The sequence below is a fragment of the Nycticebus coucang genome, chromosome 16, assembly GCF_027406575.1.
Source record: "Nycticebus coucang isolate mNycCou1 chromosome 16, mNycCou1.pri, whole genome shotgun sequence".
In the NCBI taxonomy this organism is placed as follows: Eukaryota; Metazoa; Chordata; class Mammalia; order Primates; family Lorisidae; genus Nycticebus; species Nycticebus coucang.
Genome location: NC_069795.1, coordinates 69,751,302 through 69,874,522, shown reverse-complemented (window position 1 = coordinate 69,874,522; position 123,221 = coordinate 69,751,302). Strand labels below are relative to the sequence as shown.

At 42.0% G+C, this 123,221-nt stretch overlaps 1 protein-coding gene across 1 annotated transcript; it reads left to right on the top strand.

Annotated features, from left to right (window-relative positions):
* Positions 1 to 26,749: 26,749 nt before the first annotated feature.
* On the top strand, positions 26,750 to 82,618 carry FSTL1 (follistatin like 1). Its single transcript, XM_053565803.1, has 11 exons — positions 26,750 to 26,888; positions 27,051 to 27,107; positions 61,332 to 61,436; positions 63,604 to 63,733; positions 64,561 to 64,593; positions 66,063 to 66,193; positions 70,305 to 70,423; positions 73,405 to 73,517; positions 73,831 to 73,941; positions 76,218 to 76,294; positions 79,891 to 82,618. The coding sequence occupies exons 2-11, from the start codon at positions 27,051 to 27,053 to the stop codon at positions 79,933 to 79,935; spliced, it is 921 nt and encodes a 306-aa protein (XP_053421778.1). The 5' UTR covers positions 26,750 to 26,888; the 3' UTR covers positions 79,936 to 82,618.
* Positions 82,619 to 123,221: the final 40,603 nt, after the last annotated feature.

The following is a 123,221-nucleotide window of genomic DNA, read 5'->3' as shown; positions in this document are numbered from 1 at the left end:
TGACATAATTGGCATGGGTGCAGTCCGAGCAGCAGGATGTTTAAAAATCTTCCCTGGTGATTCTAATACTCAGCAAACTTTGAGGACCACAGAGCCATGTCCAAGCCTGCTGGACCTCAACACAGAAGCAGTGGGCTGATTCTCTCTGCCCACCCACCCCACCCCCGCCCCACCACCACCTATCTGCTGCTGTCCTCCCTAATATGCCAGGTACCTGCCTTGTCCATCTGCTCTCACTAGCCCTGCCTTTGTCCACACAGAATTGTCCATTTATTACTCTTAATTTGGAACAACATTATAAATTCTTCCACTCAACCCAGGGTCTGTTGGGTTTCCTCAATTATCTCCCCATCCACTCCATTCTACCCAACCTTACTTCTGCTTTCCCCACAACAAAGGACTGTTTAGTGGTTATCTTGTTCTTCTATGTATTAATTTATTGCTTCTCTAGTAAATTACCACAAACTTCTTGGCTTAAAAACAACACACAAATTTATCCTCTTGCAGTTCTCTTATGGAAGGTCAGATATCTAAAATGGAGTTCACTGGGCTATAATCAAGGTATTGGCAAGGCTGCATTCTTTCAGGAGGTTCTAAGGAAGTATCCATTCCCTGGCCTTTTCCAACTTTTAGGTGCTGCCTGCATTCCTTGGCTTGTGGCCCCTTCCTTCACCTCCAAAGCCACCAGCACAGCACCTTCTACTTTCTGTCTCTCTGAACTTGGCTTTCATTGTCACATCTTCTCCTCTAATTCTGATACTTTCACTTCCTTCTTATGAGAACCCTTGGGTCAACCTTGATAATCCAGAAAAATCTCCTCATCTCAAGGTTCTTAACTTAGTCTTAGTCTTTAACCTCTTTTGTGATGTAAGGTAACATATTAACAAGTTTTAGGAATTATTCTATCTCCCACAGCCTGTTAAGGCAGCTGTCAGTTTTCAAATACCTACAAGTTCCAAGATCTTTAGAAGTTGGGAACATGGTAATGCTGGACTTTGGGGACCTTAGACCAATATGGTAGGTGACGATGGTTGTGATAGTGGTGATTTTGTAACCCTCGCCACGGGGATATCTGACAATGTCTGAAGACACATGTGGTTGTCAGAAGTGGTGGTGGGGGTGGTAGGTGGTACTTCTGCATCTAGGGGGTGGAGGTAGGTAATGCCTCTGGGCATCTTACAATGCACAGGTCACCACCACAGAGTACATCTGGTCTTTTTTTTTTTGGCCCGGGCTGGGTTTGAACCCGCCACCTCCGGCATATGGGACCGGTGCCCTACCCGCTGAGCCACAGGCGCCGCCCCTGCATCTGGTCTTAAATACCAGTAGAACCAAAGTTGAGAAACACTGAATTAGACCATTCCTTGCAAAGTGTGGTCCATTGACCAGCAGCCTTAGCATGACCTAGAAGCACTTTAGAACTGCAGAATCTTGGACCCCAGCCCAGAACTATTAAGTCAGAAAATGCATTTTAGCAAGATCCTCAGGTGATTTGTATACATATGAAAGTTTAAAAAGCAATGGACCAGACGAATGATTCTCAGACCAGGCTGCACATTAGAATCATCTGGGATGCTTTTTTAAAAAGACACTAATACTTGGGTGGCGCCTGTGGCTCAAGGAGTAGGGTGCCGGTCCCATATGCCAGAGGTGGCGGGTTCAAACCTAGCCCCAGCCAAAAAACCAAAAAAAAAAAAAAAAAAAAAAAAAAGACACTAATACTTAAGTCATACTACAGACCAATTAAATCAGAATCTCTGGATGCTAGAACCAGGCATCCATAGTTGTTAAAAGCATTCAAGATGATTCTAACATGAAGCCAGCATAGAGAACCTCTGCCCTGTGATCACCAAAGCTTTGCTGTTCAAAATGCAGCTGATGGACAGGTATCAGGACCACCAGGGAACTTTTTCAAGTGCAGACCAATCTTACGCTTTACCCCAGACCTCTTGAATGAGAATCTGCATTTAAGAAGATCCCCAGGTGATTCCTTTTCACATTAAAATTTGAGAAGCACTGCTGCCGAAAGTTTCCTGCCTGCTCTAAAAATCCCATTTCTTTTCAAAATATAAAACACAGCTTTTGGTGAGGCCATTCATGGAATCCCCTCACAAAGGAAACCATTCAAAAATCTTGCTTAAACAATGCTTTGCTGTTCCCAAATACTGCATATTGCATGACTATATTTCGTTGAGCTGTTCATAGGTAAGCCATGCCACTAAGCAACTCACAGCTTGTCCGCTGCCAGGAACAGGGCTTCCTAAATGAAGCAGTGTGTGGAAAAGCACTCTCCCCCGAGAGGCAGGGGTGTGGTTAGCAGTGAGAAACTTGGCTGAGACTCGCTTGGGAAAGTGGGGTTTAAAGAGACCCACCCAGGTCGTGCCAAAGGGCGGGGAAAAGTGGTAACAGAACAAAAACAGGCCTGGCAGGAGCCCTGGGGATACCACTTGAGTCAGAAGGAAAGGCTGCAGAGCTGGGAGTGGAGTGTGGATTTCCAGTGATCAGTATGGCTCTGGCGGTCAAAGTTCAGTCTGAGCAATTAAACTTCATTTTTTCATCTAAACAGAGGAAAGATAATAGAGTGAGCAGGGCAAGAGGTGGAACAAACTATTCTATCTTCTGGAAAACAAAAAGAGAGAAAGAGAGATGTTTTAAAATATTACCTAATTTAATCTTGAAGCAGGAATTACTATACCTATTTTACATAAAGGACACAAAATGTTAATAACATAATCCCAACTATTGATATTGAGGCCCAAAATTGAGGCGTTGAGAGATTAAATTATTGTCCAAGGATACAGACCTAGAAGTGTGAACCGACTGTAATTTAAACACAGTTTTCTCTAATCTCTGTTCAACCCCCATGATAGGTTGAATTGTGCCCTGCCCCCATATGCATATGTTGAAATCCTAACCTTCCAGGGCCTCAGAATGCAACCTTATTTGGAGACAGCATCTTTACAGAGGTAATCAAGTTGAAGTGAGGTCTTTGGGGTGAACACTAATCCAATATGACCAGTGTCCTAGTGTCCTTATGAAAAGAGAAATTTTGAATATTTTTTAGAGATCGGATCTTACTATGTTGCCCAGGTTGGTCTCAAACCCCTGGGCTCAAGTAATTCTCCTGCTTTATTGGCCCAAAGGGCTGGGATTACAGGCATGAGCCACTGCCTCCCCCACTCCTCAACAAAAGGGGAAATTTGGAGTCAGGCAGGTACAAAGGGAAGACCCAGGGAGAAGACAGCAATTTATAAGGTGGGGGTCAGAGAGACCTGAAACAGAGCCCTCCCTCACAGCCCTCAGAAGGAACCAGCCTGCTGACACTGTGACTTTAGACAGAGCCTCCAGAACTGTGAGACAACAACACATTCCTACTCTTTAAGCCACCAGTTTGCAATACTTTGTTAAGCAGCCCTAGCAAATTAAATGACCCTATGATAAGGGTTTAATCAAGAAAACAAAAGCCATGCCAGTTATTTTTCAGAAAGAAACTGGTTAAACAGGTGTTGGAGGACTGTCCATGTAAAGGGGGAGAACTGAGGTAACCCATAATTGCAGGAAGCAGCTGCTCTCCCCAAGGCAGAGCAGAGGGAACAGGCAGGGTGACCAGAATCTAGAAGCTTGGAAGACAGGCTCTGCTGAGAGCTGGCAGCACTGGCCCTGTCGTGCGTCTCGGCCTCAAGCTGGGCTGCCTAGCAGCCCTGGTGACTCTAAGCTCAGACGGATCCACTAGGCTGGAGCTCAGGTCTCTGAGGGGAGGGGAGCCAGCTGGCTGGTGCTGCTGTCTCCAGGGGCACACTATGAGGTTAGCTCGGAAGTCTGGGAGAAATGGAAAGCAGAACCAGTTATCATCACCAGGGTGGAGAACTTTTCCCAGGCAATGCTGACAGGAACAGAGAGCAAAACAGTCCCAAGAATCCCCTGCAGCCTTCCAGTATCCCTCCTCATTCCCTGTTGTGAGACGGTCTCAGGGAGACAGCAGGCCCTGGACAAATGTGGTCTGGTGGCATCTCCCTTACTGTAGAGGCCTCAGTGGTCTTCCTTGAAAAAGCCTCTGGTGGACATCTCTTTTTGACCCACTGTCAGTCATCCTACAGTTAAACTTACTTGCACCATCTGGTAAACCACCACTTTTTAAAATTTTCTAAAATGTCTCTGTCATCATATTCCTCCCTTCAGAAACCTTGAGTAACTCACACCTGTCTCTATATCCCTATTTCCTCTCAACCTCATCCCGGCCCACAGCCCTGACCAGAAATGTTTTTACCAGTTCCTGTTGAATGCTCCCATCTCAGCAGCTCCATACATTCTCCTCAAGCCCTTTCTCTGGCCTGTGTCCCTCAATCTCAACAAGTGAGATACTTTTTCCCAAAGAAAATAGGCTGTCAGACAGAAGTTCCTCAACTTCTCTCCCTTTGTCCTCTAAAGTTACCTATCATGACGCTAACTTTCCTCCTTCTCACCTGCCCCAGAGGAAGAGCTTACACCCTCCTGTTTCAGGCTAAGTCCTCCCCTGTGTGTGCCTGGGTCCCTCTCGCCTCTTCCCAGGCCTTACTGACTTGTCTCTACTATTAAGCTCACCCTCTCCAGAAGCTGCCCCCAGCCCACCTACTAATACACACATATCTTCCCCCCCCCCTCCTAAAAAAGGCTTCCCCATATCCAGCTCCCTTTTCACACCTTCATCCATGCACAGCTTCACCCTTCACTTTCCGGCCACTCATCCACCATGCAGTCTGGTATCTGTTATTGTCACTCAGTGTCACTCAGCAATGACCAAATGGCCAAATTCAACATGCACTTCTTTTCTCTTACCTGACATCGTAGTAGACTCTATGATTATTTTTTCTTGGTTTAAGAGTAATATACACTCATTATTTATCATAGACATTTTGGAAAATACAGAGACGAATATAATATAGTAAAAAATAAAATCATTAGGTGGGGCTCTGAAGCCACGAGGCATCTATAAGAGAAGTGGGGTCATTGGAGTGAAAAATGTAAAAAGGACAATATAAATTGAAAGCAGTTCCAAGGATGCAAAATGTTGTTTGGAGAATAGTTCTGGATAATCCAGCATTCTGAATACCTAATGCTCATCCCTGTAACCACCAAGACTCTGGTGACATAAAGCTAAAATCTATTTTTAAAATAATATACTTCTCTGCCTTCTTTACAAGAGGATAGCAAACACAATTTAAACTTTTATTAATGGCTTAGGATTATAATAGAGTGTAGTAGAAAATAAGGATGGAACCGTATATGTTACCTGCCTGTTTTGTGCCAGGCTCACACTAGGTATTATATATATACAACCTGAATGTAACCTCATGTAATTTGCAAGCTCATCTGCATTTTGTAAATAAACAAACTAAAGCTCAGAGATGTTAATAATAAGACCTGTATAAACCGTAGCCCATTTTTTTAAAAAGAAAATTTATAAGTCTTTAAAGGATCCATCTTTTTGCCATTAATCACAATGGTATATTTATTCCAAAAGTGACTCAATCCAATGCCTCTTTATAGAAAGCCCAGGTAGGGCGGCGCCTGTGGCTCAGTCAGTAAGGCGCTGGCCCCATATACCCAGGGTGGCGGGTTCAAACCCGGCCCCGGCCAAACTGCAACCAAAAAAATAGCCGTAAATTTCCAGATTTCCTCTAGGACAGCGGGCGCCTGTAGTCCCAGCTGCTGGGGAGGCTGAGGCAAGAGAATCGCCTAAGCCCAGGAGTTGGAGGTTGCTGTGAGCTGTGTGAGGCCACGGCACTCTACCGAGGGCCATAAAGTGGGACTCTGTCTCTACAAAAAAAAAAAAAGAAAGCCCAGGTAATGATTTTCCAGGGTTAACCTGGAAAGGGTACAAAGAAGGCCCAATGTCTCTGCATTCCAGAAAAGGCCATTTCCAAGATTCCCAAAAATTTACTCTCAGAAATAGACAGGATAGGTCATTTTCACACAAAGACTTCTGCAGCCCATCTTCTGTGTGGCAAGGCTCAGATTTGAACCTAATGCCTTGCGTTCTTTCTGCCGCACCAAGCTGCCTATCCAGGGCAAGAGCATTGGCTTCAATTTTGTGTCTTCCTGGAGTCCTTGGAAAAACCACCCAACTGCTCTATGACTAAATTACAAAGCCTTGGGTAGACTTTCAAAGCAAGTAACAAAGACGTCAGCTCTTCTTAGCACTTGGGTTTCAAAATAGTCTTTATAATAGAGTGCTAAGGCTGTCATAACAAAGTGTCACACACTGGCTGGCTTCAATAACAGAAATTTACTTTCTCATGGTTCTTGAGGCTGGAAGTCCAAGATCAAAGTTTTGGCAGGTTTGGTGTCTTCTGAGGCCTCCACTTGGGCTTGCAGATGACCTTTTCTCAGAGCAGACACACATTCCTGGTGTCTAAATTTCCAGATTTCCTCTAGGACAAAGTTAAGTTGGATTGGAGTGCCTTCATGCCCTCATTTTAACTTAATCATCCCTTTAATGGCTACATCTCCAAATATAGTCACATTCTGAGGTACTAGGGGCTAGGGAGGTATGACTTTGGGAGAATAAAATTCAATTATAATCTATGCAAACAAAGTGGGGATTTTGAGATCCAAAAGCTTAGCTTTTAATAACCAAAAGCTAATTCCCCAAAAGACTCAGGGCATAAAATCATATGCCCTGATGTCATATTATTGTTATTATGTCATATTATTAAATTATGAATCTCATATTTCATAATTAGATTCCTTTGAATTCCCACCAAGACTTAAGACACTATGGTTTAATACAATACTAGATATTGGAACAAATGAGAATTTTGAGGCACATTGTATTTATGCTAAAGTCTTGTCAAATCTTGGATTTTTTATTTTATTGTTATTATCATCATCATTATTATTATTATTATTATTTGAGACAGAGTCTCACTCTGTTGCCTGGGCTAGAGTGCTGTGGCCTCAGCCTAGTTCACAACAACTTCAGACTCCTCAGTTCAAGCCATCCTCCTGTCTCAGCCTCCTGAGTAGCTGAGATCTCAGGTGCCCACAATGCCCAGCTAATTTTTTTTCTATTTTTAGTAGAGATAGGATCTTGCTCTTACTCAGGTCTTCCCACCTCAGCCTCCCAGAGTGCTAGGGTTACAGGCGTGAGTCACCACACCTGGCCAACATGGATATTTTAAATGTTTGCACCTGATTTTTGTTACACTTCTGACTCCTCCATTGCTATCATGCTTTCGTCAGTTTTGCTTCCAGATCCTTCTGCCACTTATCCATCCCACTCTATCCCAGAAACTTGATAACTGAAGTGTTCAAATATGCAAATAAAAATAAATAGATTTTATTTAAAGGTTGTAAGGGGCTTGCATATGAATGAACTCTTGGCACGTGGCTTCTGTGAAACCTGTTTTAGTGACATAGAGACTTTGCTGGCTACCTCCCATCCCCAGCTGCGTTTGGATTGTTGAAGCCTCATCCAATCCAAGTTTCAGGCAGAGGCTGTATTACCATCTCATTGAATTTGGCCATGGAAAATTTCTTATCTCTCCATAGAGAAAAACCCTGTCATCAGCCAGGGAAACTCTAGCACTAATTTTGAAGCCTCAATTTCATGAATGCTCAATAATATAACTTGAGTGTTCTCCCCTGGGCACCCCCTACACCTCACACTTCTTTGTATCTCTTGATCAGCCTCTGTGCGACCCAGACATAAGAGTAGATTTGTTATAACAAAGTGCAGATTACAAAGAAGCCAGCGTTCTGCTTTGAGTTTCAAAATAGACTTTGCAAGAAAAAAGGGTTTTGAGATCCAAAAACTTGGCTTTTAGACATAAAAAGCTAATTCCCAAAAAGACTTAGGAAATAAAATCATGCCGTGCTATTTTTAAGTCATGAATCCCATGTTTCTAAAAGGGCAATATAGAAAGACTCTCTTTGTTAGTTCTGATTATTTTGTAATTAAAGAAAGCAATGAAATATGTTATTTCTGTGCAGATACTCTAATAAGAATTAAAAGATTAGTTTTAAAATAAAACATATCATAAACAATAACTGCAAGGAACTCCAGGACATCTCTGATCCAGTCCCTGATTCCAGGGCTGCATGAGAGGTAAGGAGAAAAAGTCACACTGACTCCCTTCCCTCTCCAAGCTAAGCCCAAGGAGGAAGGTGTATAGAACTCTCAGACTCTGTCAGGGAAATCTGAGCTCAAGGAGGGGGAAGACTCCACCACCGTGGATAATTGAATGGTCTGGTCCTAGCTTGGGTAGGGGCAGAGAGTCTTGTGTGCCCAGGCAGCTGGTCAGGAACCTGAGAGCAGGTGGGCCAGGAGAAATCTCACATTGAGGACAAGAACTGGTGGGGTGTGGGGTGGGAAATGGCCCAGTGTTATAATCCATCTTCCCCCAGGGAAAAAGAAAGCATTGAACCTAGTGAGCAAACCCAGGTTCTGCAACCACGTAGAAGGAAAGCTTGTAGATAAAACTTGAGTGTAGTCCTGGAAAGAAAAGAATGTTAGTATTTTTCTGTACACTTGAGCTTATGGCATGAAGAAAATGCTTCTACTATACATATGATTTACCACCTCCAAAGCTATAAAGTTCAACTGAGAGTGATTCTTACAGCAAACACTCGTACTCCATGAGATGTAGAAGCTAGCAGTCTTCAGGCACACTCTCTAGCTAAGCCACTTACCCACACTTCACCAACTCTGGGGATGAGTACTCAGTGTACCCTTTACCACAGACCTGCCAGAGGTCTAGTCAGAGCCCATTGGTTCACAAGGGCCAGAACCACTCAAGCTATCTTAACCAAACTCTGAAAAGAATTTATTGGAAGGACACCAGGGTGTCTGGTAGAACTCAGAGGCAGAAAGACAATCTAGGCCTCCCGCCAGATACGGGCCACTGGAGCCAGACCAGGAGATCAAGTCTATACTCACCCTTTCCCAGGGGTCTCAGGGTCTCTCCCTTCTGCTCGTTTCTGCCTTTTTGCTTTTCTGTCTCTCTCTGAAGTCCTTGGCTTCCCCTTCTCTGTGCTCCTGGCCCCTGCCATCCAAGACTGACATGCAGCTTCTCAGCTCAGGAGAGATGACTAGAGGCTCTGGAGTGAATTTCTAACTTGAGCATTTTTTTTTTTTTTAAAGAAAATCTTTTTAAAGGAGCATTTTACTTTCCATTAAAAACCTTTTCCAACTTTTAAAATCGTAAACCAAAGGAAAGTTGAAAGAATGGTACCACAAACACTTGTACACCCCTTGGTTAGATTTACCCATTGTTAGCACTCGGTGATGTCTGCACTCTCTCTTTCTCTCTGTCTGTAGAACATATGCACACTTTTCCCCCTGAGCCATTTGAAAATAAATTGTAGACATCATGAGAGGTTATTGCTAATTTCTTCTCCCTGTATCTCCTGAAAACAAGGACAATCCAGGAGAGAACATTGGTTTAATTCAAATACCACACTGGCTCTCCCTGGATCAGGTGTCTCAGCCCCTGGTCCACTCGGCTGTGATGAAGGGTCATAAGGCACAGTCCCAGCTTGAGTCCATCTCTCTGAGAGGGATTACTTCTCAGAGAAGCACATCATTGCTGAGCAGGTATTAAAGATAATTCTACTGCATCCTGACTACTTTTTAATCCCTTTTAGATTAAGGGGTTTTTTGTTGTTTGTTTTTGAGTCAAAGTCTCACTCTATTACCCTGGGTAGAGTGCCCTGGCATCATAGTTTACAGCATCCTTTAACTCTTGGGCTCAAGTGATCCTCCTGCCTCAGCCTCCTGAGTAGCTGGACTAAAGGGGTCCGCAATAATCCCTGACTGATATTTCTATTTTACTAGAGATGGAGTCTCACTCTTGCTTAGGCTGGTCTCAAACTCCTGAGCTCAGGCAGTCCATTCACTTTGGCCTCCCAGAATGCTAGGATTGTATGCATGAGCCACTGTGCCCAGCTAAATTAAGGTTTTAAATAAAATATGCCCTGTCAGGGATCCTTGAGGTCATCTATGAATTGCTAACACTGCAAAACCTAAATCCACAAATGCCAAAAATCTACATTTTACAAATAGCCCAAATCTATCCCTGGTACGTGACTATAAAACTTTCTATTACTGATCACTTTCAGTGATGGAATTCTGATCTTAGGAAGTTCAGGAGTAAAATAATTCTATAGAACATTTAGTACCTATGAATAAACAGAGTAGTTAGATAGCTAATGCTTACTCTGTGCTAGACACCATGCTAAGTATTTTACATACATTATCCAGTTCTAACCTTCTCAGAAGCCCTGTGTGATAGTACTATTTACATTTCATGAAGAAGAAACTAAAGGGCAGCACCTGTGGCTCAAGCAGTAGGGCTCTGGCCCCATATACCAGGGGTGGTGGGTTCAAGCCTGGCCCCGGCCAAAGCTGCAAAAAAAAAAGAAGAAAGAAAGATAAAGAAAAGGAGCAAAGAGCTTTGGTAACTGGCCCAAGCAGCTGATAAGTGGCAGGTCTCTGTAAGCCCATAAGCTACAACTGAGCTTTTTTTTTTTAATAACAAAAGAATAAACGTGGCTCCAATCCTATATCCAGAGAGTTTCAAACAACCCTTATCACTTTTACTGCAGGAAGCTCACTCAGGAACTATCATCACAACATAAGTATTCTTGAGCCAGTTAGCACTATCTCTGAACGGCCCCCAAATGCTCTAAGTCCAACTAAAAGGTCACATTCTAGATAAAGAAAGGTTATCCTTTCCTTAAGAAGTTGATGGTTTTAGAATGAAACGGTTCTTTCTAATCGCATTCCTTCCTCAGCCAACAACACGTCCATGGGATCCTTCGTCAGAAAGCAGGCAGTGTGTTCCCACACACCAACTGCACTTGGTGAGGGTCCTTTCATGACACTATCCTGGGATAAGCAGGATTTATCAAATACACTCTTATTTGCCTTCAAAATGTTTCTCTTGTGATCTATCTAATCCACCAATTGGTAAGTACACTATACTCCTGCCTCCCAGACTTACAGGAGACAAGGATTGAATATTGGTGTTCAGTGATCCCGTCAGGATGGTTTAGCTCGCTGTGTCCAGTTGGGGGCTTCTGTGGCTGACCTCCTCAGAGGGGATTCTCAACTTCATGCTCCTGCTGTAAAGAGCAGAGAGGAACCTTTGCTCCAACTCCAGACCATCCTCAGTTCGCCCTTTTGGGGATTGTGTGAGAAATGGATGCCAACGCTATGTGTAAAGAGAGCATCACTCTCTTTCCCAACAGACACCTCATAGGAGAGCGAAAATAGTCCAAACTTACTGAGTGTTTCTCAGTAACTCCTTATGATTCAACAACATAGATATTTTTAAAAGCTTTTCTTAAGCCCCTTGTGTTTTCTATTTTTGAGAGGGTGGAATGTGTTGTAGAGCTTCCTTTATGCAGTGCAACGGACCATTTCCTGTTATGGACCTCACCCACACCCTTTCAGGTTTCTTAGATGCCCTCTAGTGCAGCTATTCTCCTTTAGTTGTAGAATCCCTTTGTAAAGAGGTAGGCACTTTTCTTACTAGGCTCTCTCATGCTGCTTGGAAAAGACATAACTGTATTAGTGAAGAAAACGTGTTCCTGGCAGGAACTCTACCCTCGGTAGAGTGCTGTGGCACCACAGCTCACAGCAACCTCCAACCCCTGGAGTTGGCAACTTGGAAGTGTCAGCTTTCTTTGGACGTAGCCATAAGCAGCTAAAAATTTAATAAGGGCAAAAAGGAACCTCGAGGAGATAGAGGAGGCAGGAGGAGGCTGCCATCTGATAGGCTCACTCTGCATGGTTAGTCAGCCCCTTAGCAGCAGTGTTTCTCTATTAACCATAGCAAGTCAGTGAAAAGGAGCATCTCCTGCCACATTCGCACATTTGTAATGAGCCAAATTCTTCCACCAAGTGACCTTTTACTGCAGGTCTTTTCCTTTGAACAGCTGCATTTATTCTCTTCCATTTTTAGGTTCTGCTGGTACATTAAAAAAATACCTAAGGATCTGAAAGAAGCTCTGTCATTGCTCCAAAGTGCCCTATTAACTCCCAGGGAGTAGCCAGGACCCTGAGAGAGTCTCCGTCAGTGAGGTTTTGTGATAAATGTCAGTGATTGTGCTGATAATAGAGCGGTCCTCCAAATCTAGGCAAGGGAAGGGGCGAAGACCAGAGGAAACCAAGTCCAGAGACAAGCTTCCAAGAGTCCTCTCCTAGTGGAGTCACACAGTATATACTTAATTCCTCTACCAACAAATCAGGACAACATATGCAAAGTGTTGTCTACTAAAGAAGTTCATTGGAGAGTCAGTGCTCAAGGGTCTTTTGAGAGCTGGTCATGAAGGCACTTCCTGTTTACCATGTACCAGAATTCCAGACTCCTTGAAGAAAAGCAAGTATTTGCCATACTATTTGTACAAACAGTTCTGGTGATGGTGAGAACCCTCCTTAAATCCAAATTTCCCAGTGCCAGTCATGGGCCAATTTTGCAATAGGGCTTTCTAAGTATTCCCAGGCCAATGTTAATTCTTTTCTGTACACAGTGACAATGGAAGTTTCGATTCCTCTCCACAATTTATGAATGGCCATAGCATTTCTTCATTGAGGAAATTCTTAAGTTCTAAAATAGAACTTATTGTTATAAATATAAATTAGAAGATAGACTATGAAGCCTCAAATTTCTGTCATGCCAGGTGGTGCCCATGGCTCAATGGGTAGGGTGCCAGCCCCAAATACCAAGGGTGGTGGGTTCGAACCTGGCCCAGGCCAAACTGCAACAAAAAATAGCAGCGCATTGTGGCGGGCACCTATAGTTCCAGATACTCAGGAGGCTGAGCCCAGAGAATCTTCTAAGCCCAGGAGTTGGAGGTTGCTGTGAGCTGTGGTGCCACAGCACTCTACCGAGGGTGATAAAGTGAGACTCTGTCTCAAAAAAAAAAAAAAAAAATTCTGTCATGCCTCCAGTTTTCTTCTGAATGGTTCCCATATATCATGTGTTTGCCTTGTTATCCCAGCCATAAGTGATGGAACAAGAGATTTCTCCCTGAGTCAGAATCCAATAGTGTATAGGCTAGACATGATCAAGACCAAAAGTCACAGAGTCTGACCAGTAAGGAGAGCTCCACAGAGGGACGGTGACAAACCGGTCCAGTCCGTTGTCACTGGGAGAATAAATAACAGATTAAGAAAGTGAAAGTGGGTGACTAGACCTCAAACTGAGTGAGCATATTGTCCAGTTGTTATTTGTGAAGCCCATTGTGTTCCTTGGTCTTGGAAGTCTATGGTTAAGACAGAGAGGATGCCTCTTGGTTCACATTCTCACGTTTCCCTGCCAGGAACACGTTTTCTTCACTAATACGGTTACTCCCTATAAGATGAATATTGGTTTTCTTCGAATTATCCCAGAGCTCTCTGAGAGAGTGATCTGTTTTTGCCCTCCATTTCTCTTCCTCTTTGAGAGTTTGGGAGCATTTGAAAGCTTTGTCTTCAATGTCAGAAATCCTTTCTTCTGCTTGCTCCATTCTGTTACTGAGGGATTCTACTGTGTTTCTCAGATCCTTGAGGGCTGCAACTTCTTCTCTCAATGTGTCAAAATCTTTGGTCATTTGGTCTTTGAATTCGTTGAATTCTTAAGATATCTTTTGGGTTACTGCTTGGAATTCTAATTCGATCTTATTTGCTATCCAGATTCTGAATTCGATTTCTGACATCTTAGCCATTTGTTTGTGTGTGGGATCTTGTGCTGTGTCTGCCCCATTGATCCTTGGGGGAGTTGATCTACTCTGATTATTCATACTGCCAGAGTTTTTCTATTGATTTTGCCTCATGATTGTTTTTCACCCTTGCCTCTGGCCGTCCTCAGAGTTGGGGAGGTGTCTCTCCAAGATTAGACCCCAGAGGGATCACTCTATTGTTGCTGGATCTTCTTCAGGAGTGACCCTGTGTAGTTCCTCTGGGGCTGCCCCAGGCAGGGAGTTCTGATAGTGGAAGCAGCTCTGGAGTGTGACACACCCGGATCCAGCAACAGGGCGGCAGGTGGTGTGCACAGTTCTGGGAGCCCAGTGACTTTGGCACAGAGAGCCCAAGGCTCCAGCAGTCTCTGGCCAGGAGAAGGGCTCTACGCAGAGGCAGGGAGGGCTCCAGAGGGCACGCGGCTACCAGAGCCCTTGGCCAGATGAGCGGGCCAGTGTGGAGGCAGGGAGGGTACAGGAGGGAGCATGCAGGGTTGCGTGGCTCCCGCAGTTCCTGGTCAGGGCATGCGGAGGCCCGGCAGGTGCGGGGCGCGGGTCAGGGGTTGCGGCACAGCTCTTATGGAGGTCTGGGCAGCGCCAAGCCCAGGAGTTTGAGGTTGCTATGAGCTGTGATGCCCCGGCACTCTACCCAGGGCAACAGCCTAAGGCTCCGGTGTGCCAATACCGGTCTCACTCTGTACCTGAGGATTAAGGCTATAAGGCAGCTCAGTCCCTGCCTTTAGGCTGCTCAATCACTAGGTTACTAGCTCCTGCCCAATCCTTGCTCTGCGACCCTGAGAGCCAATCTTGCCGGGGCAGTTCTCTCACAATGGCTCCCTGTGGCCCACAGCCAAACACTATTAGCTCTTTCCGGCTCAGCGGCTCAGTCTGGGGCCGTAGAAAATGCCCAAAGTTCTCCACACTCCTGCTCAAGCTCTCCCCAAGGCAAAGTGCCAAGTCCAAAAACACCAAAACAGTTCACAGGTAAGGCCTTTCCGGTTTGCAGTCTCACTGCTGCTTGTACTTACGGCTGCCGGCGGAATTATGTTGCTCGAACACATGCAACCACTTGCCAGTTTTCCACTGTTTTTGTCCTCCTCTTGGGGTCCAGAAGTCCCTTGCTGACTCCCTATGTTCTCAAAGGGATGATTATAGGCAGATCCCACCAGCCAGAGATGCCTGGAGTCTTTTCTCCCCAGACTCACCATGCCCTGTTGCAGGGAAGCTATTACTCGGCCGCCATCTTGGATTGTTGTCCTTTTGTTTGTTTTTTGAGACAGTGTCTCACTCAGTTGCCCTGGGGTTGAGTACTCAAGCATCATAGCTCACAGCAACTTCAAAACTCTTGAGCTCAAGTGATTCTCTTGTCTCAGCCTTCCAAGTAGCTGGGACTACAGGCGCTGGCCACAATGCCTGGCCATTTTTAAAGAGGAGGTATCGCTCTGGCTCAGGCTGGTTTTGAACCTATAAGCTCAGGTGATCCACCCGCCTCGGCCTCCCAGAGTGCTGAGATTACAGGTGTGAGCCACCATGTCCAGCCCATCATTTTGAACAAAGAAGCAACTTTTCCAGTGTCCATATACATTCTAAAGGCAGTTGTTCTGGACCTAGAGTCAGGAATATCTAATGTCCTATGCTCAGGATCAAGTATGTATTCTTCTGTCTACAACTCTACATGTCTTCATAGTGTTCCAAGCTGAGAAAAAACCCAGGAATCTGCCCCACTGCCTTTCACTGGGTAGTGGTTGTTTTAGTCTACCCAGTGTCCCTTCCTTGAAGAAAACCCCTCCATACCATGTGGTTGCTGAAGCCATCAGTAAGAGTGTGTAGCCTGCTATGCAGGTGATATCATGACCCACACACAGCCAACAACAAGACTTTCGTCTTCATCTAAGGGGTGGGGACATGACATAAGCAGGACCAATCAGAGCCCTTCCCTGGGATGAATATATATATGGACCTCAGGAAAAGAGTCTCTCCATGCTAAGATTCCAAAGCTGACAAAATATAATTTTAGGACTTTCACCAGCTACCTTCTTGGTCATATAGAGAAATTAAACAGCAGAATAAGTTGAGAGTCTGGTGTGTATTTGTGTGTGTGCATGTATGTGCATGTGTGCATGAGATGAGAGAGAAACTCACAGCACTAAGTTCTGCATTAGTTGCTTTAGTTTGCTAGGGCTACTTATCTGATGGTTAAAAACAACAGAAATTTATTCTCTTACAGCTCCAGAGGCCAGGATCCTGAAATTAAGGTATTGGCAGGCAGCATTCCCTCTGGAGGCTACAGAGGACAATTCACCTTGCCTCATCCAGCTTCTGGTGGCTGCCCACATTTCCTGGCATCCTTTGGCTTGTCATTCCAATCTCTGCCTCATTAGGGCTACTGGATAATCCAGGATAAGCTTCTCCTCACGAGATCCTTACCTTATTCACATCTTTGCCATATAATATTCACTCTTTTGCAATATAAGGTAACATTTACAGGTTGAAAGACGTGAACATATTTTGGTGGATGGGGGCATTCTTTGTAGCCTACCACAAGTCCCAATCAGCCTCTGAGACCTTAGTTTCTGCAGGTCTTCCTTCAGCCCCATGAGCCACCCAATCTCCTCACCAGCCAACAAGTTCCCTCTTAGTCTAGGACAGCATGAGTCGGGTTCAGTCACTTATATTAAATGTATCATAAATAATACGTATACAGATCCCCAAGTCTGCAGCAAGCTGGGCAATGGATGAAGTAGCGTAGCGCAGAGGACACAATGTCTGCTCCTCTACAAGTGTTTGAGAAGACACTTCTCTTTTCCAGCTTTGCAGTTTTTTAATTGTTACAAACACTAGCCTTAAACAACTACTGCATTTGTTTATGCTAATTTTATATTTTTAATCATTCTGTAATTGTATGTAGTATTTATGGCCTGACATTAGCTGGGTTTTCTTTTTGGATTGTGACAAAAAAACTAGCCTAACAGGCTTGAGCAAAAGCAAGCAGACAATAAACCTACAAAGTCTAGGGCTAGGCCAAGTACAACTCGGTTTGAGACTCTGATGATGTCCCTAGACTTCCTTTCCTGGCTCTGCCTTATTAGGGCTAGAAGTATCTCAGGCCCCAGGCAGGTAAGCCCTGAAGCTTCAGACTCACATTATCTAGTACCCAGCAGAGAGCCAGCTGCCCTGATGAGTAGAATGTAAATCTTGGAATTGGATTTCATGGGCCCTATTAGCCTAACCTCTGTCAAATTCGCACTCTTCCAGGTGTCCAACCTGTAGCACCCAGGGCTCATGTGGATTATTTGAGGACCCTTTTGCTTATCTGTGGTGTCACCTATTATGAAAATTATGCACAAACCATTTTATTTCTGTTCATCAGCTTTCGTTAGTATTTGTGTATTTAATGCGTGGCCCAGGACAACTCCTTCCAATGTGTGGCAGAAAAGAAAAATGGTTGGACACTCATGATCAGCTGTGGCCAGGGGGATGAAATGTAGTGACATGCTTATCCTAGGCCATTTCATGAAGAATGGTATTCTAGAAGGAAACTAGATATTTTTACCTGAAGTGTGGTGAAAGCATGCTGGATGTAAAAGGAATCTATGTGTACTGAATGTGATGACATTAAAAATTCTATAAAGTCTTCTTATTTATCCAAATTAATAGGCCTGACAAGCCTGTGATGAGTAGACAGATTTTCATAAATAATAGTTTTATGAATATTATATGAACAATTATACTACCAATTCACAGAATTTTCCAAAATTAATTTAAAGGAGATTGTGTGAATTTAGTCCCTTTAGATAGGGCAGAATAGGTGTATGATTAAATTATGCATTGCTCTGGGTACATCAATAAACACATAAATATTTAACAAATACTCTATTTTCCCGAGTTGCTGATGAAAACGTCTTGCCACAGGTGCTCTCAATGATTATACAAAATGTGACAATGAATGTGATTAATTAACCAGAATAAATATTGCACTCACTTCTTGAAGTGTCCTTTTGGTCTAAGTGTGAGGTTTGATTTTCCATAGCAGCGGTCTTCAAACTTTATGCTTACACCCTATCTCACCAAAAACAATGGGGCTGAAATATATATACATTATAAAATACAAAATAACAAAATAAGTTAAAAATAAAATAATCAACATTGAAAGATACTTCTTTATTTTACTCATTAATGTAAAACACCTTTGTATCCTATTGGGAAAATAGTTAATAATAAATGTAGTAAGGTTGATGTTGGTACTCCACTTAGAAACCATTTGTTTTAATATTTAATATTTTGTGAGAGAGAGTTAAAGGTTTGATTCTAAGTACAGTTTATTTTGATATTGGGTTTTATAGATGCCAGTGCTGAAAAAGGTAACTCATTGTTAAGGACTGAACTGACTTTCCAGAAAATTCATGTTGAAGTCATAACCCTTATTGTGACTGTGTTTGGAAATTGGGCCTTCAAGGAGGTAATTAGGGTTAAATGAGGTCATAATGGTGGCATCCTAAACAGAACCTTCTTCTTTTTTTATTTTAATTTTTTATCCTATTTTTGTTGTTGTTGTTGTTTGGGATTCATTGAGGGTACAAAGAATTAGGTTACACTGATTGCATTGGTTAGATAAAGTCCCTCTTATAATTGTGTCCCAACCCCAAGAAGTGAGAACTTTCTTCTTTGTAAGAAGAGGAATGGACACCAGGGAAAAAGCCGTGTGGGGACACAGGAAGTAGTGATTTGCTAGCCAAGGAGAGAGGCATTAGAAGAAACGGACCCTGTAGGCACCCCAGTCTTGGACTTCTAACCTCCATAACTATGAGAAAATAGGTTCCTGCTGTTTAAGCCACTCAGTCTGTGACATTCTGTTATGGCAGCCCTCAAATACGCATATAGGTAGATCTAGGCAAATATGTGCACTTTGGCTCACTCACAAAATTACTCATTTTTTAGTCTTAGAAACCAATCATGGGAGGGTTTTTGTTGACATTTTGCTAATAAATTCCCATCTGCTGCAGAAATCACTTATTCTTCAAACTAATTAAAAATCATTGCATATTTATATCTGTAACAAATGAGTAAATAGACCACTGGGATTCTTTGTTGCAAGATAGGCTAGGAAAATTTGTCTACATTTTAAAAATGTGCATATATGAAAGTTTTTATGGTGCTGCACTTTTATTGTTTTGAACAACAGAATCACCTAATGGCAAAACATTTCCAAATGTCCAATTTCAAAATATTTTCTCCATAGCACATTTCTTTTACCAAGTAATTACTGCCTCACCCATTATTAGCATCACATTTTTTCTTGAAAGGATAAATTGGATTGTGTGTGGATTTAAAAAAAATCGGATAAGTAGCATTCTATTTATCAAAGACAGTAGCATTCTATTTATCAAGACAACAAATTGAGAACAGCTGTCAAACAAAGATATGTGTTTTCACGTTTAACAACATTTAGAACTCTGTCCCAAGAACATCTGTGAGGCACAATGGGGTATAAAATATTTTCAGAGTCACCTCTCATTTCATTACTGTTACAAATACTCTGTTATATGGGGTGTTCCGAAAGTTGCCCCTAAAGTTGCCATACATAGGGAAAACGGGCAATTGTACCTAAATGTACCTTTATTTACAAAATATTCAGTACTGCTGGGTAAAGTGGCTCCCGCATGTAATCCTAGCACTCTGGGAGGTCAAGGCGGGTGGATCATTTGAGCTCAGGAATCTGACACCAGCCTGAGCAAAAGCCAGACCTCCTCTCCAAAAAAAAAAGTATATATATATATATATATCCAGGTGGGTGCCTGTAGTCCCAGCTACTTGGGAGGCTGAGGCAAGAGGGCTGATAGCTGGGCTGATAGCTTGAGCCCAAGAGTTTGAGGTTGCTATGAGCTATGATGCCATGGCACTCTATCCTGGGTGACAAAGTGAGACTGTTTAAAAAAAAAATTCATTACAAAATTTACAAACTACTTACAAAATATTCTGTACATGTTGATCACCTCTTTGTAAAATTTTGTAATGAATTGTGTGATAAATACAGGAACCTTTGTAAGATAATCACCCAAGGCCCTGTAACAAACCAGTCAACATATGGAGGTGGCCAACATAAGGAACTAGGCCTACTGTACCAATACGTACATGTGGTGCATGTCGTCTATGAAAATTAGGTCAACATAAGGAGGTGGTCAGTGCAGGGAGGTGGTCAACACTGGAGGTTCTACTGCATTTTGTAAATAAAGGTACATTTAGATACAATTGCCATTTTCCTTATGTATAGTGACTTTTTGGACACTATAGTAATTTCATTTATGAAAATTTGGAAATTAACCACATCAGTGACTCTTATAATATGCTGCTCAGCTCTGGCCTCGGTATCTTTGCTGCAGTTACTTACCCATATATGGGGCAGTGAAAGATTTCATGTGTGAGCGTGGCTGCAGGGTCATACCTGGCATCCCTCCACTCCATTCAAAACTGCCATTCCTCTGAGGCTTCACTTGCACTGCTCTTCCCCAAAATATTGTTTTCATTAAAGGAGTCATTTATTATGAAGAATGTATCTTTTCTGGTATAGCCTTCCTTAGTTGCTCACCCACAAAAAAGCATTTCTTTATATATTTCATGTTGCAACAGAATCTAGCCAATGTAATAATTTGAAAAATATTTGAGACATTTATATATTTTTTTGCCATATAGCAAATCCCACATTATGTATGGCTTTTATACTTTTTTTTTTTTGCTAATCTTCAGGATTAATTTGGACAATTAATCTTCAAGATGTAGTTGCTCAATCTCAAGGGTGTGTGCAGAACAAAGAATGGATTTGAGCTTGTCATCACATTGTTTTTCACGTACTATTTCTACTATTCCTGATTAAGGAGGAAGACAATTATTTCCTCCAAAGTTATGTCTTTAATTATTAAGCAAGAAAGCTAGAAGGAGCTCTCTACATTAAATATTAAAACATTTAATATTAAAATGAGTGAAATTTTTTCTTTTTTTAATTTCAGATTAATATGAGGGTACAAACAATTAGGTTACAATGTTTGAGTTTGTTAGGTGAGGTCCCTGTTGTCGTTGTGCCCTGCACCCTCACATTGTACCCATTAGGTGGGAGCCACCAATCCCCCTCTCCTCCTCCTTCTCTCCTCTCCCCCCAAATTGAATTAAATTGAGTTTTTCTCTTGCATGGGCAAGTACTAGCTACTGGCTTCATATTAGTATTGAGGACATTGGATACTTGCTTTTCCATCCTTGTGATACTTTACTAAAGAGAATGTTTTCCAACCTCTCTCCAGGTTAATACAAAAGATGTAAAGCCTCCATCTTTTTCTGGCTGAATAGCATTCCATGGTATGCATACACTATAGTTTTATTAATCTGTTCTTGTGTTGATGGGCACTTGGGTTGTTTCCACATCTTGATGATTGTAAATTGTGCTGCTCTAAGCAATCTAGTGCACATGTTCTTATGATAAAATGTTTTGTTTTTTTTTCCTTCTAGGTAGATGCCTTGTGATGGGATTGCAGGATTAAATGGAAGGTCTACTTTAAATTTTTTAAGGATTCTCCTTAGAAAGAGGTTGTATTCGTTTGCAATTCCACCAATAGTGTAAAGAGTGCTCTTCTCTCCACATCCGTGCCAGCATTTTCAGCCTTGGCACTTAGTGATGTGGAATATTCTCACTGGGGTTAGGTGATATCTCAGGGTGGTTTTGATTTGCATTTCTCTAATGATTAGGGACTAAAATTTTCTAAAGTGCTAAATTGAGTATTGCATAGCTTCAAAAACCACCAGAAAAGAAGGTAGGATTTGTCTTTCTGTCTAGATACCTGCTTTCTAAAGATTTTGCAAATCCTAAGTATGTTAACCAATACCTGAAGGCATTCTTAGGATGAGAATATCATTAATAAGAATGAATGTAGGGCAGCGCCTGTGGCTCAGCGGGTAGGGCGCCAGTCCCATATGCCAGTCCCATATGCCGGAGGTGGCGGGTTCAAACCCAGCCCCGGCCAAAAAAAAATAAATAAATAAAAAAGACTATTACTGAAAAAAAAAAAGAATGAATGTAAATCTGTATTTCAAATGGCCTTACTGCTACTTTCAAATTTTTTGATTGACTGGATCTTGAATCTGATTAAATCATTGCTTTTACCTTGCTAATGTGGCAGACAAGACCAGGCAGAGTGGTTTACACCTATAATCCTAGCAGTCTGGGGGGTTGAGGTAGGTGGATTGCTTGAGCTCAGGAGTTCAAGACCATCCTGAACAAGAGTGAGACCCATCTCTACTATAAAGAGAAAGGAAAGAAGAAGGGAGGGAGGTGGAGAGAGGAAGGGAGGGAAGGAAGGGATGGACAGAGGTGGGTAGGATTAATATGAGCGTACAATTAGGTTACAATGTAGGGGAGATGGGGAGAGGAGGGAGGGAAGAAGGGAGGGAGGTGAGGAGGAAAGAAGGGAAGAAAAGAAGGACGGAAGGAAAGGAGGGAGGAATAAATGAATGAATAAATTAGCAGAGCATTGTGGGGGTGACTGTAGTCCCTGCTACTTGGAAGGCAGAGGCAAGGTGAACTCTTGAGTCCAAGAGTTTGAGGTTGCTGTGAGCCAGGACACCAGAGCAATCTACTCGAAAAACAAAAGAAATAAATAAACATGTTAATGTGGCAGACAGCAAGCTCTTTTCAGAAGTAAGAAACATGTCAGCTCTGCCCTTTTCTTATTAATAAGAAAAAGCTTTATCCTCAATTTATGGTTTTGTAGCTAAAATGTTTTTAACCTAGTTTAGTTAAAACCACATAGTATAATATGTAAATCCACTGAAGTGGGCACACTGCTGCATGTCCTGATAGTTACAGGGAACTGGATGTTTTCAGTCTCTTCTGGTAGGAGGAGGCCTGCTTTCTCCTCTCAGTACTCAACAAATGAGGTTTAACTCATGACTGCCTGACGTACAAACCAAATAGGAGTGCCAGAGTTAATCTACATATTTGCAAAGTTGATTTGTATTTTTAGATGTGAAGTAAGCAAAAATAGAAGCTCTAATATTCCTTCCATGCCTTCTGGAGACTCTGTACCCCACTTCGGAGAGCACTGATCTCAGTGTAAGTTGGCTGATTCACTACGGTACTGGCTGTTGTTTGGTGACTCCCAGAATTCATTACCTGCTTCTCCTGCCAACATTAGCCTTTTCTTTTGGGTGATTTCAAGAATGGGTCCTCATTGATGAGGCAGCCCAGCCCATACCTCCAAACACAATGATTGGTTTGGGATGTCAAGAAACTCAGTTTGGACTCTCAAAAAAAAAGTATTATCTTAGGACTTCTGTAGCAGTTCCAGAAAGAGGTGATTTCCCTCTCCCAGATAGTGTAGTCTCCAGAAAGAGGCTATTTTCCTTGTCCAGATGGTGTAGTCCAAGGGTGTGATGAGGCCAGCTCTAAAGCTGGTGGGCCACCCTGAGAGCACATACTGAGAGCCCTCAGGAGCCACCGGTGGGATGCAGGGATGGAATGAGACTGCTGAAAGTAGAAGTAAGAGATGGCAAGAAATGGGATTGTTGGTGACCTCATTGCCCACCCCCCCATCCCCGATAAAGGCTTACCTATCAATAAATCCAGTCCTATTCATGAACTTCTCAGCTCCGTGGGTCAATATATTCCATTTAGCTGCATAAGCCATTTATTTAATTGGGTTCTCTGTCACCTGCAACTAAAAAATCCCTCCCTGATATAACTGTCAGCTCCTTCATGCAGTTTGTTTTGTTCCTTTTGTTTCTTGTGTTTTGTTTCGTTTAGTGTAGCATTAACCATACTGTAGCACAGAACAATCATTAGTACCTGCGAGATTCCTCCACTGAATTAGCTCTACAGTAGTGTACCTTTATTATAGGCTTACTAGGTACCAGGCACTGTTCTGAGCATTTTACATATTGACACATTTAATCTGCACAATAACCCTAGGAAGTCAGTACTATTATTACCCATAACTTGCAGATCAGGAAACTGACATGTTCAAGATTTACTTCCAAGCCAATTTTGAACCAAGGCAGTCTATCTCATAAACCCATGTTACTACAGTACACCAGAAAGACACACTTGACCTTGTCCAAATGTTTAATTTTTGCTACTATGAGTGTAAAGTTATATTTATTATTTATTGTTCAATCTTGGGGAAATTTGTTTCCTCATCTATAAATTAGAGGTAGTAAAATAATACTGATTTCAAAGTACTATTGTTCAGTTTAAATAATAGCAGTATCTTTGACTATCTTTTCTATGCTTATTATCCATTGGGGGTTCCTCTTGGATTGCCTATTCATACCTTTTGCCTATTTCTTAAAATTGCGTTTCCCATTTTTTTCTTACTGATTTGCAGGGTGTGCGTGTGTGTTGGAGCATCGGAGTGTATGTGTAGCAGTTATGAATTACATGTCAATTCTGGATATTTATATCTCCTTCTATCATTTTCTCTATGGTGCCCTTGATTGAACAGGCATCTTTCATTTTGAGGTAAGCAAATCCATTAATTTTGTTCCAAATATAGAGAATAATAATATGAAAAACATTGTTTATGCCCTAAGCAACTTAAAAGTCTAGCTGGAGAATGAAGAACAACTATGTGAACACTAGATAACAGTCTGCCATATAATGCCAAGTTGTAAGGCTTGTTACCAACTGTATAATCTTGAGAAAGTATCTGCAATTTTTCTGAGCTTCACTTTTCTTACTTGGAAAATGGAAGCAATAAAAAATGCCTTCCAGATTGTTCCGATAATTAAATAAGAGATATTGAATGGCTCTCATAGTACCTGGTATATATGATAGTACCAACTGCAATTTAGATGCAAAGCAGATCAATGAAATAATAATGGCTACCATTTATAGTTACGCTACTTGGCAAGCACTTTTTACAATGTGTCTGTATAAATTTCACAACCTCCTGCAAGTCATTGTCACTGCCATTTGTCAGTTGCAGAAACCTAGGTTCAGAGAGCTTCAGTTATTTGACAAAGGTCACAAAGATAGTAAGTGGCTGTGACAGGATTGAAAACCAGGTTGGTTTGACCTCAGACCTCATGTATCTTCTACTATGCCAAAGCTGTTGTCAGAAAAAGTGCTAGCGAAGCAATGAAACCTGAAAACCAAACAAACCACAGAATTTCAATAGACGGAGGAAAAGACATCATGCCAGATTCTGAGGGGGCGCAGTGCATGTGCAAGTTGCAAAGTATTATTTGTTATTAGAGGGCAGAAGCAAAGCAAAGGTCTATCCATGACAGCTCCCTTCAACCCTAGCATAGGGACTGGGACAGAGGATCTGATAGGGGCATATCTATTCCCCAATTCTCTCATTACCATAAGGAGTAAGTTGTCTGAGTTGTAAGTTTGAAAAAAGAACGATGCACGTGTCACTCTCCCTCCTCGAGTTTGGGAAGCAGGCATGCCCCAGGAAGCATGTGTTTTTGCTCTTGCATGCAGTCACTTCCACACAAGCAAGTCTCTTATTCTGCTTGTGACTGAGCAGGTATCTTCCATTCTGGGCCCCTTGTCCTTGCAGATCTAAAGCCCTGGCTGCCTTTCCACCTTTTGCTAGGGGCAAAGCTGGCATTTTCCTCTCCATTAGTCTTACTCCCGCTGCTATGGCAATGGATTCTGAACATGCATGGGGAACACAGGTATTATTTTGAAACCTCCTAAAACCACAACAGTAGACAACACTTGACAAACCTTGGCAAAGAGTGAATATGCCAAGTTCAGAGGACAATAAGAAGACTGGCCTGCTTTGAGCACAGAGGGTATGTTGCTGTAGTTGAACAGAAGCTAGAAAGATAGGGTGGCCCCAGTAATGGAGAGCTCACAAGAAAAGCAGAGAGTGTGGATTTGATCTGGGATGAAAAGAGAACTGAAATTGTCTGAGTGGAAGAAGAATAGAATGTGAGGAAGTGAAAGAAGATGGCAATGGATGCACGGAAGACTAGAGGGGAGAGCTTGGAGCCTGAGGGCAACCAGAGGTGGTTTCCAGAATTTCCTTGTGAGGTCTGGCCTAGGGTGGAGGTGAGAAGACGAATATGAGAGGATGCAAAGGAGAAAACTGCCAAGCCATGGGGACAACCTTGTTCAGGGAAAAGGAGAGGTTTTGAAGGCAATCACTCTGCAAGAGGTAGGTGAGCATCCTAGCGAGCAGCGGGAAGTGGGGGCTCAGCCTGGGTCATGCTGAATTTGAAGTGCCAGTGGATTTGTTCTTGCCACCAGCAACACGGGACTTAAGGGAAGAGGCCTTAATTTGGAGCATTTTAGAGAGTCAGCACCATCAAAGGCTGCTGGAAGAAGTTGGTGGAATTGGAAGCATGAACATGGAGGCTACCTGGGATGACCGTGTGGGGACAGGGAAACCGGTGAGGAGTAGGCAGAGAAGAAAAGGGGCCCCACTCCAGGACCTTAGGGAAGCACAGGATGAGGCTGCAGGCTTGGTCTTCTTAGCAGAGCTGGGCAGCCGGTTGAACCCAAGGCAGCCCTCTCCACGCTGGCCGGTCTCCCGGCCCCGCGTCCACTTCTCCGAGCTCTGGCTGCAGTGACACCCTCGACCCCGGGCTGTGGGGCCCCTTCTGCCGCCCCGATTCTCTTCCTTTCGACTGCGTGGGGCGGCTCCCACTACGCAGGCCGCCGGGCGCCTGTTCCTCGCGGTTCCGTTCCAGTCCCGGCCTGGGCCCCCGCGGCACCGCCCACCTGGCCACCGCCGCAGCCCGCGCCCGCGCCCACCGCCCACCCGGGCTGCCGCAAGCCAACCGCCCCTCCGGGGGTGGGGTTTTCGCTCCCCCGAGTCCGTCTTTGTTGCGGCGCTTCGGGGGATGCCCCCCTCTGCCTCCGGCTCCACGTCCAGGGGGCCAAAGGGGCGCTCGGCCAGGGGCAGCGCCGAGAGAGGGGTGCGGGCGGCGCCAGGGCGCCCACGGGTTCCCAGGAGCAGGGGACGCGAGGAGGGGGGAGCCGAGGCGCGGGGGCTGCTGCTGCATAAGGGGGAGGAGAATGGGGAGGAGCTGGGGGGCTGGCGATCGGGGAAGGAGGGGTCTTAAGGGGCGGCGAGTCCAGGTCCGGTTTCCTCCGAGGCTGGCGATCGGCAGGCAAAGCTCCCACCTTGTCGTAGAGCTCTCTGCGGCCGTCCTGCCCCGCGCGCCCCTAAGACCCTGACCGCACCACGGTGAGCGCAAACGCGCGGCGCGCCGGCCGGGCCCGCGGGGCGGCTGGGGATGCCCTGGAGGGGGACGGGGTGCCCAGCCTGCGGGACCAGAAGAAGTTTCCCGGGTCGGTGCGGGGCCCGGCGCCCGGCGCCTTCAGTCTCACTCTCTTCTCTTTTCCGCAGATGTGGAAACGCTGGCTCGCCCTCGCGCTGGTGGCTGTCGCCTGGGTCCACGCCGAGGTAGGTCCGCTCTCGGGTCCCGGGGCCACCGGGTCTGCGCGCCGGGTGGGCCGGCCTGAGTCCGGGGGATGTTCTCCGGTGCTGGCTCGCGGAGTTTCCGTACTTGGGCGGGGTGGGCTGGAGCTGGGGGAGCGCTGCAAGCAGAAATACTACTTCGGAAAGTTAAACCTCAGAATCAGAGAAAGTAGTTTGGGCCGTGAGCGGGAGCCCCACCGGGGTTAATATGGAGGGAGCGTGGGGAGGGGACAGAGGACGGGCTGGGAGGATTGGGACCAGGCGGCGACCCGAGCAGCAGCGAGTTCAGAAAAGCTCCTTGAGTTCGTCCTCACTCCAGAGGGGGCTGAGAATACTTAGGGGACTTTTTCCTTCCTACTCGGTTTCCTCGCAGGGAGTCGGGAAGGGGGTGCAGGCGGGGAGACAAATAAACCTTCCGTTGGAGACAAATAAATGTTCCTTTCTCTTTTGTAAAGTGAGATCATGGTTCCCTGAAATTTATTTTCTTCTTGGAAAGTACCCTTGTGTTTTGTGTTACTGTCTGGGCCCTACGTGTAACGGCCTTTTCCTAAACTTTCCTTTAAACTAACATTGCGCAAGTGTAAGAGGTCCATTGCTCTGCTCTTCGGGGGCTCGGCATTTCCAGTGAAAACGTTTCAGCGCCTTTTTTTTTTTTTTAGTTTTTTTTCAACTTCAGTGACCTTCCTGAGACACTACAAACAAACCAACAAACCCTTGCTCACAAGGCCTTCCATTAACTCAAAGGTTTATGGACAGAAAATAAACAATTCTAAATTCCCTGGGCTCCAGTCTCCAGAAAAGTGAGGTCAGAAACTAAACATTTGATAATTATGGCAGGAAATGTGGAAAGAATTAAAAAGCATGAGAGAGAAGAAATGGAATGCACATTACAAAAGAAATAGCTCCCTGGTGGGTGGTTTACACTGCTGCTTTGAATTTTTTCCGACATATTACAGTTTAGCCACGCCCTTAGCATCACAGCTTGACTCTGCTCCCAAAAATAATAAACACATTAGATTTTTTTTTTTAACATACACATCATACTGAACTATCATTTAATTCACTGCTAGGTTGTTGCCTGAGGCAGAAACTCAATTGTTTTTACTCCCAATGAAATAAAAGTAGCTAATATTTATTAGATATCTATGGTGTTTTATAGTAAAATTCCATTTTAGTGATAGATAAACTGAGTCAGGGAAGGTTACATAACTTATCCGTATAATGCCTTCAGCTCCTGAATGCTAGGGTGGCATTTAAACCCAGGCAGTCTAGGTCCAGACCTAAGGCTTTTGATCATAGCTCATACCATTTCCAAGCACTAAAGTTTAGCATTTACCAAGTACTTTTTTGTATATCAGACATTGGGCTATGTGTATTTTCTGCCCCATTTCTTTTAAAGCTTCCTAAGCCCTGTAATGTTGGTCTTGTCATCACCATTTGATAGACGAGGAAACAAGTTTAAGGAGATTAGGTAACTTGCCCAAGGTCATACAACTATTTAGTTATGCAGAGGGATCTGAACCCAGCTCCCTCTGTCTTTGGAGCCCATCTACAATTCCAGGCCTGCTTCTCATTCATTTCGTTTTCAAGGGTTTGAATTTGAGGGAACATCCCCCTTCACTGCCTGATTTAGTCCTGGTTAAGGAACATTCCTCCCTCCCCTACTGTGGCCTCCCAAGGCAGCTGCAATCTAGTGATGGATGAGGTGAATCCGGGTTTGGTTTTCCAGCAGGCTTCAGAATTGCCAGCCAGTGTGTGAAATCACTCTGTGAACTGGAATGCAAATATGAGGTGTGAGCAGGCTGTTGGTTCACTCACCATGCTGTGTGGCCCAAGGTCTGGGATCTGTTCTAGATGGCTTGCTCCCCACACCCTCCTCCCCACTTCCCTGCATTGGGGGGTGGGGAACTGGGCCTAGTCACTATAGGAAGTTCCCTCAGCAACAGTTTCCTGCTGGAGGTAGAAGAGTATCCAGTACTCTCACAATTCCCAGGCAAAATCTACAGGGAAGGGGGCGCAATGGAGAAGTGCTGAGGCATAAAAACAGGGAGTTGGTGGAGAAAGGAAGCTGTGAGTTCACAGTATGTGGAAGTGGTTACAGTGAACAGCAGGACCAGTAGGTCTGAGCTAGGTCACATGTCCTGACTCCAGATTATTAAGGATTATTCTCTTAATCCAACCTCTTGGGGTCTAGTGCACATAACATCTGGCAAGTTTTAAAATCTATGTGTTAGGGCGGCGCCTGTGGCTCAGTCGGTAAGGTGCCGGCCCCATATACCGAGGGTGGCGGGTTCAAACCTGGCCCTGGCGGAACTGCAACAAAAAAATAGCCGGGTGTTGTGGCAGGCGCCTGTAGTCCCAGCTACTCGGGAGGCTGAGGCAAGAGAATCGCTTGAGCCCAGGAGTTGGAGGTTGCTGTGAGCTGTGTGATGCCATGGCACTCTACCGAGGCCATAAAGTGAAACTCTGTCTCTACAAAAAAAAAAAATCTATGTGTTAGTAATAATAGAACTTTAATTTTTTTGAAACAATTTTTTAAATTAAATCATAGCTGTGCATATTAATGCAGTCATGGGGTACAATGTGCTGGTTTTATGTACAATCTGAAATATTTTCATTAAACTGGTTTAATTTTTAATAAAAAATGTCCATATTTGGACATTATTTTTAGGATTTTATTTTGTAGTTCATGGTGCTTGCAGTAGAAATTGTTTTCCTTGTTAACTGTAAGGACAGTCACCCACAGAGTCAAATAGTGATATTTACAGTCCATATTAACATGAACTTAGTAAACTTTAGATCAGCCATAATTATACAAATATTATTGAACTTTTTAGAAATTAAATTTAGAAAATAGAAGATTTCTTGATGCTTTTTGCTTTAATAAAAGCATAAATATTTAATTCAGCATACGTTTTTAATAAAGTAATTACCTTACCAATCATGTTGATATTTGAAGAAGGCGAAGCCTATATAGTAAACCTCCGGAATGAGAGGCGTTCTTCAAAAAAGTGGTTGTCACCTTTGTTAATGCTGGTCTATGTAAATCCCATTACGTTAGGTTCATGAAACTATTATCAAAGCTCATTAAGGAAAAGGTTACTTTTTTTTTTTTTAATTGTTGGGGATTCACTGAGGGTACAGAGAACCAGGTTACACTGATTGCTTGTGTTAGATAAGGACCCTCTTATATTTGTGTCCCGCCCCCAAAAGGTGTACCACACCTCTTGATCCCCCATCCCCTCCCTCCTTCCCTTTCTCAGCTCTCCCCATCCCCCACCCCCCACTGTGTACTAGGACCTTAATTGTCCTCATATCAGGATTGAGCACATAGGATTCTTGTTTCTCCATTCTTGTGATGTTTTACTAAGAATAATGTCTTCTACTTCCATCCAGGTTATAATACAAAGGATGTAAAGTCTCCATCTTTTTTAGTGGCTGAAAAGTATTCCATGGTATACATATACCACAGCTTATTAATCCATTCCTGGGTTGGTGGGCATTCAGGCTATTTCCACATTTTGGCATTTGTAAATTGAGCTGCAATAAACAGTCTAGTGCAATTGTCCCTGTGGTAAAAGGATTTCTTTCCTTCTGGGTAGATGCCCAGCAATGGGATTGCAGGATCAAATGGGAGGTCTAGCTTGAGTACTTTGAGGGTTCTCCATACTGCCTTCCAAAAAAGGTTGTATTAGTTTGAATGTTTCCCACAATCTCCTACTTAACTTGGCACCTCGGGGTTGCTTCCTCTTTCTTTTCTTCCTTTTTACTCATTCTCCTGCTACGCTGTCTGCAGCATATTCCTTCAGCCAGTCTCCCTCTAATTTCTGCTGCATCCACCAAGCACACACTGATGCACTCTTTAGAGTCTGCCTGAAGGAGGTTTGGGGTTGGCACGCGTCTATAGATGTTCAAATGTAAACATCTACATGGGACTAGGCATGAGAGCAGCAGTGGAGGAAGTGCTACTCCTTTTCTAGATCCTCACAACAGGGATCTGGGTGGGCTGGCTCATTTTCCCTCCCATGCCCTTCCAATTAGGAATTACTGCACTTCATTGAGAAGTGTTCTTGGAAGAGGTGTGGTATGGAGGCTGGGAAAAGACTGAGAACCCAGGCGTTAGTGTGTGCCTCTGGAGTCTCAGTCGGTGGATCTCTGTCACTCTAGCGTAACAGGCTAGAGGGGACCTTGTGGCCCAACCACCTGCTTCAGGAAGACAGTTCTGGCAAGTTCCCAGTCTTCCCACCCATCTCCCTGTCTCTGCTGGCGCTCTGAGTCCCAGCATTCTAGGTCCAGAAATTCATTACATTAAATTACATGTACAGGTGACTGATTTACAGTTCAGAACACATATTCCAGTAAGTGGTCCGTACTTGACTGGGAGGCATCACCTAAGAGGACAGTAAGAAGAACAATAAAAATTCTGTAGATAGATACACTTCACTTAGCTCTAGGCATGCAATACTCTTTTCAGGGCTTTGTTCTTCTGAAGCCACATTTCTTAACCTCATTCATGCCCAGGTATCAGTATATAGTTAACCACTAGGGGTTTTACTGGCTGATTTGGGAGCTCCTCTGAGTTCTTTAGAATTTCTTTAGAATTGCTCTAAAGGTAGATTCAGGTAGCTAACCCACATCTGCATCTCCTTCTTAGAGCTGAAGCTTGTATATAAACCACCCAAATGATTTCTTCTTTGTACTTTGACAAATAAACTACTTGCTGATTCTAAAGACCATTGTTGGAAATTGGGAGTTTAAAACATAGCAGGGGCTCTGTGGGATAGTGACAACAGATGGCCAGGCACCCAGCAAATCGAGGCCCTGGCCGTTGAAAATGTTTTTAGAAGGTGGACATGTTACACTTCCCTGGAGTTCTTTGGATTGGGTGACAGGAAGCAAGAGTGCATTCCCAGGCTCTCAGGAGCAAGTTGGGGAGGAGCCATGAGGTGGAGAAACTCAGGGTAAGTGGGCAAAGGTGGATGCAATGACCCTTGAGGAAATGGCCCAAAGAAAAAAGTCTTCAAAGTCGGTGAGGCAGAAAGACACCTGCTTCCCTGAGAACAGAAAAGTAAAAGATAAGCTGTAAATACCAGTGACCTGGCTCAGCACCTGTAGCCTAGGGCACCAGCCACATACACCGGAGCTGGAGGGTTCGAACCCAGCCAGGGCCTGCCAAACAACTACAACGACAACTACAACCACCCCTCCCCCAAAATAGCCAGGCGTTGTGGTGGGCGCCTGTAGTCCCAGCTACTTGGGAGGCTGAGGCAAGAGAATCGCTTAAGTCCAAGAGTTTGAGGCTCCTGTGAGCTGTGATGCCACGGCACTCTACCCAGGGCGACATAGTGAGACTCTGTCTCAAAAAAAAAAACAAAAAGCCACTGACCCCACATGAGAATTGCAAATGCCATGGTTTCTTTGTCCTGGTCCTCTTCAAAAAACTGGACATTGGCAGAATGTTTCTAGCAGATATAAATTTTATTAGCTTAATGGTACCAGATGTTATGTGATCAGAAAAAATTTACATTTATATAGGTTCATTTATAAGTCAGATGGTTAATGTCCTTGGAGGTCAAATGCATACTTTTCTCCAAGGTACCCTATTCTGAGTGACTTTGGCGGTTGATACTTTGTCCATGAGTGAGCCACCACCTTTCCCCTTGCAAGCGGAAATTACCCTTTGCACAGGTCATGCTGACAAATGAAGCACAAGATGTGGTTTCTGCCCTTGGCTTCTTACAATCTCGGTGTGAGCCAGGTGCTTTTAACAGTGGCAGCTACAATGTATATGATTATAACCATACAGTAAACGATTATCTTTATACTTGTTGTTTTTTCACATTTTACATAGGGCCTCCCTTAATTTGTTAAATTCTTTTACATTAGTAAAATGTGCATGTCTTTCATGTATAGCTTTCATTCTAGATGTGCCCCCGTAAGTACTGCTCTATCAAGACTGAGGGAACTGGTGCAGAAAGGATGTTGTGAACTCCATGTGTGGAAAGAGTTACAAGGAAAAAATGAGGGATAGGGATGATCCGGGGTACATTTCATGACTCGTTGCCCAAAGATTATCATTTAATCAGTCCACTCTCTTGGTGTTTGGCTCAAGCCAGATATTTGGCAAACTTTTAATCCATATTTTTACAATAATAAACCTTTAATAATTATCAAAAGGTAAATTAACCCTCTCTATTTGAGGTTCTATAGCTAGCCACCACTGCTTCATCCCCTCTTTCAGAGAAATTGTCAATCAATCAACAGATGTCTATGTTGTGCCTACTGGAAATTGTAGGCAATAAAAATAAGTGCCTGGCAACATGAGATATGTGGCCGGCAGGGATAGCATAAACGTGGCGTACATGTAACTGCCATCCTCTCCCTTACCCGGGACAGACATTGTTAATCAATCATAGAATTATTTTACTGAATCTGAAGGAGGTTTACAAGTCCTACTAGGCAATATTCTAGGCAGCCAATAGCAATCATTCAGGAGCTGCTTGTGAGATGAATAAGCTGCTTGCTATTACCGCTGGAAAACAATCAGTCCAATTTGACAAACATCTTTAGCCAAAACTCAGGTGATTAGAAGGCAGAGTTTGAGACTGTGTGAAACTGACAAAAACAACAGGGGGCAATAGGTGATGGAATTGGGATAGTAAGTGGAATGAAATTAGGAGGGAAACAGTTTCTGGCCCAAGCTTCTAAGTTCTTTGGATGAATCAGAACACCTTAAAGTAAGCCAAATGCTCTAATGTTGGCCATCAACTAAATAAAACGGGAATTTTCTTGACTGTTCTGATGAAGTAAACAATTGCTCTTGCGAAGGCTCTAAGAGCTGCTGCTATCATAGATAATAGCTTCTGCATTAGCAGTAGTCTGGCAATAACTTGCTAAGAGAATGCTCTTTGGGTAGTTGGAATACACCCTATATCCTGAAAATCTGCATTTTCTGCTGGGGCTGGAGAATTTCCATTTAATCTCTTCACAGACTTCATTTGCTCATTTGGCAGCCACCACCAATAAACTTTTCCCAGGATTAAGTCTGAATTTGTGGCTCCTCATATGTCTCCTGAATAATCCTGGACACTGTCTGTGAGTAACCAAGCTGTTACCAAGCAAGTCATGTGATACTTGGCAAAAGCTACGGCATGTTGCAGAGCCAGATTTGTGTGTGTGTGCATGTGTGTGTCATGGGACGTTGACTTGAGTTGGCACAGGAAAAGTGTCTGTCTTTCTTTACTTTTTGATTGTCTTCAAGATTTGAAATCCTGAAGACTGGGTGCAGCATATCCTGCCTGTAATCTTAGCACTCTGGGAGCCTGGGGCAGGTGGATTTCTTGAGCTCAGCAGTTTGAGACCAGCCAGAGCAAGAATGAGACCCCATCTCTACTAAAAATAGAAAAACTAAGCCAGGTCTTACACTAAGTGCCTATAGTCCCAACTACTCAGCAGGCTGAGGCAAGAGGATCGCTTGAGCCCAAGAGTTTGAGGTTGCTGTGAGGTAGAATGCCATAGCACTCTACCCAGGATGACAGACTGAGACTCTGTGTCAAAAAAAAAAAAAAAAAAATCCCGTGTCTGAGGCAAAATTTCTTTTCCACAGTCTTTCCTCCTATCCTTCAGTGATAGCTAATAAGTGTAATTTACTGTCTCCTGCAGACATGTAAGGCATTATGCTCGTCATTTTGGACTGTGTTGCTATTAGGAACAGCGTGGAACTAAAAGGCAACGCCTTACAGCTCCCTGTTCGGAAGGAGCTGTTCCTGCCATCACTGTCGTACAGCCCAGACGGATCTGGCCATCAGAGGTCAAATCTATGGTTTTAGCAGAAGTTCCTCTTCTTCCCACTAGTTCAGAAAATCCTGAGATGTGGACGTGGCCTGGATGGCCCCTGGCTTCTCGGAATGTGAGAGGCCTCACTTGGGCAACTGGGGCCATTTTCAACCTGGGGTCCACTTTGTCCACCTGATCAGTATGTCCAGTAGACGGCAGCTTTTCTGTGGAACTTTGCCTGAAATGGTGTCTGTTCCTGGGGCTCTGGTGTTTTTCTCTTACTTCCCATTTTCACGTCACTCTAGCCTTCCAACAGAGTTCCTTCCTTCATTGTCTTCTCCTGTTCTTATGTCCGGGCATCTCAGAGTCTGTTTTTTACATGGACCCTGTTACAGAACCTTTTCATTATAAAGAGCAACTTGTGGAATAATGAAAGCATCATTGACTCAGCAGTCCTGCCCTGCCTCTTCCTAGCTGATGTCACCTTTTAAAAGTCACCTAGTATCTCCGACTTGCGGCTTCAGTTGAGAGTGATGGCTTTGGGGTAGTGGAAGGTTTGAATTCTAGCCTTGTTTATCTGGAGACCTTGGTCTAGTTACTTAACCTTCTTGAACTCACTGTTCTCATCTGTAAAATGGGCATAATGCCTGCCTCTTTGCCTATCTATTCAATGAGGCAGTGGAAAAGGTTTCCTCTACTCACGGTTTATAGTCAATAGTGAAAACAAATACCAGCAAGAGTTGTACCTCCTACTAGATCTGACTAGGCACAGTTAAGAATGTTTTTGACTTTGTAATGATAACGTCAACAAGGGAATTCTCAATTTACACATGAACATCCACAAGGCACAGTCAGTGTTTGTACAACCTGTGTGCTGGCTCAGGTTGCTCCGTTTACTAATTTATCCTTGAGAGGAAGTATAACACAGTGGTCTGGCACTCATATGTTGAAGCTAGATTACCTGAATATCAATCCTAGCACTGTCCTCACTGGCCATGTAATCTTGGGGAAATTACCTAAAACCTCTCTAGGCCTGTTTCCCCATCTATAAAATTGGCTGAATCCAGAGTGTCTATGCCATAGATTAGTTGTGAGAATAAATAAGCTCTTACAATAAATCAGTTAAAAGAGTGTTTTTGCACGTAGTGTGCAGTTAGCAATTATTATCCCTCTTATGGCATCTCTGTGGGGGAAGAACTCCAAAGCCATGGGATTTGTGTGTGTGTGTGCGCGCATGTACAAATATACATCGTGCTTAAGTCATGAATTCTCCTTGTTTCTATTCCTTTCTCTTTAAAAAGAGAACAAGGATATTTATTTCAGTGGCTACTTTAATGCCCAGAATTTATATCAAAGCCCTTGCATTTACTGAGCTACTCTTGCCTTAAACTTCTGTATAGTGTTTCTTCTGCAAAGCCACAACTCTTACCATTCTCCCCGAAAAAGAATGAAATACTCATGGAACACGGCCTTTGCATAGCTGGTGGGATGGACAGTCCAGCGTGGAATCTCCCAAAAGGCAGAGTGGATGGAGGCAAATAACTGGCAAGAGAACAGTAAGAAAAGGCAAAGGGAGAGGTAATGTAACTCCTACAGTTTCCCCCACTGTTTTTTTCTCTCCTGTGTCCCTCCTTCTTACTTAGGGAGATGGCCAACTTATCTCGGATGGTCACTTTTACGTATTCTTGCTCTGGTCCCCATAGCACAGCCTGTTACTACCAAGAAATAAGTTTGAAACTTTGGGTTTGGAAAATATCATGCAAGGGAATAGGGCCCTTTTTGTGTTCATTGTTTCAAAAATATATACCAACTACTCTCAAAGACAGGGTAGGAAGTATTCCTGGGGCAGTTGGAGTTTGTCTTTTTGGTAAAAGGCGAAAGATTTATGCGATCTGAAGAGAAACCAGAGTATGGAGTTTGTCTTTTTGGAAGCTTGGGCCTCCTGGACAACCTTGAGTCCTGCTGGGAAGGCACTGCTCCGCCTGCAGTCCAGACACAGCCTCGCCCATCCAGCCCTGCCCAGGCCTCCGAGCCAGCTCTTTCTCTTGCTCCCTGTGTTGCTCTTTGCCCTTCATCTTTTTCTTCTACCTTCTCATCTAGCCTTTTTGTTCTCATCTTCCTCCTCCCACCATTACAGAGGTATCATCCGGAAGTGTCTGGGCTGCATCAGGAGCTGGCAAAACATCCACAAACCATCACACTCACATCATATGCAGGGATGACACTGCACAAAAACTTGACACACCATTTTGGATCATTCATTTGGAACAAAGTAAAGTTTCTCACAATCAACTCAAAAGAGGAAAATGAAAGATATCACAAATCTGTCCTCTGTCAGGCACTGACTTAGTGCCAGTGAATAAGGCACAGACCCTGCGCTAAAGAGCTTGCAGTCCACAGGGAAGCAGACTGGAACGTAGGCTCACAGCATTCCATTGTGAGAAGTGCCGGGACAAGGCTAAGGATCTGACTCAGCACTGGGGGTCCTTCAAAAGGAAGTGACCCACTAGCTGAGCTCTGAAAATGACTAGTAGTTTAACCAGACAACAGGCAGGAAGAGAGAGAGGGAGCCTTGTATTATTTGATTTTCATCACCTAAGTAATTACTATAACCTTCATTTTATCTATGAAACTATGGCTCAGAGAATTCAGTTAACTGCAAATCAGCAACCTGGTAAGTAGTAAAGCCGGGATGCAACACAGAACTTAAAATCCCAAGGTAAATGCTTAGTTTTCTAGGCTGACTATGTCTTATTTTTGAACGTGACCTTGAAAACAAACCAAACAAACAAAACAAACAAACCAAACAAACAAACCATTACTTTTGCTAGGTAATGCACTCAGCTCTATATAGACCTGATATTTAATTCACCCTGTCACATCAGTTGTTAAACAGTCTAAATACCTGGATTGATACTTCCAGCCCAGTCATTCTAGCCACATAAATGTAGGTGGGCATAGTCTCCACTTGGATTCAGGCCCAGCTGTTTCTCTGGCCCACGTTGGCATGCAGTTGTTACGCTGGTCATTTGTGCATAATGGTCAGTGACTCAGATGTTTTAAGGCAATCTCTCTGTCTTTCAGATGTCTTCACAACTGCTCCACCTTAAATAAGGCCAAATTGCAAGACATCTCTAAAACTCCAGCTGAGTTGCTGGGTATGGTTGTACACACTGTTTACTGCACTAGGGTGTTATGGCCTGGAATAGGGCTTATCTGCCCACCTAAAGAAAGGGACACCTTTTTTCTAACTGATGTGCAAAGCTGTCCAACCCCAACACTATCTCTGAGTCATATGATACTTATTGGACTATAGGGGTCATTTCTACATCCGTACACTTTATAAATTGATTTCATTCAGAGTCTTAGAATGAAAAGACTTAGTCTCAGAAAATTTTCATATCAGGCCTCCATCGAAAGCCAGCTCCATGTTTCTGTGGATTTTTATCATGAATAAGCTAAGATGATACAAATAGAAATTTTTAATTTTGTTTTTTTGTACCCACAGTGTGCTACTTTGGGCTGTTACCCAACTCAGTCTAGTTTGGGAACTGTGATAATCTAGGAATTAAGAAAAGCATTCCCAGCTTCCCTTTGATCGGTAGATTAGCAGAACTTCCTCAGCCTGAAGCTGAATTCCAATCCCTGGGAAAAAATGACAGAGTGAACCCCCAGCCTGGAGCCTGTCAGAGGCTGTGTCATGTGTTTGCATTAGCTGACTAAAACCCTTTCCAGCCTTGCTCCCCACTTCTGCACACACACTGCTCTGCTGGGCGAGGCCACTCGAAGTCTAGACACCGCCTGCCTGGCTCTGTGCCTTGTCTGCCTGGCTCTGCCTTTCCGCACAGTTTGCACCGTTCTGCAGCTCTGACTTTTGTAGCCTGTCCTCATGTGTTTCCCCCGTTTTCTTAGTCTTAAACTGTCTCAGGGAACAAGCATGAGCCACACATACAGGAAGCAGAGGAGTGGATTTATGAGACTGTCAGGATCCAGCCACCTGGAGAGATTCTGCATGGAGAAGATAGTAGCCATGCTGGTTGAAGCTGTGGCTGAGTTTGTAGCCATTCCCGGTATAAACTGGCTTCTAGCACGGCTCCATTTATGGGCCAGAGGTGGGCTACAGTGAATAACTCAGGATAGACGGTGACACCCCCAGGTGATGAGCCTCGTGCCATGTAGATTTGGCAAGTCAGCTGACCCCTCGCCTACAAAATATACAGGTTAGAGTACAATGAGCTCTAAACACAGCCCTAAAATCCCATTCATGTAAAAGGAGGAAGACATTCTAGGCTGGATCATCAAAAGATTCTACTTAATGGAATTAGGATATTTGTTTAGCTCTTGTCTTACTATGTGACCTAGGGAAGAACAATGTGAAAGAGAGGCTGGCCCAGGAATGAGAAAACAGAGTGAATAAACACAGGAGGCATACCGTGTCTTTTACTTCCTCCTGCGTGGACTGATGCAGTATAAACAGTACAGTGTGTGCACCTGCGTGGTCTCCATGCCCAGGAATCCCAAATGCTGTTTACTCTACACAAAGGAATCACTTGATTCTCCACTTCAGAAACCAGCTGCTCAACAACACTGGCAAGAAAAGAAATCAAGGGTGCTAGGTCCCCTTGTGGTTGAGCAAGGAATCTTAACACAAACAACAACAAAAATCTCAAATCCAAAGTGTGCAATTTGAGATTTATTGAACTTTTAATTTAAAGCAAAAAACAAAGGTTTCTTTTGGCTTTTGTAAATAATCATGAAGTATTGCAGATGGTTTACAAAAGTAGTTGTCTGAAAATGTTGCCTGGACCTTAATTTTGTTTTTTTGAATCCTTCTTGCCTTCTCATCATATCGTCTGGCCCAGGATCAGGATCCAAGATCTCCTGAACAAGTATTAATGATGATTCTGCCAGTCATTCATAAAGGCTCAGAACACCGTGCTTCCCTTTCCCAAGGGCATCTCTATCCTTGGTTCTACATCATCTGCCATAAATACAATGCTATATTTAACAGGAGCAGTCTGAGGCCTGCATGAGAAGCAGCAAATTTACCTGTCTCCTCCTTGGAGTCCATTTTATGTCTTTCAGGATCTTTCAGGAATGTGTCCATTTTGTGCTTTGTCCTCCTCTAGTCCTTTGGCATTTTCTATTTTCTTTCCTTTCTTTTCCTGTGTCAGCCTTGGCCTTGCTGACAGCCACATGCAGAGATGCAGAGTTCCTGGTTTTGACTATTTATTTTAAGAGTAAAGCCTTTCACTTTATGCATTAATTGGCATCTGAGTCGTGTTCAACAGAAACAGCAGTTTTCTTCATGGCACCAAGGGCTTGATAATGATCAAAGAAATGCCCAATTTCTCATAGGAACACCCACTTCAAGTGTGAGTCCACTTTGGGTTCTCAGTTTCCTTTCTTGGGGAAAGGGATCAGAAGGGAGAATGGGACTGGGAAGTATTTTAAGTAGAGTCCAGACATTCAAGTCTGTGACTTTCTTCTTAGTAAAATTCCCCACGGTACCCTGTTTCCCCGAAAATGAGACAGTGTCTTATTTTAAGGTGTGCTCCCAAAGATGCGCTAGGTCTTATTTTCAGGGGACGTCTGATCTTTCCTGTAAGTAGGTCTTATTTTCGGAGGATGTCTTATTTTCGGGGAAACAGGGTACTTGTGGACCATATTGTTAACAGGCTTCTCTTAAAGCTACACTTGTAAAAGAGTCTTTGTGTTTCTTTATTTTCTACAAAAGAACATGTATAATGTAACGTGGGTGATAAAAAGAAACTATAAATGTATTTTTTTGTTTGTTTGTTTTTTTAGAAACAGAGTCTCACTTTGTCCCCCTTGGTAGAGTGCTGTGGTATCAGCTCACAGCAACCTCCAATTCCTGGGCTTAGACGATTCTCTTGCCTCAGCCAGCTGGGACTACAGGCGCCCGCCACAACACCTGGCTATTTTTTTGTTGCAGTTTGGCTGGGGCTGGGTTTGAAGCTGCCATCCTCGTTATATGGGGCCAGCGCCCTACCCACTGAGCCACAGGTACTGCCCAGAAACCATAAATGGTGTTTTTGTTGTTTATAACATGCTCTATTTCAGGCACTTTATTTTTTCTTAGACAGAAATAAAGGAACTATGGTAATGATATGAAATCCTGTAAGAACAACTAATACTTGAGTATTATTAACCCTTTTATGTTGGTCACTTAACGGCTTAGGTATTTGTATTTTCCCTTTAAATTCCCCTTAGACATTTGATCAACTAGAAGGCTCTTTATTTCCTGCTTTAGTTGGTCTGTGGAGTTGCTGTGTGGATTAGAGAGCACTCTAGGTTCCTCCCCCGTGGCTGTGTTGGTTGATTGGGTTATCTTCCCAGGTAATGCTGTCATTATTTTGCACAGTATAAATGGCATTGTCATTTAGTGACTGTAATTACTCATGTTACAGTGACCTGGAATAAAAAGACCTCCCATTCCCCAGTGATTTGTTGTTTAACTCCAGAAAAAAAGTCTTGTCTGCCTAGGCGGGTGAAGTGAGTGAGAGAGAGAGAGAGAGAGAGAGAGTGTGTGTGTGTGTTTCGGTCTCAGATAGCTGAGGGCTATTCTGGGCTCCCTAGACTGCTGGTCCTTGGGCTCAAATGTAACAGTAGCCACATTCAGAAAGTCATGACATTCTCTTTGAGGGAGAGACAAAAGTTAGGATTCTAAGCCAAAGAGAAGGTATTCAAAGCATGTGATGAACTGCCCCAAAATGGTTCTTGTCCTAAAAATGGGTGGAGCAAATAGGAATAAGGAAAACAGCGATGAGGAAGACTGAGGGGCTAGCAGGGAGTGACACTGGTCATACATAAACCCACTGTTAATTGTAGTGGGTTTAGTCAGTGAAGATGAGGTGATACAGTGAAGAATTAGTGGTCTTGGGCGGTGCCTGTGGCTCAGTGAGTAGAGCGCCAGCCCCATATACCCAGGGCGGTGGTTTTGAACCCAGCCCCGGCCAAACTGCAACAAAAAATAGCCAGGTGTTGTGGCAGGCACCTGTCGTGCCAGCTGCTCAGGAAGCTGAGGCAAGAGAATCGCCTAAGCCCAGGAGTTGGAGGTTGCTGTGAGCTGTGACGCCACGGCACTCAACTGAGGGCGACAAAGTGAGACTCTGTCTCTAAAAAAAAAAAAAATTAATGGTCTTTATTTTAAGGGCTTCATGAGGAAATACTGTGAGTGAACACTGTTGACATTATGATCAGAAAAGATAAATGACTCTTTTTGCTAAGTAAATATATGGTCTGTAAGCAAAACTCACAAGAGAAATGATAATGTAAAGCTGTGAATTAAAATAGCGTGTTTATTTTATATAGTGTGTAGCAAAGGGGATGATGTAAATAAAGTGCCTAACACAAGGTAAGCTTTCATGAGTAAGAGTTGCTAGTATTCTTGTTGTTATTGCTTGAAGTCCAGGGGACAGCAGAACTGCAAGGAGAGACATAAAGAGCCTCGACCATGCCCTCAAACTGTTCACTGAGTGGTGTTAAGAAATGTGCCAGGTTAAATGGCTTTTGACCTGTAGAACTTTTCAGAGTTTTACAGAGTTCATGTGCATTATTTATGACTCCAGGAAGAAGGTGTTATATAGTGTTTCCCAAACATTTTGTCACAGAACACCATTTCAAAAAGATCATAAATATTTCAAGGTTAAGTCATCTGAACAGGCTTCCATGATCAGAGTCTATTTACATCTGACCAGGTCTTTATGGACTTGCCAAACTCATGCGCTAAACGAATTCCATTTCATTAAGAAGGCCTGGGACTCATCTGGATCCCAGGGGCAGTCTGAGGGAAGACCTTTCTGAGAGTGACTCCAGATTGGGCCATCAGCCATGTTCAGACCTACCTAGAACTGGCTGGTTTTGTATATCAACTTGAAGTACACTTTAAGTACTTCTTTTTGATTTTTCACTTTCTTTTCTTTGAGACAGAGTCTCACTTTGTCACCTTCAGTAAAATGCCATGGCATCATAGTTCACAACAGTGTCAAACTCTTGGGCTCAAGTGATTGTCTTGCCTCAGCCTCCTAGGAAGCTGGGACTACAGGCACTTGCCACAACACCTGGCTATTTTTTTTTTTTTTTCTTTTTAGAGACGAGGTCTTACTCTTGCTCAGGCTGGTCTCAAACTCCTATACTCAAGGAATCCACCTGCCCTTGGCCTCCCAGACTGCTAGGATTACAGGAATGAGCCTTTGGGCTCAGCCCTGATTTTTCCCTTTTCTTATTCATACCTAGTCTGCCAGCAAGTCCTGTAGACTGTACTGTCAGAGCGTATCACCTCCAGTGAGTGCTCTTTGTCTCCACCAGCACCACCCTTCTCTAAAGCACCATCATGTCATGCCTGGATTATTGCAGTAGCACCGAGCTGCTCTCTGCTTTTTCCCTATGGCTACCCTGCTGCTTCTCTACAAAGCAGCTTGAGTAATCTTTGTAAAACACGTAACTGATCATTCCCCATGCAAAACCCTCTGGTGGCTCCCATTACATTGATAAAATACAGACTTCTTATCAGTCCTACAAGGCCCTACATGGGCCTAGCCCTTGCCTGCTTTCCCAGATTGCCTCTTGCTGCTTTCCCTGTTGGACCTGATGTTGTAGCTACACTGGCCTTTTTTCTCTTCTTGGAATGTAACAATCTGCTATAGAACTTTTGTACTTTTCTCTCTGTCTGTACTGCTCTCATCCTCCAGCTCTCGGCTCAAGAAAGCATTCCCTGACCACTCAATCTGAGTGGTGCTCTCTCTCCTAGGTCTTTGTCATACATATTCTGTTTCCCTCAAAACCTATTTGTTGCAATCCGAAATGAACTTGTTATTTTTGCTTATTTATTACTACCTTCTTCTACGTGTACTATTTTAGGACAGTGCCATTGTCTGTCTCATTCTCCAGTATCCCAAATACCTAGAACCAACTGTACTTAATATATAGCAGGTGCTTATTTAATAAATATTTGCTGAATCAATCCACTAGCCAAATAGCTTAATGAGGCCCAATGTCTCATGTAATATAAGGAAGTGCATAGTTTCCTGCCTATATTCTTTGTATCCTAATCATAATTATCTCTGTGCCAAATTCTGCAAGTATATTGTGCACCTAGGAAGATGGTTGACTTGCCCATCAACACTTTTATTTAACCTTGGCCATGATAGTAATGGTGGGCTTGCTTAGCCAGACACCAGGCTGGCTGAAAAATAAATGTTTATGTTATTTCCTTCCGTGATCAGCAATTCTGATATAACTGGGCATCCTTCACAAAGGAAGCTAATGTCTCAAAGAACATAAAATAAAGCATTACATTCTAGGGCACTCGTCACCTCTGTCTTCTGACTCCATCTTTTGCTGAGACTGTTACCTCTTAGAATCCGTCCTGCTCTTTCTCTCTCTCCTGTTTAATTTGAATAACAGCTATGATGTCCCAGTATCCCTAAAACAAAGAAAAAGAAAAGGACATTGAATCTCCCTGGATTTGCTTATTGAGATCTGAGAGAAGTCTGTTACTCTGGGAGGAAAATTCCACCAATAGCACAGGGACCAGCACTGGAGTCCAGGGGGGAGCAGATCACCTCCACTTCCTTGCAATCTAAACTCTCTTACTCTTGATTCATACATTGAGTTTCCTGACTTAGACCCTAGCATATTATTCTTCATTGCAGTAGAGTGGGGGCCTTCTCAGGGTAACCATGAACAATTAAATACATTTCTCCAGTGTTTAGTTAGTTAAGAATGAAGGATAACAGAGCTTTCAGAACTATACTGTTACACAATGCTTGGAAGTTTTTAGATGTTGTTTTTTTTTTGTTTTTTTTTTTACTACGAATGCTAATCTGTTCATAGCAACTAAGCTAGAAGGTTTTTGTGTAGAGTTTCTAACACAGTCTCTGGAGTAAAACAAAATGAACAGAAAAGGAGGTCTTTGTGCATTGTTGGTACAGCTTGAGGATCTCCCGGAGTTTTAATCTCTGCAAAAATAGCGGGCTTTGCTGCAATGGCACAGAAGACCTGGCAGTCACTCATTGGTCAGCCTCCTGTCAGCCAAGGCCGAATTGGCCAGTATCAGTAAGTTTTACAGCTCCCCCACCCACAGCTGTGACTTCCCAATTGCTCCAAGTAAGAATGCAAGGCAGGAATGTCCCCCAAAGAATAGAATGTACGCATTTTCATTGACTTTCATCTCAAGGCACTAAAAGAGAGAGAGTGTGTGTGTGATGTTGAAAGCTGGCTGCAAGACAGTGTAGCAGTGAAGCCAAGAAAATGGGGGAAAAAAAGTTTTGGGAAGATAAAATCACCTCATTGCCAAATCTGTCCATGGATTTTTATGGCAAGAAAAGTATATTTAGTTAAGAGGAGGCTCAAAATATGTACCGTTTAATTAGCCCTTTTATCATTGTTTCTGAACTAATCCATATGAAGTCCTAAAGACAGGAAGTGGCAAACATGGTTATTTTTCTTATAGAGGAGACCAGAAGGGTGAAGCAACTTGTTCACAGGCATTGAAAGCTGAGCCAGAGTTAGGCTTATGTGCCCTTGCCACCTGGACATTTTCAAAGGACTAAGTATTTATGACTTCAGCATCCTGGTCCCAGATGCAGCTCAGCATGCTGCCTTGTTCAAATGTTCAGATAATATCTGTATATAATTGAAATCAACATGTATTATCTGAATATATGAGCAAGGCACCTCTAAAACATGCCAAGTAAAAGAAAGTCTTACGCCCTCTACCCAAACTCTCCTGATGCAATAAGATTCAGAACTCAGAACTTACTGTGTAGAGCTGTGCTTTTCAGGATGGATCCCTACCAGCCACAAGTGGCTATTGAGCATTTGCCTCAGCCTCCTAAGAAGCTGAGACTACAGGCACTTGCCACACACCCGGCTATTTTTTTTTTTTCCTTTTTAGAGACGAGGTCTTACTCTTGCTCAGGCTGATCTCAAACTCTGTGCTCAAGGAATCTACCTGCCTTGGCCTTCCTGACTGCTAGGATAATAGGAGCGAGCCACTGGGATCCCTGATCAGTGGCTGATCTTATTTATTTATTTATTTAGGCAGTTTTTGGCCGGGGCCGGGTTTGAACCTGCCACCTCCGGTATATGGGGCTGGCGCCCTGCTTGTTGAGCCACAGGTGCCACCCGGCTGATCTAATTTAGATGTACTATAACCTTAAATAAAATACATGCCAGACCCCAGAGATTTAGTATGAAAAAAGTACATTTGATTACATGTTGAAATGGTAATAATTCAAGTATCTTGTCTTAAATTATTAAAATTAATTTTATCTGTTTCTTTTGATTTTAAAAAATGTGGCTACTAGAAAACTTTTAATTATATTTGAGATGGGCATTGTATTTCTATTATTCAATTGAATATTGAATAATTCAATAGAAATACAATGCCTCTCTCGACAGCTGCCACTTAACCATACATTGTTTTTGGTCACACGTTATCCTGAGTTATCCCTTAATAGGTTATCATTCTGCTATTTTTTAATTACATGTGTTTATGTCCCACCTTCTCACATAAACTATAAACTCCTTAGAGACATGGACTGTTCTTTCTCCTCAAGCCCCCAGCACTTAGCACTCTGTTTGTTATTTTATTGCTCTCTCTCTCTATATATATAATTATTTATTTTTTTTTTTTTTGAGACAGAGCCTCAAACTGTCGCCCTGGGTAGAGTGCCGTGGCTTTACAGCTCACAGCAACCTCCAACTCTTGGGCTCAAGCGATTGACCTGCCTCAGCCTCCCAAGTAGCTGGGACTATAGGTGCCCACCACAACTCCCGGCTATTTTTTGGTTGCAGCCGTCATTGTTTGGCGGGCCTGGGCTGGATTGGGTGTATGTGGCTGGCGCCTTAGCCACTTGAGCCATAGGCACTGAGCCTTATTGCTCAATTATCTCCTCTATTTATTGCCAACTCGCCTGAAAATAGGTGTCATCCATTTTCATGTTGGATGGTGATAGGAAGTGCAGATTAATTTGTGTTTTATTCAAAGGAATTGATTTTATGTAGTTCTTAATTTGTTCCAGGAAGATTACCATTAAATTGGACTATTAAAATCTGGAGGACCTGCATGGGGTGCCAGAACTTGCTGACACAGGGGCTCATCAGAGAACAATGGTGTTAAAATTGGTGTTTACCTGTTGGAAGGAGCCCCTTGTTACCCCCCGCCTCCCCCACAAAAAAACCTTGAGTAAGTTCCAAATTCAGTCAGAAATTGGTACCCCACATTCCAGGCCTAGTTTGGGTATAAATGCAGGTAAATAAGGCATGTCAGCCCAGTGGCTCTCAACCTTAAGCCAGGATTGTGAAAGGGCCCCCACCCTTTCACAAGGTTGAAATAATTATAAGGAACATGGTTGGGAAATAACTATAAAGAACGCCTACTGGAAGATTGTGATTCCCAGTGTCTCTGAGAAAATTCTAGGAGATGTACTTTGGGTAGGCCTTACTCTTTAAACATCCTACAATTTTGTAACAGCTTGTGGCTGCACCACATGCTTATGATGTCTAGGCTGGCTGGCTATATTGTGCCTCAAATGCAGTCATTTCTGCTGGTCCCCTGGGAGAGTCTGACCTTTCCCTGGGTTTCATGACCACAGGATGGAACCACTGTTTTTGGTTCAGTTGCTAAGGAATGTGTAAGAATGCACCCCTGGAAACTGCCCCCATTCAGGGGCAGATTTATTAGGTCTCACATCTGTGGAGTGAACCCACTCCACTGGCCATTTCGTTGCTGTAAACAATGGATAGGGAACCCCTCCTTTTGGTGACAATGTGTGAAAGGAATGATTCTCTCTTTAGAGAGTAGTTGGAAGGATTTGTAATGACCAAGATTTAGAAGCAAAGATGGTCCCATCTGTTCATGTTTCCCAGCTTCCCAGCAGCAAGTCCCCCTAGGCCCCTGCCGAATCTTCGTGTGGCTGTTGAATTAAGAAACATTAAAGTTACAAGCAGCAGTCCGTACCCAGAGTAGAACATTCCTTGGGTTTTATGTCTTTCCTAGTTATTGTGTTTACGTTTGCGTTTGTTGGTATTGAAACATGTGCCCCTTTAGAAATCCAGTCACAAAATCTACAACTGGGTTTCTCGGGGCCCATATGTACCAGGTTAGAAGGCCCATTTTATAAAATAAAAATAACAGTTTTTCCCATAGGCCGCCTAATAATCAAGGTGACCTGATCACAGTTGATACCTATGATCCAAGTGCATCTATTTAAAAGATCCCTTTTTATTCTCAAACGTCCCCATTTGGATGATAAAATGTATGGCCAAGAGCCACATTCATATACCCCTGCTTGTCCTGTGTCACCCAGTCTCACAGAGGATCTGGACTCCACAGTCATACAGAAATTAAGCTTGCAGCCTCCCCAGCTAATCGTCAGACTCAAATCCAGAAAGCTGCTGGGACCAGAGACTACCTGAAGAACAGTGTCACCTGCTCAGCCTGCCTTCTGGGAGTTCCATATGGCTTCCTTTGGATTTGATTTGCATTTGGAATGGCTCTGGTGTAGGTCTAGGCAGTGGAAAACCAGGAGGAACTGGGGAGAGAGGGCCTTAGAGAGCCTGGGTATTGGCAAGCTGGAGGAGCCAGCCCAGAAGCCTGAGCGTGATGAATACCACCTGCCGCTGGCATTTCCTTGGGAGACTATATTCCTTGGACTCCAGGTTTTTCCCCACTTTTCTCCAGGCCAGCAGTTGCCATGGCAACATAGTGTCTGAGAACTTCTAATTACATCTGTCTGCTTCTCCTAGAACCCTACCGAGCCACACATATGGAGACTTCATTTAGCTTGTAGTTACTTGCTGGGTTTTAACCGTTTCTGCACCCTTGGGCTAGAGAATAATTGCCAGGATACTGGAAACTTGACAGCTGCTTTGCAGCCACACTGCCCCAAAAGATTCCCAGGGCTTTGTCCCTGTTTTTAAAGTGGAAACTCATGCTGCTCTGCTATTCTGGGCCTCCTGGCTGCGCTGCGTTTTGTTCTAGTCAACCCTGCCCTCCCTGCTGCACCTCCCCAGCCCCTGCCGCACCTCCCCAGCCCCTGCCATTCTGCCAGATGGTCTCAGCTCTTGATTGGGCATCACAGTTCCTTTTAATGTGCCAAATCTCAGGAGAAATCAACCACCTGGGCATAGCTAAGGCCTCACCCTTCCCTGGCAACCCTTGTTTCATTGTGTTCCAGCTCACTGCTAGGTCAGCCTACTGCATGAACCAGAGAGAAGCGGTTGGAGACCTCTAGAAGGTTCTGGGAGTGGAGGAGGAGTAGAGCAAGCCAAGTAGCTTTGTTTCCTGGTCTAGGAATACAGGCCAGCCTACCTTCCTCTACAACAGAGGGCAGTGTAAGGGCTGGGTTCCTGACAAGTTAATTCAGAATAGTGGCCTTGGATAATAAGCCCATTTCCGCAATTTCTCTTGCCCTTTTCTCCCTTGTTTCTCCTCCTCTTTGCCGTCAAGGTGTCAGGCTGCTCTCCAGCTGCCCAACCCTATACTCTGAAGTCTCACGCAGTCCTGCCTGGCTCCAGGTACTTCACATTCCCACGTTGCTTCATCTTCCTCCTTCTTTTCTTCAACTAAACGTTCATTCCTTCAGCAAGTCTCAGCTAGGTTGTATGTTAATCATGGATGAAGGAAATGCCTGAAAGACATTTCAGTCCCCCATTGCTCTCATGTCTACTCATTAACACACACACACACACACACACACACACACACACGCGCACGCGCGTATGCCCACACACACATGTGTACATGCTCACACCCCAGTATCTTTCTGTGGGTCTAAGATAATTTCTAATTAGTGAAATTCCAGGCTGGATATTTATGGCCTGGTGGAGGAGGATGGGGTCTTTATAGTCAATTTCCCCAAAAAGACTGGTCCCAGGAGGAAACATCCCAAGGGAAGGAGTTGTGGACAGGTGCTATGCCTTTCTGCCCCTACTCCAAGTCCCCGGGGCAGTGTGGTCCAGTCAGCTCTTTTATGGTTTCAATGAAGGTTGGTTGAGTGACTTAAGGTGCTATGTTAGAACCTAAGAACGGACTCTAAGACCTAATTATTGTCCACTAGGAGCTCATAGGTTAGCTGGAAAAGTGAAATCTCAAGCAATTAAATTAAAAAATAAATGATCAAATGAGTTCATACAGAAATTAAAGTTCAGAGAAGGAAGGAGAAATTCATACCAATCAAAAGTAAAAGGTCACTGAGGATGGGAGTGGCACAACGTGAGCTATCATGGAAGAGCAGGAAGAATTTGGGCAAGCCAGACAATAAATCAGACTTCCCAGATGGTGGCATTATTTTTCTAGCTGGTCTTGTGGGACATCCTCTGCCCATCTGAAGGTTAAAGAAGGCATCTCATAATACCTCATAGTGCTGACATTTTGAAAGGGTAATGAGTTCTCATTTCAAAACGGAGAGCCTCAGGAGCCCTGTACCCTTTGCTTAGTCTATGACTGAAGTCTGCTGTGGCTACTTGCTGTACTTACTCACAGACACCTCCTGAAGCTCTCTTCATCCACAGCCTCCCAGAGCTGGAGGGTTGCTTGAGGCAAGGGGCCAAGGATCTTGAGGCCATGTAAACAATGAAGTCACCCAGGAGAGAGGAAAAAGACTGGGCCATGTAGCAAGACTTTATTAAATGTGGCCAAGTAGATGGCAGTAGATGACAGTACTAGACATCCCCGTCAGCTCCAGGTCATGTGAACCATCTTGGAGAACAGTCTTTGGCTTCAGGTTCAGGGGGAGCCATGTGCAAATTGGAATAATGGGAAGGAACTGCAGAGGGGGTGGGAGGACAATTCCCCAACTCAGGGAAGCCACCCAGGCTCTGCTACAATGGATTCCATTCCTAGTCTACTAGTATGTGGTATAAGAACCACCTCAGGACTAGAATTCAGTGGCACCCAGGGCAAAAAGGGCAGAAAGAAGAAGTAGATAATTCTTAGGCTGTATCTAGCGCTCATCTGCCTTCTACCAAATCAGGGGAATAAATCCTGCATTCCACTTAGAATTCCAGAGAATGTGAATCCTGGTGAGTTCAGGGTTTGCGAAGCTAGAGAGATGGAGGGTGGGCTTGCTTGGGATGGAGTGATGGAAAAGTTCAGGGATGTGGGTCCAGATGTTGCAGGCACTGCAGCAGAGGCTCCTACAACTGGCTGTCTTGGAACTTTTCCACAGCTGCTCTGGAGCTTTCTCCCCTCTTTGATTTGAGAGTACTGGGATTTAGGTGTGTAGGATTTTATAAAAAACTTTTGATCAACCATTTTCCTTGAACTACATGTGGAAATAATTAGAGCATGAATGCTGAGTAAATGTGAGCCCTGGCAGCCCCAGACATACTTCAGTGACAGGTTCTTGGCAGGAATGAAGAATTGTGAATCTCATGTGAATTTCCTTTAGCCACTCTCGCCTTTCTTTTCTTTCCTTTTTTCCTTGCAAGGCAAACACATGTAGAATAAAAACTTTATTAATAGCATTCTAGGAGAGTAGAAAATTCCAGCTAGTTCACCGAGAGTGAAATCAGGCCGATCAAGTGGGGTCCCATTACTGCTTCCTGATTTCCTCTCCCGTGATCCAGGACGGAGTGAAAAGGCATTGCTTATGAAAATCCGTCGACTATGAGGGCCAACTTTAATTCCCCTACCAAAACCCAGCAAAAGCCTGGAAACACGCTGAAGTGGCTATTTGCATAATCAGCCTCTTTAGTCTAGGCATTTAGGTTAGCTTCCTTGGGTGAGTAAAGTTTGATATTCAGGAACATCTGAAATGGCAAATTCCTGAGCTTTCTAGTTAATAGAATTCCACTAATTAATAGTAATTTGAAGGACTTCGGTATCCTCTGTAGCCCCTGCATTTTACAGATGAGGCCCAGAGCAGTCAGGCGCCTTGCCCAAAGTCAGACAGTGCATTAGAGGCACAGACACACGCAGGGCCCAGCTCTCTCCTTTGCATCAGGTCTACTGACACAGGACCTCACTGCCTCTGCCCAGTCTACCCTCTGTGTCACTGGTTCAGGGTTCAGCAGGACCTTGAAGCTTTCTTTTCTTTTCTTTTTTTTTTTTTTTTTTTGTGCTATTTCATCCCAATGTCTGCCAAATCATTTCTCCTACAGTGGCATACATCATCCCTTTCTTGGACCTCTCCAGGCTTCCCAGTCCTCTCCCCTCACCCCCCATTTTCTGAATTCTCCTACTCTGCTTTCTTGGCTGCTAAGCTCCAGAGCCCTCATATCATTGAGCAAGCTGTTGACTGCGTGAGGAGGTAAGGGGAGCTGAAACCCCAGCTGTGCTCTGCTTGCTGGCGAGGTGCTGCATCTGACCTGATTTGCACAGATACCCCATGTGGGCTATTTTTCCTGCCCTCTGTGCCTTTTCCTCCGAAGCTGCTCCCCGCAACTTTCTATCAACTCCCACACCTTCCTCCTGTACTGACTCATCTCCCTGCCCTGCTTTCTCACTCCTACGAAGATGACGTCTAGATGTGTATCTTTAGCCTTTATTGTCAAGTGTCAGTATGATGTTTTACTGTCACCTTAGACACAGGTCCATGACCTACTCATTACCTCCCGCCAGGCCCTCAGAGCCAAAGATCCTGGCAGCTCCCTGGATTCTTCCTTTCTGCTCCTCTGTCCGGTGTGCCAGACCTTGTTACCCTTTAGAGATTACTGCTGGATTCTTCCTCCTGTGTCCATGCCACCACCACCTTACATGGATGGGGCCTCACCGCCCCAGGCCCTTTCTGGCTGGTTTCCTTCTGCTTTCAGTTCTACATCACCCATTGCTTGCCATGTGCCACCATCTGACTGTTCTTTAAAACCTCCTGCTCAAAACCCTACAGATTTTCCCTCCACATCCTACCATTCTTCAGTGCTAAGCTCAAATCCCATTTCTTCCGTGAACCCATGCCTCTTGCAGCTAGCTCCTTCACTTCAGGACTGCATTGGTCTGTGCCAGTTTCATCCCCCAGCTGGTTGGAACACCTGAGAAGGCTAAGGCCACGTCTTCCACTCCCTTTGGATTTATGCCAGAGAGCGTGTGCCGTGCTGGTCACGGACCGTTACCATTTTTATTTTGTTATAGGAATTTATCAAACATACTTTCTGATAGGCTTACATTATTTGCCTTAGCCTTTATTGAAGAAGACTGGAGGACTCATAACCACCTGCATTAGCCTTGAAGTGGACACATTTTAGGCAGATGATTGGAGAGAAGAAAGTAAATAATTCAGGGCAGATAAGTCATCTGGACTGCAGGTTTCCACCCAGGCATTCTGAAGAAACCGAAGGGTGAAACTGAAAATAGAGGCCTTACAAAAACGCTCTTTAGGAAGACTGATAGGATATCTGGGAAACTCCAGATGGGAGGATGGTGGACGAGACTCTAGATAGATGTATCTTGCTGTCATACTGGGGAGTCTGGCAGACACTATCAGCATGAATGGAGCCACTGGTGTGCCTGTGTGGAGAAGGCAGCATGGCACTTCATATGGAGACACCACAACTCATCATTGTGGATCATGACCTGAGACACAGAGCAGAAACACCTTCCTCGGGTGCTGGCGTCAGAGCCACCTGGGTTTGACTCTTGCCCCAGTCACAGCACAGTTCTTGGAGTCACAGTCTCCTCTGTACAAGCAGGGATGAATCCTCCAGCTGTAGTCCTCTGTGAGAGGCCTCATGTGTTTCTAACTCTGTAAGTGCTCTCTGAATGGTGCTGTACTTCTGCTATGACTAAATAAGATCATTAGAGAAAACCAGGACTTAGCACTATATGGAAATTGAGCATCTAGCACGCTGAGCTGTGTCTGGGCCACCCCTAGAAAGTCTTAAGTGTGAGGAGCGGGAGGCAGTCCACAGATGGCACCTGAGCGACCCTCGTGGTGAAAAGGCTTCTAGGTGATGATGGCCTCACCCAACTTAGATGCTTCAGTCTGAAAAGGCAAACACATAGAGAATGTGGATAGAATCTGTAAAATAATTTTTAAATGGTTAAGGTAAACAGTATTGTCCCACTTGAAATTTGAATGAGGTAGTTTCCAGGCACGTACTACATTGGATGTGTAGTAAAAGTCAGGTACGTGTGATGTCCCATAAGCTGCGACAGAGGCTGACCATAGAAATCAATACAAAGAAGAATTAAATAATCTTAACTGCCAGGTTCCTAGTAGATTGTTTTTTATCTAAGGTTCATCCTTTTGGGGTAATGCATCTCTTATTTTGTTGTCATGGAGCTCAGCCATACCTTCCTGAACACACCCTGAAGGCAGCTGTCGCTGGTCACTGATACTAACATGAACTCCCAGATGGCATTTTAAAATAGTTTTTACTTATTTTTAAACAGTTTTTTTGAAGTATCATTTGAAATATTTCATATATTTGAGGTGTTCAAATAGTTTGATGTTTTGATATCAGTACACATTGTGAAATGTTCACCCCAGTCAGGGGAATTACCATATCCACTGCCTCTGCTTAGTTTTGTGGGTGTGTATATGTATGTGTTGACAAGATTTAATTTACTATCTCTCCTCTTAGCACATTAAAAATATATAAAACAGGGCTTGCTGAGGTGGCTCTCACTTAGAATCCCAGCACTTCGGCAGGCCAAGGCCAGAGGATCACCTAGGATAAGAGTTTAAGATCAACCTGGATGAATAGCAAGATGCTATCTCTACAAAAAATAAAAACATTAAAATTTAAATAGACAAAGCAGTGCTGATAACTATCATTTCTATTGTCGTGCTGTACATTAGACCTCCCAAAATTACTCCTCTTGCATAACTGAAACTTTGTACTTGGTACCTCCAAATAGCATTTAATGTAAAAACCATTTGTGGAGTGTTTTCTCAGGCAAGACACTGTGGTGGGTCTATGGGAAGCTGAAATGTACGGGGCACTTAGAGTCATATGTGCATAAAATATTAAATAGGGCTCTAGCAGATTGAAGGTCCAAAGCCATTATTGGAAAGATCTTGTTTATGAAGAAAGTAAGAGGGTAAACAGAGAGTTGGATTTGTCGGGAAGCTGATTCAATTAAGCTTCGGTTTCAGACCTTTTACTTGCAAGGCTCCTTCCAAGGAACTGCGCCCAATTTGGCATTCGTAGTTGTATATCTTTTTCTTTTACTTTTTTTTTAATATTTAACTTTTTATTTTTATTTATTTATTTATTATTATTATTTGCAGTTTTGGTTTGGCTGGGGCCCGGCTTGAACCCACCACCCCCAGTATATGGGGCCAGCGCCCTACTCCTTGAGCCACAGGCGCCACCCTGTATATCTTTTTCTTATGGAGACCACCCCAAATTGTTTACATTTTAGGCCCCACAAAACCTGGGACTGGCCCTGGTGCACTGAAATGAGGGATTAGTCATGAGCACATGCAAGGGAAAGACGCTTACAGGAGGGGCTGCACAAATGCAGTCCTGACTACCAAGTTCATCAGAACCACAGCTAGAAATCACCACTCCTCCTTCCTGTGCTCTCTCTAGAATATGTAGGACACACCAACACATTTCTTTTCAGGGCAAAGAATGCGAGAGAGTTGAACAAGGTCACATGATACTCCAGTTGGATTTCAAGGTCCAGGAGTAGTTCTGCTCTTTCCGCCTGGCTCTCTGAGGCTGTGTTACTGGATTTCACTCCAGAACAGCTGCCTGGGAGCAGCCAGCATCCCACTCTGCACGCCCCACCCCAGACCTCCCCCTGCTCTCCCCTTCTCTGTGAATTCCTTTGTCCCCAGCTCCATGGTACTCTCTGTACATCTGAAGGGTCCTGGTGTTCCTGTGAAGTTTCCATGACTAATTCTGGCAAAGCTAGAAGAGCCTTTCTCACGTCAACAAAGCTGCTCTGTCACAGAATAGTGGCAAATGGAGCCACAATTCCACCTTGGCATAAGTAGGGCTTTTTATCTTTTTCTTTTTTTTTTAAGAAAGTTGGGAAGGAGGAAAAGAATGGAGGGGACAGAGCCAACCCAGTTCACATTAGCGAGATGATGGTATATTAAGCTGACAGTTTTATGGCTTTGCCTGTAAGTTCCTTCCCCTGCCAAGGCACACTGTTCTTCCAGAATCTGTTTTACTGCAGAAGACTTTTCTTTTAAACATTTAAAGTGTAGTTTATGTTCAGACTTAATGCTGGTCGACCCAGAGCCTCAGATGCATGATCGCCTCTACTGGTGGTTTTGCAAATAACTTGCCTTTCCATTTGCTCACAAAGGATCTTTTTTGATTGCAAAAATAATTTCCATTTTTTAAGACCTTAGATTCAAGGCAACACCTTTCCTGGCTTTGATTTGTAAAGAGGCAGAATGGCTTTGTGGAAACAGACTGGAATGAAAGCTTGGAGAACTAGGGCTCTACAAATATAAAATCTTGGAACAATTACAATGTAGGTGTGAGCCTCCGCTTCATCTTCATCACAAGAATGCAAATATGGAAGGGCCTTAGCAGTAACCCCTGCCTCGCCATCTTAAAGATTTTGAGAAACAAAAATGATAGGAGAGGGCTCGGCTCCCATGCTTAGTGGTTAGGGCGCCAGCCACATACACTGCAGCTGGCGGGTTTGAACCTGGCCCGGGCCTGCTAAACAACAATGACACAACAACAAAAAAACAGCCGGGCGTTGTGGTGGGCGCCTGTAATCCCAGCTACTTGGGAGGCTGAGGCAGGAGAATTGCTTAAGCCCAAGAGTTTGAGGTTGCCGTGAGCTGTAACACCACAGTACTCTTACCGAGGGCGACATAGTGAGACTCTGTCTCACACACACACACAAAAGAAGATAGTAGAAATAACACATTAATCAAAATTACTGTCCAAGTATAAAGTATCATTATTGCTAGGTAATGGTTGACAGTTGCTCAGAGAGAAAGTTTCCACCTGGTAAAAGTCAGGAATGTTCCTGGTCAGTCAGGAAGTTTGCAGTGTGAAAATTAACCATGAGACCAAACTTTAAGAGCCTGGCTCACAACACACATAATGAAAACAACATGGGGCATGTCAGGGAAGGATAAATTTAGAAACTTAATGTTTCTATGTTTGAAGGCAGATATTTTATTTATTTTCATCAGTCTTTCTGGGTGTGCACCCCCAGATCGACAGACAGGCCCTACCGCCACTAACTCAATTACGGTTCGCAGGCACATTCAGACTTATGGGTTCATACTTTGATAATAATGGCCCTGCCTGTAACGCCATACTCCCAGAGGACACACACACACGCCAACGTGGTTATCATTGCATAGGTGAAATTTCTCAGGCAGTCTGGGAACCGAACTCTTAAAATCATGTTGGTGGCAAAGCGAACCATTCTTTTTCATTTGCAGAACTTCATCATACCTGTGACTTCACCCTGGGCCAGCCCTTGAAGGAGTTGTACCTTCTCCCTGAAGCTCATTCCCTTGATTGTACCCTGCAAGGGAACCTTGAGGCTCTGGAGTTAGGCCATCCTGTGTTCAGCTCTTGCTCTTTCTGTGGCCCCCATGTGTCACAAAGCTTTTCTGACTCTCAAATGCCTCTGCATGTTACCGGGGATTAAAAATACAGAAATCTGCATAGAGGTTGTGAGGACAGAGATACCTGTGCAGAGCCTTACACAGTGGCAGATGCTGCAATTAATATTAGCTTTGAACCCTAGGCCCTTGTCACCCCAACCTGACTGCAGCCTTAGACCTTCCAGGTTTCCCTGCTTCCAGCCTTTCCATCCAGGCTGCCCTGCACTTTGAATCAGAATTTCAGAATTGGAAGGGACCTGACACTAATCAATATTCCAAAGCATTGATCCCATCACCTACTCAATCCCAACCTTCCAGGGTCCTCACTGCCCATGGGATTGGTGGAAAGGCCCTCAGATCAGCGGGGGAGACTGCTCTCTCCCTACCAACCCTTGCCACCCCGTTTTATCCCTTTGCCCCTTTCCCCAACTCCTGCTCCCACCACTTTGACCAAGGAGCATGTCTGTGTCATGTTTGTTCCCTCTCAAAGGCATTCTTTTCCTCCACTCAGAATCAATCACTAAGCAGATAGATGACATCCTCTACTAACCGGAGGAACTTTCTAGGCTCCTCAGGGATGCAGCTGCCTCTCCCACTCCCAGAGAAAAGAGAGGGCTTTCTGAGGCCACTTCCCTGGAGAAATTGCCTTCATAGTTGATTTCTGTATTAAAACATGCCTCTGAATGCGGAGAACTGGGGAGGGCAGTGAGGCTGCAGAGGAGACCTTTCCCGAGTTGGCAGATCCCCCTGCCGGTGCCTGTGGACGCCCACCCTGGACTCCCTCAACACTTCTCCCTGGGAGGACAGAGCTACACAAGGCTGTGCCTCTGCATTGCGGCTCTGGGCTGTGCAACACAAAGAGAGAGATTGCCACCTATTGACAGACATGTCACCTGCAGAGAGGAATGATTGTGTAACCGGTGGCTCCCACCTCTCTCTGTGCTCTTCACACAAGCCACCAGGGATTAGTAGACCCTTTGTTTTTTCCATTCACTTAGTCCTCCTGCTGGGTATTTTCATTCCAGTGTAAGGGAGGATGGGGGCAAATGAGGAAAGGACAGCCCAAGGTGCTGATGACAGTGTCTCAGTGGGAAAATTGTCAGAAAATAAATCGCCTGCTGGAATGGTAGCCACTTACAGTTGTGTGGCATTCAGTATGTCTCCTCGAATCCTCACAACAGCTATCTAAGTAGCAGTTCCCTTCACACACAACGAAACTGAGGTCTAAAGAGGGTACTATGCCCACGATCATGGCAAACAAGGAATAGAGGTGGCACATGGGTAATTCACATCTAAATTTCTAATGCACTTTCTCCCAACACTTGCTAATTACACATTTCACATCCCTGTCATAATTTTCCTAACTTAAGAATATGAAAATAAATCAAATAAAAACTGCTTTCCTTTTGCCTGGGCAGAACCCTGGCTCTGCCACTTTCTAGTTATTTAAATCACAGTTTTCTCTGGGAATAGTAATGATGCCGAACCTAGGGCATTATTGTAGAACTTAAATAACATACAATAAAAATCACTCAGCAGGATGCCAGATATTTAAAAATGGGAGCTTAGTTATGTATGGTCTGAAGATAGGGGTTGGAACCCTCGCTCCTCTCATTTCTACCTTTGGGACCTTGAGCAAGTTAGTTCACCATTCAGATCTTCAGTTTCCTCATCTACAGAATGGAGTTAATAATAATACACGTTTGTGCCGGGTTGTCTGCACAGTAAGATGAAATTGTATATGAAAACACTTTGCAAATTTTAATTGTATTATTCGAATATTAGTTGTTACAACTTAAATCAAAGGTAATCTGTTTCTTCAAGTGGATTTTTGAGGAACCGTTTTTGAAAAGTGACTTGGGTTGAATTCAACCTGTAAGTAAAAGGTCTTATTTTTAATACTCAGTAAAAACAACAGTGTAAGATAAAAGGCTCCATAAATGCCACAGGCTTTTCTGCAAGCAGCTCTGTAATGCATTCCCATTAATAACACGTTTCACAGGCAGCTTGCTTTATGGTTTATGATGTACTTACATTCTTTCATTTAATACCAGGACAGGGCTGGTATTTACTTTTCTTTTAGAGATGAGGAAACGTGAGGCTGAAAGAATGGCAATCTCTGGGTAAGGACCCATGGCTGGAGGTTGGTGGGGGTTTGCCTCTGGAGCTGTGTGTAGTGTGTGCATGCAGGCAGATGTCTGCACATGCTTTTTTGTGCATTTGTGTGTCTGTAACTCAAGACACACCCACAGGGGTGCATATTTGTCCTTATCCCTTGGCTAGGGTGGCGATTTTATCTGAAATTGTTTTATACTGGCCAGCAGTAGTCTTTTCCTCTTTCCTTTTAATGTTGCCTTCCATTTCCCAGGCATAGTTATCACAAGAGGGCCCTGCCTGGAGAATATGCTTGATTTGTTCTCCACGCCCTGTTTAGGAAACAACGGCTCTGCAGTACTGCCAGCCTTCTGGGAATTACTTCCTCTTTTCTTCCCCGCCTGCCAGCTTTATCGAATTCTCCTTAGCAACATCCAAAAAGAATTGGTTTAGCAACAGCATGGGAACCAATGAAATGTGAGCATGAAAACAGTTTCTAGACCAATGGGAGCCCTGCATGGCAGGCAGGCGGCTTAGCACAGGAAAACAATAACCTGGAGTTTGCAGAACAGCCTGTGGGTGGCAGCAGACCAGCTGTATTGGACGCAACCCCTCAGCTCTAAAGCATCTACTTTTGTTTTGTTTTGTTTTGTTTTGTTTTTAACCTGATCTTGGATATGAAAAATTTACCAACTTTAAGAATTTTACTGTTGCAGGCTTTGTGCGTGTGAGTTCTCTGTATGACATGGTAGACGTGGCTTGGAGGGTGGGCTGTTGGGTTCCAACCCTGCCCTTCCCACAGCTGGTTTTGTGACCTCATTACATCTCCTGCCATCTTTGCTGGTTTGGTCACAACCAATGCCAGTGTAGTGAGCTTGGACCTGGAGGTTTCTGGTGGCTTTGCCTGCCCAGCAAGCAGCTGGAGAAATTACCTTCTCCATTAGTTAATTACCACTACTTCTGGGCTGAGCGGCAAATGATGTAGGATTAGCTTTCTGCCACCAATGAATGGGAGGGGGGAACATGTCACCAATAGATTAGTACTTGTCCATACCCACGTTTTCAGGGGGCATACAATGAGACTCTTTCCTGCCTTGTAAGTTCTGCTGCATATGTCTGGACAGGAATGGCTGACCAGCAAATGGTTTGAAGATAGTTCTACTGCCAGTCAGCTGGTTTGGCTCTCTGAATCTTGAAACCAGTGCCAGACATGAACAGGGGCTGAATTGGTCCATAATAAATCCATGTTTCTAGTGGTTTACCCATCATTCTTTGAGATGGCATTGCCTTGAACACCACTTAGTGAGGTTGGGTCCTTCATATATTCCTATTTCTCTCCAGTGTTTCCATTTCCACCTGTAACTCTCATCTTCGGGAGTTAGCTAGGCATCGTACCCTTGACCATTTAGTTTGATCTCACCCCCCATCCCGCAGGTGCTCCTGTTATTGCTCTTCCATATTGCTTTCCAAATGTCTCTTTCTTAGTGAGTTTCCTGTGCAGGTCATGGAACTTCTTGAGGACAGGGACTGTCCTTTGTACCTCCAACCCTCAGCACAGTGTTGACATGAAATAGGTGCTCAACAAACATTTTTAGAAGAAAGATAGCCTGCAAGAAAGGAACTCCTACTCTTTGAGAAGCAATCTTAGAGAGAGGAGTGCCTAGGAATATGGCACTGGCTGTTAGAGGCAACTTCTGGCTATTCAGGACCCTTCGCGTGTGCCACAATCCCAGACCAAAACCCAAGGCTGAAAGGTAATCACTTCACCCCCATTGGCTCCTCATGTGATGGGCTCCATCTCAGTAACATGGTTTCTTTTATGATTATGTTGTAGGAAGAACTAAGGAGCAAATCCAAGATCTGTGCCAATGTGTTTTGTGGGGCTGGCCGGGAATGTGCAGTCACAGAGAAAGGAGAGCCCACCTGCCTCTGCATTGAGGTAAGTTCTGCTGTCAGGAGCCAGACGACAGTGGCCAAGGGCAGTGGGGTTGCCTTGTGGGAGCTGCCAGTCAGCAGGACAGGTCCAATGGTTTCATCCTCTTTGTAAAAGTACACCTTGTCCATCTGAAAGACAGGTGGAATTTTATCCCTAGGGTTAAAAAACAGATGCCTGATTTTTAATGCAGGAATATTTCCTTTTTAAAAAATGTGTTAAGATGTTTTAAGTTAAGAAATTAACAGTTACCTTGTAGAAGTTAAATAGTACAGACATTTTTACAGACATAAAATTAATAATCTTCCCCCATAACCCTCCATACCTCATTTGTTTGCGGTAACTGGTGTTAACAGTTTGGCACATACTGTGCCACATGGTTTTATTTCTGTGTTACTGTAAAAATAGGGTTTCTCCCACTTTTATGCACTTTCTCCCTCTTTTTTGCCAAACCAACTCATAGCCTGGAAACACATCTTTTTGCTAATTAAATACGTAACCTCCAGGTTAGGGATCCTGATCCATTGCCTCAGAAAGGTGTCTCTCAAGTTGGAAACCTAAGAACCAGATTCTGGCGGGGATCCATTCGCTCTGAGAGATCCTCACTGGAAGTGTACCTGGCCACAGTGTGGTGACCTGAGCCCACACTCAGTTCTGGAAATCTGATATCTAGTCTCAGCTCAGCCACTTCTAGTTGTGTAATTTTGAACACACTATTTCCCAGTAGATACCATATTTGGTTTTGCTCGGTGCCCAGAACATAGTAAGCTCTCCTTAGTAAATACTGGTTAAATGAGTAGATAAAGTTTATGTATCTGGACTTTGGTCTCCTCACCCATCAGTTGGGAAGGTTGGGCTGCCTTTCAGCTCCAGCGCTCTGTGCTAGTTTCCACCACATCTGTTCTTTCTTGTTTCTGTTCTTTTATTAGGTCTGAGCTGAACTTCCTTCCCCCTTTAAAGAAACACAAAAGTCCAAAGAAACCTAGTTTGCCCATGATCTTGGCACCTTTAATACCCAAAGCAGAATCTAGTTACCAAGTGAATTTTATTCCATTTCTCTGTCCGTAGTGATTCTCTGTGGCACTGCACAGACTCTCAGGGGCTCCTGGCCCCAGCTTCATAACAGGGGTTGTGACATTGGGAGGAAAACAAAGTAGCTCCAAAATACTAAACAAAGCAAGATATCCTTATAGTGAGGCCCCAAAAGAATGGGAGAGTGTGTGTGCCCGCGCATGCCTATGTGTCCCTGCCTGCCTGTCTCTCCACATTCCCAGCACTCAGCTCTGCCTGTTTTGTGTCTTAGATTTTTGAAATTTGAAGGATCTTAGAGCGTCCAAAGTGACTTTGTTTTGGCTCGGTGACTTTTTCTGAGGTGCTAAGGTGTCAGAGAAACCAAATTCCTGACTTCTAATAAAATGCTTTCTTGGGCAGCGCCTATGGCTCAAAGGGGTAGGGCGCTGGCTCCATATGCCAGAGGTGGCAGGTTCAAACCCAGCCCCAGCCAAAAACTGCAGAAAACAAAAAAAAATGCATTCTCTGCTCCTTTGATAGTGTGAAGGGTGTGTCTTAGTCTGTTTATGCTGCTGTAATAAAATACCTGAACGTGGGTAATTTATAAATAATAAAGATTTTATTCTCATAGTTCTGGAGGCTGGGAAGTCCAAGATCGGGGTGATGTCTGGTGAGGGCCTCGTCCCTGTGTGTACAATGGCACCTGGAACACTGCAATGCCACATGGCAGAAAGGTGAAAGGGTCAAACGCTGTGGGGAGCTTCTTTACACAGGCCCTAATCACATTCACAAGGCAGAAGCCCTCATGACCCTATCACCTCCTAAAGGCCTCACCTCTTAATATTCATGCGTTGTTCAGCATGAATTTTGGCCAGGACACAAACATTCAAACCATAGCAGGGGGTCTGTTTCTTCACTGAATAGAAGAGTTAACTCTGGACCAGGATCAGCACAGAGGGCCATGGGTGACTGGGAGGTGATGGGGTGCCCATGAAGTAGGGTAGGGTGCAGGGTTTGTTAGATCAAGCCAGAGCTGAGGCTCTATCTCTGCTCTTGGGGAGCCCTCTTACAGGACGTCTCTGTGTATGTGCCTGTGTGCGTGTATGTGTGTGCATGTCAGTACTCATGACTGCACAAACATCCTCTTGTGGGTCTGTTTCAGCAATGCAAACCTCACAAGAGGCCTGTGTGTGGCAGTAACGGCAAGACCTACCTCAACCACTGTGAATTGCATCGAGATGCCTGCCTCACTGGATCCAAAATCCAGGTTGATTACGATGGACACTGCAAGGGTAAGGCATGCTCTCGCCACCGCGGTAATTGTGGGGAGCCAGGGAACAGATCGGTGTGGCCTGGCTGACCACATGGGCTCTCCACCGTGACCACAGCTGCCCAGTGCTATGGCAGCCACCCAGTTAGTTGTAGATGCCTCCTCCCGCTACTCATGAGTCTTTTGGGTTTGCCCAGGGCCCTGCCCAGGGCTTCTTGCGTCAGACCTCCAGAAGGCTTTCCAGCACGGTCTGCAGCTGGATGGTAAGTAAGGTGACCACATCAGTCATCAGTGAGGACAAGAATTCCTTCAGTGAATTCCATACCTTTTTAGAAATTAGCTAAATAGTACTTTCCCATGCTTTCTAATTTGTGTACCTCTCTCTCAACCCTGGTAGTGTTAATGATTCTCTATTTTGTGCTAAAACCATTGCCATTGGGTCAGAGGGAAGAAGTCCCAAGCTTGTTGCTAATGAGACATCAGCCCTTTACCAAGGGCTGTGCAGCCCCACTCAGCCTTACCTTCCTTGGAAAAGTAAGAAGCTTTTCCTAGGTGATGGTACCCTGGTAACTATCTCTATATGAATTCTCAAAGTCATGGTGACCCCTCAACCCAACAGGAAGAGGCATGAGACAAGAAATGGCACCTCAATGACCTCAAAATGTCAAACAAAGCAGCAAAGAAAAGATCCCCATAGTTGGGCCCCTGAGGAAGGAAAGGAAGGAAATATTCAAGACAAAATGATGAAAGAGTTGTAAACAGCCTCCGAAGTGTAGGGCAGTTTTAATCCTGGAAATACACATTTTTTCCTTCACTTTGCATTACATATTTTTTTCTTTTATCTTGCAGAGAAGAAATCCGTAAGTCCATCTGCCAGCCCAGGTGAGTACCTATTTTTCCTACAGTGTGTAGCTCAGAGAGGAAATTCTTTTCATGATGGAAATTTTTGTTCCACAATTCCTGCCAAGCTCACAAGATCTTCTGTGTGTCAGAACTTCTGACCCAGAACTGATCCCTCCTCAACACAGCTCAGAAAAGCTGCAAAGCTACTTTTTTTTCTTTTTTGTGCTTGCCAATTAAAGCAGCTGGTGGGTCAGAATGTTGGCTGTGTCTTCCCATTTTTGCTGAGTAGTGACTGACCTGCAAGAACAGGAAAGCCACTGAGTCCCTCTTTCAGTGCCCTGTAAGATACGCTCCATGTCTGGGACTACCCTGTTTCCCCGAAAATAAGACATCCTCTGAAAATAAGACCTACTTACAGGAAAGATAAGACATCCCCTGAAAATAAGACAGTGCATCTTTGGGAGCACACCTTAAAATAAGACACTGTCTTATTCGGGGAAACAGGATAGCAGAATTAGAAGACATGACTCTTTTTGAAAGGAGATAACTGGAAATGTCAATAAGACTTCTCGTGTGGTTTTCTATTAATAAGAATTAAAATTTCATCATGATTTATAGTTGTAGAGTCCTTTACAAAGCATATACTTTGCTTAGATTCTCACAATAACCTTAAGAGGTAGATCTTACTATAATTACCTTCTGGATGAGAAACATGAGGCTTACAGAGGCCAAGTGAGTTTTCACAAATCACACAGCTAGGAAGGGGCAAAGTGGGGAAGAATGTCCAGATTTCATTCCCCTGGCCCAGTGGGAATGGGCCTTTTCACACCCTGACAAGTGTTGTCCTCCAGGAGCTACCTTCCTTCAAGCCCTTCTCTCCTCTGCCTCGCCATCCACCTGACTCTCTGTCTCCCCTGTTGTTTCCACGTGGTTACGACAGCTCTCCAGAGCAGGGCTTTGACATGGCTTGTCCTTGGCCTCACATCCTGAGGTTATAATAAAGGATGAGGCAGGTAGTGCAAAATTTTAAATGGAGGAGTTTTGATAGACGGAGTTGGTGAGAAAAAGAGAAACTGTATAGAGAGAATCCAAAATCAGTGGCAATAAAGGGTTGCAATGTTTTCATTTACTCATGTATTATTTCAGCTCATCTTTGAGCCAAGAGAGCTGCTCTATTGATTGACTTTTTTTCCCCCTTCAGCTTCTTAAAGTTAATGAAAATGTCCTTTATTTTTCTGCTCTACTTATTTCTCCCCTGAGCAACCAAATCTCTGTGTTTAAATAGTCTTATCTTCATAAATGTTTTAGAGATGTGAGTTCAAGTTCTGGGCTAGTCACTTTCCTGCTGTATACCCTAGACATGATAACCCCGTATTTGTGGGGTACTGTGAAGAGCCAGTGGGATGACATGTGCGGAGCCTCAGGCACTGAGCCCCCAGAAAGTGTATGCCAGATGACATTGGGGTCCTCCCTGCACCAATCAGCTGCCATTCTCCCCTTTCCCGCAGTCGTTTGCTATCAGTCCAACCGTGATGAGCTCCGGAGTCGCCTCATCCAGTGGCTGGAAGCTGAGATCATTCCAGACGGCTGGTTCTCTAAAGGCAGCAACTACAGTGAAATCCTAGACAAGTATTTTAAGGTAATCCAGAGAAAGAGAAGCTTCTGCTCCTGTTGTCTGATCACTTCCGCCTGCTGTAGAGTCCCTGAGTGTTTCCGCCTCACAGATTGTTTCATGAAGCTGTGAAAGTTGCCTTGTGACCAGTTTGATTGGTGGAAGTCAGCAGCTTTGGGATCCCACACACACGGGTGCTGCTTCCTTTGGGCAATGAAAAGTATAAAGGTCTTAGAGAGACTGTCAGTGAAGTAAGGCCAAGCTCTTTCCCCACCTTTTGGAGCTAGCCACCAATGCAGAGTATCTTCTGATCTCCCCAGACCCCGGACACTTCAACCCACTTTCCTACCCATCTTGACATTGCTCTTAGTCGCTACCTTGACTATCCACAGCCTAGAGACCTTCCTCACTGGAGAAGCAGCAATGAACTGGCATTCCTTGGGTCCAAAGAGTCCAAAGAGTGAACCTCAATGTGGCTGTTCCCCATAGAGCAGGAGAGATGCTACTAAAGGAAAATGAAGGAGGAAGTAGTATTTAGCAATGAGTAGGGCTGTTGTGGCCTGAAGATCTTTCAGAGAGCTTGAGAACTGTTAGAAGTGGCAGTTAAGGACACTCCTGCTGATTGGCAAGAACACAGATACATATAGGTGTATGACCCTCAAACAGATCACACTCAGGAGCACAGAGAAAGATACACACAGCCACAGCATGCCACACACACATGCCTACACAGAGACATGTTCTCCATGCAGACGCACATTCAGATACCCACATTCCCACGTCAGCACCACAGCCACTTCCCTGACAGACACGGTCCCTGGGTGGATGCCTTACTCAGATGCTTGTCTCTGGACATGCACCCCACACAGGTTTCCAGGGTCTGCTGTCCTAGGGTGTAACCAGCCAGGACTAGGGAGTAACTCTAGACACCTATGGGACTTCTCAGCACCTCCGAGGCCACCCAGTGTGGTCAACACCAGTTACACCAATTTAGTCTGTGGATTCCTCTTGGTGATATTATAGACCACCTCGCTAGAGAAAAACTCGGTTGGGTTAGAATGGATATTTGGTCCTCTTAGACTTTACTAGTGTTGTTTTTACTTAGAGGGCTCCTTCCTCTATGGCAGAGATTAAATCTCTCTGGATTCTAAGTTTTTGAGGTCATATCCAGATGAAAAAGCACAGCCCTCTTCACTGGGTCCTGTCTCAACCACTGCCATGTTGCAGAGCCCTTGGCAAGAGTGGTCCCTCTTCCGCAGAAAAACACACAGTGCTGAGCTGAGAGAGCAAAACTTAACTCAAAGAAAATGATTGGTTGGGTGCAGTGGCTCACGCCTGTAATCATGGCACTCTGAGAGGCCAAGGCAGTTGGATTGCCTGAGCTCACGAGTTCGAGACCAGTCTGACCTAAAGCAAGAACCCATCTCCAAAAATAGCCAGACATCGTGGTGGCTACTTGTAGTCCCAGCTACTCAGGAGGCTGAGGCAAAAGAATCTCTTGAGCCTGAGAGTTTGAGGTTGCTGTGAGCTATGATGCCACTGCACTCTACCAAGGGTGACAAAGTGAGACTGTCTCCAAAAAAACACAAAGATTGTTCAAAAGCTGACTGAGCCATACCTGCAGGGCCTATTGTGAGCAGGGACTTTGCTCCGAGATTACAGCATTAGAGCTCTGGGGCCCAGGACGGATCTTCCAAGGGGCCACTTGGGCCCTTGTAACCATTTTTAGGAGCCCTTGGGTGGCACCCTACTGTGGGCATCCCTGACACCTATTTAATCTGATCCCGGGTACCTGGGTCACACTCCCCCTCAACGCACCTCTACCTCCTCTAGCAGTAACTCACACTTACAGGCTCCTTCGGAACTGTGCAAGTCTCCTTGAGAAAGTAGCTTTTTTCCCAGGCACTCTCAGTCCCAACTAAGAAAGCTTGATGACTGGCAAACACAAAGTTCCCAAAGTGTCTTCCAGAAGAAAACAGGGTTTTACTTTCTAGTTTTTAGTGATTATCAGAATCCTACATGGCACTCTCTTCAAAGAGAGTCTTCTTCCTCTAGGTCAGCAGCTGCCTGTTGGTGAGAGATTTGATATCTCAAAGAGACTTTCTGAACCAGTGCATCACTCTCCAGCCCAGGCCAGCTCAGCTGGCAGCCCTTACATCAAAATTAGTCAAAAGCAAATCTAATCAGAATTTGGGTAGTGCCAAAATCTGATTATTCACTATAATCCCTGAGTTGGTCACTATTTCTAATTCAAAGCATAACAAAATGAAGGAGGGAAGATCTGTAGAAAGAGCCTTCTGGGACTGTTTTGCACACATGCGTGGCTCCAGGTGGTTGACCCCTGGTGGCCAGGTTGGCCAGCTTTCTTCTCTCCCCTACCCTAGCATAATGTCCCCCATATCCTCAGCTGCTGTACAGACACATTCCTGTTTTTCCTCAACCCTATAATTAATATAGAAAAAAAAGTGTTGTTATCTCAAGTACAGGTCGAGCATCCTTAACCCAAATCCATTTGAAATACAAAATGCTCTACAATCCAAAATATTTTGAGTGCCAGCATGATGCCCCAAGTGGAAAATCCCACACCTGACCTCATATGATGGATCATAGCCAAAATGAAGTCAGAGCTTTGTTTCATGCACAAAATCATTAAAAATATTGTATAAAATTAACCTCCAAGCTAAATCTATAAGGTGTATATAAAACATAAATGAATTTCATGTTAAGACTTGGGTCCCATTCCAAAGAGATCTTATTATGCATATGCAAGTATTTCAGAATCTGAAATCTGACACATTCCTTGTCTCAAGCATTTCAAATAAGTGGCACTCAGCCTGTATAGAGTAACTAACTGGCTGAACAGAGACCGAATGAATTAGGTTGGTTCATGATCCCAGATCATGAACCCACAGGAAGACTGGCCCCCTTCTGGGTCTCCCAGGCCATTTCTGGGGCGGGTGCCAGAATTCTGTGTCCATGTGGATTGCATATACACATCTGGCACAGGGAGGCCCCAAGTGCAGATAGGATGGCCCTGCTGCAGCTTCGGGCCTGGATTTGGGTCCCACTGAATTTGAAGTGTGTGCCCATACCACTGTCTTTTGAGAGCTACCTGCACTGTAGTTTCCAGGTTCAGGGTGCCCCGGAGGCCTCTGGCACTGGGTCTGAGCCAGTACTGGACTGTTCCCTCCCTCCACTCTGCCCTCAGGCCTTAAGGACGTTGGTCTTTGAGGGTGGTTCCTTTCTGCCCACTTATGGAATATTTGGACTCAAGAAAGTCCTGTGCTATTAAGAATGGCTCCTGGCCAAGCCTATTTAGTTATTTTCCATTAATTAATAAAGATCTCACTAGGTGAACACTTAGGAAACTTTCCTCTGGGTGAGTATTCACTGAGTGAAGAACACCTGAGACCTGTCCCTGGGAATTAGGACAAGAATGATACATAGGTACTATGCGAGGGTCTGGGAGGTGTTTTATGTATGCCTGTTGTTGTACATGCCATGGAAGGATTTCCGCCCTTAGAGTCCAACACAGGTGACCCTACCCTCACCTGCAGCTTATTGGTTTGGGGCCTTTGCCCACGAGTTCTCAGTGATGTGATCAGGTACAAGTACTGGTGTGAAAAGCTAAGCACTGAGAATGGGCCTGGGAAGTTGGAAATCAAGCAGCAAGCTATGACCCTGTGACCCCAAAGTGAGCTTGGAGGGTGCATGCATTGCTGGTTTTGAGCGACTTATTAGAAACACACATTCCAGGCACCATATCATTGCAGCTGATATGCAGCCGCAACTTTAGACTCTTGTTACCTGTTCATCAGGGTTTGAGAACATGGTGTGGTGGCTGTTCTGAACCTAACAGTAAAGTCAAAAATTTCTGCAGAACAGTGTCAGAGATGGTGCTACTTATAGACACTCCAGGTTTCTAGGGCAGCTCTGGCCTCTGTTCATACTGAGCGGGATCTAGCTAGGAAAGGCCCTTGTCAGCCTTTGTTGGTCTAGCTCCCTGAGGCCAGGCCAGGGAAGGGTTTTGAAACATGCAAAAACAAGATGAACCAGAGATGGGTCAGGCCGAGGGTATCAATGATGGAACTGAGGTTCTACAAAATGTTCCTAAAAGGTCTCTTCATGCTCTTTCTAGAACTTTGATAATGGTGACTCTCGCTTGGACTCCAGTGAATTCCTGAAATTTGTGGAGCAGAATGAAACTGCCATCAACATCACCACCTATGCAGACCAGGAGAACAACAAGCTTCTTAGGTGAGAGGAGGGACAGGTCAGGGAGTGGTCCACCAGGGGAAGCCTGCCTGGGAGAGAGGCTTTGAACCCTTCCTACCTGTGGAAGAACCACCAGTGCCAATGTGAAGTAAAAAAGCAAGATGGGAATTCTGTCCTATTCTAGTCTATGAACATTATGGATTAATACATTGAGCATCTCTGATACCTGGTCAAATAGTTATTATTTTTTGGTCAGAACCTTCAAGGAATAGAGGAACATAATTTTGAAATAAATTGTCAAGGTCATATTGGAGCAAGATTGTTTCTGAATATTGTGGGTAATATTTTACTAATTAATTTTTTGAAGGAATTACATTAATCTGTTATTTCACTGTCAGTTTAAAATAGCTTTATTCTGATTTTTTTCAGTTTAAAATGTTTTATTTCATAATTCATTTAAAAAATTGCTGTGAACAGGACTCAAAGTAAATAGAAAAGTCGGCTTTCAATCACAAATGAGACAACAGTCATTCAAAATTTACTGTAGAAGCATATTTAATGCACACTCTTCAATATTACACATAAATAATTTAACTATGCAATCTGAAGTTCTGCGTTTTCTATTACATCTGCATATATAAAACACTTGTGGTCAAATTTTAAGATTGGGAAAGCCAATTTTTGCTGCTTATGTTCTGAGTACAGACTTCATTATTATAAATATGTGATGTTAACTAACAGAATAGTAGTCTTCAAAGATCTGTTCATTGTGCTATGCTGATAGATGCATTTGTAATCAGAGCATGTTTGCTAATTTTCCTTCTTGTAGTTAATGTTCAAACTATCATAGCTGTGCATTGAGTTCTCTAGGCATCTCACCATCTCCTTTATCTCAGCCTTATTACACTTAGCCGTTCTCTCTTTTCTGGAAATAAACAGCACAACAATTCCAGCAATAAGTGCTATTGTCATAACCACAATGACAGCACTAACACCAGCTTTTAGACCCTGCATTGAAACTTCAAGTACTTTTTCATCAACATAGCTAGTTAAAGTTTGACCAGGATCTCAAGCCAGTTGTTCTCCATTTACTCAGGTCTATTTTCTTAGAAGAATGGAACAAGAATTTAAATCTTTAACACCTTTTTTTTTTTTTTTTTTTGTAGAGACAGAGTCTCACTGTACCGCCCTCGGTAGTGTGCTGTGGCGTCACACGGCTCACAGCAACCTCTAACTCTTGGGCTTACGCGATTCTCTTGCTTCAGCCTCCCGAGCAGCTGGGACTACAGGCGCCCGCCACAACGCCCGGCTATTTTTTTTTTTTTTTTTTGGTTGCAGTTTGGCCGGAGCTGGGTTTGAACCCGCCACCCTCGGCATATGGGGCCGGCGCCCTACTCACTGAGCCACAGGCACCGCCCTCTTTAACACCTTTTTCAAGAGAACAAACCAAATCAGCTATGTCCACATAATTCTGAGTTTTCTGAGAAGAATTTTGTATCAGAATTTTGTATTATTCTTTTACAAAATATTTGTGATAAATTTTGGATCCAGCAGGTAGTGAGTCGTGATTGCCTCCTGAAGCACAGTTCTGCAAACTTTGAACATCATAAGGTTTTTCGCAGGATTTGTGTTTTAGTTCAGTGACAATCCAGAAGGTCCTTTGCTTATTCAGAGCAGGTCATTTCAGTGTCCTTGTGGTTCTTTTGACCCCAGCTGTGTTCACATACCAGCATGTGGCAGGACTATTGGCTTTAAAGAGCCCCTGCTTGTCTCAGTTGTGGCCATTTTAAAAAGCCCATCATTGTTCTGCAGAGACCCTCAGGTTTTGCTCTTCTCCCAGACTTGGAGCCAGTCATTTCTGCTTTTATCACCTAATATTTGGTAGCCAGTTTCTAGCAAATAATAATACATTATGTACCAATTAAAGTACTGTGGCATTGACTATTTCCTTCCTACATAGGCAAGCTTGTAGTTTTCACAGAGACATTCTCTGCCTGCCAGTGCATCGCAATTAATCCTGATTTTTAAAATAATCAGTGCTATTTCATATAGACTGTCCTAATTGTTACAAGTGTATGTCCCTCTCATTTTCTGTTATTGTTCCAGAATAAATATTAATAAAAAGTAATCCTTAAGAAACTTTAGGAAATGCCCCTCTTGTGTTCAAAATAAGTGCAAAGCACAGCTTCTAGTACATGACCTTAAAGTGTAGGATCTGCAATTCCTTCATATTTTGATAATCTGAAATTAGATAATATTTTACAATTCCAACATTTGATCCTCAGAACATCCCAGTGAAGGAGGGCTTCTTGTCCTTTTACAGATGAGGAAGCAGGCTCAGAAAGGTCGAATAACTAACTGAAGGCCATGTGGATAGTAAATGATTGAGCTCTCATTGAGTAAAAGAGGGCAGTGGCTGGGGGCAGGGAACCTGGAGAGCAAGTGACAGACCCAAGCTTGTAAGGTTGGAGTTCCCAGTAGGCAACCTTGAGGGTAGAGTGCTTATCCCAAATGCATTAAATCTGAAAATCACTCCAGGGCTCAAATCCAGACCGAGTGGAGACTGATGGACCTAAGGTTCTACAAAGCTTTTCTTAAAATCTCTTTCTAGCATGGTGATAATGGCCATTCTTGCTTGAACTTCCATGTTTTTTCAGTTCCCATATTCCTTTCATATCATCTGTCATATGATTTTCCTTGTTTGGTTGACTTGACATTTATGTTGTGGGAAAGGCAATTGCCAGGGAAAGGTTTCCAGGTATGAAAACATTTGTCAATCAAGGTAGACAAAACCATTCCTGAAAGTTTAGTCATGTTGAGGGAAACATTAGAGCAGCTCAAGTGATCTGATGTCCAAGATAACAAACTAACATGAGTCAGGATGGACAATGATTGTGGCAGGTCAGGGTAGAGGGAAACTTTTTCAGTTAACAGCTGCCTTCTTGGTAGCCTGTGGAGGCCCCTGGGGTGTGTGGTCCTGATGCTTACTCTTGCTGACACATTTCTCTTGTGTTTTGTTTCAGAGGACTCTGTGTTGATGCTCTCATTGAACTGTCTGATGAAAATGCTGACTGGAAACTCAGCTTCCAAGAGTTTCTCAAGTGTCTCAACCCGTCTTTCAACCCTCCTGAGAAGAGTATGCCTTACCTAAGAACTAGAGGGTTGTCTGGCATAAGGCATTTTCCAGGGAAATAGGGAATATTGGTGGAACTCTCTAGAGCTAGCTGAGAAATCCTCTTCTATGATTCTAGATTGGGCCCCAGCTAGTCATCCCCATGGTGAAGCTGGGGCCCTAGAATCTTGTGGTTGACAGTGGAGTTTGCTCAGATTCAGTGCCTCCAAGGGACAAGCAGGTCTTGACTGGGAAAAGGGTAAGGTGTGCAGATGATAGCAATGACACAGTTCCACCCACACAACTAAATTGTTCCTCTGTATTTCTGGTCTGACAGAGTGTGCCCTGGAGGATGAAACGTATGCAGATGGGGCTGAGACTGAGGTAGACTGTAACCGCTGTGTCTGTGCCTGTGGAAACTGGGTCTGCACAGCCATGACCTGTGACGGTGAGCTGTGCCCTGGGCAGAATAAGGAACAGCAAAGAGGGAGCTTCGTGAAATCAGCATGAGAGAAACTGGGGTGGGAATGGTGGAGAAGAGGACAGTGGCGGGGCACAGGGAACCTGGAGAGCAAGTGACGGACCCAAGCTTGTAAGGTCAGAGCTCCCATTAGGCGGTCTTGAGGGCAGAGCACTTATCCCAAATGCATTAAGTCTGAAAATCACTCCAGAGGCTTTGAAGAAAAGAGGACTATGACTCAGGCTAAGAATATGCTGTTAAATTGGAATAATAATAATGAAAGCAAATACTTAATTCATTGAAAACTATGTGCCAGATGTTTTTCTAAGTACTTTACAGATTAATCCACTTAATTCTTATGACATCTTAGAAAATTCCCTATATAAAAGACTCTGGTGGTTGGAAGATGAAATGACTTCTTTGGCCATACCCAACAACAACAAAAAAATCTTTGTAGACCCTCCTTTGAACTAACAGAATTGGGCAATCTTGAGAGAGAGAGAGAGACACCAAGAAAGTTGAGATAGTTGAGATATGGGTAGGGTTGAGGAGACAAGATGTTGGAGAGTTTGGGGGTGCTATGCAAGGGTACAGGTATTTTGGAACCATGAGGTTCCCATCTGGGTCCTACAATGATGCCAAAAGTCAAGAAGGATTCCTCAATCCAAGCCAAGCACTAGCAAATAACCAAGTACCCTTCAGATTGGAGACAAGACAAAGAGGGTGTTGAAGCTAGCCTGTAATGGGGAAGAATGTTAAACTGGTCATGGTTGGGGATGGATCAGGTAAAATAGTGAGCAGAAGACAGGGGTCAAAGACCCAGGAAAATGGTCTTCTAGACAAGGAACCCAGCAGTATAAATGAAATCCAGTACTATCCAAGGGATCACTGGTTTACCACTGCCTGGGACCAAGTTCGTTTTCAGTGTAGGAAGGCAGGAAGCCAAGCTAACTTCAAGAACAGGACAAAAAGTCTGTTTCGAGACCAGAAATTCCTAGAAGTTTCTGAAATTCAAGACCAAGCCAGGATAACCAGATCAAACACAGTAGCAACTAAAGCCAACAAAGAGTTCTCAAAACAGTCGCTCTCCTGCTTCACCAGCAAGTGCCTTCTGCTTATCTTCCCCAAACTCCTTTCAGTATCTCTCCACACGTAACTGCTCCTGTTCTGGCTTAAGGTAGCCCACCATTTCTAAGTCGCAGGCAGTGAGTGTGCAGCTGGCTTATAGAACTATAGCACAATCATCTGGATGATGATCCCCATCACATGCATCAGACAAAATTGGAACTATCACCCCCATGAGATGTCCATTTCCACAGCCACACAGCTATGGACTGCTGGTCCTCCCTCCTTGGCTGGCCAAGACCAGCACTCTAAGTGGGTATAAAGAACAATCCAGATGGCATGTCCCAGGGGCCTGAGTGCATCTTGGTATATAGGCCATGGATTTGAGGGGAAATGGTCTTAGATCGCAAATCTCGATGGGACAAACAAGAAGGGACATCAAGATGTAAAGCCATGTGGAGCCAGAGCCAAGCAGAACTGCTGTGAGAAGCAGATTGATACCAGCATTTGGAAGACATGTCCTAGCAGTGTTTCCTAGTGGTAAATCTATGCTCGACAAACGTAGAACTTCCTGGGCTACATCGCAAACCTACTGAATCAGAACTTGCAGAAGAGCAGCTTGGGAACCTGTGTAATTTTTGGTTTTGGTTTATCACTGTGCACATTTGGAAAACATCACTAGATGCAGTGGTTGTCAACCCTAACTGCACATTAGAATCACCTAGAGATACTTTAAAAGAAATACTGGTGTCCAGGCCTCACCTCATACCAGTTAAATTGGGATCTCTGAAAGTGAAACCTAGAAAGTTAAATTTTCAAATCTCCTCTAGGATATTTTGAGGGTATGTAAATGGTTGAGAACCATGCCTCAAGGGAATTCCTGAGTCTGCATTCAAGTTTCCACCCTAGCTTTTTCTGCCAGGCCAACCCCTGGCGGGGATGTGCTGAGCAGTGGATGGATTCACTAGGAACAGAGGCGGCTAGAGAAGAGTGGGGCTACAGTGCTGGGTTTACAGGGAATTACCTTGGAGTCGTCGGTGGGGGCCCCCATGGTTTCATGCTCATAGGAGTGGGGGTAATTCACTTCTCCTTCCACATGTTAAATGGGAAATGACTTGAGAATCTATAAGGTAGAGCTTGGTGGATCCGAACTGGCTTCCCATTGCCACCACTGTTCAGAGCTTTGGTTCTTCTTTCAGGAAAGAATCAGAAGGGGGCCCAAACCCAGACAGAGGAGGAGATGACCAGATACATCCAGGAGCTCCAGAAGCACCAGGTAAGTGGCAGCCTCCATGCTGGTTCAAGTACTGCTGATGCCAGTAGGCCCTGTACCACTCAGACCCTGTCTGTTACCCCAGGAGACCAAGGAGACACACTTTGCTCAACACAGTGGATCGTGAAGGATACCACATCACTTACACTGTCAAACTACAGTACCAACAGTTCCCTTGGGGAGCCCTCACAGAGTCCAGTAGGTACTCACCAACTTTGTAAGTAGCTGCATAGGAAAGAGCTAGCCAAGTGGTGATTTGCAAATAAGATGGAAGTGGTTACCAAATGAGCACAGTTTAAAGAAACCTTAGTGTTCCCTTTCATGACCAGAACCCAGACGTTAAGACCATGAGCTCCTCGAGAGCAGGCCATACAACTTGCTCGTCATGTGCCCTCACATCTAGCACAGAGCCTAGTATGTCAGTGAGTGTGTAATTAGTGGACTTAAACCACAGTGGAAAGGACTGAAGTTAAATGCCAGTCTGGCTAAAACATAGGCCGAGATTTATTATCTTCTTGAGTCTTCGGAAAGGAGACTCAAGAAGATAATAAACATCTGTTTAGGTCCTACTCAATTAAGTTGAAGGCCTCCATGCAGAAAGGGTTCTTAGCAAAGTCACGATCCACTGACATATTATGGAAATGTTGGACACCTGGGCCTGTCTTCCCACAGGGTTGTCAGAAGATAGTGCTTCTTACTTTACCTATTTATAGACCATGTCTACTAGTACAGTCCTTCTTTCTGACATAAACATTTTTAAGGAATATAATCATCAAAAGAACTGCTATTGAGATGAAATAATATTGAGATGAGGTTGACATGAGTGAAAAGAACTGTTAATACTATAGTAATAGCTCGTATTTATCAATTGTTCTTTATGCGCATTTTGTTATTGTCACTGATAGTGTAGAAATCTCATGTCAATTGTTTAAGCAGAAATAGAAACTTCTAGTCTTTTGCTTTTCCAGATTTCACGTGTCCTAAGTCCTCAAATGCATTCAACCCCCTAAAAGGGGGAAAAAATACTTAATAGGAATTACTTCCATCTAGGATAGAGAAATTACCCTATAATGGGGAGTGAATTACAATAGCTAACATTTTTAAATGACTGTTTTATGTGGTTCTCCTCAGAAGCAGATGGTGAAGCAAGGACTCAAGTGGGAATAGTTTATTTGGGAGGCAATCCCAGGAAACACCAAAAGGGGATTTGGGAAATGGGTCCAGGAAGGGAAGGAAGTAATAAAGAGTGTGTATTCAGGCGTGTTACCACCGTGGGCAAGTGGGAACAGCTGAGCAGGGAGGGGGCTGGGATGTTTCTCCAATCACCCGTTGCCTGAGGCCACTACCAAGAAACATTAATTCCCCAGCATTTGTAGCCTGCCAGCATGCGTGGACAGAGTGGGCTTCAGCAGCCAGAGGAAGCTCTCAGGCAAAGAAACATAGGCACTGACAGAGCCATACCTGTGTATAGCAAAACGTTGAGTGTCTGCTAGTACCCGCTCTGTTGTCAGGTTTTTTTCTATTTTTTTAAATTGAGTTATAATTCCCATACCATAAAATTCACCCCTTTCAAATGTACAGTTCAGTGGCTTTTAGTATGTTCATAAGATTGTCAGCCAACACCATTATCCAATTCCACAACATTTTCTATTTTATTTTTATTTTTATAGATCATGAATACATTTATGCATATGTGGGGTACAATGTGTTGATTTTTTTATACAATCTGACGTGCTTACATCAAAGCAATCAACATAGCTTTTGCCCGATTTACTTGATTATTGTGTTAAGACATTTATGTTCTACAATTGACAGATTTGACTTGGACCCTTGCAACATGCTCCATAGGTGTGGTCCCACCTTTTAACCTCCCTCTATCAAATCTCCTCCCTCCCCTCCCTTCCCACTCCATTTCTCTCCTTCATCCTGGGCTATAGTTGTGATCTATCTTTCATAAGAAAATGTGAGTAAATGTAAGTTGGTTTCATAGAAGTACTGAGTGCATTGGATACTTTTCCCTCCATTCTTGAGATAGTTTACTCAGGAGAATATGTTCCAGGTCCTTTCATGTAAACATAAAAGGGGTAAAATCTCCATCTTTTTTTAAGGTTGCATAGTATTCCATGGTATACATATACCACAATTTATTAATCCATTCATGGGTCGATGGGCACTGGGGCTTCTTCCATGACTTGGCTATTACAAATTGAGCTGCAATGAATAATCTGGTGCAAATATCTTTTTTGCAAAGTGATTTTTGGTCTTTTGGATATACTCCTATTAGAGGAATTGTAGGATCCAATGGCAGGTCAATTTTTAGATACCTGAGTGTTCTCCAAATTTCTTTCCAAAAGGAACATGTTAGTTTGTATTCCCACCAGCAGTGGAGAAGTGTTCCCTTTTCTACATCCACGCATTTTCATTATCTTCCAAAGAAATCCTAGACCTGTTAGAAGTCACTCCCCGTTTGTTTCTTTCTTCAGTTCCTGGCAACCTCCAATCTACTTTCTGACTATATATTCGCCTGTTCTGGACATTTGACATAATGGAATCATACAACATATGGCCTTTTCTGTCTGACTTCCTCACTTGGGATACAGTGTTTTCAAAGTTCATTCTTGCAGCATGAATTGGGGCTTCATTCCTCTGTGTGGCTGAATAACATTCCATGGTGTGGATATACCAAACTTTTGTGTACCCATTCAACAGGTGATAAGTACTAGCTTATTTCAGTTTTGGGGCTCTGATGAATAATGTTGCTATGAACATACTTGTACAACTTTTTGTGTGGACATATACTTCCATTTGTCTTGGGTATGTACCTTGGAGTGGAATTGCTGGACCAGATAGTAACTCCATGCTTGACCTGTTGAGGAGGTCCCAGACTGGTTTCCAAAATGGCTGCACCATTACACATCATCGCCAACAGAGTTCGAATTTCTTCACATCCTCACCAACATTGATTGTTATTATTTTTTATTTTAGCTGCCCTAGTTGGAGTGAAGTGGAAACCCATCTCTGCGTTTCCCTGATGATTGATGTTGCATATCTTCTTACGTTCTTATTAGCCATTTTTATATTTTCTCTGGAGAAATGTGCTCAGGCACTGTTGTAAGATCTGGTACTTTGTTACTTTCATTTTGCAGTTGAAGACGTTGGGACACAGAAGTTTTCATAATATGCCCAAGGTCCCAGAAAGTCACACAACTGTGATTGAAGTGCAGTAGTCTGCCTCCAGAGCCTGTTGCTCTTAATACTTTTTCAGACTTCTTGGATTCGGCACAGTTTGTAGTGTTTCCATGGAGTGTCCTTTTTTTCTTCCTTAAGATGGGAGTAACAATGTCTGATCTGCTTGTTTCATAGGAGTTCAAAGAGGGGTTAGCTCTTAATTCAATAAACAACTCCTGCCTGACCCTGTCCTGAACAGGACATGGTTCTTGCCACTAGCTGTTCATCCTCCATGGACGAGCCAGACAGACGACAGCAATTTAGCATAAGCATGTGTCTGTCAATGCTGTATAAGGTTTTGAGGACTAGATAAATGCCTGTGTTTTTTTTTTAATACTTCCATGATGCTTATTTTCTCTTGCATCTCAAAGGAAACAGCTGAAAAGACCAAGAGGGTGAACACCAAAGAGATCTAATGAAGAGCCATGTTAGAACGATGTCTGGAGTCCAGTACCTTCTCTTCGACTTCAGCGCTGAGTCCAGTATATGCGAGTGTCTGCTACAATCGCCAAATCACCAGTATTTGCTTGTATAGCAACAAGTTTTATTTTGTTTATTTGTTTTGCAATAAAGGATATGGAGGTGGCTGGTTAGGAGGGGAAGGGCCATAGCCTCCATTTCTAAGAGTGCTTTGAGAGAAACTGTAAATGGTGCTCTGGGGCCGGGGGCACATCAAGAAACTGCATCAGGGTTGGAAGATGAGTGGACCCAGGTCTGCACCCCTTCTGCGTCCACTGCAGCTGTCAGCAGGCTACAGGGAGCGCACACAGTGCCAGAGAGAACTGAGCAGGCTGTCCCTGGAGGAGAGGCTGGGAAGCTCAGTGGAAAGGAATGCATTCTGCTTCTGGCCCCTTCCTGTTGCTGTCAGCACAACAGACCTCTAGCATCTGCGCTTCTCCTCTTCCTCCCAATCGTTGCCTCTAAATACATAGCCATTCTACTAGTTACCCAGTGTCCCCCAGGGTGGATGGAGTTTCTGGGAGGGTACACCCAAATGATACAGATACTTGTATACTTCGAGCCCCTTAGAGACCTAACCAAATTTTTAAAATACTTTTTACCAAAGGTGCTATTTCTCTGTAAAACACTTTCTTTTGGCAAGTTGACTTTCTTCTTCAATGATTATCTTTATATTATTGTTGTTTTTAACATTTTATTTTCTTTACTAGATATTAAGCTTTTGTAATTATTTTTAAGTAGTCCTACCATTTCAGAGATGGAAGGAGTTTGAGGTTCTTCCTGGTACAGGGACCTATAAAACCCAGATGCCCCCCACCCTACCACATACTAGATGCAGCCCAGAGTTGGCCCCCCTAGCTTCCAGTAGGTCAGCTGTCTGCCAAAGAAGCAGAGGATGCCTCAGAAGCCAGGAAAAGAAGTATCTTCATATAAATCTTTCAAGATCCAAAAGTTAATTTGCTTTTATTTATTCTGAGAAATTCAGGCAAGTCAGTATTCCAAAGGATAGAAACAAGTGCAGCCTAGCAGGGCTTAGGATATCCAAGTCTACGAATATATTTATATTTATTGATCTACCACTAACTACAAGAGTGACTTTGGCCCTGCCTCCTGCTGTCTGGGCCTCAGTTTCCTCAGTGAGCTGGTAAGAATGCATTAACCTTTTAATTTGATACATGATAAATTTTGTAATTCTGGTAATTGATCCAGAGGGAGACAAGTTCTTGTGATTTTTCTTCCTCAAGATAAATGAAACCTTGTTGTAATAAGAAGGCAGCCAAAACCAAAATGACCAAATTTGACCGCAGCCTGAATGACCCTGCAGGTTGGCCTTCTGGGGAAAGCTTGCCCAGGAAGAGAATAGGAAAGAGACATCCCACTTTGTCTTCACATTTCCATTCCATGTTTAATCTCTGGTTGGAAACAGAAAGAATTTTCCCTTTAGATGAGGACAAATGGAAGTTTCAAATTGAAGAGGAGGAAGAATAGAGATTGAATCTTAAAACTGTGATTAGGGAGAGGTCAGTTGTTCATAGTCAATCCTGCGTCTTTTGACCTCTTTGGTTATTAACCTCACTCACTACCATGTTTAAGATGCATTTGGAACAACAAAGATGAAAATTTTAACTAAGATCTCATTTGTGGATAGTGGATTAAAGACCACCACAAAGAAGTTATTTAGGTTTTACTGCACAGGCAAACTGTGAGAAACATGTGCCCAAAATGGAATTCCTTCTAGTTTTCCTTATTCTCATTTGAGAGGAGCAAATTCATTTTGTTTAGCATTTCAAGCTTTTATGTATCATCCCATTTAAAAACTCCCTTCCAAGCCCACTGTGCAGTCTGAAATGCAGCTCCCTGTCCAAGTGCCTTGGAGAGCCCACAGCATCATGCCTTAATCAAAAGTTTTGCCAGCTCTTGGACACGAAGGGAGAGGGCAGGAGTACAAGTTTATTCAAAACAAGAAATCACAGCGTCCTTCACTGGTCACATTTGGAATAGTGGTTACTATCCAAGACTACTCTCCCCTGCAACATGGAATTCCCAAGAGAAAATCCACATTCCTCTTGAATTCTGCTGCTTCTGTTTAAATAGGGCAGCTGTTGTCTGCACCATAGAATCACATGATCTGAGGACCATTCATGGAAAGCTGCTAAATAGCCTACTCTGGGGAGTCTTGCATGGAGCAAACAAATGGGATTAAATCGGGTTCAGTTCCTTCAGTCCTCTAAAAGCATAGGGCTTAGACTGCAAGCTTCCTTGGGCTTTCTCTGTGTGTGTGTTTATGTGTGTGTGTGTGTGTGTGTGTGCACATGTGTAGTTTTATAAACGTTACAGAATCTGTTAAGATCCAGTGTCCATAGAAACCTCACATGCCATGACTTTGGACTTCATCACTGTTTTTGGAAAGCAGGGCTCCTCCACCTGCAGATAAGCCCATGTGGACAATTCTGAGTGTCTTTCCTTTACACTTATGTTTTTAAATAGTCAAATTTCAAGAAACACTTTGAACAGGTTCCTATGCCTATGTGTTTGTGAAAATGTATTTGTATTTAGTAGGCTTCCATATTGCATTTAACTTGTTTTTGTTACTCCTGATTTTTTTTCTGGGTACTATTGACAAATAAAGAAATTAAAGTAGTAGTTTTTGTGGTTTCCTTTCCCCCGATTTTGGCCAAATAATGTGTTGTGTGAACATTAACTATTTACCTCATTTAAAAAAAAGTGGATTTGAGTTTGGGGAGCCTGAAAAGAATCTGAAGAGTTTCTCCTAAAAGTCTTGGGACTACAGCTGGGAGAGCGTTTACTTGGGGGTTGCAGAGCAAGCTTCTTTAAAAGGATCATGGATGGTGGGTCTAGGATAGGAAGTGATGTGAAGTTAGGGAGTGTCTAACTCCATTCAGGCTGCTATAATAAAATTTCTCTGGGTAATTGTAAACAACAGAAATGTATTGCCCACAGTTATGGAAGCTGGGAAGTCTAAGATCAAGGTGCCAGCAAATTCTGATGAGGGCTTACTTATTGTCTGCTTCAAAGATGGCACCTTCTTGCTGTGTCTTCATAGGCCAGAAAGAATGAGCAAGCTCCCTCAGGTTAAACTTGACCTAATCATCTACCAAGGGCCTCACCTGTTATTATAGTTGCCTTGGGTCTTAGGTTTCAAAGTAAGAATGGCGGAAGGAGGGGGGCGGTGAGGCACAAACATTCAGGCCCTAGCAGGGTCCATTCTCGTAGGGGAGAGGGTCACACTAAATGACTCCTAAAGCTTCCGGGGGTCTTAAGAGACTGGAGTATCATCCAGTGAGTCTGGCTGCAGTTAAACATAGGAAGGTGGTACAGGGAACATGGAATCATTGCCAGGGATGGGTTGGATAACATGAATGGCTTTTCCTTGATACATATTCCATAGGAATAAATATTTCCAAATGGACTGAATTAAGACCATTCTGCTCATTTTAGTTATACATGGACAAATGTTAATACTTGCTTTCCTACGTGCCATTTTTGTATGTATCACGCACTCCCTACCTCCAATAATTCTGTGTTCCAAAAGAGCATATTAGAGTTGATGAGGTTTAAGTTTGCTTCATTTCAGTCATGTGTGGAAGTCTTGCTTTCCTAAAGAGCCGGACTGCCTTGATTGGATTTGGGTTATTATCCAAATGCTAATCAAACATTAAAAGGCAAGCTCTTTGGTTACATTATTGCTAAAGATTACTGATCTCAGGGCAGCACCTGTGGCTCAAAGGAGTAGGGAGCCAGCCCCATATATCAGAGATGGCAGGTTCAAACCTGGCCCCGGCCAAAAAAAAACTGAAAAAAAAAAAAAGATTACTGATCTCATCTATCATGGTTTGATTCTTCAAATTTTTAATATTAAAAGGGAATCTTAAACCCACTTTGAAGAATACCTTGTCCAACTTTCCACCATTGTCTGGGAACAATTTTCTTGCTGTTGAAAGTATGTGTGTGTTCGGGAAATGAAACATGAAAATAGCCTAAATGATGCATAACTTTAGGAAGTTAGGTTTCCTTTAATTAAAATTTAATATTATGAATTGTGCCAATAGGTATAAGTTACTTTGATTAGCTTTATTTTTAGCGCACCTATATCAAGTTCCCATCTGTCCTCTTGAATTATTCTGAAATAAGAGAAGGAAGGAGGGGGCAGAAAAGAATATGAATGAATAGGTAGATCTAAGTAGATGCCCTCAGAGCCTTGGAGTAAACCTAGCACGGATGTGGACACGAAGATGGCAAAGGTGGGCTACTGCGGCTGGCAGCTGTTTCATGGTGTGACACAGGAAGCAAAGTGTTACTGTCTGAATGGGAGTGTATTCCTGTCAATAGGAGTGAATGTTTCTAATTATTTAACTTTTTCACTGAAACAATAATGCATGTACATGGTTTTAAAAAGCCAAATTGTAGGCTGGGTGCCCATAGCTCAATGGTTAGAGCACTGGCCCCGTGCACCAGGAGTGGTGGGTTCGAACCCAGCCAGGGCCTGCTAAACAACAACAACAAAAAATTGTATCAAGGAAACTACAAGGAATAAAATCATCCTCTTACAGCAGGGGTCCTCAAACTCCAGCCCACGGGCCACATGAAGCGGTGTGATTGTATTTGTTCCCATTTTGTTTTTTTACTTCAAAATAAGATATGTGCAGTGTGCATAGGAATTTGTTCATAGTTGTTTTTTTTTTAACTATAGTCCAGCCCTTCAACCATCTGAGGGACAGTGAATTGGCGCCCTGTTTAAAAGTTTGAGGACGCCTGTCTTAGAGGGTGTGCACATTGATACATTTGCTTATAAAGCAAATGTCCATAAAGCCCTTCAAAGAGGTTGCGTTCATATACATTCCCACCAAAATGACATATACTGAGCGGATCTGTTTCCTTACATTTTTGTAAAACACAGTGCCTTTAAAATTTGTTGGCCTTTTAACAAGAAAAAATGGTAACTCCCTGTTTTATGTTTAATTTATTTATCATTCCTTTTGTGAGATTGTCTTTTCATGAATTATTGGTTATTGTCTTTTCTTTCATTTCCTTTACTCATTTTTCTAATGACTGCTGGCCTTTTTCTTATTGGTTTGCAATAGTTCCTAAGTATGTCATTAGCCTTTTGCCATGAATGTGACAAATATTTTCTCCCAGTTTGTTTTGCCTTTTTGACTTTATCTATGGTATTCTTTGCCTTGTAGAAAATGCCTATTTATATAACCCTATTTATCCATTTTTTCCTTCTTGAGTAAACTTTCAAATCTGTGCCATTGTTGAAGCTTAATGACAGAAAATAGCCACAGCAGAAGTTTGGGGCCCTCAAAAAAATAATACGGGAAATGTCCACTCAAGGTCAGAACAGAGCATGGTATGATGCAGTCATTGCCAGGGCCAGGGAGTATATCAGCTAAATCTAATTTTTAACCAAGGGAATATTCCAGAATAGAATAGTCCAGTTGGAATAGGAACAGAACAGAAGAGGAGCCAGACTGGACCACAATGATTCTATGACCCATTCTATACCATGATTGGCTAAGGGTGATTTCCAGTTCTTTTTTAAGGAAAAAGTGGAGTCTGAGATCCATACAATTTATGTCCATTTAGCAAATGTTTTTTGTGTCTCTACTATGTTCTAGGCATTTTCTAAATGCTTGTTTTAAGCGCTTGGACTTCTTAGTGACTATGAAAAGGAATAATGATCTCTGCCTCTGGAGCTTATGTTCTAGCAGAGAGAGACAGACAGACACCAGACATAAGCAAAACTTATGGCGTGTTATGTATTAGACGGTGGTAAAGACTATGGATAGCAAGATGAGGGGGACAGGGTGTGCACGGTGCAAGAGAGCATATCAGTTTCTCAGACTCAAATTTTAATAGGGTGATCAGGATAGCCTCATTGAGAAAGTGGACAAAGACTGAAGCTGAGGGAATTAGATTTGTGACGTCTGAACAAGAAGCATTCCACATGAGAGCCGGTGCAGTAGCATCCGCTTGGCTAGGCTGAAGTAAAGGAGAAAGAGAGAAGACAACAGGGGCAGAGAAGTGACAGGACAGGGCAAAGGATTGAAGGGTGAAAGGCGGGTATTTCGTGATTCTAATAGGCCATGTAAAACGTCTGGCTTTTACTCCGAGTGAAAAAGAAGTCTTTATGGATTATTATTTGAAAATAAGTGAGGTAAACCATAGGTGACCTTATTTCTGCATGTGTGTCCAATTATTCTCAAAAACTGCTTTGATTCCTTTATGACACTCTAAATGATACCATTCTTTATGCATTAATGTATATTGCTACCCACCAGGTGAGTCCTTTCACGATTCTGATACAGAATGAGCAAAACAGGCATTTGTTTACTATAATTCATGTTTGGAAGAGCTTTATGTATGTAAATGTCTTTTGAATCTGTGAAAAGAAAATATGGATATGTACTCTGTTAAGAGATGAGGCCTGGGAAGTCCAAATAGATGAATTGAACAGGTAGAATTAAACAGACTTTTATTGAGTATTATGCATTAGGCACTGGGAAGGGGACTAGGATTACAAGTATAATCAAACTCAGGGAGACAGGTCAGCAATCTGTGTGATATCCTGTGATCATACAAAGATATGATCATAACGAAGATAAGAAACAAGCACACATTTTTATAGCTGGGCACAGTGGCTCCACACCTATAATCCTAGCACTTTGGGATACCAAAGCAGGAGTATTGCTTAAGGTCATAAGTTTCAGACCAGCATGAGCAAGAGTGAGACCCCATCTCTACTAAAAATAGAAAAATCAGCCTAGTGTGATGGTGCAAACCTGTAGTCCCAGCTACTTGGGAGGCTGAGGCAAGAGGATCACTTGAGCTCAGGAGTTTGAGGTTGCAATGAGCTATGATGGTGCCATTGCACTCTAACCTGCACAACAGAGTGAGACCCTGTCTCAAAGCAAAGAAAATTTTGAAAATGAGAAGATCAAAAGATCAGTGCTGTGGAATCATCAGTCATGGAAGATTTTTCTAAACTGAAATGTGAACAAGTTGAGTGAGTCTAGTCTCTGGCATATGCAGAGACTCATGCATGTGAAAGAGTCCATAAGAAGAGCTTTAAGATTCAGACTGGAGTCCAAATCCCACTCCATTACTTACTGATGGATATCTTGGACTAATTGGATTATCTGTGCATAAGTTTCTTCATCTGTAAAACGGAAATAGTAATTCGTACTTCATTACATTGTTATGAGGATTAAGTGGAATAAAATAGACAAAAGTTCAGAAAGTGCCTGACATGTACTAAGTCTGTTAGCCTTTTTTGGTTGCTATGCTATCCTTTTCTACAAAATCAGGGTGTTAATAACACTTTATAACATTGCTGTGCTGATTAAATGAAATACACATGTAAAGACCCTGGGATTCATACACCTGCTCAGTAAAAAGCAGTTTATATGGCCTCATAACATATATTGATGATATTTACATATGATTTTTTAATTTTCATTTTATTTTATTTGTTATTTACTTATTTATTTATTTTCCAGTTTTTGGCTGGGGCTGGTTTTGAATCTGCCACCTCTGGAATTTGGGGCCGGCACACTACTCCTTTGAGCCATAGGCACCACCCTTCATATGATATTTTTACAGACTATATCCTGAGGACAAGAGAGATCTTATGAAGGTTTCATGGCAGGAGAAAGGCACGGTCAGACTCCTTTAGAAAGAACCTTTACCTCCAGAGGAATATGGATAGGAAGAGGTGTGACTTAGCAGTAGTAGATCAGTTAGGAGGCTATGTCAGGAATGAGGTGAGAAATAACAGTGATTTGAGTTAAGATGATGGCAATGGGGATTAACAGGTTAAGAAGGCAGCATTGATAGGATCTGGCTATCAACTAACAAGGGAGTGAAAGTGAAAGTAACAGTCAAGAATGAAGACAATTTGGTAGATATCCTCTGAGATTGAGAGGAGAGTAGAAGTCACTTCACTGGGAAGACAGAAAGGAGTAGAAGATGATAAATTCAGTTTTACTCAGGTTGAATCTGAGTTGCCAAATGGAGATGTCTTGTGAGTTGGATAGAAAGGTTCTAGAAAAGACTGAGGCTAGAGGTACAGATGTAAGAATAGACAATGTGGAGACGGTATTCCTATGGGGGTACAAGTTGGCCCATGAAAAAATGTAGAAATTGAGAAAGAAAATGTTGAGTTGGGTGGGGCCATCCTAAAGAAAGAAAACACTTCTGAGAAACTCTGGGTGTGGGTATCTCTCCTCCTTCCTCTTGGCATCATTAACAAAAACTATACACAGAGGAGAATGGTACAATGGATTGGATCAATACATGAGAGCACAGCTCAAGGGGAATGCGGATGAGAGACGATACTGGATCTATTGATAGGTCAAAAGTGATAAGAGACTACCATCCACAAATGGCTTCAGGGGATGGCTGCCATGCTGTTGCTTATGGCCTTATGGGAATCTGGCAGTAACCCCTCATTACTCTTGGCGCATGATGGCAGGTCAAGGAGACAGCAGCAACAGGCTGCAGAGCCCATTTGCAGGGCAGCAGGAGGCTGCTCCAGGACCTAAACATGCGAGCAGGCATGCAGGGGCTCTAAGCCTATTTTTAAATTGCACAAGTTGGCATAATTTGTCAGTTTCTGGGGTGCTGGGACAATTAGTCATAGTCAAAGTTGGTAGCTAGTAATTTTTACATCTTTGCATATTCTTTGTTTATCATAAATGCCACCCATTCTCAATTTCATGGCTTAACTCCTTCCTAATTATCTATATCAGAACATCATCTTAACATGATTGACACTCCACTGTGCAATTAACAGCTGGGCTTCCTGGGTTTAAATACTGGCTCTGCACCTACCGTTTATGATTCTGGTAATTATTTAGCTGTGTGTTTCTTCTTTAAAGTGGCATAGTAATAGTACCTACCTCATTTTTTTCATTTTTTGAGGGTTAAAGGAGTTAATGTATGTGATTTCCTTCAAATAGTTTTTTGCATGTAGAAAAAGCTATGTGAGTATCAAGTACCAGGAATATTACCAATTATTAGTACTTATTTATATGCTCACAATTCTTATAATGACCCTGCAAGAAAGATACTTCACAGATAAAAACATGTAGTATAGATCATAAAGTTTAAGGAAACTTGTTCAAGACTACACAGCTAGCAAGGAAGGAACGCAGTCAGAATTCAAACCCAGTTCCTTCTCATGTTCATTCTACCTCCACACAATATTTTCCTTTATATCAGTGTGAACCATTAATTCCGAACTAGTGTTCTCTATAAAGTTTAATTGTCTGAGCATATATAAATCATTCACATGTTTCCTTCATGTAATTCTAATAAATGTCTGCACATCATCTTGCATTGATTTAAGCAGATATGAGAGTGTAGGCCTTGAAGTTCCCTGAACAGTAAACCTCAGTTCAACTTGGTGTCTCCAGAGATGCTCTATCCAGGAGTCATGCCAGCCAGTGTGGGTTCCCCAGCAACTTTCAGCACACACCTCATAGGTTTGGCCTGGCAAAAACTTACCTTAGGAATGCAGATGTCAGTTCTGCACAGGGGTCAGATGTCACCTCCCAAATGCCCCACATCTTGATACTACCACTTTGGGAGTTAGTATCAATATTTGAATTTTGGCATGACACAGACATTCACATCGTAGCAGAGGAGAGTCTATATAGAAAAGCCACAGAGATAAAAGAGATTTGGAAGGTGAGCTGGAGGAATAATAAAGACTAAAATCAATCAACAGGCAAATCTGAAAAGTCTGAGGGTTAGTTTCACCTTCTTTGAATTTCTAAGATTTTCATAGCCTTTGTCCACTAAGGCCAACAGAGGGCTTTAATAAACATAATTGCCTACCGAGAGCCATAAAGTGAGACTCTGTCTCTACAAAAAAAAAATAAATAAATAAACATAATTGCCATCCGAAATTCTTTTAAAAAACATATCTCTTTCTCAGCTTCTCCTTTATGTCAGCAAGGTGCCCATGCTACGGCTTGACTGTGTCACCCAAATATCACATTCTGGGAACGTAATTCTCAATTTCTTATATTGCTGGCATTTGGAGTTGGGGCCTTTGGGAAGTAATTAGGATTGGATAAGGTCATCAAGATAGGACCCCCCCACACACCCCATGCTGGGACTAGTGAGGAAGAGAAGAGGAAGGCAGAGCTGGGTGGACATGCACATCCTTGACCTCTCACCACATGATGCCCTCTACCATGTCATGAGGCAGCAGAAGGCCCTTCCCGATGTTGGCACTGGACTTCTCAGCCTCCAAAAACTTTCTTTATGACTTACCCATTTCTAGGTATTCAGAAATAGCAACAGAAAACAGACTAAGATACATCATTACCAAAAACAAACAAAAAAAATCTGGCTTAAAGAAAACATAGAGCAGGTTTTCCCTGCTCTGAGTTCTCCAATAAGTCATCCGTCACTGAAGCATCACACCAAGGAAATAAACACAAAGTGACAGTTCACCAGGCTTTTAATCTTTAATTTTACAATTAAGATTTTTATCTTTTACTCAGAATTTAATACATGGGAGACATAAGATCAAACAAATTCTTTTTTTTTTAATTGGGAGTCAATGAAGGTGCAAAGAATTAGTTTACACTGATTGCATTTGTTAGATAAAGTCCCTTTTACAATTGTGTCCTGCCCCTAAGAGGTGTGCCACACACCATGACCCCTATACCCTCTCCCTCTTCCCCTCTCCCTGCCCCCTCATTCCCCTACTCCCCCCTTATATTAGCTCATCTACTGCCTTCATATTAGAATCAAGTCCATTGGATTCTTGCTTCTCTTCTTGTGATGTTTTACTAAGAAGTTTGTGTTTCACCAAACAAATCTTATAAATAAAACAGAGAAATGGAGATAAAGCAACAAAACTTCAACATACAGACCTAAGAAAAGCAAAATATTGGAGCTCCTGCAGTTTTAGTCAACATTCAACATATTGAACCTGTGACCTCCTTACTTTCTTCTATTTGTGATAGGTAAGTGTCAAGGACAGAAAGAATATCATCCAGTATAGGAAAACAGGAACACCAGTGGCTGGAACAGGAACACAGGACAGTAAAGTTCTTGGGAGGATGTAATTCAAATCTCTTAATAGTAGTCATAAGCATGGGGATACTTTCTTTCTGTAAAAAAAAGGGGGGGGCAGAAATAAAGATAGACACTCTAGGCAAGAGTTTCATGTTAGAGCAGTGTTTTTCAACTTTTTTTATCTCATGGCACACTTGAACCCATAGTTAAACTTCCATGGCACACTTAAATTATGTTGATCAAAAACAAGAGTTTAAAAAAAAAAAGAATATACTTACTGTGCTTTGAACTCCTTTCAAAAATAATTTAATAATGATCTTTAATAATTTTCGTGGCATACCTAAGATCCTCTTGAAAATCACTGCATTAGAGGCAGACCCTACATTTAACTACAATATATTTCTTAACTTTACACAGGAAGTAACAGTTGCAAAAAATGAATTATTTGTTCCGCCTAAGAGTAGCAGCCTCGAAATAATGCATTCACTACTCCAGGGCTCTCCTTCATTTGTTAGATGCAATTCTAATTTACCCATTCATTGAATCAATAAATACTGTATGAGGAACAATTAAAAAGAAAAAAGGAGAGTAAACAGGATGATATTTCCTACTAACTTCCAGAGAGAGAAGGAAACAGAAGCAAAGGGGCCTAGGGCCTTAGCATAGCACTTCTGCGTTTATTAAGCCTGTGAAGCAGAGACACAAAGAAGAGGAGCTGACGTCACTGGGTCAGCAAATCAGAGGAGCTGACGTCATTGGGGCAGCAAATCCCTCCCCATCCCAGCATGCTCTGAAAGGAAGTCATCCCAGGCCAAGGAAAAACTGCAGAGTCTGCTTCTTAGCTTATGAGCCTATTGGAGTGCAAGGGTGCAGGATGTTCCTGATGCAACCTTAGGAAAGGAATCAAGAAGTCATACCTTTCCATCTCTAAGTTCCAGGTTATTTTGCATCCCTGGAGCCATGGTCATAAGACTCAAGACTCAAGAAGTAACACCTGTTCCAAGAGCCTACTATATGTTAGGAGCCAGAAAAGAGAGGAGAACTTTATCCCCACTCATGAGAGAGTCACAGTCGTATAACAAGATAGATAATGATTTCAGCAAGGCAGCACATTTGCAGATGTAATGTGTTTGAGGTGCTATGAAGAGTGTGTTTCTCCAGGGCAGTCACACCGCACTCTTCCAGGGGTGCTAGTCACATTAGATTCTGTGAACAACCTGAGCTGCTGTGTGTGGTTGTTCTGCTTCCCATTCTCCAGCTCCTGTGCCATTTCACAAGAATCAAAAGGGTGTCCCAGAGTTCCACTCATTCCAGACTAGTCAGCTCCACCTTGGCCCCTTCATCACTGAGCATGAAAATGGGACCTCAGAACTCTTCATAATCCTGGCAACATCTGCAACCTTCTCCCCACATACATTAAGCGCCCTGCCATGGTCTATCCTGAGACCCCATATCTAGTATTGTGACTTTTTTCCCTATTCATATTTAACCATTGAGAAGCCAAACCCTGCCGCACCCACGGCATATAGCCGTAGTGAGGCAGTGCTGTCCGCGTTACAGAACGACGGGAAGGTGGTTTGTGCTCCCCGGAGTTTTGCCCCCAGCGCCCCCAGTATGCACAGCATCAGAAACGTTGCCTAGCATACTCAGTTACCCGCTTAAGTTTAAAGATTGTGGCGTCTACTCATGTGTTTGTCATCCTGTACCAGAAGTTTGTTTGTTTTAATAAATTGTTAATATGTATTTTCTTAAGAATGAGTACAATGCACTACTAATTCAGATAGAGCACAGCCTTGTGAGCTGCTAAACTCAGTGGCACCAACAATGAACACATAAAGATGTTTTTCCACTAGTGAGCTAAGACGATAAGTCCAAGGACATGAAATACAAATTATCTACACAAGTTACAAAGTTACTAAAACACATTCACCCACTATAAAGTCCTGTTCAAAACATCTTGTTTTACCAATTGTCACACATAATAAAAATCAATAGGAAAAATAATACTTGTTAAAAAATTTACTCTAAATCAAAATTATAATTATCAATAACAATAAGATCAAATAGTAAATGTAGAATTAGTCAAACATTAACGTAAAGAAGATGTTAAGCTGTTCTAAAAAGATAATAAAAAACTGAGATAGGAGGAAGCGGGCAGAGTTGACTAATAACCGCCACCCTCCGGAAGCGGAACGTTAAAACATAACAATGCATAATAAATCACACTTGTAAACGCAAAGATAACCCACACACGTAAGCAAAAAGATTGCATTATGTAAGCTCTGTAAAAATGTATAAATACCAACATGTGTACCCAATAAATACACAACTGCATACTTCACCCGTGGTATGCCAGACTGTCTTTCCTGCGCCGACCTCTCAACTTTCCTCGTTCCTTCTCCCTGCACCCCCTCGGACTGAAGGCCACCAACAGGGCGGTCCGTTGCAGGTGGCGCCCGAACAGGGACCTGAAGGACAGGTAATCTTCTCTCTCTTTCTTTCTTTTTCAAGGTTGAGGGCGGCTCTCACCAGGGAGCTGCAGTCCCGCCGATAAAGGCTGACCAGTTAAGTGTGAGCAATCAGCAGGTACCATGAGGCACGCATTAACCAAAGATATTAAAGCATGCATGGATGCCTCACCAGCGATAGTCCAAAGTATGGCCTATGCTGCAGCAATGCAAGGACAGAAATTCAGCGCCTATATTAAAAATACCTTCAATAAGGGAGGTAAGGGGCCGAAAGCTCCTGCTGACACTTGCTACAATTGTAGCAAGCCAGGACACATGCAGAAGGACTGTAAACAGTCCCATGCCAATAAGCCGAGGGGGGACCCACCCGGCTTATGCCCTCGCTGTAAGAAGGGCAGACACTGGAAAAATAAATGTAAATCAAAATTTCATAAGGATGGAACCCCCTTGAATGACAAGGGAGACACTGATCCTGAGGATCAGGACGTACGGAGATCAAAAAACTAGCAAAGGGGCATTCTCCCAGCCCAGACCCCAAGGGAAAGCAGGCTGTAGCTTGTAACACACAGCCTTTATCCACTTTAAATCCTCAAGCACCTAAATTTACTATTCATGATCTTTCACGGGGCACTCCTAGAAGTGCAGGTTTAAATTTAACAAGTGAAAAGAATGTCTTATTATCCAAATGGGACAGTGTTACTTTAATCCCCACTGCAATGAAAAGGCAACTTTTACCTGGAACGATTGGAATTATAATTAGTAGAAGTTCAAATTATACTAAAAACTTTGAAGTTATTCCAGGAGTAGTTAACTCAGATTCGGAAAAAACAACGCAGAAGGAGGCGCCAGCAGCTGCTGCAAGATCTCACCCGCCGCTTGAAGAAAATGAAAGTACACTCGCCGATAGCAAACAAAACCACCAGGCGCATTTCCACTGGCTCCAAGACAGCTGAAAAAGCCCAGCAGAGAAGGAAGCTGGGGACCCCCCCTGCCCTTCGTGGGGCGGGCCTACCTCCCAAGTGTTACAGCCCCCAGACAGCAGCACTGGCAGAATCCCAAGGGTGAAATTTAGAACCTTTATTATTGGCCCTTTACCACTAGTAATTTGTATAAATAAGAAAAATATTTTTACAAACTGAATCTTTGTCAACGGATAAAATTCTTACCTTTTAAACCTTCTAATTATCAATTTAGCTGAGTGAATAAGTGACTTCATAGTAAACCAAGATCCTGTTTAGTGGAAAGTGAGTTTTTGAGAGTAAGAGAAATTAAACAGAAAGGAGAATGACATTGTGTAAAGAAAGAATCTTGTGTGATAAATTTTGTCCTAAAACAAAATAGTTATGTAAGAAAGTAAAAGGCAGGGCAAAAGTTCAAGAAAGTTTAGAATGTTTGTAGATGGTCTGTACAGGTTAAATAAAACTCATAAAAGAGAATTTGTAAAAGAATTTACATGTAATCCAGTTAACTATGTATTTCCTTTAAAATCTTTTAACTTGTAAAAATAACTAATTGTATTGCGTCCTTTAATATTCAACATGATAAACAAATAAATGTTATGTTAATTATAAAAAAACCTTCTTATGTAATGTTACCTGTAGATCTACAAAGCAATCCATAGTATAATAATACAACATTACAAGTATTAAAAACACTTAATGAATTAATTAGACCTAAAAAATTTGTGACAGCTTTAATTTTAGACATTACAACTTTAATTTCTATAATCACTACTTTTGCTGTAGCTACTACAGCTTTAGTGCAACAAATACATACAACATACTATGTCAATACTCTTGACAATAATATAACTTTAACATTAATGACACAAGCTAATATAGATAATAAGCTTAAAACTAAATTAAATGTGTTAAAAAAGGTAGTCTTAACTTTAGGTCAGAACATTAAGTACATACAACAGAAACTACAAACAAAATGTCACTCAGCATTTCAAACCATTTACATTACACCTTTACCATATAATGTATCTAACTCACAGAACAAAGTACAAGCACATCTTCAAAGTATCTAGAGAGACAATAATATAACACATAATTTACACAACTTACAACAAGATATTACAACCATGAGTCAAGCTCATTTACCAATAACTTCTCTTAACACATTAGCTCAATCTTTAACTAATGAGTTTAGAACACTCAATCCTCTTAACTGAATCCAATATATTGTGCTCATAACCATTATTAGTTATTTATCATTTTGTGTTGTGTTGTTGTTACCATGTCTCATACAGTATCTGTTTTCCTCTATTATCTCTATACGCCAAGAAGTCTTTGAACTGCAGTTTAAAAACAAAAAAGGGGGAAATGCCGCACCCACGGCATATAGCCGTAGTGAGGCAGTGCTGTCCGCGTTACAGAACGACGGGAAGGTGGTTTGTGCTCCCCGGAGCTTTGCCCCCAGCGCCCCCAGTATGCACAGCATCAGAAACGTTGCCTAGCATACTCAGTTACCCGCTTAAGTTTAAAGATTGTGGCGTCTACTCATGTGTTTGTCATCCTGTACCAGAAGTCTGTTTGTTCTAATAAATTGTCAATATGTACTTTCCTAAGAATGAGCACAATGCACTACTAATCCAGATAGAGCACAGCCTTGTGAGCTGCTAAACTCAGTGGCACCAACAATGAACACATAAAGATGTTTTCCCACCAGTGAGCTAAGACGTTAAGTCCAAGGACATGAAATACAAATTATCTACACAAGTTACAAAGTCACTAAAACACATCCACCCACCATAAAGTCCTGTTCAAAACATCTTGTTTCACCAATTGTCACACATAATAAAAATCAATAGGAAAAATAATACTTGTCAAAAAATTTACTCTAAATCAAAATTATAATTATCAATAACAATAAGATCAAATAGTAAATGTAGAATTAGTCAAACATTAACGTAAAGAAGATGTCAAGCTGTTCTAAAAAGATAATAAAAAACTGAGATAGGAGGAAGCGGGCAGAGTTGACTAATAACCGCCACCCTCTGGAAGCGGAACGTTAAAACATAACAATGCATAATAAATCACACTTGTAAACGCAAAGATAACCCACACACGTAAGCAAAAAGATTGCATTATGTAAGCTCTGTAAAAATGTATAAATACCAACATGTGTACCCAATAAATACACAACTGCATACTTCACCCGTGGTATGCCAGACTGTCTTTCCTGCGCCGACCTCTCAACTTTCCTCGTTCCTTCTCCCTGCACCCCCTCGGACTGAAGGCCACCGACAGGGCGGTCCGTTGCAAAACCCCCAGTTCATCCTTCATCTCACAGACTCTGAGCCCATACAGCTCTGTACCTTCCCTTTTCTTACACCATCTCCAACCCACTTCTACCTTCTAAAACCCTTCTTTTGTGCCTTCTGGAACTTGCCATCAATCATTAGCAAATCCCTTCTATTTTCAGCTTCAGTGAACACTGTTCTAACTGAAACCTGTCTCTCCTCTGAGGACACTTTCTCCTCTATAGCCCTTCCAAGTGGTGCTTGTTTTGTTTACAACATCTTCATACACTGGGGTAGGAAAATTTCTTGCTTCTCATTATAGTTAGATCATTCTCCCTCCTTCCTCTCTAAAAATCTCATGTCATGACACTTTACCCTTTTATATTACAGTTTACTACCTTCCTCCCTCCTCCCCACCATTCCTTAATTGTGGCTCTGGCTCTGTCAAACTTTCCATTACTTCTGTTATAATTCCTGGTGTCACTATCTCATATATGATCTATCCTTTGACTTTCTTTGGGCCTTGACGTTTTCTCCTTCAAAGATCTTTTTCTCTATTATTTTAGCCACCTTTGCCTTTGTGAGAACTTAGATTATAATTAGCACGAATCACAACCTCTCCACTATCTCAATTTCAAGCATCCTGCTCTTCCACCACTACCTCCTATCCTTCCAACCCACTTTCTCTAGTATTCCAACTTGAAAAATCTTTGCCTGCCATCAGGAGCTCAAAGAAGATGATTCTAATACTTTTTTACTGCCCTTCTCCCACTCAACATCCTTTGTCCTTCCTAACCCAGCTTAGATTCCATGGCTGATCATTATAATCACTTTCTGGCATGCATCTATCTTGCTCTGTCATGCTTGCGTGGCAGAACCCCAACATCTCCTTAACCCAGCTCTCCTCCCATTCTATGTCTCTACTCAAGCAGGTACATGAAATGGGGAAAAAATACAAAACCGTGATGAGCATCCTCACTTTAAATTCATGACTATGAATCTCAAAAGTACCTTTAATACTACCCAGGATGCCAGTTATATGTCTTTACTTGTTTTCTCCTTCTCTCCTACATGACTTCCACTCTTTCTCCTCAGCACTGCCATCTCCAGCCTCACACTCAGCTGATGCCTAAAGAAAATTAAAAGCAAGTAGAAGAGAATTTTCTCAAGCTTTCATTATCACACTTACCCACCTGTCTGCATCTATGCCCACGTACCAGACCGTACCTCTGTTTGTGTTACCTTCCCTAAGGCGCACCTTGTATTTGTGCTTTAGACCCCATCCCTCCCTCTGCCTACTTTAAGATGTTATTCTGCACTTCCTTCCCTTCCCCTACATCATCAGGTTTCCCCTTTCCATCTGTTTCTTGTCAATGCACAAATATGCTGATATTTCTTCCATCTAAAAGAAAAAGAAAAAAGAAACCCTGTCACTTCTCTGGTTAATACACATTTCTCTGCTACCCCTCTTTGAAGGCAAACTGTTCCTCATGTCAGCACTCCAGTCAGTGATCTATCTCGGTCCCCCAAAGTTGCCCACATTCCTTCTCTCAAATGACCTATTGCCCATCTCCATCTTACTTGACCCATCAGTAACACTCAGAATGACAGTCCAACGCTCTGCCCTTCCAGGTCATGACACTCTTCTGGTTTCCCTCCTACTTACTGTGTCCTCCTCTCATTTTCCTGCACTAGTTTCTCTTTGTCTCCTGACCGTAAGTGTCGGAGGATGCCAAGGCTCAGGCCCTGGGCCTCTATTCTTCTCTATCCATGCCTGCTTCCTGGTTAAGCCCACTCATCCCATATAGATGAAATGCCATCTATAAATGGACAACTCCTAAGTTTATGTTTCAAACCTGAACCTTTCTCCTAAACTCCAGTTTAACATCCAAGCACCTATTCAACATTTGTCCTCAAATAATGAGCATTTCTAACTTATAATGTCCCAAACCAAACTCTAAGACTTCTTTAATAAATGGTGATTTTACTCTTCCAGTGACTCCAGGTGAAAGTCTTTGGCATCATTGACTCCTCTTGTCTCTCACACCTATCACCTAATCTGCCAGCAAATCCTATTTGCTCTACCTTTAAAGATATGCACATAATCTAATTTCTTCTCACCACTTCTACTCCTAACATCTTTGCACCATTTTCTCTTACCTGGATTATTATAATAACCTCTTATTATAATCCTGCTCCTTATTTACATCTATTCTTAAGAGTACTCAGAAAGATCTTTACAAAACGTATAAGCCAGATCATTTCATACCTCTGTTCAAAACTTTCCAATGGTTTTCCACTCTTCCCATAGGATGAGCAAAAGCCAAAACTCTTACAATGTCCTATAAGGCACCATTCAATCTACCCTCCTTCTGATCTCACCTCCTATATTCTTTCACACTCCTCATTCTAACCACTAGCTTCCTCCCTGCTCCTCAAATTCACAAGCCCTTGCCTGCCTCAGGGCCTGGCTCCCTCACCTCCTTCAAACCTTTGCTGACATTTAACCCCTCAGTGAGGCTTTCTCTGGAAAGCCAACTTAAAATTACAATCCTCCCTTCCCCTTCCCTCTTTCTATCTGCCTTCCCTGCTTTATTTTTCTCTATATGACATATTTACCATATGAGACATGCCATAAATGTGTTTTACTTTGTATTGTAATATACATACAGAAAAGTGCATGTAAGTGACCAGTTGAACTAATTTGCCCAAACTGAAAACCACCCCTGGCCAGCACCCAGGTTAAGAAACAGAATACTGCCAATACCCCACCAGTGTCCTCATGCTCTCTCCTCATCACTTTCCCTCCCACACTCTGAGGATAACAGCATAGATTAATTTTTCCAGATTTTGCATTTCATGTAATTGGGCACATACAGTGACATACCGTACATTTTAATGATCTGTTCATTTATCGCCTGTTCTTCCTGCTACTAGCATGTAAGCTTTTTGAAGACAGGAATTTATTTTGTCACTGCTGCATCTCTAATGCCTAACAGTGTATGTGGCAGAGTTGGGGCCCACAAATATTTGATGAGTAAATGAGTGAAATAGTGAACCAATGGAAATGACAGAAAAAGAGGTAAGAAAGGTTTAAAGTCTGAGTCAAATTTTGAAGAATGAACAGGAATTTGTGAGGCAGATCAAGAAAAGAAAGGCATTCTAAAAAGAGTCAGCGTCTGTACAAAGGCTTGGCGCTAGGAAAAATATACACAGTCTAGAAACCACAAAGAGCCAGAGAGCTCAGAGCAGGGAGCAACAGCCGTGTGCTGAGAAAGAGGGAGCTGTGAGGGTGGAAAACAGGCAGATGCCAGATCTCAAAGGTCCTTATACAAGTACATAAAAAGAGGTGAAGGAAAGTAAAACATAGGGGCCTTCCAGACATTTCTAAGACCTTTTTGTAGGGTGTTGAAGTTTAAGGTTATAAAAAATACGGGCTTTCTTGAAGTCGGCTAATTAATAACATATTCCTAGGGCTCTCTGAAGAGACCTGAGTCCTACTGTTCAAAACCTCTAACTTTTCCTGAGTATGTGGGAAAGACCTAAAAGTCTGAGAAATAAGTAAGCCCTTCTTTTCTTTCCTTTGAAAGAAAGGCCAACTCAAATGGGAAATTTAAATTTATGAATCTATCTTGTTAATCTTATTTAACTGGATGAGGACAAGGACCAAGAGTTCTGCTTTTCTCACCTGCTGAACGTGCCCTTGAGGAGATGGCACCCAGTCCCCACAGGGGGGGCAGGAAGGAGAGAGATGGTCTGGGTATCTGCACCACCACCAACGGTTCACTTCCCATGTCAGTGGTTCTCAAACTGGTGTGGGTCAAAATCACCTGGAGGCTTTGCTCACATACAAATACCTTTGGACTTATGTCTTAGGAGGGACATAAAAATTTGTATTTCCAACAAGCTCCCAGGTGGTGTCAGTAGTCGGGAGGCCCTCAGCCTGCTCTGGCTGCACCTCGCTTCTCTTTGCCATAACTCTCCTCACTCTGCAATGCTCGCTATTTAATCCACGCCTTCCTTACTAGACTGTGCATTCCATAAGGGTAGGAACTATGTTTGTCTTGTTAATTTGGCACTAACTAAGAATTCTACTGATATTTGTTGAATTAATAAATGAATACTTCCAGTGGCTTTCCAAAGACACAGAACAATAGGAGAGGAAGCAGACTCCAGGACACTGATTCTGGTTTCCTTTCTTCTAGGGATAAGCACAGACAGCATGAAAAAGTTCTTTTTCTCTCTCTCTCTCTTTTTTTTTTTTTTTTTTGAGACAGAGTCTCACTATGTCACCCTCGGTAGAGTGTGGTGGCATCACAGCTCACAGCAACCTCAAACTCTTGGGCTTAAGCGATTCTCTTGCCTTAGCCTCCCAAGTAGCCGGGACTATAGTTGCCCGCCACAAAGCCTGGCTATTTTTTGTTGCAGTTGTCACTGTTGTTTAGCAGTCCCGGACTGGGGTTCTAACCCACCTACCTCAGTGTATGCGACCAGCGCCCTAACCACTGAGATATGGGCGCCAGGCCAGTTCTTTATTTCTTATTTGTTTTTTTTTTTTGAGACAGAGTATCACTGTCACCATGGGTGGAGTAGCATGGTGTCAGGCTAGTTTTTCTATTTTGAGTAGTGAAAGGAAGGTAGGGAGTCAGGTGGTGGTGGGGGGGTGTCTCATTCTTGTTCAGGCTGGTCTTGAACTGCTGAGCTCAAGCAATCCATCCACCTTGGCCTTCCAGAGTGGTAGGGTTAGTTATAGATGTGACCCAACATACCTGAGTCCCCCAAAGTTTCTACTTTTGGTTCTTCTAAAGAGGTTTAAATGCCCCCTCTTGACCGCCTCTGAGCTTCAACTTCCTCATCTCTTAAATATAAGACTGACAGATAAAGGTTAGTAGGACATCCAGTTAAATGTAAATTTCAGATAAATAACAATTTTTAGCACACATATACGGCAGTATTTGTTTTTCTCAAATTCAAATTTAACTGAGTATTCTGTATTTTTATTTGCTAAATCTGGCAACCCTACTTATATATGGATAATAATATTACTTACCCCACAGGGTTTCTGTGAGAATTAAATGAATGTATGTAAAGCCTTAGGATAGCAACTGAGACCAAGTAAGAGCTCTATTTAAGTATTTGCTTTTATTTTTATCATACATATACAACACACACACAATACTGACTCCTCTTCAGTAACCATTACAGTTTTGAAAAATTTTTTTCATGATATTTTGAAATCTCCATGTTTTAATTTATGACAATTTCATTTTATTATCTCCTTTAAAAATCTCTTGGTTTGAATTTGGTTTTAGAAGACCAAAATAAAATAATCTCATAATCTAAGAGATTAAAGCAAAAATAAAATAATCTCTTGATCATTTCTTCTTAGGGTAAGGTTCCAATTTTATCTTTTGTCATATGAACCTGTTTTTCTTTTCTGAAGTCTGCCTAGTTCCTACACATTATATTTTTTCTTTAATCATAAAAATATATGTTTATTATAATAAGTTTGTAAGAAGAAAAAGTATTTCTTCTTGCAATACTGTCTGAATTGTCCACAACAATCTTACCTCTCTGGCCTTCTGTTTCCTCAGCCCTACATGCTGTAGTTGGTAGAAGATGATGGCTAAAGTCACTGCCAGATCTAACCCTACAAAGAGGTTTTAGTAAGGATTTTTAAGTCAGCACACAGGAAAGTAGAAGGAATTAGTTGAGTTTACTCATCACTATCAATTCCTCATTGCTGGAGAGGCAGGTGGGATCTCATGTGGCAGCATAGATCAATGACCTCTGCCTGAAACTATGGCTACTATAACACAGGAACTTAAAATCCCTATGTCAACCATGCTCTAGTGGAAAGTACCAGGCCTTTGTTAATAGTTGGACCTAGGTTCAAGTTCTGCATTCTAAAACTATGTACATTATCAGCTCTATAGCCTTTGGTAAATAATTTACTTTCTTTCAGCCTTGGTTTCTTCTCTGTTAAATGAAGGTAATATTAATATCTAATTTAGAGGTCACTGTGCAGTTAAATGTGATATGCCTGAGTCTATGCTAGCATAAAGTATGTTTTCAACAAATACCTGTTCTTTTTCTCACATGCCTTTTCAAATCCTTGATTTGAAGACAGTTTAGAAGTAATAGAGTAACTACAAGAAAAATTATCTATCAAATTATCTCTCAAAGACTCTGTCAAGGAACTGCAGGGCTGCACAGAATATAGTTTGACAGCCTTTGATATGGTGATGTTGAGACTGTCCAGTATTCATAAGTGAGAGCAGTGACTTCATTTCTTATCTTATCACTTATCACACAGAAACTCCCCTTCTCTAGACTTACATGACTTTGATCAACTTACAGTGGTTATAGTCTTAGGTCTATACATGAAATGTGATATAAGAAAAATAAAGTGTACAAACTTTGGATTCAGAAGGAATGGGTTTGAATCCTGACTCTTGTGCTTATTACCTTTGTCTTTCATTAAATTATTTAACTTCTTGATTCTTCACACAGAAGGCAAACAGTAATAGAAATTACCTTGCAGGGTGGAGGTAAAGACTTAAAATGACTTATGTAAAGTTCCAGATACAGGGTAAGAGGCTGATAAATGGTTGCTATCACTGCTTAGCCTGTCACATCAAAACCTGACTTGGATGCACAGGAACAGAAGCCTAATCAATAGTAAGGGCCACACCCATCAGGGTAAAAGCTGTCAGTCCCTGAAGCCTGGCTTTATTTCCAAACCCAGAGAGACTCTGGATTTCACCACCTCCTTTTGCCCCAGATTACAAGTTTATGTTGCTTCTTTAAATTCCCAGAGTGCCCAGGAATGCCTAAAATACTTGGCATTCAGTAATAATAATGACTGATGCCTTCTTTGTGGTGAAATACACCCTGCTTTCATTGCTCCTTTCAGATCTGCACTTACTTGGGTACTTGTGGATGATTCTGAAGGGCTGGTTGTTCACGTCTGTCTCCGTTATATGGCAGACATACTTCTCATGTAACCTGACAGGGTACTTCAGGATGGAGAACACTCGGTAGAAGCCATTCATCTGTTCCTCCAGGACCTCCACAGTGCTGTGGTTGCTCAGATCCCTCTCTGCCCTGTCCAGCCAGGTCACATTGGGTGAGAGGTACCAGCCCTTGGAGATGCACATGGCCACATCCTGATCATCAAACTTCTCAAAGTGCACCTGGGGCATTTCAGAGTCTGATTGGGAAAAAATAACAGAGCAATTAGTTCCGTTTTTATTTTAGCCCCAGGAGGCTCAGGCTAGCAGAAATCTTGCCCTTGGTTTTTATGTTAACCCCTTTTGTGGGCAACAAACAGTTGAAGTTAAACTTAAAATTTTTTTTTTATTTCAAAATAATAAGGGGGATACAAATGTTACATGGATAGTTTTTGTAATACTTAAGTCAGGGATATTAGTGTGTCCATCACCCCAATAGTGTTCATTGTACCTGTTAGATAGGTTTTTTACTCCTCCTCTTACCCTCCCTCCTCTCTGCTTTATGACTAATGACTTTTACTTCTCTCTGTGCCCATGTGTGTCTGTCAATTAGTTCCAAATTATTAGAGAGTACATGTGGTGTTTGTTTTTCCATTCCTATACTTCACTTAGGATAATGGACTCTAGTTCCATCCAATTTCCTACAAAAGACATTAATTCATTTCTTTATATGGCTGAGTTATACTCCATGGTATATATGCACTCACCATATTCTGTTAATCCATGAATTGATGGGTACTTAGTTAGGTTTATTGTACATCTTTTCAATTGTGAATTGTGCTGTAATAAACATTTAGGTACAGGTATCTTTTTGATAAAATGACTTCTTTTCCTTTGGGTAGATACCCAGTACTGGGGCTGCTGAGTTGAATTGTAAGTCTATATTTATTTCTTTGAAGAATCCTCAGACTGTTTTCCATAGAGGTTGTACTAACTTGCAGTCCCACCAATAGCATTCCTTTCTCTCTGTAACCACATCACCATCTATTGTTTTTTGATAATTCTATGCCTCATTTGTAATCAAAAAAGAGCCTAATAATCGAAGCAAACTTAAGCAAAAAGAACAAACCTGGAGTTATATGATTATAAGAATTCAAACTATACTACAAAGCTACAGTAATCAAAACAGTATGGTATTGGTACAAAAATAGAGCTATAGACCAGTGGGACAGAACAGAGAACCAAGATATAAAACTATCTACCTACAACCAACTGATCTTGTCTGATAAAGCAGACAAGAACATCCACTGGGAAAAATAAGACCTATTCAATAAATGGTGCTGGGAAATTGGATAGCCACATGCAAAAGAATGAAACAAGATGCCTATCTCTCACCATTTACCAAAATTAATTCAAGACGGATAAAAGACTTACACATAAGGCATGAAACCATAAAAATTCTAGAAGACAATGTAGGGAAAACTCTAGACATCAGCCTAGACAAAGAAGTTATGATGAAGACCCCAAAGGCAATTACGGCAACAATAAAAATTAATAAAACTTGATTAAAAAGCTTCTGCACAGAAATGGAAATAATCAATAGAGTAAATAACCAATAGACAATATACAGAATGGGAAAATATTCACAAACTATACTTCCAATAAAGGTCTAATATCAAGAATCTGCAAAGGACTCTGACAAATCAACAAGAAGAGAACAAAAAACTCTAATAAAAGGTGGTCAAAAAACATAACAGGAAGTCTTTTCTAAAGAAAATTACAAATGGCCACAAGCATTAAAAGATGATCAATATCACTGATCACCAGAGAAACCACAGTAAGATATCACCTTATCCCTGTCAGAATGGCTATTACTAAATAATTAAAATATTAATCCAAGCATAGTGACAGAAGAACAGGATACATGTACATTCCTGCCTTCCAGGTCTCATCTATCACTGCTGTCTTTATTTTTGAAGTCTTCCCCCTTTTTGGATGGGTGTGTTCTAAATTTTCTGGTGACTTCAGATACTCTTCTGTGAATCATAGAAGATAATAAATGATTTTCACCACCACCTCCTTATCTCTTTCAACTCTTATCCTGGAAGAATTCCACCATTCCTCCCCCAATTCCCATGAGGTCTCTGGTGGGGAAAAAAGCTCTTTATGGAATCCTGTGAAGGGCAAGGATTCCTGGTGCACTATGAAAATCCATGGTAATCCAATTTAATATCATTTTAAATGTGAGAAAAGTGAAGCTTAGGAAAGCTAAGAAAATTGCCCAGAATCATCCAAATTAGAACTTGGGCCTCCTGACTCCCAATACAGGGCTCTTCTCCCTAAACTCCACATCATACCTTAGAGTTTTCATATAGGACTATTCTGTTATATGACATTTTGCTTTTTCAGTATTACAATTTGTTGGAGAGTTTGGGATATGACCAGTGGTTTTTTGTTTTGTTTTTTTTTTTTTGCTGTCTTTTTCTTAATGTTCTGTTTGTGCATATGAGTGAGTGATGCATGCAGATACAGGCATGGTGCCTTTTGTTCAGAACCATATTTTTAACTAAGATGAATTGACATTCCAAACACCTGATCCTCATCATGGAAATAAGAAGGAACTAACAATTTGAGTAGAAGAGAAAAAGCAAGAACACCAGAAAAGAAAACCTACAATTTATCCTTATGAAAAGATACAGAGCTTGAAATCAAGTTCCAATAAATTCCCTTACCTTCTACTATTAACTTAATTGTCCTTTCCCCTCTTCCATCTGGTGTGATGGCTGAGCACTTGTAGATAGCTTCATCCATGAAATCCACATTTCTTAGTAAAAGGGATAGATTCCCTTCAGAAATTTCATCCTGTTTCACAGATACTCTTCCCTCATACAAAGAGTTTTGATCTTCTAGTTGCTCTGTATTATTGTGAAACTGGTAAACCAACTTTGAGAAAACTTCAAAAAAATCATAGTACCTGAAAAAGCGGTAATATTCCTTATCATCCTTTACCTCATATTCCTCTTTGATGTCTTCTCTTTCCCAAGAAAACTCAAGATTTTCCGTGTCCTTCACAAAAGAGAAATGGCAGGAAAGGGTAACATCAGTAAATGGATAGGCCTGCAGCTCTTCCGTAGACACTAAGGAGAAATGAATTTAGTAAACACCAGTGAACACTCCATCACATAGGGTTTAATATCAAATGAAGAAATAGATCTAGCTATTTCAAGCACAAAGGGTTTTAGTACAAGGAACTATTTACAGAATCATTGGAAGGCTAGAGGAAGGAGCCCAAAGAAGGGCATAGAAGGTGAAAGTGTGTGTCTGTCCTTCCCCACATTATACTAGGCTCAGAACTCTGCGGGGCTGCTCTGACAGAGGAGCTATGGCCTCTGCGTCATCAAGAAGCTGGTGATTCAGAAAGTCATCCCTGTAGGTGTTTCCTCCAGAGCCAAATTCTACTTGCTGAATTCACATTGGCCAAAGAAAAGGCACTTCATGCACTGTCACCTTTCTCCCCACTTCAATCAGTTGCCAACTTAATTCTTGAGCAAATGTGTCTAATTGGCAGAACCCAAGTCACTCTTAGAGTCCTAACTTCAAAGGAATGTTGGAAATGTTTTATTACTCTCCAGCTTTCACAATTCAGGAAGGCACATCAGAAAGGCAGAAATAGATATTCAGTAAGTAAATCTATTCTACCTTCCACAAATAACTACCAGATTGGACAGAAGTTATCAATAGTAGGAGCTGAGAGTTGTGCGGAATATAGCTATGTCTATAATTATTCATAGAATCAAGACATGGAACAGAATCCTTGTATGTTACAGCTGGAACAATTATTAGATTAGAGATCATCTGATTCAATGTTTTTGAACTATTTCCCCCAGAGCCTAGCCTAGAGGTTGCCAGTGATGGCCAGGTAGAATGTCAATCAGATTGTTCTGATTGAAGTGTCAATCTCCTTCTGACAACTTACAATACAGCCTTCGGAATCAGAATTCTTCTGTTAAATATCTTGGTTATTAAAAGACAAAACTGATTCCCAGGAAACGAAGTTGATTAAGATCACAACATGCTACAGAAAGACACTAGACCTCTTAGTTTTAAAGGACCTTTAGCGTCCTGGTTACCAATCTTTCAAGCTCAAAAGACTAATTAAGTTCCCAATTTGAGTAGGGAATAATGAGATTGAAGCACTATAAAAGCAGAGACTCCAATAAGAAGGCAATTTTTTTTTCTCTCCTAAAGACTCCAGGCTGGTAACAAGTAGCAGAAAAGAGGAAGAGCTGGTCAATGCGAAACAAAGGATACTGCTTGATAAAATGAATGAGATGAAATAGAAGAAAAAAGAGGTGAAGCACCAAGAGCACATCCAAATTATGAATTAGTAGGTAAGGACACTTCCAAGCCACCAGCCTAGCAAACAGCAACCCAAGAGACATCCAATGGGGCCATTCCAGCTGAATAACAGATAGGATCTGCTCACTCCACCAGTGGGGACAACATGGCCCTTAATGGGGGTGCCTGGATATTTGGTCAAACATTATTCTGGGTGTGTCTGTGAGGATGTTTTTGAATGAGATTAACATTTGAATGGATGACCTGAGTAAAGCAGATTGCCTTCCCTAATGTGGGTGGCCCTCACCAAATCAGCTGAAGTCCTGAACAGAACAGAAAAGGCTGACCTTCCTACAAGTAAGAGAGGGAACTCCTCCTGTCTGCCTGCTTGTGCAGTCTTCCTGCCTTTGGATTTGAACTGAAACATGGTCTCTTCTTGGGTCACAAATCTTTGAACTCAAGACTCATGTAGGCCTCCATCTTGCCAACTGCAGATTTGGAACTACTCAACCTCCATAATCACATGGACCATTTCCTTATCATCAATACCTTTCCATCCCCCTTTCTCCTCCCTTCCTGTTTGTTCTATTTCTCTGGAGAACTGTGACTATACTGGGTAACATTTATCAACTATTTTCAATGTGTTACACACATTCTAAAAGCTGTTCTGGCATGAATTCATGTAATCTGCCTACCTACACTAAACCAGGTACTATTATTATCCCCAATTTACTACTGAGAAACTCAAGGCACAGTGAAGTGAAGTAAGTTGCTCAAGGACATGCAGCTAGTGAGTAGTAGTGTTATGATTCAGTCCCAGACAGTCTGGCTCCAAAGCCCTCCACTTGAAATGTGCTCTTTCATCTTTTAATAGGAGGCACCCATTCTAAGTTTGAATTAATGACTAATTAAATAAATGAATGAATATAAAGGAAGATAGGTTGGAAAGGAGGCAAGAAGAAACTTACATAACCTTTAGAAGGATGGACTTGCAAATAAAAAACTAAGCGCTTTCTTATTCAAATTGTTGTTATTTTTCTGATGTGGTTATAATCAAGAAACAGTGTTTTATAATTTTAAAAAATCCTGGTCTCGAGAATTGTAAGTCTAACCTATGGAGGACATTGCAAGTACAAGTTGGATCCATCAGGTGTAGAACACAAATGTCTTACTGCTGTAATTGGGTAAATGAGGTGAAAGCTATGTTGATTAGTAGGATGTAAGCACTCCAATTTGTACAAATAAACAATACATTGAATCCCATAATGGTGTAAATGTATTTATGATCTATGTGCAAATGACTTAATAAAAAGAAAAAAAAAGAATTGTAAGTCTAAGTTCTAGTTCTAAGTACCCCTCTTACTAGTTATTTGGCATCTTGAAAGTGATGATCTCTCTGAGTTACACAGTTTCTTCGTGTATAATTGTGATAATAACACCTGCCCTAGGGTTATTATGAAATACCCTGGGATCTTAGGGACTGTTTTTATATGACATGACTCAGTCATTTTTCAAAGGGACAGAGGGAGTAGAGCAGATGGATGGATACTATTGTCTGCCCTTTCCCCAGTCTCTTCCTTATTCACCAGGGGCTCTTCATTCTAGCTTCTTGGGTTATACCCAGGAGATCTTACTACAGCTGTACCCTTTCTGGCCCCATGGGAAAGAGTCTCAGATTCGGAAACCCAAAAGCTCTAGCCAGTGAATCATGAAACACCATCTACTGCTGATGCAATTGGTAATATACAAGCCAGCTTTGACTGACATGTCTGCAAATGGTCCTACTTGAATCTGAAAAACTCCTTTGTCTATTTCAATTTGTGTTTTTCTAGACCATTGTATCATTAGCTCCCCAAAGCCTAAGAAGCTGAGGCAAAAGCTCAGCAAAAATCTTATAAACTGTAGAAAGACACTATGACCAAAGCACCTGCTACAGTACCTAGCACATAGTGCTAGGTAGTTAATATTGCTATAAAATGTAAGATATTATTAGAGCTAACAGACAAACCTTTCTCTTTCTATCCTTCATACACTTCCATTCCTTTCATTTATATAGCTGAGTCTTTCCTGTGAATGGATTACCACCTCACTTTGCCTTACTGCTTCTCTCTAGACACACACACACACACACACACACACACACACACAGAAATCAGCATCAGGAGAAAAGAGCCAGTAAATGTAACCTTGAGCCTGAGGATGACTTCAAGCTGCTGCCACTTTTAAGAGACTGGCAGAACTACTCTATGTCCCTGAGAAATGGCACGTGCTTGAAGACTATGAATATGTTAGATCGGTTTGTGAAGTAGGTATATGGCAGATTTTGGATATGTAGAATTTTTTTTTAGAAAAATTTGCTTACATACTTTTGGTTGGCTGAATTACATTAACAGTTCTAATATCTATATATTGGTACATTGTTCATCACCAATATTTTTAAAGAATTGGGTAGAGTTAAAGAAACTGGATGTTGACTACTCATTCAGAATTTTCAGGACAGACCTGATTTTAACATTCTGGATACTATACTATAAATTGGCACTTGTCAGAGTCATTTGAAGGTGGGAGTCTAGTTTGGTTTTGGGGGTAGGGGTTCACACTATAGATCTGAATTCGGGTATGGCCTCAAATGGACAAACCAAATGGGTGGTTGAGTGGGGTGGAGACTCTCCTCATTTAAAAAAAGCAAGTAAAACAAACAATAATGATTTATAATATACGTCTGTTATATTTTTCCATCTGCTTTTTTACAATTTCCTGTGAGGCAAATATAGCAAATATTTGTTATTTCCATTTAACAAATGAAAAGACTGAGGTTCAGAGACATTAAATCATTTGCTTGCTTGTTTGTTTTTTATCTCCAAACTACTATCTTGCTCACTATTCCCAAAGCTATTTCAGAAATACCCACAGTGTTTTGAAAAATGACTCACCTGCACCATGAAGAAGAAGTATGTTGACAGTCACCAAAAAGAAAGACATTCTGTAAGGAACAAAAAGAAAGGTAGAAAATTTGCTTCAGCCAAGAAAGAGTGTGGTCAGCATGATGGGAGCTACCTGGTGCTGGGGTGGAGGATGGCCTCCACAGATACCTCTCTAGGCTGCATGCCCACCAGATGCACACTCAGCAAGCAGAGGATTCCAGCGCCTCTGTACTCCATGTGGGAATATCTACCGAGTCAAGTTCATTCAGGCTGACCCTGTGCCAGTTTGTTTATTTTGCTATATGAACCTGGGAACCTATTTTGATAACATGCAAATCTATTTCTCCAGGTGAGTCACAGTCGGATTCATTTGGATCTGGAGTCAGCTCTGAAGATGATATTTGAGGAACCAGTGACAACTTCCCAGCAGAACTCATTGGCTTCTCTGGATGTTGTTGGGAGAAGTCTGAAGTAGAGGATATACAACTAGTAGATACACAAGTATTCTGGGGAATAAAAATAATCAAGAGGCAGTGCTAAGGGAGTCTGCACAGCCAGGGATGCACTTTAATGGGAACAGAATTAATGATCCTAGGCCAGCTCTGGAAGGGGTGGGAGAAAGGACTCAGGGAGCTCACAGGCCTATTGAGAAGCTATGACACAAATGCACATCTACATACAGACAAGGACACTGATAATCACAAGCAGGGTTCAGTCTCCCTCGCCGCCCTCCTCTTTCACTACTCCCCCCTACTTTGAGTTCCACTAGTACCATCTCAGATACATGGTTCTATTCAAACTCTCCATGCCTGGCGCATTCACCACACCCTCATCCACCCACTACTACTCACTCTTTCAAAACTCTTCCCAGTTCCTTACTCAGTTAACCATTCCTTCTTTATCTTGAACATACTTTTATGGTTGCATGAATCACATTGTATTATTATTTATTAATATGTTCTTTTGTCCTTATTATTTCAAAGAAAGCTAAGATAAGATAATCATGCCGTCTTGGCGTACTGTCTGCCTCCTCTTCTTCCTGTTAGGGGGACAAGTGGTAAGATTCTTTGCTAATCCATGTACTCTAACTCGGAATAAGACATGAGTGACATCATCTACTGAGCTAGACAGTCTCTCTTCATGTTACATGTAGTAAAATATTATAAAGATGTAGCTAAAATAACATAAGTTATAATAATATGGCAGACAGCAGCTACTAGAGTTATAGTTAATAGAGAGACTAAAGTCTTGTGGAAAGAAAAGTTGTAGAAATATATTATGCCTTTTCAACTCAGTAAAATTTTATAGCTGTTTCTAAGATGTAAAAGTTTTTTTATCATTATGAAAGACTTAAATCCTAAAGCCTTCTTGATTTCTCTTCACCCTAGTCAGATATTATCTTTACTCCTCTGCACATCCACTGCACTTTTATATAATATTCTGAACTATTATGTAACATTCTTACTCATTTCTAAGGATTTTATTAGTAGCACAGGTTCATTGTAAACTTTTTTTTAAAAATATAAAAGAATAAAGAAAAATATTAAAATCACTTTTAATTAATCACTATCACCATTTTGTAGTATTTCTTAAATCTTTTACATATGTACTTAACGCAATTTGTACAGTTTAGTGTCTCATGACACTATTTTATAAGCATTTCTCCATCATTAAATATTCTTATAATTGGTTCTGCTTTGTCTTAGAGATATTTATAAGCATATTTAATTACCTCTACTAGACTATAAGTTCCCCCAGGGCAGGGTTAAGTCCTCCTTGTTTTTCACATACTTACCCTGGTGTTCCTTACATCATAGACATAAGTGTTTATTGATCTAATTGAATTAAATTGAGTCTGGTATGAGATTCTTACAAGGTTTCACTATATAACAGGAAAAAGAAAAAACAGTGCAGAAAAAAGAAATTCATACACGACTAAAGACAAGTATAAATTATGCCAAAACAGGAAACTACATTGGTGCACCCTTGCCTTTTATTTCCCCTTTCCACCTCTGATTTGTAGAAAAACAATGAGAAGTCTATGAACTACCTCTATGTGGTGGCACAAGGGTGAAAGGAACAGACTCAACTGACATTTGAATCACATTACCAGTCATTTGACTTTCAAGTTCACAGTCATAGCCAACAATTTCCCCCACATAAATAGTTCCTTTATTGAAAGAGCTTACCTGTATTACAGCTGGTCCTTCCTCTCAGCGAGGTGAGAAGCAAGTGAGGTGGAGTCAGTATGTCTTCAAGGGACAGTTATGTGACAGTCCCCAAGGAGAGGGCTTGGCAATCCTGTCATTACCAAGCTGCTACTGCAAAAGCTCAGCAAAGAGCTCCATGCGACTTAATATTTTTATGGCTGTATTTATTGGCTAAAAGAAGTGTACGCAAGGTATTACGGTACAGGAATGGGATTAAAAGAACACCGTAACATCCAATATTGAGGAATAATTCTGCACCCACTTTTTAAAAAAAATCACATTTTTGAAGAATAATTAAATAGCATGGGCATCATGCTCACCTTATAACTTTTGGTGAAAAAAATCAATATAAAACTTAATCTATATATACACATATGCATGATTTCAGCTTTGTGGGAAAAATACGTAGATCTAGGAAAGGAAAGAAATATACCAAAATGTTAACCATGGCTATTTCTGGATGGTGCAATTATGTGTGATTTTGGTTGTTTTCATTACGTATCTCTGAATTGCCTAAAAATGACCTTTTACATTTATATTATAATAAATAGTTTATAACTAAAAAATTAAGAAATGGTGAGACTAAAGTTATATACATAATGTGGTACAGAGAGTGAGGGTACAGGAAGGAAAGAACAAATAAGGTTTATTCTTTATTCTCTTCCTCTTAGGGATTTATTTAGTTTGTAACTCCTGTGTGAAGCCTTTTCCACTAACCTTTGATTCAAGAGAAACACTCCCTCTCCCAGCCCCCCATGGCACATGGATTACTATCTAGGTCTGAATTGGGATGACATTCAGCACCACCCTGGTGCATGCCCTACAGTGTTGGATGAAACACTTCTCTTGATAAATAGACTTATTACAACAGGGTAAATAAGATGACTGCAAGAACAGAATGTCTCCTGCTGGGACTAGATGACACAGACAGAGTTTCTCCCTGAGTTCCTCACCCCACCTAACTGTGAATGAAGCAGTTAGTTCCTGGCATTGGGTCTCACTTTCTTGACCACTTTTAGTGGCTGAGTGAAGGAAACAGCTATTCAGTCTCAAAATAAACTTAAAGCTACATCCACTAATATGAACTGTTGAGGAAGTCTAGGTTTTGTTTCTCTCCTACAGCATCTAGTATAGGATTATTTTTTACATATTTTATTTTATTTTACATTTTTTATTTATTGTAAAAAATAAATGGAATATAATAGAAGGAAATAATTATGATCAGTTTGTGTTGCTTCTTACTTCATGCTACAGGGCCTGAGTGTTGACCTACATTTGACTTTGTCCTCTGAGGCAGAGGAGGAACATCCTGATGCTATCACAGTATTAAGAAACCATGAAAAATACTTTGTACTCAGATATAATACTATTTCTTCAGGTGTCACACTCCACAGATTCCAACAAGCCTTGCAGTCTTTTCATGTGATCTCTACGTGACTAATAAGAAAATGAGATTTGGACCTTCAAGTAAGGGAAGAATCAGCGGTGATCTCCTCACCTAGTATTCATACTTCTCTCTCCATGTCCTAGACAAACCTATCATTTCAAAGTTTACTACTCTTCCTCTACACCATAACATACAGTTGTCCCAAAGGTGTCCCTAAATTTGCTGTACATAGGAGAAATGGGAAATTGTAGCTAAGTGCACATTTATTTACAAAATTTCATTACAAAATTTTACAAAGAGGTGGTTTACACATAGAGAACATTGGAGTTATTATATTCCACTACGTGGTATTCAGAACACTGTAACTGTGAGACTTGGCAAGTTAATTCAGTTTTATTGTCTATAAAATGGAAATAATAATATCTATATTATAATAATGAGTGTGAAGATAACATCAAATAATGACTACAAAGCCCCCCAGGTAGTGCCTATCACCTGGAAAATAACTGGGCAAGATAGCAGATCAGAAGGATCATTTGGCTGAGCTCCCCTAATATGACTAGGGAAAGAAAAAGAACCCAGCCATACCTGGCACAGGGTTGTAGCTTGGGGTATGGAAGATCGTTTACAGGAGACAGTGTGTGATCTGGAAGGATGGAGCTCTGACCCACTAGGCAAGTGATTGGGAGCCTGTGGGAATAGCTGGCCTAACCATGGAGATCTGGGGATGGGAGGAAGCCTTTCTGCAGTTTTCAGTTTTCAGGGGAAGCTGCATGTTGAATAGAAATCTTGGAAGAGTAGGTGGACTCAAACAATATACAGCAGTCAGATTTCAGTAGTCAGATTTCAGTGCTGGTTGGAGTGGATTTGCCATTGGTTTGGCCAACTATACTGGGAGGTCCTGGCTGCCATAGGGCTGCCACTGTGGAAAGGTTGTGAGAAGGTTGTGAGGGTTGGGCCTTTTATAGGGGCCTAAAGCACAGCCATCTTTGTTCTGCCTGCCAAGATCAAAACTCCCCTCTTGGGAAAGGCTCAGTGGCTCCCACACCCCACAGGACCTGCCCCTCTGAAGGATTCTGGAGAGCTTTATGTTCCCAAACCAGCAGGGTCTGAATGCTGAGGAAACAATCAGGCGATCACCTAGGGCAACTAAGTTGGGAACCAGAACCATGCCTGGGAACTAGAGAAAGGTTGCCAGCTGGGTTCTCTATCCCCTAAAAAACCACAGTGTCACTTGGTGTCCCAGCAATATATTGCAACATATATATAACCTATTAAAGTTGGTCCCTTCCTCTATTTTATAAATTTTTTTTAAGCATTTTTTTCTCTTCTCTTTGTTGCTGAGGTTGCTGCTATTTTTACTATTAGAGCTTTTTTGTTTTGTTTTATTGTATTTTGTTTTTTGCTAATTTGTTTGGTTGGTTCTAGTCTTAACTTCCATTTTTACTTTCGTCAAGAGCAAGGTTTTGGTTTTTGGTTGCAGTATTTTAGCCTCATTTATTCTCTCTCTCTTTTTCACTTCTCTCAATTCTCTCTTTTGATAGAGATTCTTCTACTTTTCTCATCTTTCCCACATAAATCTCTTATGGAACAGCTAGGATATCTCCTCCTTTTTTTTGTCTTCTTTCATTCCTAGTCCCTTTTCCCTCTCTCTCCTTTATTTGATACAACTGTATTTTTAATTTCCTTTATCTATTCTTATTTTATTATTCTTATTTTATGTTTTTAATTTATCACTGTAAGCTGGGGTGGCACATATGTGGTCTGGCAGGGAAGTCATGGCAATAGTCTAGCTCAAGGAGGCCAAGAGATCACAGTTTATGGAGCCCTTCTAACTTTGGCCCTGTGAAGAAAGATATTGGCAAGTCCACACTGCATTTCTTTTTCATTCTTATTTAATTTTTCCTTCATGGTTTTTGTTTTTGCTCTTTTCTTTCTCTTCCTATTTCTGGTGGAGGAAGAGTTGGCTTTGCTCAGGCTGGTAAGAAGCTCCTGATTTCAAGGAACCCATCCAGCCTAGCCACTCAAAATTCTTTTGTTACAACTGTGGTGTTAGCACCATGCCAATCAATACCATTTCTTCTATCACTCTCATTCTCTCTTCCTGTCCTCCTTCTCTCCTGTTCTTCAATTCTTTTCTTTCATCCCCCTTCTTTTTTTTAATTTTTCTCTTTCCTTTTTTTTTTTCCTTCTGTCTTTCTTTTCCACTTGTTTCTCTCTGCTCAATCTTTACCCTTCTCTTCCTTTTGGTCTTATACCAAGAGGCCATTTCTACACCTAAGCTTTGAGACAAGATAATTTGAAGCAAAGGAATAAGTGAGAAGGAAAATGTAGGACAAGGAGGTGAACAAGAAGAAAGCACACTTAAGGAGGAACCAACAGAAAAATTCAGGTAACATGAAAAACCAAAACAGAGCAACTCCTCTAAGGGACCATGAGGCAACTATTACAGAAGACTCTACCTATGAACAATTAATGATTTGACAGAAAGGGAATTTAAAATATGGATGATAAAAACAGTAGAGGGAATGAATGAGAAAATGGAAAGACAGAACCAAAAGGCAGACAAGAGACATGTAGAATATAGAAAGGATGGTGAAGCTTAAGGAAATGAAGGAGACAATCAGGGAACATAAAGATGCAGTAGAAAGTATCAAAAATAGATTAGACCATATACAAGAAAGAACCTCAGAGCTAAAGGATAAAGTTTTTGAGTTTACCCAGGTAGTCAAAGAGCAGAAAAGAAGAGAAAGATAGTAGAATAGTTGCTCAAAGAACTACAAGACTTCACAAAGCATTCAAACATATGAATAATAGGGATCCCTGTAGGGGAAGAAGATTGTCCCAAAGGAATGGAAGCCCTACTAGAGACTATCATAAATGAAGACTTCCCAGATTTAATAAAGATCCCAACAGGTTCCTTTTAGATGCATATCAAACCCCAGGTCATCTCAACTAAGAGCTTCTCTAAGACATATTGTAATGAACCTGTCCAAAGTCAAGACAAAAGAGAAAATTCTGCAAGCAGCCAGGAGTAAGCCCCACCTGGGCTACAGAGGCAGAGTCATTAGGATGACAGCAAACTTTTCAACTGAAACCTTCCAAACCAGAAGAGCATGGTCATCCACTTTCAACATTCATAAACGAAACAGTTTTCAGCCCCAAATTCTGTATCTTGCTAAACTAAGCTTAAAAATTGATGGAGAAATCAAATATTTTATACAAACACTGAGGAAATTCACCACAACAAAACCAGTACTACAGGAAATACTTAGACCTATTCTCGACACTGACCACTACAATGGACCACCAGCAAAGTAAACACCCAGAAACCAACAGTCAAAATTTAGCTTCCACAATGGTGCAAAGGATAAAATTACACAATAGACTTTCACAAAATAAGAAAAGAAAAAAGTTCCACCACCCTAATCAATTCCCTCAATAAATGTCAATGGATTTAATTCCCCACTTAAGAGGCAGAGGCTGGCTGATTGGATAAAAATGAACAAGCCATCCATATGCTGTCTCCAGGAAATGCATCTATTCTTGAAAGACAAATCAAGACTCTGGGTAAAGGGATGGAAAACAGTATTTTAAGCAAATGGAAATCAGAAGATAAGAGGGATTACAATTTTATTCTCAGATACAAGCAGATTTAAAGCAACTAAAGTTAAGAAAGGCAAAGATAGACACATCACACTGGTGAAGGGAACAACACAATAAGAAGACATCTAAATTTAAAATATTTATGCAACCAACTAAAGTGCTCCCAAATTTATGAAACAGACCTTGATAAGTTTGAGCAACATGATATCCCATAACACCATCATAGCTGGGGACTTTAACACCCCTCTGACAGATCTGGGAAGAAACTCTAAACAGAAACTAAACAAAGATACAAAGGACTTAAATGTGACCCTAGAGCTAATAGGATTAATAGACATATACAGAATACATCATTCCAAAGCTAAAGAATACATATTTTTTCTTGTAAGCCCATGGAACATACTCCAAAATACATCACATCCTACAATACAAATCAAACCTCAGTAAAATTAAAAGAATTTTAATTATACCTTGTTTATTCTCAGACTACAGGCAATAAAGGTAGAACTCAACTCTAACAAAAATGTTCATTCCCTTACAAAGGCATGGAAATTAAACAACCTTATGCTCAATGATGGTTGGGTCCAGGAAGAGACAAAAAAGGAAATTGTTAAATTCCTCAGACATAACAATAATGAAGACCCAGTTACCAAAACTTGTGGGAAAAGGTAAAAGTAGTCTTAAGAGAGAAATTTATCACATTAGATGCCTACTTTCAAAAACCAGAAAGACAGCACATCAACAAACTCATAAACCATCTTCCCTAATTGGAAAATGAACAATCTAATCCCAAACACAGCAAAAGAAAAGAAACAGCCAAAATTAAATCAGATATTAATGAAATTGAAAATAAAAGAATCATTCAGAAAATTAATAAAACAAAAGTTGGTCTTTTGAAAAAAAAATCAATAAACCTTTGGCCAGATTAACTAGAAACAGAAAAGTAAAATCTCTAATAATCTCAATCAGAAATGATAAAAAAGAAATGAGAACAGATGCCACAGAGATAAAAGTGATCATCTCTGAATACTACAAGAAACTCTATGCCCAGAATTTAATGATGTAGAGGAAATGGATCAATACCTGGAATTGCACCCTCTCCCTAGACTTACCAAGAAGAAATAGATCTCTTTAACAGACCAATTTCAACAATTGAGATAGAGGAAACAATAAAAATATCTCTCAACCAAAAAATGCCGTGGTCCAGATGGCTTCACATCAGAATTCTATCAAACCTTCAAAGAAGAACTTATACACATGCTGTAGAAATTATTCAAAAAAATTGAGAAGGAAGGAATTTTCCCCAACATGGTCTACAAAGCAAACATCACCGTGATACTAAAATCAAGAAAAGACCCAACCAAAAAGGAGAATGTCAGACCAATTTCACTAATGAATATAGATGTAAAAATTCTCCATAAAATCCTAGCCAATAGATTACAGGTGTACATTAAGAAAATAATTCATCATGATCAAGTAGGTTTCATCCCAGGGACACAAGGCTGGTTTAACATATGCAAGTCCATAACATAATTAACCTTGTCAACAGAAGCAAAAACAAAGACCATATGATCCTCTCAATAGGCACAGAAAAAACATTTGATGAAATTTAGCATCTTTTTCTAATTAGAACGCTTATGAATATAGGCATAGGCAGCATATTTCTTAAACTGATCAAAGCCATCTATGACAAACTCACAACTAATATTCTACTGAATGGAGTAAAACTGAAAGCTTTTCCACTTATAACTGGAACCAGACAAGGTTATCCTGTCACCATTACTATTCAACATAGTGCTAGAAGTTCTAGCCAATACAATCAGGCAAGAGAAGGAAATAAAGGGCATCCAAATGGGAGCAGAGGAGGTCAAACACTCCCTCTTTGCTGATGATATAATCTTAGAGAACCCAAAGACTCAACCACAAGACTCCTTGAAGTCATCAAAAATACAGTAATGTCTCAGGATATAAAATCAATGTCCATAAGTCAGTAGCCTTTGTATATGCCAATAACAGTCAAGTTGAGAAGCTAATCAAAGACACAATTCCCTTCACAGTAGCTTCAAAAAAAAAAAAAAATGACATGCCTACGAATGTACCTAACAAATAAGGTGAAGGACCTCTATAAAAAAATCATGAAACCCTAAGAAAGGAAATAGCAGAGGATATTAACAAATGGAAGAACATACCATGCTCATGGGTGGGAAGAATCAACATTGTTAAAATGTTTATACTTTCCAGAGCAATCTACAGATTCAATGCCAACCCTATTAAAATTCCAGCATCCTATTTTCAAGACTTGGAAAAAATAATTCTGCATTTTGTATGAAACCAGAAAAAAACCTGTATAGCTAAGGCAGTTCTTAGTCATAAAAACAAAGCGGGGGAGATCACCATACCAGATTTTAGGCTGTACTACAAGGCCATCGTGGTCAAGACAGCATGATACCGGCACAAAAATAGAGACATAGACATTTGGAATTGAATAGAAAACCAGGAAATGAAACCAACAACTTACAACCACCTAATCTTCGATAAACTAAACAAGAACGTCCACTGGGGGAAAGATTCCCTATTCAATAAATGGTGCTGGGAGAATTGGATATCCACATGTAAAAGACTGAAAATGGACCCGCACCTTTTTCCACTCACAAAAGTTGATTCAAGATGGGTAAAGGACTTAAATTTAAGGCATGAAATGATAAAAATCCTCAAAGAAAGAATAGGAAAAACACTGGAAGATATCAGCCTGGGGAAAGATTTTATGAAGACTGCCATGGCAATAGCAACAACAGCAATAATAAACAAATGGGATTTAATTAAACTGAAAAGCTTCTGTACAGCCAAGGAGACAACAACCAAAGCAAATAGACAACCTGCCCAATGGAAAGGATATTTGCATATTTTGAATCAGACAAAAGCTTAATAACTAGGATCTATACAGAACTTAAATTAATCCACAATGAAAACCAACAATCCCATACATCAATGGAAAAGAGAGATGAACAGAACCTTCTCTAAAGAAGACAGATGAAGGGCTAGGAAACACATGAAAAAATTCTCATCATCACTAATTATTAGAGAAATGCAAATTAAAACCACCCTGAGATGTCATCTAACCAGCGAGAATGGCCCATATCACAAAATCTCACAACTGCAGATGCTGGTGCAGATGTGGAGAGAAAGGAACACTTTTCCACTGCTGGTGGGACTGCAAACTAATACAGCCGTTTTGGAAGGAAGTATGGAGAAACCTCAAAGAACTCAACCTAGACCTCCCATTTGATCCTGTAATCCCATTACCAGGCATCTATCCAGAAGGGAAAAAAACCTTTTATTATAAAGACACTTGTACTAGACTGTTTATTGCAGCTCAATTTACAATCACTAATATGTGGAAACAGCCTAAATGCCCCTCAACCCAGGAATGGATTGGCGAGCTGTGGTATATGTATACCATGGAATATATTCAGCCATTAAAAAAAAAAAATGGAGATTTTGTAGCATTTGTATTAACCTGGATGGAGGTGGAACACATTATTCTTAGTGAAGCATCACAGGAATGGAGAAGCATGAGTACTGTGTATTCAACTTTGATATGAGGACAATTAATGACATGGTGGGGAAAGGAGGAAGGGGAGAGCAGACAGAGAGAGAAGAAAGGAGGGGGTGAGGGAAAGGAAAAGAAAAAAGAAAAGAAAATAGTGACTAATTCTCACATAAATTGGATTTAATTTTGACCAAAGTACATTACTTGAACATTAATTTTTAATTCAACTTGTTAAAATGTTGCTTAGGATGTTGCATCCTCATTTATAAGTGAAATATGTTTGTACTTTCCCTTTATAATAATATATTTTTTCCAATTTTAATATCAGGTGTATCCAGATGAAGTAGAATGATTTTGAAGTATTTCTTCTTTTTCTATTGTCTATAAGATTTGGCATGATCTGTTTTTTGAAATTATCTTTTATTTTTATTTATAAATATTAGTTGTCTATTTTTTGACACTTTGGAAAAAAATAGTAAGAAGAAGTTAACTGATGACTCCATACTGAATCTCAGAGTCAAAGCATTTTTATGATAGACATACTCTTATCTGACAATGTGAATATTACTTTTTTTGCATTACTATTGCTCAATATTTCATTGCAGCAATCGTCTGATTTATTTTCTGAATGTATTTATCTTCATTTGTTCTTTACGAGGTTTTTGTTTCTAGTCCTTATCTTAAACATTGTTATTGCTATTAAATTTTAAGCCTTTTTAATTTTGTGAAGACAAAAGTAGAAACCAAATAAACACATGTGTATGTATAGAGAAAATAAAAGAAAAAAGAAAAAAAAGAAAATTACAAAACTCTAAGAAAAGAAATAGGAGAAGATATTAACAAATGAAAGAATATACCATGCTCATGGCTGGGAAGAGTCAACATTGTCAAAATGTCTATACTTCCCAAAGCAATCCCCATCATCATAGTTTCAAGATTTGGAAAAAAATAATTCTTCATATTGTATGGAACTTGAAAAAAACCCTTATAGCCAAGGCAATTCTTAGTAATAAAAACAAAGCCAAGGGCATCACCCTACCAGATTTGGGGCATAGTGATCAAAACAGCACAGTACTGGCACAAAAATAGAGATACAGACACTTAGAACCAAACAGAAAACTATGAGATGAAAGTAATATCTTATACCCACCTGATATTTGATAAACCAAATAAGAACATACATGGGGAAAAGAATTCCTATTTAATAAATGATGCTGGGAGAGCTGGGTAACCGCATGTAAAAGACTGAAACTTTTGGTGAAAGACCCACACCTTTCACCACTTAAAAAAATTGATTCAAGATGGATAAAAAATTTAAATCAAAGGCATGAAACAATAAAAATCCTCAAAGAAAGTGTGGGGTAAACACTTGAAGATATCAGCCTGGGGAAAGATTTTATGAAGAAGAACTTCCATGGCAATTGCAACAACAAGAATAGACAAACGGGACTTAACTAAACTGAATCGCTTCTGTACATGTAAAGAGAAAACACCAAAGCAAATAG

Bases quoted from the DNA above. Each gene is read 5' to 3' on its own strand.
- FSTL1 (XM_053565803.1), top strand. From the start codon at position 27,051: ATGTGGAAACGCTGGCTCGCCCTCGCGCTGGTGGCTGTCGCCTGGGTC. The intron at 63,734-64,560 runs GTAAGGCATGCT...TTTATCTTGCAG, and splicing joins TTACGATGGACACTGCAAGG to AGAAGAAATCCGTAAGTCCA. The intron at 70,424-73,404 runs GTGAGAGGAGGG...GTTTTGTTTCAG, and splicing joins GAGAACAACAAGCTTCTTAG to AGGACTCTGTGTTGATGCTC.